A 105,024-nucleotide genomic window follows, 5' to 3' on the forward strand; every position below is an offset into this window, starting at 1 on the left:
ATTTGAGCAGAAACACTCACACCTGCACTTCCGCTCATTTCTGATTGAAGTCAACAGGAGCCATGAGAAGCCATTATGGATGTTCCTCTGTTGGTGGAGAAAATGACATTAGCCTAAATAGACTTCAGGCTGGCCCATCTCTATGGCTTTGGGACTCTTCTATACGGTATAATGGTATGACATCATGGACTTCAAGAACATCATTTTAGATAAAACTATTTTTTTTTCTTATTATGATCAGTAAAGCTCTGATGAACGGGTATATTAGGCCAAAACCACAGCAGGATTTTCACTGTCCAAGTTAAACATCAACTGTCCATTTTTCCTCAATAAGGGTCAGATTTACTAAAGGGTGAAGTGGCTAAAGCTAGTGACAATTCGCTAGCATTACCACCCGCAGGGACATCGTCAATTTACTAATGGGGCACCAATTCACTAGCGAAAACGACTGGCGGTAGCAGTCATTTGCACTCTATCGCCAGGTGATTTTTTTGCTCTGGCCAACGGTCGTTACTCCGCAAATTCACTAAAGTGATTTACTGAACGTTACCTCTTTTGCCAGAGTTGCCTTTGCCACCTCAGACCAGGCGAAGTGCATTAAAGTAACTAGATCTTCCTCAATCTTCTGTCACTTACATTATATTCTCTGAGCTAAAAATGCAACGCTGGTGTCTTTTCCTTTTTTCAGCCTGACTTGAACTTGAATGCTCGCATTGCCAAAGTAACGCTAGCAAAAAGTCGCCAGCGTTCGGCACCCATGACGAAACTCCACATTTTAGTGAATTGGCATAGTCCGAGCGCATTTACACCTGGCATAAGTGTTGCGATGGGTGCATAGCGGTCGCTGGCGACAATTCGACCTTTAGTAAATCTGCCCCTAAGAGTTTTACCATAAATTGACTTGGGCATTCTCTAATGGATTATTATTTATAGACATTAAAGGGGTTGTTCACCTTTGGTTTAACTTTTAGTGTGATGTAGAGAGTGATAATATTCTGAGACAATTTGCAATTCATTTTCATTTTTTATTATTTGTAGTTTTTGAGTTATTTAGCTTTTTAGCCAGCAGCTCTCCAGTTTGCAATTTCAGCAATCTGGTTCCTAGGGTCCAAATTACCCTAGCAACCATGCTTTGATTTGAATAAGCGACAGGAATATGAATAAGAAAAGGCCTGAATAGAAAGATGTGTAAAAAAATGTAGCAATAACAATACATTTGTAGCAGTACAGAGCATTTGTTTTTAGATGGGGTCAGTGACCCCCTTTTGAAAACTGGAAACAGTCAGAAGAAGAAAACAAATTCCATTATATAACGAACTAAAAGTTAACTTAAAGGTGAACCACCCCTTTAAGATTCTGCAGCCATCTTGTCACTCAACACTTATATCACTAAGTCCTTATGCAAATACTATTTTTTTTTTATTATATTTTACATAAAGCCTAAAGCTCAAGTCTAAGAAAGAAAAGAATATATTCGTGAGAATGAAGCCTGAAGCCGCAGCTATGGTTACTAAGTTGGTTAGCTTCAATGTATTGGTACTCTATTGATATATCAAAGTAGGGATGCACCGAATCCAGAATTCAGCCAGGATTCTGCGTTTTTCAACAGGATTCGGCCGAATCCTTTTACCCGGCTGAACCAAATCCGAATCCTAATTTGCATATGCAAATTGGGGGCAGGAGGGAAGTACCAAGGAAGTAAAAAAAGGTTTCCCCTTCCCACCCCTAATTAACATATGCAAATTAGGATTCGGATTTGGTTTAGTTTTCTGCCAAATCTTTCGCAAAGGATTCGCGGGGGTTCGGCCGAATCCAAAATAGTGGATTTGGTGCCTCTCTATATTAAATTAACAAAATATGATACCTTTGATTATGGGGGTGTTATTGTAAATTTTAACCAAATATAAGCGATCAGATAACTGAGCGTTTTGAGTTTTTAGATATTTGAAACTTTTTATCTTTATCTTTTATTTTTTTTTATTTTTTTGAAGCCACAAGACATTGTTGTCTCTCTGAACTTCAGGCAAAAGCATTATTGATGACACTCACATAGACAGAAGTGACGTCATTTGCACTAAGAGAAACTAGTGCGGCAAGTTGAGTGTTATTTACAAAAGTGCAAATTGTGAACATGTTACACTGGAATTGTAAGAATAAAGGCTGCAGCGTGGGTAAAATTGCATTCATTCTCACAGTTTCTACTCTGTGCTTTCTTGTGTAAATGAGTCTTTATTTGTGCTGTCTCCCCCTCTATTTCCATTATAAATTGGGCAGTTGAATGTACCAGCCTGTGTTTATTACATTCCCTTTACCTACATAAGCGTCGTATATTAAAACTGTATTAATAAATCTTTCCTGTCATTGTCCTATAATCATTATGTATCAGACTATAATGATGTATGCTTGCTTATTAATTTGGATCCTTTGGTGAAGGGTTCCCTTATCCAGAAAGCTCGGAATTACAGGAAAGCCATCTTCCACAGAGCCCATTTTAAGCAAATAATTAAAATTTGTAGCTATTATTTCCCTGTACGTAAATAAGCGGAATCTATATTGGTGGCAAAACAACCATATTGGGTTTATTTAATGCAGTGGCGTAACTATAGTGGCGGGCGGGAAGCGCAGGGTGGGTCAGGTACGCGTGCACGCAGACCATCTTTTTTTCCGCAGGGAGCACAACATACCATTGTTACGCCACCCATTTAATGTTTTAAGCAGGTTTAAAGTATGAGGATCCAAATTACAGAAAGATCCTTTATTTTGAAAGCCCCGGTCCCAAACATTCTAGGTCATAGGTCCCATACCCGTCCAACTATTTTTCCCTTCGTTTTCTGTGGTATTTGTGCAGAAATCTACCACCTCCTCTTTTTCCAATACACAACACTGTAATTTGCCAAATATAACAGGGAGGGTGACATCTTTGTTTGGGGAGGCTACTGACAGATGGCTTTCCATGGGAGAGTTTATAATTGTATACTGTTTATATGGCAGTTGTTTTTTTGGGGTGTGGCTAAAGCTGGGACCTTTTTGTTAGGGGAGGCTACTGACAGATGGCTTTCCATGGGAGAGCTTATAATTGTATACTGTTTATATGGCAGTTGTTTTTTTGGGGTGTGGCAAAAGTTGGGCCTTTTTTAGTTTGGGGAGGCTACTGACAGATGACTTGATAGTTTATAACTGTATACTGTTTATTTGGCAGTTATTTTTTGGGGTTGGGGCTAAAGCTGGCCAGATAAGGACCACCTAGACCTATCAGTCACTGCCATGATGGTCAAGGAGAACAATGTTAAAATCAACCCAGTTTGGGGACTCTTCCTGGTCTGGTAAATATATCAGAATGTAGCTATCAAGGTCTGGCTGGAACAGGACAATGCAACTTTTTACAGAGACAGATCATAATGTTTTGCCTTATTCCATAGTCCTTACAGTTTTGCACAGCAATATTCCCGTGACCATGGCACAGTGAGATTATCACCTCAAAATCCCATTTTACAATAGAATTAGTTTGTTATTATTCTTGCATTAGCATTCGATGCGCCATTATACAGTACGTTATAAAAGGCAAGGTGGGCGATAATGAGAAAGTTAATTGTTTGGTTGCTATGCAGAAAGAAAGATATGTGCATCATATAGGATGGAAATTGTGAGGTAGGACAGTTTGATCTGAATATTGGATTTGAAACATAATCAGGTTTATTTATAACACTTTAATATAAGAAGCTGTGATGCTGTTGACAACCAAAGAGAAATGTGTTATTTACCATGATTTAGGACAGTGTTGCTCAACCTTTTTCCCTACATCTACTGCATCACATGTTTGGAGAGGAATTCTAATAAAATTATTAAAAGCCTTCCCAAGCTAGTGAACCTTGGAATAGGTCACACTGGACTTTCTCACCCAGATGGGGCCTCACTAAGTGGAGGAGGAAGGTAGAGGGTGTTGTGCAACTGTACTGCTCTATAGAAATAAATTAGTGGAAGACAGAGGTCAGATCTGGTTTTACTATCCAGGATAATCCACAGGACTAATACAGATCACATCAGGTACAGTCATAGGTAGAGAAGGGTTCTGAGACACCACCGTGGTGACAACTTGGCAAGTTTTAGGGTTTTTAGCAATAATGGTCCAGATCCCCTACAGCAGTAATTAACAGGAATTCCTCTTCGGTACTGTGGTTCTTTCACTTGAGGCTAGAACAGTTAGGCTAAGGGCACACAGGCAGATTCGGGGGGGGGTTAGTCCCCAACTGCCTTCCTCTACCTTCCCGCCGGCTATAATGATGACACTCGCGGCGCTTCGTTTTCCGAAGTCGTCTGAAGTTTCAGCGTGCAATGGCAGACCAGAGAAGTAAAAAGGCCACACCTTCTTCAAGCTTTCACATATATCTTACTGATATGCTGTCTTTACTTTGAAAACTGTGCCACCACAGACAAGGAACTTTTTTAGATTTTCTAATTTAAAAATGCATTCCAGAGCATTTCACATTTTTCCACATTATGCATGCCAGCAGTTATCGAATTTCCTTTGAATTGCTCTCGGCTCTTTATCATGGCTGCAATCAGAGATTTATTTATGAACATGATAAATGACACCGTTTAGCTCTCCAGGGAGTTTCAGATGGACGAACAAATATAATGATCCTTTCTTCGTCAATTTCGAAACATATCAAAAATATCAATGTATAAACATTTGCAGCAGCACCTTTGTGTTTGATTATTTTACCTTTTTATCATGCTATTTTATTTTGTGCACAAGGGGCCTATATATATATATAAATGTATATTTTAAACCACAACAATGTATAATGATAAATGTATGACATTTTGTTCTCCAGCTAGTAGTTTTATTGAGCGTACAATGAGGATTATGAAACAATTTCTCTGATTCTGTTGCTACAGTAGACACTACAACCTAGAATACAATCATTTTTTTTGTAGTTAGCCAGTAAATACCAGGAAATTGTGATGATAACATTTTCTACAGTTCTTCATTATTTCCAAATAAACTGGCTCATGCAACATTTTTCAGTACCGGTTAAACAGTTTGGGTGAATTAATTTAACCTGTGGGAAGAAATACTTTTCGTACAGCCAAGTACATTTGCTTTTACGTTAAGTGATTTTTAAGTTAATCTAGCAAGTGCTGTGTATAACATTGCTGTTTATATTAAAGCCTTATATAAATCTATGCCAAATCTACGCCCCTATGGAGATTTTTTGCACTCTAGTTATGCCACTGAGTGAGGTCTATGACCACTTACAATACCAACAGTCTAAGGGGCAAATTTACTAAACGGCTAAGTGACTAACGCTGGCATAAATTTGCTAGTGAAGGAGATAGACTGTAGTGCTACTTCGCACTCTAATGCCAGGCAAATTTTCACTCTGGCGAATGGACGTAACTACGCAAATTCACTAAGATGCGGATTTTACTAAACGCTACCTCTTGCGCCAGACTTGCCTTCGCCACGTCAGACCAGACGAAGTGCAGATAGGAGTTCCTCAAAAAAAAATTTTTAACGTTTTTATAAGTCCCAAAAAACGCTGGCGACTTTTTCATTTTTCAGGGTGATAGGCTGCAAAATATTGTAAATTTTTTTTAGGGTACCCGGCTTCCCCCCTACATTTTTTTATATATGGCACATAAACTATACAGTGGGCTCATGTGTAGGGCAATATAACAACTCTATTTTATTTTATTAAAGGGATCCTGTCATCATAAAACATGTTTTTTTCAAAACGCATCAGTTAATAGTGCTACTCCAGCAGAATTCTTCACTGAAATCCATTTCTCAAAAGAGCAAACAGATTATTTTATATTCAATTTTGAAATCTGACATGGGGCTAGACATTTTGTCAATTTCCCAGCTGCCCCTGGTCATGTGACTTGTGCCTGCACTTTAGGAGAGAAATGCTTTCTGGCAGGCTGCTGTTTTTCCTTCTCAATGTAACTGAATGTGTCTCAGTGAGACATGGGTTTTTACTATTGAGTGTTGTTCTTAGATCTACCAGGCAGCTGTTATCTTGTGTTAGGGAGCTGTTATCTGGTTACCTTCCCATTGTTCTTTTGTTTGGCTGCTGGGGGGGAAAGGGAGGGGGTGATATCACTCCAACTTGCAATACAGCAGTAAAGAGTGATTGAAGTTTATCAGAGCACAAGTCACATGACTTGGGGCAGCTGGGAAATTGACAATATGTCTAGCCCCATGTCAGATTTCAAAATTGAATATAAAAAAAGCTGTTTGCTCTTTTGAGAAATGGATTTCAGCGCAAAATTCTGCTGGAGCAGCACTATTAATCGATTCATTTTGAAAAAAATATTTTTTCCCATGACAGTATCCCTTTAAGGTTTCCTGGGCTTGTGTAATGTAATGTATTTGCTGCAACATATACGTCCATTGAAACTTAACTTCCTGCCATATGCAAATTAGCCAACACTAGCGCAACTTTGCTTTGCTCGCCGAATAAACGCTAGCGAAACTTTGCCATCGTTTGGCGCCTTGGAGGCAACTTTTAGTGAAATAGCGTTGTCCTGGCGAATTTTTGCCTGGCAAAGTGTGGCGATGTGAGCAAAGCCGTCGCTGGTAAATATCCGGAGGTTCATGAATTTGCCCCTTAGAGTACAAGATATCTTAAATATATTTTGGTCAGTAATATGTGAGGAGGAAACCTTATGTCCCATGCTAAATGAGAGTGTTTCTATCTGCTGCCTGAACCTAAGGGCAGAGACAGACGAGAAGATTCGGGGAGATTTAGTCACCCGTCGTCAAATCACCTCTTCTTCAGGCGGCTAATCTTCCCGATCGAAATCGCCGGCGGGATCGCGCTTGGAGTGTTTCGTTTTCCGAAGTCGCCCCAAGTTTCCTCGTGAGGCAACTTCGGGCGACTATGGAAAACAATGCGCTCTGAGTGCCATCCCGCCGGCGATTTCGTTTCTAGTCGGCGGGCAGGCAGATTGGGGAGATTAGTCGCCCGAAGAAGAGGTGATTTAAGGACATGCTAAAATCATCGACAATTAATTAAGAATAGGGTTTGTTTTCCTTGTGCTGAGTGCCATTTGTGTAACAAGATACTACCTTTGAGGACAGATTTGGTTAATGGATTAACCAAGGGAGTAATCTCTTGTTTGGAATGTCCGCGTAACAAAAGATATGTGGTCATGACAACACAAATGCTAAAACTGAGATTACAACAACACTGTAGTTCCATCAGAAACGCAGGTAACGCAAGTAAATCTTTCTACGATGGCGCGTCATTTTAAAAAATTCCTCTATATGGATCCCTCGGGTATTCGATTTTGGCCTATTGAAAAAAGTTAATTTAGGTGTAAGGAAAGGCAATTTAGAACAGGAATTGTTAAAATGGGAAAGTCATTGGATTTTCAAACTAAATGCAGTCTCTCCTTATGGCATAAAGGCAAAAATATGATTTACTCCCTTCATTTGAATTATGCCCTGTATAATTCCTGATGGGATTGTTGATTACTCTACAGGCATTGGCTAATACACCTTCAACAACTACAGTGTTTGAGTGTTGATAATACATTGAGGTGTATAACATTGGATGGCATTTATAGATGCAGAACATTGTGCATTGTTGTTGGATAGGACCGGGTTTCTATGGCAACCAAGATTATTGGATACAATTGAACCACATCAAAAATGTGAGTTCCTCCAAAAAAATGAAGCAACAAGTAAAAAAATACAAAATGTTTATTAGGAGATATTAGGGAATGGCCTAATGCATTTCGTGCCTGTTGGGGCACTTACTCATTAGTTTGGAATGAATTGGTATCAGCACTTCTATGAATCGCAACAAAGGCACAAATTAATTCATGTAGAATTGAGATAATAAATTAATTGCAGTGAATCATTGAAAATGAATTATAGTAATTTACTCAATGGAACCTCAATTTTACATCCCCGGATTTTAAGTTTTCCCTCATTTTACATTGTTGTTTTGTGGTCCCACCTACAGTTTATCTTATGCAGAACACATTTCCCTGATTTTACATTTTCCTGGATTTTACACCATTTTTTTCTGGTCCCCTGAAAAAAGTTTAATGGGGGTTCTACTGTATTTAAATTATAATGATACACAGAACTTTTGTATTCATTGTGCAGGTAAACACTTTTGAATTAGAATTTAATTCTCGTTGGGAAACTGTGGGGTTCATTTACTTCTATTCTTTCTTAATGAATCGCACTGAACAGTAAATAGACCTTCGGCACAAACCAAAAAGTGCATCTTAATTGAGCCAGCGATAGAATCTCCTTTTTTGTGGATACTTTTTAGTATTCATCTTTCTATTCAGGCCTCTCCTATTCAATTCCAATATTCACATCAATGCAAGGTTGCTATAGGGAATACAGACCCTAGCAACCAGATGTCTCAAATTGCAAACAGGGGAGCTGCTGAATAAAAAGCGAAACAACTCAAAAACCACAAATAATAAAAAATGAAAACCAATTGCAAATTGTCTCTCTCTACATCATACTTAAAGTTAACTCAAAGGTGAACAACCCCTTTAATCTCGTTATCTTTTACTTATACTCTTTCCATTCTCTTCTTCTTTTCTTTTCTTGATCTTCCTAATTCCTTCTGCCTTTTCCCCTTTATTATCTCCATTTCCTCCTTCTTTGCTCCCAATTCTCTCCAAGTTTTATTAATATTCTTTCATTCTATCCACATTTTCCCTTCTGAAAGTCACTCCTCTCCCAAGGCCTAGTTCTTCTCGTATCACAATTTGTCTTTCTACATTACCCTTCCAGCCCTTGGTGCCCTCACTTGCACTGTTTTTATTCCATTCTTCTTTATACATTTCGCTCAGTTTTATTTCAGCATTTTACTTGACATAACATAATTAGCAGTACATAGCAGGGCACCCCTAGACATGGAATGTTCTGTTGTAACTCCTGTTACAACAGGACAGTGTGATTTTGTTATACAGGTTAATTTTGTTATACAAATTTTACCATCAATAAAGTTTTGGGGGTAAAAATCCAGGGAAATTATACCCACTGAGCTTTGTGTGTTGGTTTTAGTTTGTCCATGCAGACTGTCCATTGTCCATGCTTGATGCTTAGCTAATTGATCATGTGTTCTGTTTTTAAAGGATTGTGTTATGTGTATACAAGGGCTTGATAAGGGGAGAGGAGAATACCAAAATGTTGCCCATTAACATATTTATAAATTAATAAATCTAAGAAACACACACTGCTGCACTCCGAATTCTGTTTAAGTGGTTTATTGTGCCAACAAACTAGGCAATGTTCTAGGCCAACGCCCTTTCTCAAGCCTGTAAATAAATGTTTCTATTGGTGCTGCAGTTCTGCCATAGGGCAGGTGTGACCATTCTCCTCTGCCACCTACTCACCGTTTTGCACTTTACACAATGCGTTTGTAATAGTGAATGACCCCTTGTATCTCTTTCATTTACTATATGCTTTCATTTATATATATGTTTCCCATCATTTTAACCAGCCTCAGCTGCTGCTCATCAATCCAAACTGCAGTGTGCCTTTGTTTAGAGAAAGCTGATAGCACTATTTCCCATTGTGATACAGACAGTAGTGCTACATCCCAGGGAGCTCTCTCAGCTCCAATTTCAAGTAGATGTATCGTATCTTTGAATGTTTTGCAAGTGTATGCGGCTGCACGTGGGTGTGCATGTGTGTTTGTGCCGTGCCATCTTGTCTATACTATTTATATGGTAAGGTTAAGGGCACGCAGGCAGATTTGGGGAGATTAGCCGCCCCCGCGACAAATCCCGAAAATCCCCCTATCTTCCCGCTGGCTATAATGAAAAATCGCCATCGGGAGGGCACTCGCTGAGCTTCATTTTCCAAAATCGCCCGAAGTTGCCTTACGAGGAAACTTCGCGCGACTTTGGAAAACAAAGCGACGCGAGTGCCATTCCGCTGGCGATTTTTCATTATAGCCGGTGGGAAGGTAGGGGAAGGCAGTTCGGGGAGATGGTCAACCCGAAGAAGAGGAGATTTGTTGCCAGGGTGACTAGTCTCCCCGAATCTACCCGTGTGCCCTTACCCTAAAGAAACAGGTATAGTTACCAGCTTGCACTCCCATGCTCTCCAAATCGTATATTGCCCGGTGCCCGGCTGAGAAGGCTTCGGAAACCCACAAACTTCAGAGTAAGTAATTCCACCGGCACACAGGTCTTAGTTGCAAGCAGGGACAACCCTTGCTGTATTTTATTTGCGTGATGCAATGTTTCAGTGTGTTCTCCTTTGTCAAGCATGCTTGACAAAGGGGATCACCCCGATACGTTGCATCACGCAAATAAAATACAGCAAGGGTTGTCCCTGCTTGCAACGAAGACCTGTGTGCCGGTGGAATTACTTACCCTTACCCTAAAGAGCATCTGCCTTAGCTCGGGTCTCTTTCATTGCCCTCATTCTAATCGCTAAGAAATTTCACTGACGGTTATGACACACAGAGCTACTAGTAGCTGATATTTGTCACAGCTAGTGATAATTGGTTTTGTTAAGACACTACAGGGCAAATTCACTAAAGGGCAAATTTTCGTCAGCAACAGCTTCGCCACACTCCGCGCCACTTCGCCAGGCGCTTCAATAGTAAATGCAAAATTGCCTCAAGAGGAAACTTCGGGCCACTTGTGGAGAATAGTCACCCCGAAGAAGAGGCGATTTATCACCAGGCGACTAAATCTCCCGGAATCTGAGCATGTGTCTCTGCCCTTAAATGTGGCTAAATGGACATAGTTCAAAGACCCCGTTTGTTTTAATCATTTTAGTTTATGAAATGTAGCAAAAAAAAACAAACTATTTTCCCAGCCTAAACGTACACATTCTGCATGTACAGTAGTTTCAGGGGCTTTTCAGCACCAGGCTCTGGGTTGTAATACTGTAATCTCCTTTCCAAGCACACCTTTATTTACTAACTAAGTGCTCCTGTACTCAGAGAGTGAAGGAATCTGGCTGTTCAAGTTTTCTATGCCCGAACTAGAAGAGCAGAAGAAAGAAGAAGAAATATTATATTATACCTGACAGGCAAGGTATATGTATTATATATATATGCACCTGTAGGTGGTGCTCAAGGTGGCAGGTGTGAGCAGCCAGATACATAACCACAAAATCAAGTAAAAGAATAAAGGGGTGATGTCCAACAGATCCAGCAGAGAAGAGGTAGGAGTACATACTGTATGAAGCCAACACACCCTAATACACCCATACTGATGGTGTGTATGATGGAAAAATGAAATACTTTGTTGAGGAGATCAGGCTACCAATAGAAGGCTTTCAACTTAATGCTTTTGGTCATCAAGGGGTAAATGAGTTGATGATAATGATCCTATCATAAATCCATATCAATGACAAAACAATCCTAATGATGATTTTTAAATGTTTTTAGCAAACTTAAAGGGGTTGTTCACCTTCAAATTATTTTTTAGTATGATGAAGACAGTGATATTCTGAGACAATTTGCAATTGTTTTTTATTTTTCATTATTTGTGGTTTTTGAGCTATTTAGCTTTTTATTCAGCAGCTCTCCAGTTGGCAATTTGAGCAATCTAGTTAAAGGGTCCACATTACACTAGCAACCATACATTGATTTGAATAAGAGTCTGGAATATGAATATGAGGAGAGGGCCTGTGTAGAACTATAAGTAACAAAAAGTAGCAATAACAATAAACGTGTAACCTAAGGGGTTACAAATGTGCACACGCTAAGATTCGGGGGAAATTTAACCAGCAACAACAAACCGCTTCTTCTTAGGGCGACTAATCTCCCCGAAAAGCCTTCCCGCCGGCTAGAATCTAAATCGCCAGCGGGATAAAACTCGGAGCGATTCATTTTCCGAAGTTGCCTCACGAGGAGATTTTGTGCGACTTTGGGGAAAAAAAGTGCTCCGAGTGCAATCCCCCCAGCGATTTAGATTCTATAGAATTGTAAGAAAATAGAATGCAGGGTGCTAATCCATGGGAGACTCCCCATCAGGGTCTCTAAGAATAGATACTAAATATAATCAAAACGGATAGCAAACCCAATTGAAGAAAAATACATTTATTACAAAGATGAAAAAAATAACAAAAAATTACAAAATTATATTTGGTTAGCTCAACGCGTTTCAACCTTAAGGGTCTTCCTCAGGGGCACAAATAATAAAAAAACCAAAAAGGCCTTTTTGATATTCTTATTATTTGTGCCCCTGAGGAAGACCCTTAAGGTCGAAACGCGTTGGGCTTACCAAATATAATTTTTTTGTTATTTTTTTGTAATAAATTTATTTTTCTTCAATTGGGTGTGCTATCCGTTTTGATTATATTTAGCAATTTTGATTCTAGCTGGTGGGAAGGGTTTTTGGGGAGATTTGTCGCCTGAAGATGATTTGTCACCTGGCGACTAAATCTCCCCGAATCTTAGTGTGTGCCCTTACCCTAACTGAGCATTTGATCCCCATTTGAAAGCTGGAAAGAGTCAGAAGAAGAAGGCAAGGAATGTAAAAAATATAAAAAAGAAACAATGAAAGTTGAAAGAATTAGCAGTCCTATAACATACTGAACGTTAACTTAAAGGTGAACCCCCCCTTTAAAGGTGGCCATAGACACACAGATCCTATCGTACAAATCGAGGATTCGTACGATTTTCGGATCGTGTATGGCGTGTGCCGACATCTTTCGTCCGGCGGAGATCGGTCGTTTGGTCGATCGGTCAGGTTTGATTTTGACCCGACCGATCCCGCCGGAACCCAGGGCACATCGTAATCGGATCGTTCGGCCATGCGGCCGAACAATCAGATTACACCCGATATAGCCATGTTTGTTAATGGCATATCGGTGAAAGATCTGCTCGTTTGGCGATGTTGCCAAACGAGCAGATCTTTGCATCTATGGCCACCTTAAGGCATGGTTCTCTACATTACAGAAAGATCCATATCTGGGAAACCCCAGGTATTGTGGATAATAGATGCCACACCTGTAATGTCAGTGACAGTGGTTGGTTAGAATGAAAGTAATAAGAGCATATACCCCCTATCTGTCTTTTTATTGTGATCCATTGTTTAGTAAAGGTTTCACTTCACCTTCCTGATTCAACTTACATATCCATTCCTTTCTAGTAGATCGATCATACCATGTGTATGTTCTCCATGAGTGGATTCTTGACTTAATAACCAGAATGATGGAGAGAAGGGTTTAAGCTGCTGAGCAAGTGGTATCTGCTGTGAAAGTGTCCAGGGGTACCATGAGGTTTTGGTGGAATTTTTATTTTTTTAACTATCACTAAAAATTAAAAGTGTTGCTTATTGCTAATGTGTTAATGTCTCTGGAAAGCCAAGAACCCAGAGGACACAAGGCAGTAATGCTAAACCCCCAACAATGAATCACCCCCACTCTTGTTTGCTTTAACAGTGAAAATGTTTCTTTGGTGTTGGTAAAACCATTTAAGACGTGCAATGTTTGGTCAAACTGGTCCAGTATCTCATTGTTTTTGTTCACAAAGTCATCCTAAGACACTGTCGGATTGGGCCGGTGGGACACCGGGAAAAAAACTCGGGGCACCCAGGCCTCGCAAGCATGGCCAGATCCACTCCCGCGTGGCTAGTAGAGCCACTGCCTCCCTGGCCTCTCCCCACCGACAGCAGTTCGAATCGGTGCATGAAGAAGGTATGCGTGGGGCATAAGGGGGAGACAAAGGGGGATTTTCCCCTGGCGGGGGACCCTTGGGAGGGGTTTCAGGCCCCTGATGTGGCTTTACCGGTGGGCCCACACCCCTCCAGTCCAATGCTGCCGCTAGAGTTTTACTTGAGAGCTTGAGTGGCCACAACCACTGTAGCCCATGCAGTAAAAACCCCAACCCTTTCTGCTTAAGATCCCGGATGTAGGGGGACAGGACTCAATGTCTGAATCACTCACCACATTTATTAGGTAGTCCAGGCGCACCAGCCCCATGCCCACAGCTTAGGGAGTAAATAAACCAATGGCGGGACAGGCAGGGAGCTTCCAGGCACTCAAAATAACTCAACAAGGGCCAAAAATAGAATAAAAATATATTGTTTATTATAAATTCATTTAAAGAAGGATCACTATCTCCATTGGCCCTACGCGTTTCATATCCCCTGTGCATTTAATCGTGGGATCCCACAGGGACACTTTTGAGTGCCTGGAAGCCCCCTGCTTGTCCCGCCATTGGTTTATTCGCTATCTAAGCTGTGGGCATGGGGCTGGTGCACAAACCGATATAAAAAGAGAATTTGGAAAGAATGTAAGGTGAGTGGACCGGTCTGATACTATGTGTGGAACCTTCACATTTATGTCTTTGTTATTTGTGTAATTGTTGTTGTTTGTTTTAGATTTGGAGGCTAAAACACAACACGCAATCAAACGAAAGGGCATGTTTTCACAGTCACAGACTTTATGTTCAAACATTGACATTTTTATTTGCATAGGCATATTTAGGAGGACTATCAGCTCTGTGCTGGTGCCTATTTTTAGAGATGGTCATCATTATCCAGCTCTGGCACATTTATTGCAATTATGTCAACTGACTAGTTGTCAGAGCTGGAAAAAGGAAAGAGAAATGAAAGGAAAGTCAGTAGTGGTGGCAGCTAAGTCATCATGATGCTTAGAACATCAATAGGAATGAAGTTTTAAGAACTAAATTCCAGTGCTATCAAGTCTATCAAATAAATATCTACTGCATATGCAACATGTACCTGTATCCAAAGGTGTAAATGTGTATATGAAAACAATGGAATCTAATCACATATCTGCATGATTGTGGACATGTATAATAGGATATGAACACCGGCTCCCAGGGTCCCATGCCAGAAATACAAGTAAAAGCAAGACATTTTACCATTTCAATAAAAGTTTCAATCCTAATTAAAGTGGAATTCCTTATTGATAAAATCAGAATATATCAGGGTTCCTGACAGAAGAACAAATTGTACTGTGCCAGATCATAGAATCAGTGCAAAATAAGATTTCTTTTGCCTTCCTGTCCAGAATCAATTCTTCTTTTAATGCTTTTTATTCAATGTACCTGGTCACGTTCCAAGCACCCCATACAATTAGTAGCAGCCTAGCAGGTATCATCACGATCCTTTATCCATCTTGTATCACAGTCGGTTCATTTCAGTGAAGATTTCTTTTATAACATAAGCATAATCTGGAATGCCTAGCTGCCCAAAAAGAAATTGTATCTTTTTGGGTAAAACTATATGCTGTTACACACTTATTCCCAATCAATATTTGTGTAGGGAAAAATAAAATTAGAGCAGGCAGTTTTTTTCAACTTTACAGGTGGGGGCAGATTTACTAACCGGCGAAAATTCGGCAGCGCAACACTTCCCCAGTCTAAAATTTGATCAGACAACGCTAATTCACTCATCGTTAGCTACGAACATTGGCGACTTTTTGTAAGCGTTACTTCGGCAATGCAAGCATTTGATAGTGAAGATGTGCTATCGTTAATTTCTGTCTAGTGAAACTTCGCTAGGGATCTTGCGCTCAGGTCAATTTGCATATGGCGGAAAATGTAAAATTGATTGGACGTCTTTATGTTAAATGTTGCAGCAAATACATTACATTTCCAAGGTTAATTACACAAGTCCAGGGAACCTTAATAAAGACAATAGAGTTGTTTTAATGCCCTACACATGAGCCCACTGTATAGTTAATGTTCCATATGTTAGAAAATGTATGGGAGAAAACTGGTTACCAAAAAAAATTTTTAAGGATTTTTGCAGCCCGCCACTCTACTACAGAAATAAGAAAAAGTCTCCAGCGTTTTTTGAACTTTTACATCTTATATTCTGCTGCTTTTTTGTGTCCATTTAATCTTATATTCTGTTCCTTATTCATATCTCATTTCACATTGCTATTATGTGTGTCTTACACAGTAAGGCTTTATAGTTTGCTCATTACATGCCGTCTCTTCATATTTCTTCTCTTTAGGAAAATACTTGATCCTAATTGTTCTCATACCCTCATTATAAAGCCGCTTCAGATTACAGAAAATGAAGTAATTATACTAAGGGACTTCCTCTTGCCCAGAACCCTAGTCCGCAGATACTTGGTCGCCATGATCAGAACTTGCCTGCCTTCTATATTATTGTGTTTCTTAAAGGGAACCTGTCATTGCAATTAAAATTTCAACAATTATAAATCATTTTCAAAATATACTTATAAGTACTGAATGGTTTATTACTTAGCTCTATTTACTCTATTGCCTGGTCTGAGGTGGCGAAGGCAAGTCTGGCGCAAGAGGTAATGTTCAGTAAAATCCGCATCTTAGTGAATTTGCGTAGTTACGTCCATTCGCCAGGGCACAACTTCAATTTGAATTGAGTTTGGATAATTCACAATTCGAATTTGAGAGTTTTGACCATAAAACAAAAAGAATCTGAAATTAGAATTAGAATGTTTAATTCGACCCTTAATAAATCGGCCCCTTAATGTTTAAGTGATTTTTAGCAGAATGAAGGTATGAAGATTGACATTACAGAAAAAGACTTATCTGGACACCCCAGGTCCCAAGCATTCCGGATAATAGGTCTGATGACTGTTGCATTTTTTTTTTTACGTAAAATGGAGCATTTTCCCAAAATTCCTCTCTGTGTGACCACCGCTTTACTGGTTAGTGTTAAATATTAGGGAAACCATACTTACCCTACAATACAGTATGATGGTTATCTACTATGTACACATAAAATTCATTCTCTCTTTCCTTGCATTCATGTATATCAGTAGGAACTAGGAAACTGCTTGCTAGAGGCATTATTAACAGAAATAGAGCTATAACATCAGTGGTGATAACCAGATATACTGGTGCAATATCAGACTATGGAAATTGCTAGAGATAAGCAAACAGGGTGACAGATTCCATACATATACATTTACTTTCAGGACATTAACATATTAAAAAGAAACTATCTAAACCATATCAAGGCAACTATTTCTTTGATCTCAAACAATGCCATACTGAAGGGGTTGTTTAACCTCTTGTTTAACACGAGTGCAGTTAACAAGGCGTGTGCTCAGAATTCTTTTTGCCTATTGTATTCACCAAAAAATATATATATATATTTTTTTTTTATTTATTAATCTTAACAGGACAAACAGGGAGATTGAAGCAGATAATTAGATCACCAGTGCACAGACAAATCTACTATATAATAGACTCCTGTTAACAAAACACTTTTTGCTGCTCTGATAGTTAAAGCCAGGGGCCCCTTTTTTACCCATGAACCAAACGTTGGTGAGCAACACAAGCATGCAAAAAGTTCCTGGGGGTACTAAATAAAGGCTATAGTTAGCTATTTGGTAGCCCCTATGTGGACTGGAAGCCTATAGGAGGCTCTGTTTGGCAGTACACCTGGATTGTGTGCAACCAAAACTTGCCTCCAAGCCTGGAACAACAATAAGCACCTGCTTTGAGGCCACTGGGAGCAAAATCCAAGGGATTGTGAGTAACACGATGCTCCAGTTGGGGATCACTGGTTTAGGCTGTTTGCCCAAATGACTGGAACAAATAGAAGGTGGCCATAGTCTGGCCCCTCTGTCAATCAGTCAGACTGGATACCAGATTGGCCAGTGTAAGACCATTCAAAGCATATTGGAAAGAAGATGGGATGGCAGGAGATGAAAGGCACTGATGAGTGCATACTTCATATAATGTGGAATTAAAGGGATACTGTCATCGGAAAACATGTTTTTTTTTCAAAACGCATCAGTTAATAGTGCTACTCCAGCAGAATTCTGCACTGAAATCCATTTCTCAAAAAGATTTTTTTATATTCAATTTTGAAATCTGACATGGGGCTAGACATTTTGTCAATTTCCCAGCTGCCCCTGGTCATGTGACTTGTGCCTGTACTTTAGGAGAGAAATGCTTTCTGGCAGGCTGCTGTTTTTCCTTCTCAATGTAACTGAATGTGTCTCAGTGGGACATGGGGTTTTACTATTGAGTGTTGTTTTTAGATCTACCAGGCAGCTGTTATCTTGTGTTAGGGAGCTGTTATCTGGTTACCTTCCCATTGTTCTTTTGTTTGGCTGCTGGGGGGGAAAAGGGAGGGGGGTGATATCACTCCAACTTGCAGTACAGCAGTAAAGAGTGATTGAAGTTTATCAGAGCACAAGTCACATGACTTGGGGCAGCTGGGAAATTGACAATATGTCTAGCCCCATGTCAGATTTAAAAATTGAATATATAAAAATCTGTTTGCTCTTTTGAGAAATGGATTTCAGTGCAGAATTATGCTGGAGCAGCACTATTAACTTAATCATTTTGAAAAAAACATGTTTACCGATGACAGTATCCCTTTAAAGATAAATGCAGACTGGATACATCAATGCTCATGCTGTGCTTTTGCTCACTTATGGGGGAATGTATTAAAAGTCGGTAATGGAAAAAATATTTGCAATGTGAAAAGTTACGCCTCTGCGCCAATAAACTTTGCTTTGCGAATTTAATATAGCTTTAGCAATCACATCCGACAGTGGAAGAAAGTTTGCGAATTTTATAGCTTGCGCCAATGTGCAGTTAATGTAATAAAACTTCTTGAAAAAAACCTTTGGAGCAGGCACTCAATGAAGGCAATCTTCAACCAGGCAGATAAATTCAAAGTGAAGAATTTATCGTGTCCACAGCCTTACACGTTTCGTGATAAACACTTAATCATAGGCCTACAATTAAGTGTTTATCACAAAATGCATAAGGCTGCGGACACAATAAACTCTTCACTTTGAATGTATCTGCCTGGTGGAAGATTGCCTTCATTGAGTGCCTGCTCCAAAAGTTTTTTTCGGTTTGTCCGCTCCCCGTGCTGAGCAGTGTCGGACTGGGATGCCAGGGGCCCACCAGAAACCCTTAGGCCATAGGTCCACTTTACAAACTATTATTCCTCCTCTCCTCATTCAACCTTTTTTTCTCCTAGTGTTTTATCTCTACATACTATTCTTTCATTATTAAGCCCCATAAAGAAATAGGGAATGACCATGAAATAGGCCAAATGGTGAGAAGCAAGAGACCCACTGACCCCTGGGCCCACCTGGGGTTTTCCTGGTATCCCGGTGGGCCAGTCCGACACTGGTGCTGAGGGCTCAGGGCGGTGTAACTGGGCCCCTTCCCTTGAGTGGTGAGTTATCTATTTCTACTTGCAGACCCTAAACTACAGTTTTATTATTAATAAAACTTCTTACTGAAAAAGTTATGTTTGTTCCAAAAGATTACGACACCTTCAAGCACTTCTTAAAAGTGCGCAATTAATTTACAAGGCGCAATTAAAATTCGCAATGCAATAACAGTTAACTGAATATTACATTGCGAGATGTGAATTTTTATTCTTATTGGTGCGAATTGTTTTTCTCTTTGCAACTTTTATGACGTTCCCCCGTTCGAGACTTACTATATATGTTTCCCTGTATTTCGGTGTCTGTGCCACATGTGGGGGACTGCAGCTGTATTGCAATTTTGTAAAACCATCAAGAATAACAGTAAGTGATATTACTGCCAAAAATGAACAATGCCATTTCACAGGCTCTGCAAATTGTTGGCTATCACTGGTGCTGATTTCAATGTGGCTACAACACACTCCCCATAGGCTAGCAGGATTGGAAGGCTTTCCACTAGCTATTCATACATAATAGGTTCAGCACTAATGTTGGAGACCAGGCCTTCGTCACAGTCAGGGTTCAAATTCATCCAACAGATATTTATTTGGGTTGACGTCTGGGCTCTGTGTAGGTCAGTCAAGTTCTGCCACTATCCATCTCAGCAAACTATTCTGTATGGACCTTAAATTGTGCACGGGGTATTATAAAAAACATACTCCATTTGGTTGCCACAACTAGGAATTACTAAATTAACTTATTATCATATTATTATATAAGGTAGTGATACCTTTGACAATGATAGTTGTGGCTTTAACAGTCAATTCCAATCATTAGAAGAGGTGTCCTCGAAATGTCGGCATGTAGTACAGGGCTGCCCATCTGGAGGCCTACAGGCCCTACATGTGCCCTCTAAAGAATTTTTATGGTCCAACTTTGATCCAGGGTTCCACTGACTTCTATTTTGGATGACATGATCGTTTCAATACATTCCTCCCTCAAACATGTCTGGCAAATAATCAGCCCCCTACATGCAAACAGTTGGACAGCAGTGAGTTGGTGCATTGGCTTGGTAGGCAGTTTTCTGGAGAAGAGGCACTTGCAACCATAATAACTCTTCACAAACATGTTAGAGGGCATTCTAGACAGATGTGAATAAATATAGATTAGGGAGCACCACCCATCAGGTGAGAGAAACAGTGGATGGTGTGCAGGGTTATAGGAATAAGTAATAACAAAATAAGGCAAAGGCTAACCCTAAAGATTGCACCGCCCCATCAAAAAAAATCTGATGTCTCGAGGAACCAAAATAATACGTAACTCTTAATGAAAACTGTTAAAAAATATTGTGGTAGGTCCAAGAACTATTAAAATGAAGTTAGCAACAGGGGGATGAACCTACTGACATTAGGTTATGCCAAATGTGGGGTAGGTATAGAACCGACCTGTTGGGAGTTGTGATGGAGTTTTAAAATGATAATGGGGTAGAAATGAGGATCATTAACTGATCACGTAGAGAGAGGTGGATATCAGACACAACTGTCCAGCAATACGTCAGTTCACTAGCGGACCCCAATCAAACCACCACCCCTTCACCCTCCATTTACCCCTTCCCAGCGATCGGGCTAGATAGAGTTATATAAGAGTGGCAATAATGCCGTAAATTAAGTATGTTTTGCCCAGAAAAAAGCTCCGGTTCGTTAACCTTTGATAAAGCCTGCTGTTTGCAGGCGAAACGCGCGTCAGGCGCCTTTTAGATTCTGTTAGGCAGGGGGTTTGAACGAATACGAGCGCACATTGGGTAGTGCTCGGCAGCTGTACGGGGAGGGAAGCTCTGAAGGTGAAGGGGTGGTTGACGAGCCAGAGCTTTTTTCTGGGCAAAACATACTTAATTTACGGCATTATTGCCACTCTTATTTAACTGTACATGTACCCCATATAGCATTGAACTTCTCAGAGATCAACTTTTTTAAAAGAAAAATTAAAAACTTTCTCCGGTCTTCTCTGGAGTCTTGCCTTGTAAATTCAGAGGCAGAGCTGGGGAGGTAAGAGGGTACAGGGCTCATCATGGTAACAAGACTGCAAAAGTGACGTCACGCAATCGAAAGTGACTTCGGTGACTTGGTAGCGCACTAATGTCCAATTCCTAGGGTGTCACCAGACCTAAATACAGTAAACGAATGTCATGTCACTGTCGAGAGCAGTGATCCCCAACCAGTGGCTCATGAACAACATGTTGCTCTCCAACCCCTTGGATGTTGCTCCCAGTGGCCTCAAAGCAGGTGCTTATATTATAATACTTGGCTTGGAGGCAGGTTTAGTTGCATAAAAACCAGGTGTACTGCCAAACAGAGCCTCCTGTAGGCTGAAGATAAGGAAGCAGAGCTGACCGGCACTCAAACGGATCCACAGGACCAGAGATATTCAATTAAAAAATACTTTTATTAGTAGAAAAATTTAAAATATATCTGCATCTCCATCCACCCTACGCATTTCGCACCTTTTAGGGTGCTTAGTCATGGCCTCCTGTAGGCTGCCAGTCCACATAGAGGCACCAAATAACCAATCACAGCCCTTATTTGGCACCCCCTGGAACTATTGCCATATTTGTATTGCTACCTGACTCATTTTACATTTGAATATGGTTCATGGAAAAAAAGGTTGGGGACCCCTGGTCTAGAGCATGCTAAATTAATTGAAAGGCGAACATCCCCTTTAAATAAGGAGAATGTATTTGCCAATAGTTACATGCAGATGGCTTTAATAGCAAGGAACTCATTTGCAATAAGTGGGCACTTGTAACTCTTCTGGTGCCAAGTACTAAGGCACCCATTGTGTCTAATACAGACCCTAGAGCAAGTCTGAACTGGGAACTGGGTCCTGGTATTTCAAGTACATAGATAACTAATAATGACTATATAATGATTGTCTATGGCATCTTACAGCAGCCTCTTTCGCATTTGCAAGAATGCACAGATTGTCAGTCCAGGCCTTTACAGCGTGCTAAAGAGTTGGAAGCCTAGAAATTTATACCTGCCATTATCAAGGCAATAAAGGGTCCCATTTGTGCATTCCGCCAACATTTGCAAATAAGCCACGCTTGGGGAGGCTGATACGTTAAAAAAACTTGAATCTGAAAAAATTTAATTTACTTTTTTTTGCAGTGATTTTCACAAATGCGCCCTTTAGTTTATGTTTGTTCAGCAGTCATGTCATGCCATGTTAAGTGCTAAAACCAATATGAACAATGTGAATTGATTAAACTCATCTGATCATCCTCTAATCTCTGTAATGACACTTTATTTCTGAGCATTCTAAGTTACTTCAAGTAACCTTCGCAATGCAGTCTGGCTATACAATCCAGTTAAACATGTCAACTTACGTTCTTTCTGTCCAGCCTTTAGGCAGAGAAGTGGACAATATATTCCCCCCCCCCGGATCGTGGTTTCACACGCTCTCCTGCAGGAGGAGAAAGATGATACCGATTTCTTTGTCCTAAATCTGGTAATGTTTTCCTAAAAAAAACTCTCATATTCTGTTTTGTTTTTTGTGTTACATGCGGCCAATGGGAACGAGACATGTCTCTTTCATAAGTTGTTGATTTTTTGAAATCATACAATGAGGATGATCCACTTTTGGGACATTATACTCACAAACACCACGTGTGCCAACAAACATTCCCATGTGATCCCATGGCACCAGTATCATAAACATCTGTGAGTCGGTTACTATAGAGAGGTGACCCCCAACCAGTTACTTGTGAGCAACATGTTGCTCATCAACCCCTTGGATGTTGCTCCCAGTGGCCTCAAAGTTAGTGCTTATTTTTGAATTCCAGGCTTGTTTTGGTTGCTTAAAAACCAAACCGAGTCTCCTGTAGGCTACCAGTCCACATAGGTCTACCAAATAGCCAATCACAGCCATTTCTTTGCACCACCCAGGAACATTTTTCATGCTTATATTGCTCCCCAAATCTTTTTACATCTGAATGTTGCTCATGGGTAAAAAGTTTAGGGACCAGGGGCATAACTACAGAGGAAGCAGACCCTGCAGGGGGGCCCAGGAGGTATAGGGGCCCCGAGGCCCTAAGTCATATACAATTTTATTAAATATTGATATAAACAGGTTAATCTCCAGACATTTTGGGGGCCTGAAAAAGAATTTGCTGTGGGGCCCATTAATATCTAGTTTCACCACTGTTGGGGGGCCATTAATATCTAGTTTCACCACTGTTGGGGGGCCATTAATATCTAGTTTCACCACTGTTGGGGACCCCTAATAGAAGAGGGGGATGGTGGTTGGGGACCCCTGCCATAGAGGATCAGCCAGTGTGTGCCATCTCTAGCGCTAAAGCATAAATTCTTCTAGCTGCCATAGAAAAGCACACAGGAGGTACATAGTGTAGTACACAATCTCTTGAGTTGTATAGCTGGCAGGTCAGGTTTTTGCCCTGAGGATATATTAGGCTTTTCAACATGCAACTCCTGTAAAGCGTGCAAGTAATTTTTTTACTAATGAACGCTTGGAATGTAAAATGACGACCTTTGATGTGTATATTACTCATATTTTCCTTACTGGGCACCAGCTTTAGGGGGTCATTTACTTAGACCCTAGATAAAAGTGCAAGACCACTCTACCTGGGGTCTAGCTGCGCTCTGCGCCTGGCACAAGGTTTTTCCTTAGCAAGTCAGGGGTAGAAGGTAGTGTTCCCTAGCAAATTAAAAGCTGTGTATGGGGTGGAAAGGGGGATGCCTTTGTGCCTCTCCCATAGGCAAATCATGGTTGCTATGATAATTTGGTCCCGAGCAACCAGATTGCTGAAATTGCAAACCGGAGAGCTGCTGAATAAAAAGCTAAATAACTCAAAAGCCACAAATAATAAAAAAAATGAAAACCAATTGCAAATTGTCTCAGAATATCACTCTCTGCATCATACTAAACATTATTTCAAAGGTAAACAGCCCCTTTATAGTTCTAGCTGTGCCTTGCAGAACAACAACAATTATAGGCCAGTAAGCTTGACATCTGTGGTGGGCAAATTATTTGAAGGCTTGTTAAGGGATCACATTCAAAATTTTGTCCTAATGAATGGCATTATGAGCAACAATCAGCATGGCTTTATGAAGGATAGGTCATGTCAGACGAATTTGATTGCATTTTATGATGTGGTAAGTAAGATTCTGGATAGTGGGGGGGCAGTAGATGTGATCTATTTGGATTTTGCCAAAGCGTTTGATACTGTGCCCCACAAACGACTGCTTTCTAAACTAAGGTCTGTTGGGCTTAATGAAGTCGTTTGCACGTGGATAGGAAACTGGCTACAGGATCGGGTACAGAGGGTGGTTGTTAATGGGACATTCTCTACTTGGAGTAAGGTTCTTAGTGGGGTCCCCCAGGGCTCAGTATTGGGTCCACTTTTATTTAACTTGTTCATTAATGACTTAGGGGAGGGTGTTGTAAGTAATGTATCAGTGTTTGCAGATGACACAAAATTATCCAGCCCAATTAATTCCATCCAGGATGTGGCATCCTTGCAACAGGATCTTGACAAACTGGCAATCTGGGCAGCTAAGTGGCAAATGAGATTCAATGTTGATAAATGTAAAGTCATGCACCTGGGATGTAAAAATATCCAAGCCACTTATACCCTTAATGGGACTGCACTAGGCAAATCCATTATGGAAAAGGACCTTGGAGTCCTTGTAGATGATAAACTTGGCTGTAGCAAGCAATGCCAGTCAGCAGCATCAAGGGAAAATAAGGTCTTGAGTTGTATTAAAAGGGGCATAGAGTCACGGGAGGAGGGGGTCATTCTTCCACTGTATAGAGCACTTGTAAGGCCCCATCTAGAATATGCCGTACAGTTTTGGTCTCCATCACTCAAACAGGACATTATTGTATTAGAGAGGGTACAGAGAAGGGCAACTAAGCTGGTAAAAGGTATGGAAAATCTTAACTATGAGGAAAGACTGGCCAAATTGGGGATGTTCACGCTGGAGAAGAGGCGCTTAAGGGGTGATATGATAACTATGTATAAATATATAAGGGGATCATATAATAATCTCTCTAATGCTTTATTTACCAGTAGGTCTTTCCAGCTGACACGAGGTCACCCATTCCGATTAGAAGAAAAGAGGTTCGGCCTAAATATTCGGAAGGGGTTTTTTACAGTGAGAGCTGTGAAGATGTGGAATTCTCTCCCTGAATCAGTGGTACAGGCTGATACATTAGATAGCTTTAAGAAGGGGTTGGATGGCTTTTTAGCAAGTGAGGGAATACAGTGTTATGGAAGATAGCTCATAGTACAAGTGGATCCAGGGACTAGTCCGATTGCCATTTTGGAGTCAGGAAGGAATTTTTCCCCCTCTAAGGCAAATTGGAGAGGCTTCAGATGGGTTTTTTGCCTTCCTCTGGATCAACTGGCAGGTAGGTAGTTAATAAAAAAAAAAAAAGGTTGAACTCGATGGACATGTGTCTTTTTTTCAACCTTACTTACTATGTTACTATGTAACAGGAGAGGTGTTTACATAAATCAACTGCACAATTGGAAAAAAAGCTGTCACTTTATGGAAAGGCTGTGCCCAGTTATTGATTTCTTATTCTACAATAAGCTAACACCTACAAGTAGTAAGCAATCTCCATTTGGGAGGGTACCCCCAACATCTACCTGCTTTATTGGCTCGTATTTTTCTGTTTATATAAAGGTGTGTCCTTCTAGCCCTCATCACAGACTAAACACTAATTCCCCTGTACAGAAGGCTGATAAAGATCAGTGGGGCTTATCTATGCAACTCTGACATTTTAACAGAAGCAGAACCTGTCTGGAGGAATTTCTTCTGAATGTGACAATAAAGGATCGCTGTGAACTTGTTCAACCAGCAGTAAATAATATGAACAAAAAAACTTTGGAAATGTCAAAAATTTGCCAGAGGCAGGGATATTTTTTTAAATAGACAAAAATCAGTGCCTTTTATAAATTCTCAATGTATGTAAATCGCCATAGGCAACAAGGTTTTTCATTTTAAAAAAAAAATTAGCACATTGATAACAAATAACTGTTAACTGATGATAAGGGGGGAGTTGGGGCTCCCTTTTTGGGAGTTGTTGTTCCCAGCTCCGTATGCAAAGACCATGTTGTATAATATAGGTGCAACATCGCTAGGGGCGGAACAGAGGAGTTCCATAAGTGAAATGCCTGACCCTTTGACTTTATATCTTTAAAGGGGTTTTTCACCTTTGAGTTAACTTTTAGTATGATGTAGAGAGTGATATTCTGAGACAATTTGCAACTGGTTTTAATTTTTTAGCTATTTAGCTTTTTATTCAGCAGCTCTCCAGTTTGCAATTTCAGCAATCAGGTTGCTAGGGTCCAAATTATCCTAGCAACCATGCATTGATATGAAAAAGAGACTGGAGTATGAATAGCAGAGGGCCTCAATAAAAAAAAAAGTTAAGTAAAACAAAGTAGCAAAGACAAATGTAGCAAGCAATGCCAGTCAGCAGCATCAAGAGCAAATAAGGTCTTGAGCTGTATTAAATGGGGCATAGAGTCACGGGAGGAGGGGGTCATTCTTCCACTGTATAGAGCACTGGTAAGGCCCCATCTAGAATATGCCGTACAGTTTTGGTCTCCATCTCTCAAACAGGACATTATTGTATTAGAGTGGGTACAGAGAAGGGCAACTAAACTGGTAAAAGGTATGGAAAATCTTACCTATGAGGAAAGACTGGCCAAATTGGGGATGTTCACGCTGGAGAAGAGGCGCTTAAGGGGTGATATGATAACTATGTATAAATATATAAGGGGATCATCTAATAATCTCTCTAATGCTTTATTTACCAGTAGGTCTTTCCAGCTGACACAAGGTCACCCATTCCGATTAGAAGAAAAGAGGTTCCGCCTAAATATTCGGAAGGGGTTTGTTACAGTGAGAGCCGTGAAGATGTGGAATTCTCTCCCTGATAGGCAGATATAAAAAAAAAAAAAAAGGTTGAACTTGATGGACGTGTGTCTTTTTTACTATGTTTTTAGATGGGGTCCGTGACCCGCATTTGAACGCTGGAAAGAGTCAGAAGGAGAAGTGCAAATAATTTTAAAAAAAAATAATGAAGACCAAATGAAAAGCTGCTTAGAATTGACCATTCTATAACATACTAAAAGTTATCTTAAAGGTGAACCACCGCTTTAAGGCACAAACAAATTTAATGAATGAACCCCATGGTCTCAAGGCGCTGTCAAAGCAATTGTCCAAATCATTGCAATACTGGTTTGCCAAAGCAGAGACTCTCCAGTAAATGTTGAAAATCGAGTCATAAGTGAATTTCTACTGCTCGAAAGAAGAATCCCATTCCAGTAACTTCATCCCGAGAAGTCAGAAATGTGCTGTACAGGCTGAAGTGTCAAAAGAAAGATTTGTCCTACTGACAAGGAAAGACAAGAAAGGCCAGATGCAATGGACATACATTCTCTAAACAATAACATTTTGGGTTTCTATTGATCTGTAAGCAGACTGTGTTATTCTCAGGTTATACCTTGATCCTCCCTGGGCGGGACATGTTCTCTAGCTTCCCTGTTTGTGGTGGGAAAGATATACTGGTTTCCCTATCTTAAAGGGAGCACGCCTTTGAACCCCTCTACTTTCTACCATCCCCTACACATCATAGCAATAAATTCTACATTTGCTGAGAATCTCAGAAATTAACTGCTCCCTCCCTCTACATGGGGGTACAATGGTGCTTAAAGAGGTTGTTCACCTTTAAATTAACTTCAAGGGGCCGATTCACTAACTTCGAGTGAAGGATTCGAAGTAAAAAAACTTCGAATTTCTAAGTGTTTTTTGGGCTACTTCGACCATCGAATGGGCTACTACGACCTTCGACTACGACTTCGAATCGAACTATTCAAACTAAAAATCGTTCGACCATTCAACCATTCGATAGTCAAAGTACTGTCTCTTTAAGAAAAAACTTCGACCCCCTAGTTCGCCATCTAAAAGCTACCGAACTCAATGTTAGCCTATGGGGAAGGTCCCCATAGGCTTGGCTAACTTTTTTTGATCGAAGGATATTCCTTCGATCGTTGGATTAAAATCCTTCGAATCGTTCGATTGGAACGATTTTATCGCTCGATCGCAGGAATAATCCTTCGATCGTTCGATCGCACTATTTGCGCTAAAATCCTTCGACTTCGATATTCGAAGTCGAAGGATTTTAATTCCCAGTCGAATATCGAGGGTTAATCAACCCTCGATATTCGACCCTTTGTGAATTGGCCCCCAAATATGATGTTGAGAGTGATATTCTGAGACAATTTACAATTGGTTTTCATTTTTTATTATTTGTGATTTTTGAGTTATTTAGCTTTTTATTTAGCAGCTCTGCAGTTTGCCATGTCAGCAATCTGGTTGCTAGGGTCCAAATTTCCCTAGCAATCATGCATTGATTTGAATAAGATACTGGAATATGAATAGGAGAGGCCAATAATAGAAAGATGAGTAATACAAAGTATCAATAACACTTAGGGGCCGATTCACTAAATTCGAGTGAAGGGTTCGAATTAAAAAAACTTCGAATTTCGAAGTTTTTTTGGGCTTCTTCGACCATCGAATGGGCTACTTCGACCTTCGACTACGAAAATCGAACAATTCGAACTAAAAATCGTTCGACTATTCGACCATTCGATAGTCGAAGTACTGTCTCTTTAAGAAAAACTTCGACCCCCTACTTCGGCAGCTAAAAGCTACCGAAGTCAATGTTAGCCTATGGGGAAGGTCCCCATAGGCTTGCCTGGGATTTTTTGATCGAAGGATTTTCCTTTGATCGTTGGATTAAAATCCTTCGAATCGTTCGATTCGAAGGATTTAATCGTTTGATCGAATGAAAAATCCTTCTATCGATCGATCGCAGGATTTGCGGTAAATCGTTCGACTTCGATATTCGAAGTCGAACGATTTTAGTTCCTAGTCGAATATCGAGGGTTAATTAACCCTCGATATTCGACCCATAGTGAATCGGCCCCTAAATGTGTAGCCACCCAGAATATTTGTTTTTCAGATGGAGTCCGATGGGGTCAGTGGAGTCTTTTGTAAGCTAGAAAGAGTCAGAAGAAAAGTAATTAAAAAAATATAAAAGACAAAAAATGAAGACAGATAATAATAAATAATGAAGACCAATTGAAAAGCTGCATAGAATTGGCCATTCTATAACATACTTAACATTTACTTTAAGGTGAACCACCCCTTCAAAGGTGAACTAAACCCTAAAAATGCCATATATATAGTGAACTTATTGCACCAGCCTAAAGTTTCAGCTTGTCAATAGCAGCAATGATCCAGGACTTCAGACTTGTCACAGGGGGTCACCATCTTGGAAAGTGTCTGTGACACTCACATGCTCAGTGGGCTCTGAGCAGCTGTTGAGAAGCTAAGCTTAGGGGTCGTCACTAATTATCCAGCAGAAAATGAGCTTCCCCTGTAATATAAGCTGATGCTACAGGGCTGATTATTAAATTCTGATGCTAATTACACTGGTTTCTGTGCTGCCATGTAGTAATTACCTGTATTAATTACTAATCAGCCTTATAGTGTGACATTTCTATTCTATGGGGCTGATTCACTATGGGTCGAATATCGAGGGTTAATTAACCCTCGATATTCGACTAGGAATTGAAATCCTTCGACTTCGAATATCGAAGTCGAAGGATTTAGCGCAGAAAATTCAATCGAACGATCGAAGGATTATTCCTTCGATCGAACGATTAAATCCTTCGAATTGAACGATTCGAAGGATTTTAATCCAACGATCGAAGGAATATCCTTCGATCAAAAAAACTTAGGCAAGCCTATGGGGACCTTCCCCATAGGCTAACATTGACTTCGGTAGCTTTTATCTGCCGAACTAGGGGGTCGAAGTTTTTTTTAAAGAGACAGTACTTCGACTATCGAATGGTCGAATAGTCGAATGATTTTTAGTTCGAATCCTTCGATTCGAAGTCGTAGTCGTAGTCGAAGGTCGAAGTAGCCCAAAAAAACCTTCGAAATTCAAAGTTTTTTTACTTCGAATCCTTCACTCGAATTTAGTGAATCAGCCCCTATGTGTACTGTATATTGTGAGTGGGTCCCTAAGCTCAGTAAGTGACAGCAGCACAGAGCATGTGCAGTGAATCAGCAGAAAAGAAGATGGGGAGCTAATGGGGCATCTTTGGAGATGGATCATTACCGCTAAAGGGCTGTGGTTGCCTTGGGCTGGTACAGTAGCCAAAAACATTATGTACAATATTTCTAGCTATATTTCTTTAGTTATGCATTAGTTGTAGGTGTTGAAGTATTAGGTTCTTTGGTCCACAACTCCATGCAGTTCAGTCTTTCTCTCCAGATCCTGAAACAGCGCTTTGGCACGCACCCTAGTACTCACCATCTTTAGAGTACAGGTTCCACCACACATCAACATCTCTGGCCATGGCAGCAAGATCTTCCCAGGACTTGCACAGGGCTGATATACAATGGAAATTGCAATGCAATGAGACAGCGCAAAGGGTAAAAAGGGTTTTGTGCCTTATTTTATGGCCACTTATGACACTTAGTGGAACAGTTTTTTATCTGTGCAAATTGAAACCAGAACGATGTTCTGGTAATACATGTATGGGACCTCTTATCCAGAATGCTCAGGACCTGGGGTTATCCGGATAATGGATCTTTCTGTAAATTGGATCTTCATACCTTAGGTCTACTAGAAAATCATGTAAACATCAAATAAACCCAATAGGCTGGTTTTGCTCCCAATAAGGATTAATTGTCAAGAGATGAAGTACAAGCTAATGAAAAGGAAATCATTTTTAAAAATTTGAGTCTATGGGAGACGGCCTTTCCGTAACTCTGAGCTTACTGTATAACGGGTTTCCGGGTTAACAGATCCCATACCTATTAATGCTATACTTTCACACTGTTTGTGGTACTGATATATGTGGTCAATTTTAATAAAGGGCTTGCTTGTACAAATTATGCAGTGGCGTCCGCATAAATACAGCCGCTGGGACAGAACAAATAGTCAGGCCAAGAGGTGCAAAATCATTTTACTTAGGGATGATTCTTCCATAGAAACTTTGTAATTTGTTTATCATAATTAATTTCAGTCTGCCCGAAGATTAGAAACCAATATTTTGTCCAATGCCTTGTGTTGATTTCTATGGATACATAACACCTAGTTGTTCGAGAGCTTCATCCATGATGGTGGCTATCATTTCACTATCTGCTAAGCTCATTATTGGACTTTCCTTTAACCCTATAAAAGAAAAAAAACACACCTCAGCACCATCCTCTCAGCACCTACTGCTGGATATGCAAGTCACCCATTTCCCACCCACACAGCCCTCTCCCCTGGCATTCAAACCTGTTGCTGCTTTCTGTTTATTGGCCCCTTGCAGTTCTCTTCCCACAATTGTGCCTTCACTGCTTGTCCCTAGCATCATCCCTGACTGTATTTCTACAAATAACCTTCTGCCTAGATACTGCCAGGGCAATATTTTCTATATAGATACTGTGGGGCGATGGCACAGGGCAATATTTTCTATATAGATACTGTGGGGCGATGGCACAGGGCAATATTTTCTATATAGATACTGTGGGGCGATGGCACAGGGCAATATTTTCTATATAGATACTGTGGGGCGATGGCACAGGGCAATATTTTCTATATAGATACTGTGGGGCTGATGGCACAGGGCAATATTTTCTATATCGATTTTTTGGGCTGATGGCACAGGCCAATATTTTCTATATAGATACTGTGGGTCGATGGCACAGGGCAATATTTTCTATATAAATACTGTGGGTTGATGGCAAAAGCCAATATTTTCTATATAGATACTGTGGGTCGATGGCACAGGGCAATATTTTCTATATAAATACTGTGGGCCGATGGCACAGGCCAATATTTTCTATATAGATACTGTGGGTCGATGGCACAGGGCAATATTTTCTATATAAATACTGTGGGTTGATGGCAAAAGCCAATATTTTCTATATAGATACTGTGGGTCGATGGCACAGGGCAATATTTTCTATATAAATACTGTGGGTTGATGGCAAAAGCCAATATTTTCTATATAGATACTGTGGGGCGATGGCACAGGGCAATATTTTCTATATAGATACTGTGGGGCTGATGGCACAGGGCAATATTTTCTATATCGATTTTTTGGGCTGATGGCACAGGCCAATATTTTCTATATAGATACTGTGGGTCGATGGCACAAGCCAATATTTTCTATATAGATACTGTGGGCCGATGGCACAGGCCAATATTTTCTATATAGATACTGTGGGCCGATGGCAGCCCCAGAATGATGTGGCACAGAGCCTGGAAGAGCTAAGCTAGGGGGCTCTCCTTTCTTTCAGTGGTTATATCAAGCTGTAAATGTGTTAACACAGTCTGCGATACCTTTTAAAAGACACTGGCGCACGTGTTCTGCTTCATAGCTCATCCCTGTGCCGTTAGAAAAATTCATTGGCTCTGTTGTATGTGGAACGTCAAATTTAGTTTCTTTCCCATTAACAATGACTGAAGTTGGGCTCCACATGAATGATGGAATCTGGAGAAAGCAGCGAAGATGGAAGAAGCATAAATGATACAGTAGCAAAGAAAGTGAGAGTTATGCAGTAATAGGCAAATCTACCTTATTTTAGTAAGCCATAACAGCAACCAATCAGCATTCTGATTTTGAGCCTGGCAGTGTTATGACAATGAAAATATACATTTGATTGCAATTGACTGTTGTTTGCTACTATTGAGTGCCTAACTGTGGGGTTGTTCATCCTGGGAAGGGGGGACTGGAGCATTGGCTGGGATAGGGGTGGGCTCAGACTGATTATGTTAAGACTTGGGGATACTTCTAGATACTACTGGGAACTTAGCTCAAATGTGAGATCTGGGAGTAAACCAAAAACCTGTATAGCCCTCTTCTGCTACTGCATGAGATCTGGCACACATTTCATTGTGTGTGGTGCTGCAGGAGTCCTGTGCCTCTGCTATATGGGAGAGCAGGGACACTATAAAATGGAGGGGTCAGAACAGACTTAACTGTGACACCCCTCCCTGGGAAACTTCTTTCTGATCCACATTCACGCATTGGGATATGGTTGAAAGGTTTCTTTTCAGAAGACCGTAACTTTAAATCACAAACAAAATATGGATTTGTTGTTTGTCGTCATACCTCTTAACAGTAAGTGCTTCCCACAGATAATCATTCAGTGTATACTCAGGATGAGTGTTCCTAGCACCCAGAGGTAGTATTGCCTGCCTTTGGTACACAATCCCCATTGAAGGCGAATCTTATAGGGATCCCATGCTTCAATGATGTCTCTATCCCTGAGCCTGAACACTTGAGTCCCTAACCTGGTGGCCTTGTCACTGCAGGGTACTAACCTTCCTGGTCTCCTCGTCAGAGCCTCTGGCTGCTCTCTAAATGACTCCTGATCCTGTCTTTCACTCCTAGAGTGATTATAGCAGAACTTCCCTTGCACTTACTTCACGTATTCTGGAACCTTCATTTGTCCCAGGTAGGGATGCACCAAATCCACTATTTTGGATTTGGCCGAACCCCTGAATCCTTCACAAAAGATTCGTCCGAATACCGAACCGAATCCTAATTTGCATATGGGAAGGGGAAACATTTTTTACCTCCTTGCTTTGTGACAAAAAGTCACGCAATTTCCCTCCCGTCCCTAATTTGCATATGCAAATTAGGATTCAGATTCGGTTCGGCCTGTCAGAAGGATTCGCCTGAATCCTGTTGAAAAAGGCCGAATCCTGGCCGAATCCCGAAACGAATCCTGGATTTAGTTCCAGGCCCTATACAGCACCACTGTACTTTCTCCAGCAAGTGTGCAACCCAAAGAGACTGAGCACATGGGATCTTCCCCTTTTATAAAATATAATAGTGACATCTACTGGCCAGTCACCGAACTGTCAGCAGAATACTTTCACACATTAAATAGGAAACAGCTTCCCTTCTAGAACCGAGGACCCAATCTAGTTATGCCCAGGGGACCCAAATGTTTTTTTTTTCCTTAGGAAAGATTTGAAAAAGGTTTCTATTTTTTTCCTAACCAGAAGTCAGAGTAGCCTCTTTCTTTTTCCTGACAACTTCCTTGACTACTTGGTGGTCAGACTGGTCGGGAAATGACCAGCAGGTGGCGCTGCTCTACATGTATTCCTTAATATCTTGGAATTAAAAAAATAATAATAATGATTATACATTGCAAAAAGCACGCTCGTGAATTTTACATTCACTTATTTTTAAGGTTTACTTATCCTTTAAGTCCTCTTTTTATTTTGTACTAGGAATGTTTTTTTTCTGTACTGCCTTCTTCCTGCAATTCAGGCAAATAAAATCCCTGGTATCTGAAGTCAGTGAACCTAGCTGCCAGATAGCATTTAATCAGTGATCCATCCCAAGTAGCATGCGTCAAAAGCTAAATGTCACAACTCTTATACACTGCTCTCTTATTACCGATTAAACTGACAGTTACAAGGCAGACAATTTGTGGTGGTTTCAGTAAACTTCATGGGACATCTTTGCCTCCCTGTTATTTGGAAGTCTAATCGTGGCATTAGCCAGGAGTTTTACTCACAATAAAACACCTTTATTTGTAAAGAAGAAGAATATTTACTCAAGGAGCCTCATTTATGATTAGCAGACATAAATGAGCAAAAAAAAAAAAACAGTTGAAATCCATCCTATAATGCAGTTTTCACTCCTGGAAGGTGCCAAAAAAGTCTGTACCCACCACTAGGCACAAGAGGTGTTATAATAAAGACATAACATAGAGCAAGTGGAAAGATGTACGGTATGTTAGACTAAATAGCAGTGTTTTCCTGCACCTTGTAGTTAACTCATAACTTCCTGAACATTGTGGCTTACTAATAACTTATAAGTAAAAGGCTCAACAGATGTATATCCACATAGCACTGCATCAACCAATAACAAATTAGGTTAAAGTGGGTACATGTAATAAGAAAACCTAGGTTTGTGCCTGTGCTACTAATGCATAGTAACCAATTAGCAGGTACCATTTACTGGTCATCTGCTTCCAAGCAAACATCTGATTGTATGGTTATAAGAACTAGTACAAACTATGTGTATGTTATTGTGTTTCCCTTCTGAAGTTTAATGACTCTTCCCATAATTTACAGTGGTTAAATACCTGGATAATGCCTTTGGTACCGCAGATAGCAGTTTGGTTCGGCAATGCCGCCATGATGGTGGAGGAAAGGATGGCCTGGCGTTTCCCAGAATACTCAAGGATAATGCTTATTGTTTCATCCACTCCTGCAGAATGGAAACAGAGATATGCATACTGAGAAAATAATATTCTACATTGTCAAAAATCCAGTGCCGTCACCCATAGCACCCATTTCTGTAAATTGAATAGTTGTAAAGTTGCTACGTAAAATTACATCAGATTCGTGAATTTTTATAAAAAAAAAGACGAATGCTTACCGGTCTCATGCAGAAACCCCCTAGCCGTCACAGACTCTGGTTTCTCTCCATTGAATACCATTGTTACAAACTGCACACAGTAACAGCCAATGTCCAGGAGGGCCCCCCCACCGAGTTCCTTCTCAACGGCTCGTGGAACAGTATAGATTGGTGTGCCAAACTCTGCCCTAATGAATTTCACATCTCCAATAGCCTTCTGGGATAAGAGAGTACGGATTTCTTCATACACAGGGAAAAAACGGCTCCAAAATGCCTGTAGGCCAATGAGACATTAGACGGCTCATTTCAAACACAAGAAGTCAATGGGTGAAAGTGTTACGTAGCTATGGTCTATCTGATATATACAGTAATGATAATATTATTCTAATTATTGTTGTATAACATTAATCCCACGGAATTAAAAACCATGCTGGGCAGGAGAGCCCTGAAAAGGTAACAATCTCGGGCACTTATAATATTTATTTACTTTGCATTTTTTCTAGGAATGCACCGAATCCAGGATTTGGCCTTTTACAGCAGGATTCGGATTTGGCTGAATCCTTGTGCCTGGCCGAACCGAATCCTAATTTGTATATGTAATTTAGGGGCGGGTAGAGAAATCACATGACTTTTCTTCACAAAAGAAGATTTTTTTCCACTTTTTCCTTTCCTGGCCCTAATTTGCATATGCAAATTAGGATTCGGGTTCGGTATTCAGCCGAATCTTTCTCCAAGGATTCACCCGAATCATTCACCAAGGATTCAACCGAATCCCAAATAGTGGATTCGGTGCATCCCTAGTTTTTTCCCTTGAATTTGGAGATTTATATTCTAAATGGGTCATTTTCTAACAAATTGCACATATTTATTTGCCTACTCTGCCCTCTCATTGGCATATTTTTACAAAGGAGCAACAAATTGGAGCAACTTTTCATTTGTGCAGCAATCCACATGAACCAGAAATGGGATCACTTCCGTCCAATACAGTTCAAATAATACTTATTTACTGGTAGTGAATTTTTGGGCTTGTCGGTTTGGTTAATTATACAACATTTTAAAGGGGTTGTTCACCTTTAAATTAACTTTTAGTATGAGAGAGTGACAATTTGCGACTGGGTTTCATTTTTTGATTTGTTGTTTTTGAGTTATTAAACTTTTTATTCAGCAGCTCTCCAGTCTGCAGTTTTGACAATTTGGTTGCTAGGGCTTACCTTACCTTAGCAATGAGGCTATGATTTGAATGAGAGACTGGAATATGAACAGGAGAGGCCTGAATAGAAAGATGAGTAATACAAAGCAGAAATAACAATACATTTGCAAAGCATTTGTTTTTTTAGACGGGGTCAGCGACCCTTATTTGAAAGCTGGAAAGAGTCAGAAGAAGAAGGCAAATAATGCAAAAACTATAAAAAAGAAAAAATGAAGGGTAATGGAAAAATTGCTTAGAATAGCCGTTCTATAACATACTTAAGTCAACTTAAAGGTGAACCACCTGATTAACCAATGAGTTGTGCTGAAGATTGCGCATGGAGTGGGGATGTGGTGCTGTTGGAGGGGCTGAGAAAAGTTCTTTGGCCTGGGGCTCCAAGCCCACAATGTTATGCCCTTTATTGTAACAGTTTCCCTATAGTGAAACAAATTCCTGTACCTCCATAAGGAATACATTGAATTTCCTGGCAGCTGCAATAAGTTCCCGGACTTGAGCTGAATTCATAGCCAGTGGCTTTTCACACAATACGTTCTTCCCATTCTGTAGGCACATCAGTACCACGTCACGATGGACTGGATGGATGGCACCAACATAAATAACATCTGTGAATAGAAGGTATATGAAGGCAGAGACAAGATAAAGAGCAGGCCATTGTTTAAGTATTACTTGGTTTAATGCAGTATTACTGCTAGACATTATCTGAAAGCTCTTCCTCTACTTCTTTTTGACATTTGTATTTTGTTTTTCTAGTTCACTTGTCAAAATATCCTTTGGTGGTTCACCTTTAAATGAACTTTTAGTAGGTTATAGAATGGCCTATTCCAAGAAACATTTCAATTGGTCTTTTTTTTTTTTATTTATAGTCTTTGAATTATTTGCCTAATTCTTTCTGACTCTTTCCAGCTTTCAAATAGTGGTGACTGACCCCAACAGCTAAAATACTATTGCTCTGTGAGGCTACAATTGTATTTTTGTTGTTACTTTGTATTCCTGTAAAGTTGTTGAGCAAAAAGCAAAATAATTACAAAAAAAACACAAATAGTAAAAAATTGAAAGCCAAATTGCAAATTGTACCACTATATCACTCTCTACATCATACTAAAAGTTAACTTAAATATGAACAAGCTTGGGGTTTGCATTAAGGTAGCCATACATGCAGAAATGGGTGATATTGGGCTATCCAATAGTGGACCCTAGGACCCAATGATCGGATCACATGATGAGAATACATGCAGTTGGACTGAGGACCACATCAACGAATTGATGAACTCCTAACTCAAACAGGATTTTTAAACCTTGCCGATCCACATATGGCCAATTGCTGGCCTTATATTGATTGGGAGAAGCCAGTTGGAGGGCCCCATACCCAATACTATTAGACTTTAAATAGACTTTAAATTGCAGAAGCAAGCGACAAGCATGGGAAGCAATGTTGCTCCCAGCTATGCAGATATATTTGTTTCCTTCATTGAACAGGTAGTTTTCTTTGAGTATTTTCGAATTCAAGAATTATTTCCGCTATGTGGATGATGTATTCTTTACTTGGCATGGGGGAGAGCAGGAATTGAGAGAAATGAGTGAGAAAGTAAACACCTTACACCCTACATTGAAACTTACCTTACAATATCACCCCAAAGTGACACATTGTTTGGATGTAACAGTGATTAAACAGGAGGGCAGCTTAAAGGAATTGTTCAGTGTAAAAATAAAAACTGGGTAAATAGATAGGCTGTGAAAAAATAAAAAAATGTTTCTAATATAGTTAGTTAGGCAAAAATACAATGTATAAAGGCTGGAGTGACTGGATGTCTAACATAATAGCCAGAACACTACTTCCTGCTTTGCAGCTCTCTTGGTTTCAACTGATTGGTTACCCTTGTTACCAGGCAGTAACCAATCAGAGACTTGAGGGAGGGCCACATGAGTCATATCTGTTGCTTTTGAATCTGAGCTGAATGCTAAAGATCATTTGCAAACTCAATGAACAGATATTTACCATGTGGCCCCCCTTCAAGTCGCTGATATAAAGCTGAAAAGCAGGAAGTAGTGTTCTGGCTATTATGTTACACATCCAGTAACTCCAGCCTTTAAACATTACATGTTTGGCTAACTAACTATATTAGAAACATTTTTTATTTTGCACAGCCTATCTATTTACCCAGTTTTTATGTTCACACTGAACTGTTCCTTTAAAATCTGATCTGTATAGGGAACCTACAGATAAAAATAATTTGTTATTATACAGTAGTTTTCACCCAGATAATACCAAAGCAGATTTATTACAGCCCAAAACCAGACAACCAACGTTCTTTGGGAATCCAAGGGTGGGAACATTCCTTTGTTTGTCACGTGGGTGTTGTAATAGTATTATTAAAGATAAAAGTTTTAATCACCCCTCTGAGGGACAAAACATAAAGTTACATCATTTTGCCACTTGTACTACAGCAGGGGTTATTTATATGTTCAAACGCCCCTGCAGAAAGGCATAGGTTGGTAAAACTAAGAGAGAAATTAGAACCAGGATTGGTGAACATAAAGGGACAATCAGTAATTGTGACTTGGAAAAACAGAAGTAGGTTACCCCAGTCTGAGTAGGCACTTTCGGGTACAGGGCCATAACAGTAATAAAATGAGGTGGTTGGTTCTACAGGTGGTGAATATACCCCGAGAGGGGGTGACTACAATCGAATATTACTCAAGAAAGAAACAATGTGGATTGATAGATTAAACACCACGGCCCAATGGGACTTAATGAACATCTGAATTATTCCTGCATCTTCTGAAAAAGTGATGTCCCTACTTTATGTAATTTGGATATATGTTGACTTTCAATGACCCCTAGTGGGGATATTTTAGTAAATATATGTTATATTTATTTCACAGTCACAAGCAAAGACCTGCTAATGCATGGATACATATAGACCCTTTCATCTTTATTGTTACCGTTTGGACACAAGTAACAAGCATTTATTGTCACTATACAGGCATTATAACAATTTATTAGAACACAATGTATCACAGCTTATTTTACTATGTTTGTATATGCACATTGTGATGTCAGTTAATTAGAGGGGAGGAGTGATCCACCCCTGTGCCTTTATATACATGTGAACTGGGTTACACGTATGAGAACACTTGAGAAAGGAGGTTGTACTTCTGAAACATTGTGTGGAGATCTCAATAAATCACAAAAATATTGCACAATTGCCATAGTGTGTGCCATCTGATTTAATACATCTCCTTGACCATGTACTAGGTATTATTTTGTGCTTCTTTAAGTTGGCATCAATCAATCAATGAGCTTTGTGGAAGTAGCGTGGTTGTGCTTCTGATCAGTTGCATTCCAATATGGCATGAACTCATAGGGGGCTTTTGACTGGCTCTGTGTTTTTTCAGTGTGGAACCCAGGTTTCCTAAATGTACTAGTATAGCAACAGGCAACGTGAACATGCATTGCTTTCTTATGTAGTCTTCTTTTTACAGGTATGGGACCTGGGGTTTTCCAGATAAGGGGTCTATCCATAATTTGGATCTCCATAGCTTGTCTACTAAAAATCATATAAACATTAATTAAACCCAATAAAATTGATTTGCCTCCTATAAGGATTAATCTTAGTTTGGATCAAGTACAATTTACTGTTTTATTATTACAGAGAAAAAGAAAATACGTTTTAAAATTCTGAATTATTGTATTAGCATATATGCTAGATGACCTTTCCGTAAATTGTAGCTTTCTGCATAATGTTTATCCGGATAAATGATCCTAAACCTGTAGTTAGCTTAAGTTTATCTAAGACATACAGGTAAGATCTTTGTGCGTTCCAGGCAGTGTAAGTTGTGAGAATTTTGGGGATAAAATCTTCTTTCTTAAAGCAGTAGGAACGGTTCTATTTCTGAGGAGTGCCAAATGGTAGGCTACCCCCAGTGATTATAACCACTTACATGATACATCGGGCCAGTGCTCCTGTTAGCAGAAAACTGCCTGCCCGTGGGGGCCACTCTAGTTTTTCCACTCTAGTGCAAAGAAGGGAGAAACAGGGAGAGGTTCAAATCCGTGGTGCTCACTGAGAAGGACCCCAGGCCAGGGAAGTTCACTGGTAAGTCTTGTGATGTTGCTCTGCTACAAAATTAAGTTAGTAAGCAGTGGAGTCATCTGGTCAGAACAACATCACAAGGCATTTCCAAAATTCTACAGACTGTGTCCCTTCAGTCTGTGTGAACACCAGGTGGCACTGTTGTTTCAAATTCATTATTTCAGCAGGGCAAACAACACTGATCATGAACATTGTCAGAATTGGGTCCTGAACGTAGTAATATGAGTAATATGAATATAAAACACTAGAAATGATCATATAATATATACCGAATCTAAATTATTTCTATATTTATTGTTATCTGTTTATTATATATTTGTTGGTTTCGTGTAATCACTGCACAGATACTTTCATTGCTTAAAGTGATTAGCAGGATATGTTTTCTTACCAATATCTGGATCCTTGGCAAGCTCCTCATATGAACCATACGCTTTAGGGATATTGTGGATTTGGGCAAAGTTCTTTGCTTTCTCCAGATCCCGCGCTGCTACTGCCACTACCTGCCAAGATGCAGGGAAACAATTAAAGCTGCAAATATTTAAAGCTACAGATATTTTTAAAAATCTACAGATATGCCAACCCAGATCTAAAGTGATGCAGGGGCCATCATGCCAGTGACACTCACTAATCACACACCCCTCCACCCATACCCAGTCCTGTTGCTGTATTCCCTGCTCCACAAATGAGAAGGATCTAAGGGTTTTTGTAGATAACACGTTGTCTAAATCTGGGCAGTGTCATTCTGTGGCCACTAAAGCAAATAAAGTTCTGCCTTGCATAAAATGCCTCTTTATAGGTCCCTGGTGAGGCCTCGTCTGGAGAATGCAGTGCAGCTTTGGACTCCAGTGCTTAAGAGGGATATAAATGAGCTGGAGAGAGTGCAGAGACTAAGTGCAACTAAACTGGTTGGAGGGATGGAAGACTTAAATTATGAGGGTAGACTGTCAAGGTTCTGGAAAAAAAAAAGACTCTTGCGAGAGGACATGATTACACTTTACAACAGAGGTGTCCTTTTTGCAACGAGGGCCAAATTTGGTGAGGTGAAAGTGTTTGGGGGCCGACCATTCAGCCTGACATTCTTTTGAACGTCATTTAAATCATTTAAACAAGGAATTGCGTATTCGTAGCAGTAATATTTGGGCACATTAGTGAAATGATCTGCCACTTGGTCTATACTGCTGCCTGTGTGCTGAAGGTGTTGGCAATAGACACGTACTGGCACGTAGTGACGCCATACTTCTTTAGTTCACTGTACTGGCACATCAGTACTTCTATTGACACCTTCAACCCTAAGAAAGTATACGAGAGAGGCGCGTCTCTAAGTGCCAGTACGTGTCTATTACTAACACCTTCAGCACACAGGCAGCAGTATAGACCGAGTGGCAGATCATTTCACTGTGCCTAAATATTATGGCTGCACAAATCTTGATCGCACTATGCAGAAGGGCCGCATTATTCGAAATTTTATGATGGAGACTGCAGGCCGGTATAAATTTGAAAATGGGCCGCAATTGGCCTGTGGCCCGGACTTTGGACATGCCTGCTTTACAAGTACATTAGAGGACATTATGGACAAATAGCTGGGGACCTGTTTAACCATAAAGTGGATCACCGTACCAGAGGCCACCCATTCAGACTAGAAGAAAAGAACTTTCATTTGAAGCAACGTAGGTGGTTCTTCACAGTCAGGACAGTGAGGTTGTGGAAAGTGAGGTTGTGGAATGCACTGCCGGTGATGTTGTGATGCGGATTCTGTTAATGCCTGAGAGTGGCTTGGATGATTTCATGGACAGACATAGTGTCAAAGGTTATTGTGAAACTGAACTCTATAGTTAGTATAGAAATGGGTTATAGAATTTATGTGAATTTATGGAGGGGTGTGTGTATGGATGCTTGGTTTTCATTTGGAGGGATTGAACTTGATGGACTTTGTCTTTTTTTCAACCCAATTTAACTATTTACTATGTAACTTCTTTGGATCCATCTTTGTGTGAGGATTCATTGCAATGGAGTTGGTTAGATTTTGGGTGTAAGTCACTGACAATGGAGGCTGGGTGAGAGGGACTTAAATCCGGGAAACTGGGAAAAACTGTCAACTCTAGGGGGCCGATTCATCAAGGGTCGAATATCGAGGGTTAATTAACCCTCGATATTCGACTAGGAACTAAAATCCTTCGACTTCGAATATCGAAGTCGAAGGATTTAGCGCAAATGCTACAATCGAACGATCGAAGGATTATTCCTTCGATCGAACGATTCGAAGGATTTAAATCCAACGATCGAAGGAATATCCTTCGATCAAAAAAACTTAGGCAAGCCTATGGGGACCTTCCCCATAGGCTAACATTGACTTCGGTAGCTTTTAGCTGCCGAAGTAGGGGGTCGAAGTTTTTTTTAAAGAGGCAGTACTTCGACTATCGAATGGTCGAATAGTCGAACGATTTTTAGTTCGAATCCTTCGATTCGAAGTCGTAGTCGAAGGTCGAAGTAGCCCATTCAATGGTCGAAGTAGCCAAAAAAACACTTCGAAATTCGAAGTTTTTTTACTTCGAATCCTTCACTCGAGCTTGATGAATCGGCCCCTAACTGTCAATGAATATCTGACACCCAACTGCTGCAAGAAAACAGAATGAAGAGAAACAGATGCTGAGAGAGGAATAGTGAATAGAAACTATGCAGAATTTTTAATTGATTGTATTTAGGAAGTTCCTTATTTCAGTACAGAGTCGGACCGGGGACCCATCGGGCTGCTTCCTCAGGACCCCCCGCCGCACGTGTGCGCATGTGCACAGTGTTTTGGCCGTGACTCGCGGCAAGAAGAGAAAAGAGGTCCAGGGCCTCTGGCCCTGTCCAACCTTGTATGATGAAGCTTATACTAAATTTTAATTTTTGCGATAGTTCCCCTCTTAGGAGCTCTTTTAACATCTCATATATAAAACCCTACTTCTTGTAAATAAACCATTTTCATAATATTGTACTTTTTTTAGTAATATGTGCCATTGGGTAATCATAAACAGAAAATTGCCATTTTAAAAAATAAGGGCAGTCCCCTGGGATTGTAGAATTCACAGTGCACACAAACATACCATACATGATGTTAGGTCACATGAGCCAATTAACAGACAGAGTTGTGTCTTTAGCTTCCTGTTACAGTTAGAGCTGCAGTATTTCTGGTCAGGTGATCTCTGAGGCAGCACACAGACCATCACAAAATGGTGGTTCAAGGCAAGAGATGTAAAAGGGCAAAATGTACTTAAATATATATACCAGTTTGATAAGATTCTTTAATATGCCACTTAATTTGATATAAGTTAAAAATTAAATCTATTGCTCAAGTATTCATTTTGGGGGTATAGTTTTCCTTGAACCTTGCTAATGAGGAGTTGCTGGGAGCTGTAGTTCAGGAAAACAAAGGGTAGGAAACAAAGGTTGCCTACAGCTAAACTAATCCTGCTAGAATCTATTGCAGAGAAATGAATCTCGGTGGATTATTTGCAAGAGCTGCAGCAGGTAAACAGCAGATGACATGTAATGGTGGAGCCACAATGCATTGTGGGATACAGACTACCCATAAAAACAGTGAGATAGCTGCAGACAGGAAGGACAGTCATGTTTACTGGAAGTTTAGCAATACAAGCAGGACATTTCATTGGTTCCCCCCTCCTCCTCCTGTAATTGGATTGCAGCAGACTGCACTTGGCACGGGGAATACCCACCTGATGGTCGACAGCCGGCAAAGTACTGAGAGCCACCACAAAGTCATTGCTGATTCTCCCTGTTGAACAAATGCCCCATTTAGTTGCCATAGCTGGAGAGTGTCAGGCACGGTGTGCTGGAGTTCCTGTGTGAGACTGACCGACTGAGAGTAGGGGGGTGGGCGTGTCTTGTTTGGAGGAATGAAGCTGGAGTGCTGACAATGTTCAAAGGCTACAAGCTGCAGTTGGTTACACATTAAGTGAATAGCTTCCTGCACATTATAAACAGCCTCCCAGTTAATAATTGCCTTACAGAGTATGCACAATTTTCCAACCTCCATTAGAGCAGAGACACACGGTCAGATTCGGGGAGATTAGAAAAATCTCCTTTTCTTGTTCCTCTAATCTCCCCGAAATACCTCCAGCCGGCTAGAATCTAAATCGCTGGTGGGATGGCACTCAAAGCTATTCGTTTTCTGAAGTCGCCCGAAGTTTCCTCATGAGGCAACATCGGGCGACTTCAGAAAACAAAGCATACTGCAGGGGTGCAAATGGGCCAGGGCCCGCACCCCCGCAGGGCCCCCCCCCCCGGAAGATCGTGCGCACTGCAGCCGGCTGGAGTCGGCTGCATCGACTCCAGCATCGAGAAAAATCGCGCAGACGAGGGTGGGGGCAGGCCCGCCCCCACCAAGTTACGTTACTGGCATAACGATTGCCATCCCGCCTGCGATTTCGATTCTAGCCGGCTGGAGGTAGTTCGGGGAGATTGGTCGCCCTGAAGAAGAGGAGATTTGTCGTTGGGCGACTAATCTGAGCATGTGTCTCTGCCCTTAAAGGTTGCGTCTTCCACCATTTTCTCAAACTTACCCTAGCAACCAGACCAATGTTTGAATAAGAGACTGGAAGAAAAAAATTGCAGGCTGAATTGAAAAGATATACAGTTTAAAATGAACAATAACAAAATAAATTTGCAGTCTCACTGAGCTGCAGTTTTTCAGTTGTCAGGACAGTCATCCCCAGCAACCCAATAGCAAGCTGTAGAGAGGCAGGAGAGGTATGCAAATAGGGTTGCCACCTCACCCCTTTGAAACCGAACACATATGGAATAAACAGCCTGCATGACTAATTAGCAATTCATTTAGATGCATGATGCATGGCTGCACATTAATCAGTTCAGTCGGCAGCATGCATCTAAATGAATTGCTAATTAAATGAATTGCTGTTTATTCCATATGTGTTTGGTTTTAGGCTGGAATTACACTATGAGTCTTCATCAGATCCGAAACAAGAGAGGAAACGGATGAACGAAAATAAGATTAGTAATAGAAATGGTGGTTGCTGCTTCAACACAACATCTCCTGTTTATAAACACCAACCAACTGACCAAAATATCACTTAAAGGGCACCTGTTGGGTAAAAATGTTATCCCTAACCAAAGGTGTGGGCTAATAAAAAAAATGCCCCCTGCCAGTGCTACGCTACCTGCACCGGGAGGATTTTCAATGTAACTGAAGGAGTCGCAGTGGGACTTGGATTTTTACTATTGAGTGTTATTCTTAGATCTACCAGGCAGCTGAGCTGGTATACGGTTACTGTCCTGAATTTACCTGAAAATTCTAGTTTTGCCGTTGAAGACTATAATTTTTCAGGTAAAAACAACTCAGCCTTTAATAAATAACCCCCTAGATCATTGATCCCCAACCAGTAGCTCGTGAGCAAAATGTTGCTCTTCAAGCCCTTGGATGTTGCTCCCAGTGGCCTCAAAGCAGGTGATTATTTTTGAATTCCAGGCATGGAGACAAGTTTTGGTTGTATAAAAACCAGGTGTACTGCCAAACAGAGTCTCAGTGTAGGTTGACAATCCACATAGGGGCTACCAAATGGCCAATCAGGCCCGGACTGACAATCTGTCAGTACGGGAAAATGCCCGTGGGGCCGCTCTAATTTTTGCTAAGTGGGCCGCTCCTGTAGTGATCGTGTGGAGCAGTAAAACAGACCTTTATTGTAGCCCCGCTGTCTCCTGTACTTTTTCTAACAATCGGCTCTCAGCCGGCAGTCTGCAAACAGCAGACACGATCAGTGGATTGCAGAGTGCACAAGACATACACCGTCTGCTGTTTGCAGCCTGCCGGCTGAGAGCCGATTGTTAGAAAAAGTACAGGAGACAGCGGGGCTACAATAAAGGTCTGTTTTACTGCTCCACAGGGGGGGGGGGAAGGGGACTTGCTTGGCCAGTAAATCAGGAGTGTCACCTTGTCTGTGCGCAACTTGATTTGAACCGCACAAGGTAAAAATACTCAGCCTTCAGCCCATGCAAATCCCAGAGCCACCTCCTCCTCCTCCTGCTGCTGGAGCTTTCAAATGCCTCATTATGTGCTAGCCCACAGACAGGCAGGGCTGTAGCCCACAGAAGGAGGAACAATTAACAGTCACGGCCACTAAGCTAGCAGCAGCAGTCTACAACTGCAGCAAGGGGGAAGCTATTCCTGAAACACAGGGGGAAGTGATAGATTTACAGTGTGACAGCGGTGGAGTTTATGGGGCAAGCGCAGTGAAGTGATATGGGTGTCAGACAGGGAGGACTGGACCATCAGTGAAACACCTGTTCCCTCTCACTAATGTCGCCTGTGCGGGGAGGGGGTCAGTTTATGTGGCTACAGCTTCTGGCTTATCCCCCATTAGCTCATAAACAGCTGTATATATAGATTGTATATATTGTGCCCCCCCCGCCAGTAACCTTCCACTTCCTTCACCCTGCCTAAATTAGTGTACTCACCCCACCACCATAACAGAAAAAGGCCTAAAACCAACAAACCATCAAATAGGTGAGAAGGGGAGGGAGCGCGTTATTAGAGGCATGGCCAACACACACCTGAGAAATAGATGGTATAGAAATAAATCCCAAGGACTATGATGATACTGGAGAGCAGGAGACATGACTGGTCACTGCATTTCAAGTGAACAATATGACTGCTGTCTATTTATGATGGATAACTATAGTAACAGTGGGATAATAGTCTGCGGGAAGGGACTGTGGCTGTGGGATAGCAGGTATAGTAGGGAGAGATGGTGTCTATAGTAACAGTGGATAATAGTCTCTGGGAAGGGAGTGTGACTGTGGGATAGCAGGTATAGTAGGGAGAGATGGTGCCTATAGTAACAGTGGATAATAGTCTCTAGGAAGGGAGTGTGACTGTGGGATAGCAGGTATAGTAGGAAGAGATGGTGCCTATAGTAACAGTGGATAATAGTCTCTGGGAAGGGAGTGTGACTGTGGGATAGCAGGTATAGTAGGGAGAGATGGTGCCTATAGTAACAGTGGATAATAGTCTCTGGGAAGGGAGTGTGACTGTGGGATAACAGGTATAGTAGGGAGAGATGGTGTCTATAGTAACAGTGGGATAATAGTCTCTGGGAAGGGACTTTGGCTGTGGGATAGCAGGTATAGTAGGAAGAGATGGTGCCTATAGTAACAGTGGGATAATAGTCTCTGGGAAGGGAGTGTGACTGTGGGATAGCAGGTATAGTAGGGAGAGATGGTACCTATAGTAACAGTGGGATAATAGTCTCTGGGAAGGGAGTGTGACTGTGGGATAACAGGTATAGTAGGGAGAGATGGTGCCTATAGTAACAGTGGATAATAGTCTCTGGGAAGGGAGTGTGACTGTGGGATAGCAGGTATAGTACGGAGAGATGGTGTCTATAGTAACAGTGGATAATAGTCTCTGGGAAGGGAATGTGACTGTGGGATAGCAGGTATAGTAGGGAGAGATGGTGCCTATAGTAACAGTGGGATAATAGTCTGCGGGAAGGAACTGTGGCTGTGGGATAGCAGGTATAGTAGGGAGAGATGGTGTCTATAGTAACAGTGGATAATAGTCTCTGGGAAGGGAATGTGACTGTGGGATAGCAGGTATAGTAGGGAGAGATGGTGCCTATAGTAACAGTGGATAATAGTCTCTGGGAAGGGAATGTGACTGTGGGATAGCAGGTATAGTAGGGAGAGATGGTGCCTATAGTAACAGTGGATAATAGTCTCTGGGAAGGGAATGTGACTGTGGGATAGCAGGTATAGTAGGGAGAGATGGTGCCTATAGTAACAGTGGATAATAGTCTCTGGGAAGGGAATGTGACTGTGGGATAGCAGGTATAGTAGGGAGAGATGGTGCCTATAGTAACAGTGGATAATAGTCTCTGGGAAGGGAATGTGACTGTGGGATAGCAGGTATAGTAGGGAGAGATGGTGCCTATAGTAACAGTGGATAATAGTCTCTGGGAAGGGAATGTGACTGTGGGATAGCAGGTATAGTAGGGAGAGATGGTGCCTATAGTAACAGTGGATAATAGTCTCTGGGAAGGGAGTGTGACTGTGGGATAGCAGGTATAGTAGGGAGAGATGGTGCCTATAGTAACAGTGGATAATAGTCTCTGGGAAGGGAATGTGACTGTGGGATAGCAGGTATAGTAGGGAGAGATGGTGCCTATAGTAACAGTGGGATAATAGTCTCTGGGAAGGGAGTGTGACTGTGGGATAGCAGGTATAGTAGGGAGAGATGTGTCTATAGTAACAGTGGATAATAGTCTCTGGGAAGGGAGTGTGACTGTGGGATAGCAGGTATAGTAGGGCGAGATGGTGTCTATAGTAACAGTGGGATAATAGTCTCTGGGAAGGGAGTGTGACTGTGGGATAGCAGGTATAGTAGGGAGAGATGGTGCCTATAGTAACAGTGGGATAATAGTCTCTGGGAAGGGAGTGTGACTGTGGGATAGCAGGTATAGTAGGGCGAGATGGTGTCTATAGTAGCAGTGGGATATTAGTCTCTGGGAAGGGACATGTGGGCTGCTTTAATTTTTTTGCCCGGGCTGCTTTTTACCTCCAGTCCGGCCCTGTGGCCAATCATAGCACTTATTTGTCACCCCAAGAACATTTTTCATGCTTGTGTTGCTCCCCAACTCCTTTTACTTCTGAATGTTGCTCACGGGTTCAAAAGGTTGGGGATCCCTGACCTAGATGTACTGTATTTGGGGCAAATTTAATTTGCACATTTTTTACATGTATTACTGTGATGAATAGAAAACGTTTGCTGTAGCAGGGAAAAGTCAACAGTACTGATTTTAATTAAAACGCACCTTATTACATAATAATATGGTTTTACATGGCTGAAGCTTTCTGGTCCTTTGGCTCTGAATCTAAGAGTAATTTTTAAATTTAAACTGCATGCACTGTCTAAGAACGAAAAACACCTTTATTTGTGGTTACAAACACCAAGAAAACTTCCTTTATGCATGCACTCCATATTACTACCTCTATTAAAAGCATTAGTGGAAACATTTGGATGTTTATTAGGAAAAATACAAGATAAAATTGTTGTTTTCCCTTGTTTTCTTCCAAATTCAAAGCTTTACCAACATTAGGATCCTTGGCAAGCTCCTTATACGATCCATATGCTTTGGGTATTATACATATTTGGGCAAAGTCCCTAGCCTGCTTCTCTTGGTAAGTAGTGGTGGATTCTTGGGGACAGAATTACAAAAGAACAAAACACAATATCATCGTCTCCAAGGTTTCTGCTGGAAGCTGTCTGGAATTGCTTAAAAATACTATGGTACATGTTATACAGGATGCTCGGGACCTGGGTTTCTGGATAACAGATCCTTAGTCTACTAGAAAATCATGTAAACATTAAATAAACCCAATAGGCTGGTTTTGCATCCAATAAGGATTAATTATATCTAAGTCTGGATCAATGTACTGTTTTATTATTACAGAGAAAAAGGAAATCATTTTTAAAAATGTGCGTTTTCTGGATAAAATTCAGTCTATGGGAGACGGGCCTTTTTCGTAATTTGGAGCTTTCTGGATAATGGATCCTATATCTGAACCAAGTTGTTTTATAAATAGTTTTGAAGAAAATGTGCCATGTTCACAGAATTCATGGTGGCTTTGACTTGGCCAAGGAACACCAAACATATGAATCACCAACAAGAAAATAATCATAAAAGAAACTACTTCACAGGAGACATACTTAAATATAATTGTAAGTTGGAGGGATTCAAATTAAATTTTTCCCTGAGAGATGGTTCAGAATCCTTTTTCCATGATATATCCGCCCCGAAACATGTGAATTTAAATATTTTGCTATTTATCTTTTGTTTAAGCCCATAGAACCATATGAAATAAAGATTTGACATAGAGAAAAAGAACAGAACAGATTTATTTATAAAACCTCTGAGGAAGGCAGAAATAATGATAATATTACACACTTTAAATAAAAATGGTACACAAACACATCGATCATCTCCGAATTTAATATATTCACTCTATTCGCAGGCAAGTTTGCTGTCGAAGCTGGAGAGGCAAATGGCAAACGCCTGCAACGCACACAGTGGGTATTGGAAATCCATGGTGAACACATCTTCTGCTACGCGGCCAAACTGCATGATTATGTATTCCGCTACAGGAAGAAATGAGACATAATTCATAATAATGTTAATTACTTCCACATACAGTAGTTCCACACACACATGGATGCATTATGTATGCCCTTTCCCCATCAGCAACTCACGATCGTCAGCAGATATAATCTGGAAATTCTTCACTGATGCCTGAGTAACACGACCGTGAAAGTTTAGCACAAATGACTGGGTCTCCTCGTTCCATGACGGTGGCTTGTTGTACAGCACTATAATGTTTTCCGTGTTCCCGTTTTGAAATCTAGAAAGTAGCGTTTCATGTTCCTTCAGGATAAAGAGTATATAAATAATCATATTGTTTCCTCCAGACATTTGAAAACAAATTAGTTCCAATGCAGCTTTTATTTAGCTTCCTTTTCACCATCAACTACCCCTGATCCCTTACAGCAACTTCAAGGTTCAAGTTGGCTTTCCCAGACCTGGGAATAATATATTAATTGCTGCAGTAAAGGGTTAGTGCATTTGATCACATGTACCAAGTGCGGTAAGCAATATATAGGCTGTACCATCAGGTCACTGAAGGAGCGTATTAGGGAACATATCAATCAGATAAGTAATGCCAAACTAAGTAGTAAAACCAATGTCACCAGACACTTTCAGGAATGCAATAACAGCAATTTACAATACTTTTCAATTCAAGGAATAGAACAAATTAAGACAGGTATTAGGGGGGGAGATCTTTTGACGAAATTGAAGAAAAGAGAAGTATATTGGATTTTTCACCTACAAACCAGGTTGCCACTAGGCCTCAATTATATTTTTGATGTGACTTGTTATATTTAACATTGTACGTATGAATATGCTTTTTACGTTTTTTGTACATGCCCTGTAACATGGATTATCTAACACGTAGATCATTGTGTCTGTATAAAGCCAGTAGTCCATTGGATGTTAATTGGCAATTGTAACATGTGCCTGTGATTGGTTTTATTGAGAGGAGGGACTATTTGGGCTAGTATTTAAGGAATAAAGAAAGAGAGACTAGTTGGATTCTGCCTATGACTAAGTGCTGGGTAAGCATGAAACGCGTCAGGCGTTAGAGGGTATACTCTTAATGTTTTTTAACTATTGATGTGAATAAAATATATATTTTTTACTAATCAGCATATTTTGGAGAAAAGTTTTTGTATTTCCCAGACCTGTGCCTGCATTATATTGCTGTTCAGATTGACATTTAAAGGATGCAGTATCCTTCCTCAGGAATTCAACTATAACCAAAGGGTCAATTAGTGAGTACAATTCTAATATCTTATTAGGAAATACAGTCCATGTGACTACCTGATTTAATTGCCCTACTAAGCCCTCTACTGTTACCCACCACATCCTACACGCCTAGAATTCTTTGCATATAGAATATATTAGAAACACTAGATTTTAGGTCTTTAATATGACTACTGCTTCATCAAAGAAAACGAGATGATTGTCAGGGATGGTAAAGTGGTCCTTTTTCAGTTATGTGGATTAATGGTTCTGTATTCTGGGCAGTTGTCAGAACCTGCCTAGAACCTGGGAACCTGCCTAGAACTTGCTAGCCACTATTCCTCCTGGCTGAGCTGCATTTTTTTTTAGATGTTTTGCCCTCAAGATAAATTTTTTTCAGTCTGGGAAATGCCCATGGCTTGTTATTGGAACTTGGAAGACTATTGTTTGAAAATCCACCATAATGGTGGTTCCGCATCACAACACCTAAAAATGTGCTCATTCCTGTTATTTCATAATAGTTGAAATGACAACTGGTAATATAATGATAAGAGTACGGGTGTCTAAAGGTCTTTTTTTTAATGAGGGGCATAATGAAGTTACTGTCAGGAACGCAGCCCGGAGCTCCTGGCGGCGCACCCTTCTCAGCCGGCGTCGCTCCCAAAATGGCAGCACCCATGGCCGCCACGTGGGTAGTGGCGTTGGCGCAATGACGTCAGCGCGACAACGTCGGCGCGGACACCGACGCATTGACGCTGACGCAATGACGTCACCAATGGCGCCAAATTTGAATATAAAAGGGCGCCCTGGCCATCTAGACGCTGCCCAATTATAGGATTTGTTTATTAGCATTCCTGAGTGCTTTATTATTGTTATTCTGGACTTTAGAACCCCTGCCTGGACTTTGATTCTGATCCATTCTGCCTGCCTTTGAACCATTGCCTGGACTTTGACCTTGTATTTGCCTTAACCCTTGCCTGTACCTTGAACCTGAACTTTGATCCCTAAAGGCTTCCTCCTTGGTCCTGACTCTCCCGCTGGGAGCCGATAGGCACCTTGACAGTTACTAACTATTGGCTTATGTACAGTATTAACCAGATAACTATTATAATAAGGGGCATACTCGGTTTCTAACTATCGGTATATGTATATCAATGATGAGTGCTTTGATTTGGTTTCACAGATATAAATGGCTGCCAATTTCTCAGCAATAGTTTCATTAAAGTGAAATGACTTTGACTCACATTCCGTGGTCGGATGGACTCTCTCTCCCCCTCCATATTCATGCTGGGAATAATAACAGTCATTTTCCGGGGACCTTTGAAGCCCAACACATTTGTTTCCTGTTTGTGGAAGAGAAGGTGATTGTGTCAAAGATTGCTTTTTACATGGAATATTTCACTACCATTTTATTTAATCTTTGAAATTAATCCACTGCTCTTTAAGATTAGAATAACATGCATGCCTTGGCTGATTTCACAATACTGGCAGCTGGTATAAATTCTGTTAAAGTGACCGTAGAGACTGATTTTTTTGATCTAATGAAAAAAAGATCTTTATTTATATCCATGACTAATTAAGTCTTTCTTAAACATTCACATTATTTTATTCATACCCATGCCTCATTATTTGCACTTGGGAAGCAGTCCCAAAGTAATAATACAGGCTCTACCTCAGTTGCTGCCTACGTATTACTATATTCTAGAATTAACCTGTTTGCAGCGTGCCCTGATTTCAGCCTGACCCAGACATCGTTGTTTTCTCTCATTCATGAACTGACTAAATATGAGTCCTTTTCAGGGTTCCTCCCAGTCAATTCTATAGGACCTAATATTTTCTCTACTTAATGTGAAAAGCCTAATTCAATGTATAAAACAGAGAGCAGGATGGTTGTTGTAGGCAGGATGTATTTAAGGGGGTGAAAAATAAGAAAATGGAAAGAATAAAATAGCTTTGTGTGACACTTACATAACCTATGGACACAAGCTCCTGTCTGAGAGATTCCCTCTCCTGTACAAAGGGCTTTGTTTCTGGGTTTACTCCATTGTCAAATACGGTAAACTTGGTACCGAGCATGTTTGACCTAAAAGTAAAAGAATTTGTGAAAACAATAGGAAACATACTTTTTTTATAGAGTAGATTTAGGCATTAGAATTACAAATGATAAGACTACTAGTAAGTATCAAGACAACCAGGCCTAAGTGGATACCAAAAAGTTGCTCCACAAGAAAAACATTTTTTTTTAAACTGCATCCCTTCAATTGCTGATGTACAACATGTTCTATCCTGACAAAGCATAACTCTGTAAAAGATGTGAGTAGAACAAAAATGGGACATTTATGGTTTATCTTCATTATTATAGCTTTTAAGAAGGTTGTTGACAAAGGAGTTCTAGGAACTCACCGTCGATTAGCCAAACCCAGGTATTTGTAGAGAATCGATAAAATAACCACTCCAATCAACAATAGGTTGCATTTGTAAGAACAGTTACAATTTTATTGCAGTTACATTCATTATCTAATCTTTATACATGTAAGGAATGTGGACAACCTGACTTTTCCAATGAAGCTGTCTCCATCTCGGGAGAGGTCGGTGGGATCCACAGAGATGAGATAATTTGAGGTCTTACATTTCTTTCTCTTTCTTCCAGCCATAAGGAAAAGCTGTTGGCAAAAATACAGATCTGAAAATTAGCCATCATTACCTATCATGGTCATCTGTTATCTGCTTTATCTGGATGTTGGAGACTCTGAGTTACAGAGCACAACAAAGGTTGGAAGAATGTTATGGTTCCAAGAGTCCTGTACATAACCTAGATATTCCATAAACTCAAGGTTTTTGAGTAAAACTTAAGACTGCAGTTTTGGGTGACATAAAGGAAACACAATTATTAAATACCTTCTTTCCATCATCTCTCTCTAAGTGAAGGTAGTAAGTAGGGTAGATGCCTTTATCCACTCCTTTTTTATCCCTGGTAATTCGGCACTGAAGGATCATGTTATGGGGAGCTGGGCGCAAAGCAAAGCCTTCAAGGTCATCTGTTTCAATGGCTGCTGTCAAGTGTGTATCTTCATCCTTATACAAAATAAAAAGTGAGTGTCAGCTTTCTACTTCCTAAGAAACCTCATTTTAATTGTTCCATTTAAGGGAGTAATAAAAAGAAGAGCCATAATCATGCTAAATATGGGATGTATCTTATGATCCACTTATGGAATTGTTAAATATAAAACCAGATGTAGGGTAGGATGAGGAAGGCAAAGTAATACTGATGATACCAGCACTGGGTATTAAATGTTGTTAAGGTGGCAGATTTTAGCTGCTAATTTGGCCCCTTCTGTTTATCGTCAATTAATGCCAATGTCTGGGGCACTCCAACAGGTCTACCCAACCAACAGCTGCCAGAAAATTGGCCAGATGTTGATTAGGCAGGTCCTAAAATTGCTGTTGGAGCAAGCACCATATGAGCTTGATGATGATGTCCTTGCCCTAATAGCCTGTATCCCCACCTTGGCATATTGGGGAAAGATCCACATATGCAGGCAGATTTAGTGTGACGTAAAAGCTAAAAAATCTTCATAAAAACATGTATTAGCTATTTATAATGGGCCAGATACACAATGGATGAGTTCAATCATAAGGACTTCAACTGAGACAGCAATTGTTACACCATTCTCAATAAGCCACTATGTGTAATGAAGCGTTTGACCTTAATAACTATTATATATGAATTAAAATACAGCACATCCTTACTCACCCTGCTTGAGGCAGAGACAGGTCTTGCATAAACAACACTACTCAAAATATCTGACTCTCCATCAAAGTCATCCTCCTCTGCCAATCGTGCATCAATTTCTTCACTGCCGTAGCGTTTCGTTCTGGAGTGCCCTGTACCATATTATCAGTTACATCACATAAACAAATGTTAAATAGTCTGTGCTGTAGACAGTGATATTCTAAGACAACTTGCTTGTCTTAATTTGTATATTATGTTCACTTTTTCACTGTGACATGTATATGCCATAATGTGGTTAAGGAATCTGCATTGGACAGATGTCATTTGGCACCCTAATTTTATGTGTTTCTTCTTCCTTATCAGAAAATATAGTGGAGAAAAATGCAACAGAGGTAAAGTTTACTATATATGTAGAGTTTAGATATGGAGGTAGATGATGAAGATAAGGAAGTAGATTATATGGATGCGGTGGAAGATATGTAGGTAGAAGTAACACACAATGTAGGTGGATGGAGGTAAATGGCATGCATGTGGTGGAAGATATGGAGGTAGATGTAACAGACAATGTGGAATATATGGAGGTAGATGCTATAGATGAGGTGGAGGATAAGGTGCTAGATGATATTAATGTGGTAGAAGATATGGGGGTAGATGGTATAGATGAGATGGAAGATATGGAGGTAGATGATATGGATGTGGTCGACAATATGGAGGTAGAAGTAACAGACAATGTAGAAGAAACAGAGCTAGATTATATGGATGTGGTAGATGATATGGAGGCAGAAGTAACAGATGATGTAGAAGAAATGGAGGTAGATGATATGGATGTGGTACAAGATATGGAGGAAGAAATAACAAACGATGTAGAAGAAATGGAGGTGGATGATATGGATGTGGTAGATGATATGGAGGTAGAAGTAACAGACCATGTAGAAGAAATGGAGGTAGATGATATGGATGCGGTAGAAGATATGGATGTAGAAGTAACAAAACGATGTAGAAGAAATGGAGGTAGATGATATGGATGTGATAAAAGTAACAGACGGTGTAGAAGAAATGGAGGTAGATGATATGGATGTGGTAGACGATATGGAGGCAGAAGTAACAGATGAGATGGAAGATATGGAGGTAGATGATATGGATGTGGTAGACAATATGGAGGAAGAAGTAACAGAAAATGTAGAAGAAACAGAGCTAAATTAATAAACAGTAACAACTAAAAAGTATTTTTCAGAAGCTTCAATAAACGGTTTTAAAAATGACAGCTGGGTCCCCTTATCCAGAAAACCCCAGGTTCCAAAGTTCCAGATAACATGCCTTTATACAAAAGATTGTTTATCAAATGTATTCAAATAAGCCACTTATTGAGTTTTTATGAATTTATGTTGTCTGTTTACCTGGCTTTGCCGTTTTCTTCTTATTACGCTTTTTTACAGGGGCCGGTGGAATTTTTCGGTCCCCAACAGAAAATGAGCTTTCTTCCTCTTCGCTTGAGTGTTGTACAGGGAAGGACAAATCAGTGTGCATTTCTTGTACCTCATCATGGAAAGCACTTACATCATCCAAACCTTATCGAACACAAATTAGGCACTGTCAGTGATACGGTCATTTTAGATGTTCTCTATGTTCCCTAGAAAAGTGGAAGATCTTTAGCATATAATGTACGGTAGCAATTTCTAGTTTCCGTTATTGTTACTGTAAAATGGCCAGGTTGAACTGATCCAACCAAACAGCCCATGAGCTGCTAACTAGACAAAATCGTTTTTGTTAGCAGCAACATATATGTAGTATTAATGAAAGCCAAATATCTTGGTTCACAATTCCTCGTGGTTTTAGGCTGACAAATTATTCTTATGTTGTGTCACTGGTATTTGGCCTAACTCTTCCCAGACCCTTACCTACTGGAGATGTTCCTCAGTGGTCCAGTGTCTAATACGTTTAGTTATCTTTTAGTTTATGCTTATGTGCCTTAACCAAGAGATATTTAACACATGTTTAAATGAATCCTTCATATGAAAAATCAGTTTGATGGGAAAACAATCTTTTATATGGAAGAAACGACATATACAGGCATGCCCATGGGATCACTACCTTTCTCCTGTGGTGTATTTTCCTTCTCGGCATCTTTAGAAGGAGGTGATTTTGACTTCTTTGAACTCTTGCATGAGGCTGTCTGTGCCTTTGTTTTGCTTTCTTTCAAGTCCCATTTTCCTACATATGAAATAGAGAAAGATTTTAGACTTAAGGTGGCCATAGACATTGCCATTACGATCTTTCCTGGAAAAGATCTTTTCAGGAAAGATCGTTTGTTTCAATACACACGTGTAGAGCTGAATTGTCAGATATACAGGTGGAAACAATAGAATTCTACTTGACAATTCAGCACTAACAATGGACGCTGTTCGGGTGCCTTCAAAGCTCCGATCTATTATTTTCGGTGAGCCTGATCGATTTGTTTTCTACAATATTGTCAGTGTGTCTGTGGAACAATGGCTGCCAATTTGTTCATACAAATAGAAACAATACAATGTCTTTTTTTAGCAGGCTTTCTGTCTAAAACTACTTAAACTCGGGTTTCTCATGTGATCCAATCACTGGCCCATTGTTTTTTTAGTATGCTTTCTATTAAAAAGTAAGCTACACACACGTCTTCTATGTGATCCAATCATTGTCACAGGGGCCAATGATAAGACAACACCTATTTGGGCCACACTGAAGCTTGTCAGCAGCCATGACAGAGCTAAAACTATTTAATCCACACATGAGGCAAATTTACTGGTCAGATGCCAAACATGGGTGGATTTTTGTCCTATGAAACACTTTTCCCAATCCTCAAATTATAAGTGAAAAGCATGAAATTCACAATATACCCAGCAAGAGGAATAAATAATAACTTTAGTGGTTTTTGATACAGGTATGGGACCTGTTATCCAGAATTATATTGCTGCATATGGGATCTTTCCATAATTTGAATCTCCATACCTTACGGAACAGTTCAGTGTAAAAATAAAAACTGGGTAAATAGATAGGCTGTGCAAAATAAAAAAACTTTTGAAATATAGTTAGTTAGGCAAAAATGTAATGTATAAAGGCTGGAGTAACTGAATGTCGAACATAACAGGACAGAACACTACTTCCTGCTTTTCAGCTCTCTAACTCTTTTATCAAGCAACCATTTGGTCTGAAACATTGCTGTAATGCCCCTGGACCAATAAAGGCCGTTTTATTGAAAACTGTGGGTGCTGGACTAATTTTTGCGCCAGTATTGCCAGTGGAAAGTGGCCATTGGAGGACGTGCACCTAGCCAAAGAGGGGAGTGGAAGTTGTGCTGACTACTAGTCTGCTAAGTGACATGAAGGGGGCCACATGGGACATAACTGTGTAGTGAGTTTGCAATTGATCCTCAGCATTCAGCTCAGATTCAAAAGCAACAGTTATGACCCATGTGGGCCCCCCTCTCAAGTTTTTGATTGGTTACTGCCTGGTAACCAATCAGTGGAAACCAAGAGTGCTGAAAAGCAGGAAGTAGTTTTCTGGCTATTATTTTAGACATCCAGTCACTCCAGCCTGTATACATTACATTAATATATTAGAAACATTTTTTATTTTGCACATCCTATCTATTTACCTAGTTTTTATTTTTACACTGAACAATTCCTTTCAATCTACTTAAAAAAAATGTAAACATTAAATAAACCCAATAGGACTCATGATATCTTAGCTGGGATCACATATAAGGTACTGTTTTATAACTACAGAGAAAAAATTTATCTTTTCTAAAATTTGAATTATTTGATTAAAATGGAGTCTATGTAATTCGGGAGTTTCGGGATAACAGGTTTCTAGATAACGGATCCTATATCTGTATAATATATTGTAAAGCATTTAATTATGCTTACCAAGACATGTAATATAACCAAAGTCATACTACTTTTAAGTCGTCTTTAATTCCTAGATATCTATATAACCAATGATAGGATATTATCAAGCTGTAGAACCCATTTAAGATGTAATATGGATAACATAATACAAATAAAGCCAAGTGCTGATAGGGTTGGCTATTAATAAACCCCTTTAGTTTAATAGTGCTAGTGCAATTAATCAGTTACTGTCAGACACAACGACACTCACATACCAGTCTTTGTCTTGTTTTTTTGCCTTGGTCTGGCTGTGACCGGATGCTCCTTATTATTGAGGGGTTGGGTGTCTTCAAGGATTGTTTCCTCTATGTCTTCACCGGAGTAGTCTGAAAAGGTAAAATTATAATGTTGTATAAATGTATTTTAATTACTCAGTTCACTTTTCAAATACACTTTCACAAATAAATATATTAAAATATTATCAGTTCTTAAAAAAAATATCTTTGTGTAGAGGAATGGCACATGGATACATCACAGCTGCTTAGTGTTTAGGGCTAGGCTATTTTGATTTTCACCCTGGTACCATCTGCTATTCATTTTTATATTCTCCCCCTGTCTGTGTGGTTATCTTTGGGTACTGCAGTTCGCTCCTATACTCTTAAAAACCCAAAGGCAGGTTTAGGGGCCGATTCACTAACTTTGAGTGAAGGATTCGAAGTAAAAAAACGTTGAATTTCGAAGGTTTTTTTGGGCTACTTCGACCATCGAATGGGCTACTTCGACTACGACTTCGAATCGAAGGATTCGTAGTAAAAATCGTTCGACTATTCGACCATTCGATAGTCGAAGTACTGTCTCTTTAAAAAAAACTTCGACCCCCTAGTTCGCCATCTAAAAGCTACCGAAGTCAAGGTTAGCCTATGGAATATTTGGAAGCATCTAATACCCTGATAAATAAATTTGTGGATCGTGGCTATGACAAAAACAGTCTAACCAAAACTAGGGATGAGGTCCTATTTCAGCCACGTGAGAGCCTCTTGCTGAATACAAGAGAGAAAACTACCAAAAACAGGATCCCGTTTGTTACAGAATATGGCCCTTTAAGTAGAAAAATTTAATACATTATCAAAAAACACTGGTCCTTGTTAGGACAAGACCATACATTTGGAAAACTGTTTAAAGATCGTCCCATATTCTCGTATAAGAGAGGTAAAAATATTGCCAATTCTTTAGTAAGGGCAGAAGTGAACACACCTGACCATAATAATAAAACCAGATTTTTGAGTAAACCAAAAAATGGGACCTTCCCGTGTCTGAATTGCGGGAAATGCAACTCTATAATAAAAGGGGATCACATTACACATCCATACCAAGGAAATAAAGTCCCTATCAAACAATATCACACATGCAATTCTGACTATGTTATCTATGCCCTGAAATGCCCATGTGGCAAACTATATGTAGGGCAAACGACACGGGCAGTCAAAGTCAGGATAGGGGAACACAAAAGATCAATAACCTCTTTTGACCCCAACAATAGTAAAACGCACACACCAGTTGGCAGACATTTCTTTAACGAAAGACACAGTCCGACAAGTTTGAAATGGATGGTGCTACAGAAGGTCAACATGCCCAGTCGAGGGGGTGATAGGAAAACTATGCTCCTGCAACAGGAAGCTAAATGGATTGAACTATTAAACACAATAGAACCTAAAGGAATGAATGAAGCTTGGAGCCTTAAGTGTTTTTTATAAGTTCATTTTCACATCTGAATATATGATGTACTAATTGTTACATTTGTTGCAGATTGTACTACCATCTGGTCAAAACGATACAAATGGACTGATAAACTGTGAACTACTAACAACCAGATGGTAGGAGATACTTTATTTACAATGTTACACTGTTTAAACTAAAAGTGTTCTGATGTCAGTTTTTCAGGATAGACCTAATTGGTAGTTTCCAGTTTCAATTGAAATTGTAATGTATATACTTGGCCTGAAGATGGAGCTAGTATACAATTGTTTGATCACATGATGGTTGTGGGATGGGCTGGTGGGCCTTAAAAGGCCTCATTCACTCAGTGTGTTGTAACTGCACCAGAAGAAGGACCCTAGAGGTCCGAAACATGTAGTGCTTGATATGCATCTTGAATAAACGTCTTCACTGTTTCACTAAAAACAAGCTCTCCAGTGAAATCTTCATTTTCTACAAGGTCCCCATAGGCTTGGCTAACTTTTTTTGATCAAAGGATATTCCTTCGATCGTTGGATTTAAATCCTTCGAATCGTTCGATCCAAATGATTTAAACGTTCGATCGTACTATCTGCGCTAAATCCTTCGACTTCGATATTCGAAGTCGAAGGATTTTAGTTCCTAGTCGAATATCGAGGGTTAATTAACCCTCGATATTCGACCCATAGTGAATCGGCCCCTAAGTGTCTCTAGAAAAAACTAACCACAATGTGTGTTTAGGGACATTAGATTTTAAACTCCACTGGGGAAGGTACTGATGTGAATAGACAGTCTATTAGTTCCTGCATGCCTAAAAACCACCAAAATCATCCAAAAAGGGAGAATTTCACTGCATACAGCCAGGTTTCTTTAATTAAAGTATATTGGAGATAGGTTTCTTTTTCATTAAAGAAAGTAAAAATGGGATTTTATTTTTTTTTGCCTTTCCTTATCCTTTAAATGTGAAAAAATGCCAGCGTTTTGACTTTTGCTTATGACTTTTTTGAAATGAAGGGTATGATGTCATTGATATAATGTTGAGGATGTATATTCATTGTATTAATTCGCCAGTCAGAATCTGTAAATAGATTTTGGTGAAAAGGTAATCAAATTTTAACACTTCTGAGCAAAAATTCACCTGGCAAAACGCAGCAAAATTTTTCCAGCGACAAGGTAATTCGCTAGTGAAATTTCTTATAATTGCTTATGGTAAAATAAACCTAACTGTAATTTTCAGGTTTCCAAAAATGACTTGTGCTACTTACACTTATGGAAAAGGGATGTGTTGCATACTACACCTGCCTTGTTCATCGGTGTTGCTTGTATTGCCATCTGGCTGAGCTTCAAGCCCAGTGGGAGAAGAGCCCAAATGTTCCTCTGACATTGAAGGGTTGTTGGCACCTGCATAGATTGCAAGAAAAAGACCCAACTCTATAGAATTTAATTTGGTAAAGGGGTAGTAATTAGAACCATGAGATCACTAAAGTGCATTGTTTGAGAGATTCTTTTAGGCCTTGGGTTGGACGAGAAAACCCAAGAAAATTTCTCTCCCCCCCAAGACAGTGTAGATCAAGTTAGCTCACCTGGAGGCCCACAGTCCAAACTGGGCCCTCCAAGAGATATAATGGCCCTTTGTCTGACAAAGAGCTGCTTTAAATTCCTTCTAGTACACCATCGTTTTATATTTTTAATGCTGAACATATGGCACAGTGGATATTCGGCACACTAAATGGAAAAATTTGAACAGCCCCATTGACAAAGACAATCTGCTACAGTAAAGGAGTACAGGTTTTTATCATATTTTTACTGGAATGAGAGTCAGATTAAGCAAAGCATAAACCAAGTTTGCCATTTAAGAAAGGATTTATTTTACACATTGATTTCCTACTTTGGCTATAACTGGAACTGCTACTAGATGGCTGACACAGCAGTTATTGGATGCCTATATATTGGATGCCTATATATAGGCATCCAATAACTGGATGACATTGAAGGTCTTGACTCCGTGCTAACCAACTGCCTTAGAGTATGTTAAAATTAGGGATGCACCGAATCCAGGATTCGGTTTGTGATTTGGCCTTTTTCAGCAGGATTCAGCCGAATCCTTTTGCCCGGCCAACCCGAATCCGAAGCCTAATTTGCATATGGAAATTAGGGACGGGGATGGGAATCGCGTGACTTTTTGTCACTAAACACGGAGTAAAAAATTTTTCCCCTTCCAACCCTTAACTTGCATATGCAAATTAGGATTCGAATTCGGTTTGGTATTTGGCCGAATCTTTCGCGAAGGATTCGGGGGTTCAGCCAAATCCAAAAGAGTGGATTCGTTGCATCCCAAGTAAAAATCAGTCTATGTTTCTTTTTATACCCATATAAATACTGGAAACACTGCAGGACTCCACCAGAGGCGTCTGATCTTCAGTCTTCTGTTTGCGCTTAGGCTTGGCCATGGCTTCTGGGTTTGCTTGGAACATGAGCGGCTCTTCTCGCTTTCTTCTCTGCTTCTTTTCAAATAGGTTTCGCTTTAAAATCATAATGTACTTTGTTAATATTATCCAACTACATCCCGTTTTTTACTTTGAAAAGTCTAGTGCATGTCATGTATAGAAAACTCCATAGATGTTGAAAACTGAGTGTAATATTAAGACTATGTGTGGCCCTGGAGGAGCTGGAAAGCTATACTGATAGATCAAGTGGGTTCTTTTGTTTAGATCTGATTTTATTTAATTGTTGTACAGCACCACATTAATGAAATTATGCCAGGGTGACGGTGCCCACTAGCCAAAAATGAGTTCATTTGTAAACAAAGCTTGAATATGGCTTCAATCACTGTTGCCATTGTGCTGTGGAGGGCTCCTCACAACAACCCTTTGCATATTATGGCACTTCAGGCTCTAGGCTATCACCCAAACAGTGCAATATTATATTTTAATAGGAAGAATATGTTTTTATTTCTCCCAGTTTGTCTAACTTCTGGTATGGTTTTACTGCAGTTTTAACCTTCTAAAATGCCATTGTCTCATTGGAAGATTGGCCTCCTATTAACCCGTCTTAGAAATACTGTTGTGTTTATAATTCCATTAGAAGTCAGAAGGTGCATGAACGGCAGTTATGTATTAGTATTGTATCATTGGAAACCTAATCAGCCGCCACTAGCCTCTGATAGCAAGCAATGGCTTTTACATGTTTTAAAGAACCTGTGGTCACAACTGAAAGAACACGCAAATTTTCTTTAGGCCCTTACCCCAGGCACTTATGGAGTGCCATCTTGGTACTTTCTATCACCCTACACTGGCAAGAAAGCTAGGGAAACACTGAATGTAGGGTAAAAGGATACAACTGTCTTAAAGGGGAAGTAAAGTCTAAAATAGAATAAGGCTATAAATGCTGTATTTTGTATACTAAACATAAACATGAATTTACTGCACCACAAGCCTAATCAAACAAATGATTTATGCTTTCAAAGTTGGCCACAGGGGGTCACCATCTTGTAACTTTGTTATACATCTTTGCAAGTCCAAGACTGTCCACATTCCCAGTGTGGTCTGAGCTGCTTAGGGACCGTCATAAATTATCAAAACATCACAAGTCAAACAATATCTGCCAGAAGCTGATACAGCAAGACTGATTAATAATCAGAATATACAGACTGCACTGGGTCCTGTGTTGTCATATAATCTAATGTGGATTTTATAGTTTTTGTATTGTTTAATACAAACTTTCTCCAACTCTGCAGAACCAGTGGCTGCAGCCCAAAAATCCTTTAAATAGAATCCCAGTTTATCTGTTTAAATCTGGCTCCATGATCTTTGTCCCTGCAGCTGGAGTTGGAAACAATAAAGGGGATGTAAAGGCAAAAATAAGATACAATACAAATCTTTACACGGTCGCCAACTGCTCTACAGGGAAACAAACGAAGCTGCTTGAGTTCTGCATGGCTGGGAAGTAAGGCGGGGGCTCCCCCTGCTGTTCATAAGTATGATTGTTTCTCTGCAGAGCAGGTAGGGACCCTCTGACAATTCCTATCCACAGTAGTAAATGAAGAGAGAATTTCACTGCATACAGTCAGGTTTCTTATAAAAAACGGTACACATTTTTTAATTAAAGTATATTTGAGATAGGTTTCTTTTTTATTTTTTTTGCCTTTACATGCCCTTTAAGGAGACGTCTCCTTCGCCAGTCATTTGTATACTCTTAATACAGAATCAAGTCAGATGGGCTACTGGAGGCCTTGACATGTTAAAATATGTTACCTGGTGGTCCAGCTTTTGTTGACGCACATTCTGAATGTCCCCCTCCATTCTGCTGTGAAAAAACATGGCAAAGAATAAAGGTCATAGCAGTCAAACATTGAACTTTTCATAGAGAGACCATTCAGAAACAAGAAATAGTTCAAAGTATTTGTTTATTTTGGGCCAGAAAACAAACAGTATGACATCTCTCAATGAATTTATTACATTGATGCCTACTTTATATAACACACTGACTTTTTCATCAGATTACTGCATCTATTATAAAGATGCAGCCTAATTGTTGGAAGAAGAATAGAGATGCCCAGACACACGAGATTAAGAAGGGCAAAGCCTCTTAAGGATTAGACCAGGGACACCTGCTCCATCTGCATTTAGCAGGCTGTGATTTACACACACACACACACACACCACACATTGTTCCAATGTGTAGGGTCCTTGTACGGAATTCAACATCTACAGTTACAATTTAAGCTATGGGTTACAATTTAAGGTGTGGTGAAGACCTAAAAAATTTAAGAAATCTAGAAACACGCATAAAAACAAAAAGACCATGGTTTAGAAGACATAACAAAACATTCACATGTAGATGGGGAGAATATTTTGAATTTATGTTGAGTACATTATTATTACAGAGCATTTGTTTTCTAGATGGGCCAGTGAGCCCCATTTGAAAGCTGGAAAGAGTCAAAAGACAAATAATTCAAAAACTACAAATAAAAAAATTAAAGGCCAAACGAAAACTTGCTTAGCATAAGCCATTCTATAACATAATAGAAGTTAACTTAAATATGACCCACCCCTTTAATAAATGTGTAAATTGAAAAAATTGCTCCGAGTGCTACCACTATAGCTTAAGTTCCAAAAAAAGCACTGGAATTTTGCATGATATTTAACAATGCAGATCCTAATATTGGGAAACCAAGTGCAAGTTGCAGATCTTTCATCTGTCAGTGGGGCAAATTTACTAAAGGGTGAAGTGGCTGTTGCTAGCAAAAATTTGCCAGAAATCGAATCTGCAGGGAGATCACCAATTTACTAACAGGCGTAGAGGACAATTCCCTAGCAGTGCAGTAATGTATTGATTGAGTGGGAAAGAATAGTCCAAAGCCATTCTACTATGTAAGAAAAACATGCAATGTGTTGATGCTTTTATATAAAATTTTTATTGAATCCCAAAATAGAAACAGTTCATATAAATTTCCTAAAAAATGAAAAATGAATTTCAATGGTGTGCTAAATAGTTTGTCTGTCTCATATGCATATGAACACAAACAGTGGCAGAACTACCAGGGGAGCGGGGGGTGCAATTGGGCCAGGGCCTGCACCCCCCTCAGGGCCCCCCGGCAGCTCGCGGCTTGACAATTTCTGGGTAGATACTTGCGCACGGAGGGGGCAAGGGGCCCGGCTGCATGTTCCGCACCAAGGCTTGGTTTTTAAACTCGTTTATATCCTTTTATTCTTTTGGCGCCTCTGTTCTTTTTATACAATATGAATCTTCATGACTCACACCTTAGTCCCTGCAAACAAAGCACACTGGGCTCATTTATCAACACTGGGAAAATTAGTAGCTGAGCAGTAACCAGTGGCAACCAATCATTGATTAATTGATATTTCCAGATAGCTGCAGATTGAACAGTGAGAGCAAAAATGTGGTTGTCATGGGTTACTTTTCGGGTGCAAAAAAAAACCTGTTGATGAACCCCATGCATTAATCTACACCCCAATAAGCCCCTAATAGTAAGATAGCCCCTTTACAATATGGGAGTTAATTATCAAAGGTTATATTTTAGAGTTTTTTAATACCTCGAATGACCTCGCAACTGAGTGGTTTCTAATTGAAGAAATAACTAGAATGGAGAAAACTAGATTCAGCAAATTCAAGTTGGAAGACCCGAAAACTTGAATTAATTGCATTTTCGGCAAAAAAAAATTAGAATTGCTCGAGTTTCCAGGCAAAATCCCCTGAAAAAACTCATGTAGGCTATTAACATCCTCAAATGGTTCAAGGGACCTCTGCCATTGACTCCTACATGACCCCGACAGGTTTTAGATTCAAGCTATTTCCAGGGTTGTGGTATAATAAGTCTAGAAATATTAGATTTTTTTTTTTAACCTGAAGTTTTGAGCAAAAAAACTGCCTAGAAAACTTGAATTTCTATGGAAAACACAAGTCGAACCTTAATAAATAACAATCTATGTTTTTAGATAGTGCCTAAAAATCTTTGTACACAAATGGGAAATGTAACATGTTGCGCTAGCGCAAATAACCTGCACAAAGATACTTGCGAATTGCACAAAGACCTTAAAGGGGACCCGTCACCCAAACAGAATTATCCAAATCCTATTTTATCATGTTAGTCAAGCAAAATGAACTTTAATTACACTGTATAAATTATTTGAATCTTGTTTCCATCAGTCTGGCAACTCATAATTATAACAACCAGGAAGGAGCCATTTTGTGGACACTGTTATTAAGGCAAGCCTTGTATCATCTCAGAATCTTGTTTGTGCACCAGGGGACAGGGACCCAATGTCCATCCCCATGCACTGGTTACACAATTAAATCGTTAAGAGAGCTGCGGGAATGTAGGGAGAGCGGTGACATCTAGGAAGTGCTGAATGGAAAGTGAAAGTAATTGCTTGCCCCACCTCTATGCCTCTGATCCGCTAGTTCATGAAATCGTGAAATCGGTGAAGCAGCGGGAGATCGTGAAAATAAATTGGAGTTTGCGTTCAGCTGTGAAGCACACGCACTAAAACAGATGGTGCTCCATCTTGGATCATCATGAAAAGGACATCTGCAGAAAAGCCAATTTGTGAAACAGGCTTGAGGCTGCTGAGAGTTCAAATCTGGCTGTGCCCCTGCAAAATTCCGGAACTGTGTATCTGGTGAGATCATTCCAACTTCTTTTTGGGGGGAGTTTGCAGCTGGCAAGGAGGAGGGAGTGGGGGGACGCCCCAATATATCCCTTTGATAATCTGCTCTCTAGATTCAGCCATCTATCGGTCTGCCTGGTTGATATACCTAGTTAAACACTCGACACACTCCACTGCTTCACCATACTGGCTATAATTCCTGGGAAATAACGTTTTTGCCTTGTTGAACTACAACTCACAACCTTTAAATTATAAGCATATACCAACACCAAGGAACAGTGATTTTAAATTTCCCTACAGGAAAAGTGATTACCCACTTGGATTGTATTTATTATTGATTTTATAACTATTTATTCATAATTTATTCCTGTGTTTAATATATTGGTTTTGCAATCCGCCTTCTATTTGCTTTTTGTATTCTCTCTGTCTTCCTATCCTCTTCTGTAGAGCAGCGACACCGATCTTGAAGGAGCATGTGCAGTTCAATCTATGTCCTGAATCAGCTTCTACTGCGCATGCTCCCGCAAGGTCTGCTTCAGCAAATGTCAGAAGAGGATGAGAACACAGACAGAAGATGGCTCCTGTGAACTCCGCTACACAAATCTGCAAATTTATAGCAGGTCAACTTCTAAAAATAGTAAATACTGCGGGCATTGAGCTTGGAGTGTGGTGGAGGAGGGGGCAGTGAAGCGAGCAGTGGAGGGGGTCAAGGGTTTATTTCTCCTTTAAGGCTATGAGGATACAAATTACAAAAAGATCCCTTATCCGGAAACCCCCAGGTCCCAAACATTCTCGATAACAGATTCCCTACCTATATGTATATGTATGACCCAGGTCTTTTGATTTGTTTCATTCAGCTTTTGATTCTGATTGCCTAAACTAGAATGGAGGACACTTCTTATAAATGACACTGAGGTTAGAGTCCTGCGCGGCACCAATTTGTTAAACCCGAATGCGACCTGCAACCCGGACCCGCATTCTTACCCACTTGGACCTGCTACCCGACCCAACCCGCAAGTACATTATCCGCAACCCGATCCACCACCCGCTGACCAACAAGAAACAGGATGTGCTGTCATTGTAAACTGGAAATGACATCATTAGAAGTAGGTGTGACCAGAAAAAAGCTGTACAACATGCTATTGAGAAGACCCGCGACCCTACCCACGACCCGCAGAACCGCCGACCCGCATCTATACCCGCACCAGAAACTTCTACCCGCAAACCGGGGGTTATCCGACCCGCTGCAGGACTCTAACTGAGGCCCCTGAAAACAAAACACATGGAACTATACCTATATATCCCATTAACATTAAAGCAACCAATGATAACTATATTTATTTGGGAAATAGACATCCTGGACTATTATATAATTGGTACATTTTTTGCTGTATCAGAGAACAGTAACCCTTAGCTAAACATAGTAGATTTTACAAATCTGCCATACAATAGCCTGAAAGGTTGTACAGTTTTTTGTGATATATATACAAATATGCAGTATGCACCACACATTATCCAAGCACAATAGTATGAAATACACCAAACAACATGATTAGCAATATTGGTTAAAAAAGAATTCTTGCAACAAATATTGGCCATATTATTAAAACTGACCTCGCTGTGTTATTCTTTGGCTGCCGTTCCAGATACGTCACATTGCAATTAGGAACTGTGAATGAGGCCAGTATAAGCTGTGAATAATTAGGATTTTCAATGCTGCAGTCCTCCAGCTGCTATCCCATTAAAGGGATACTGTCATGGAAAAAAAATTTTTCCATTTCTCAAAAGAGCAAACAGATTTTTTTATATTCAATTTTGAAATCTGACATGGGGCTAGACATATTGTCAATTTCCCAGCTGCCCCAAGTCATGTGACTTGTGCACTGATAAACTTCAATCACTCTTTACTGCTGTACTGCAAGTTAGAGTTATATCACCCCCCCTCCCTTTTTCCCCCCCAGCAGCCAAACAAAATAACAATAGGAAGGTAACCAGATAGCAGCTCCCTAACACAAGATAACAGCTGCCTGGTAGATCTAAGAACAGCACTCAATAGTAACATTGAGAAGGAAAAACAGCAGCCTGCCAGAAAGCATTTCTCTCCTAAAGTGCAGGCACAAGTCACATGACTGGGGGCAGCTGGGAAATTGACAAAATGTCTAGCCCTATGTCAGATTTCAAAATTGAATATAAAAAAATCTGTTTGCTCTTTTTGAGAAATGGATTTCAGTGCAGAATTCTGCTGGAGTAGCACTATTAACTGATGCGTTTTGAAAATAATATTTTCCGATGACAGGATCCCTTTACGTATCGCACAGTGACAGTGAGCTGCCCACCTGATCTCATACTGAGAGGCCAGAAAATCAGCCATCACTGCTGGAGGAGGGCTTGGTGTAGCCTGCCCATGAGGATTATTTTGGGGAGGGTAGTTCTTTTTTAACTCTTTTGTATGACATTGTTGATTCATTTCGACATACTTTTAACAAAAATATTAACATGTGTTCTGCGGACAAGCTCACACCAGTGTGAACCTATTGTTTTTGGCAACATTTTCCTACCTGATAATTTACTTCATAAACATAACTGAATTTCATTAAATTTATTCTATTTGAATAAAAGTTCTAGTCCAGTTTTTAAAACACCAGAACATGACAGGCTGCTTTGATGCTTTATAAATAGTGCCATAACCCTAAATAAGAAATCATTTTCCTTAAAAAAACATCAACAATAAATAATTAGTTATACTTTTAGGTAGCAAGAAGAAGTCAATATTTTATTGGCCTGATTGGTCATAAAAGACTCTTGATGCCAATGTTACTAATAGGAAAAAATAATAATAGTTAGAATGATATTTTTTTCAATATAAGGTTGCAACCCTGTTTGTAGGTTTATTGATGACATGTATGTATGGGGCTGCTGTGCACCTCGTAACTTATAGCAGTCTCGTTGTCAAAGTCTGTGTCACCTTAACCTAAATCTTTGTGAATATCCAATGGAGCAATAAGTGCTACTCTAATGAATTATTTTATTCTCGTATACTTTTGAATAACCCTGCCCTTCTCTTGTAACACAACTCATAAGATCACAAAGTCATGTGTGATAAAGACTATTAAAACAAAAAAGAAATATACTGTATACCCCGTTCTTTAAAGCATGAAAATATTTAAAGTGATATTTGTGAGAGAAGAACTTTTCACATAGGGTAAGGTTATTTTGGATATACTTTTCATTTAAGCCTCGGCAGAAATACCTCTATGTGGAGTTTCTGAGGCTTCATAAAACTTAAAGGAGTGGTTTGCCTTCAAGTTTACTTTTAGAATGTTATCTAATGGCTCATTCTAAGCAACTTTTCAATTGGTCTTTGTTTTGTTTTTTTTACAGTTATTTAATTATTTGCCTTCTTCTTCTGACACTTTCCAGCTTTCAGATAGGGGTCACTGACCCCATTTAAAAAACAAATGCTCTGAAGGCTACACATTTATTGTTATTTCTACTTTTTAGTACTTATCTTGCTATTCAGCCTTCTCCTATTCATATCCCAGTCTCTTATGCAGTGTATAGTTGCTAGGGTAATTTGGATCCTAGCAACCAGATTGCTGAAATTGCAAACTGGAGAGTTGCTGAATAAAAACCTAAATAACTCAAAAACCACAACAACAAAAAAACAATTGCAGATTATCATAGAATATCATCCTACTAAATGTTAACTCAAAAGTGAACAATCCCTTTAAAGAGAACAGAAATGTGTATTCATACTTACATTTACAGATTCCAAACTGCCGGGGAGCCTTCAGTACCCACCATCAGCTGTTTGCACCAGACACATTAATATACTGAAGTCTCTTCAAATCTAAATGTGTTGCATTTTCTCCTTTGAGGTATAATAAACATTAATGATCATATGAATCCTTTCTTGGGTGCAGGGCAGACTCCGCTTTAGCTGTTACAACCCTGCAAACAACGTGGTATATAATGAGATTTAGAGAAGCAAAACCCTGTGTTTGTGAATTAGCCATCCATGTGGCAGGCTGGAGATCACAGAGGGAGGGACAGTGTTAATCTTCCTGTAGAGTCCCTTCTAGGGACACAAGCATCAGTAAATTAGTATTCCTCTTAATCAGCTTTATTGGCTTGGTTTAGGAGCCTTGGCAAAATTAGGGCTTCTATGACATCACACTGTTAATATGCAGGAACACCTGCGGGAATATCATATTCTGGTCAATTCGACGCACACCTGAGTCTCAGTATCCGTGCATAGTAACGACCCTGACAGTTTATGAGATTCAATAATGCAAATGAGAATTCTAATGGGATAGTACAGCTGCCAGTCATATTTAAGGGAAAGATTATTTTTACATTTACAGAATATTTATGGTTTGGTTTAAGCTAAAGTAATGGAGCATATGATTAAGTTTGGAGCATGAAACTCATAAGACGACTGAGATGTTCTGCCAATAAAGATTTCTGTTTTAAATACAATTTTTGGTGACCTACGACGTGATCCTTTCTGAGTGCCCTAACTATTTTTGGTATATACAGTATTCCACTCACCTTGCTGAGAGTCCGGGGCTGGTGCACCTGGACCATGTTCTACCTTTGATGAGTTAATGTTTTTGGTTTCTGCTAATTTGCTGTGGACAGCATATCACATAGTTACATGCTAAGTTAGGTTGAAAAAAAGACACGTCCATTAAGTTCTACCTTTTAACTTTATTTTAACCTGCCTAACTGCCAGTTGATCCAGAGGAAGGCAAAAAACATATGATGCCTCTCCAATTTGCCACAGAGGGGGGAAAAATTCCTTTCTGACTCGGACCAGTCCCTGGATCAACTTGTACTATGAGCTATCTTCCATAACCCTGTATTCCCTCACTTGCTAAAAAGCCATCCAACCCCTTCTTAAAGCTTTCTAATGTATCAGCCTGTACCACTGATTCAGGGAGAGAATTCCACATCTTCACAACTCTCACTGTAACAAACCTCTTCCGAATATTTAGGCGGAACCTCTTTTCTTCTAATTGGAATGGGTGACCTTTTGTCAGCTGGAAAGACCTACTGATAAATAAAGCATTAGAGAGATTATTATATGATCCCCTTATATATTTATACATAGTTATCATATCACCCCTTAAGCACCTCTTCTCCAGCGTGAACATCCCCAATTTGACTAGTCTTTCCTCATAGCTAAGATTTTCAATACCTTTTACCAGCTTAGTTGCCCTTCTCTGTACCCTCTCTTATACAATAATGTCCTGTTTGAGTGATGGAGACCAAAACTGTATGGCATATTCTAGATGGGGGCTTACAAGTGCTCTATACAGTGGAAGAATGGCCCCTCCTCCCGTGAATCTCTGCCCCTTTTAATACAGCTCAAGATCTTAATTGGCCTTTATGCTGCTGACTGGCATTGCTTGCTACAGCCAAGTTTATCATCTAATATTATTATTTTATAGACTTGATGTAAAGAAATGCATCCTCACTGGTATGGTATTTTTTACTTGTTCCCTAAGTGCATAAGAGAAATATCTATACATTACAGAACATTTATGAATAAAAGTCAGGGGTAGCATTAGTACATCTGAACAGAAAAGTAGATTAAAGGGGTGGTTCACCTTTAAGGTAACTTTTAGTATGTTATAAAATGGTCAATTCTAATCAACTTTTCATTATTTGTTTTTTAATAGTTTTTTTAGTTAGTTGCCTTTTTCTTCTGACTTTTTGCAGCTTTCAACTGGGCATCACTCTGCCCTGTAAGGCTACAAATATATTGTTATTGTTACTTTTTATTACTGATCCTTCTATTCAGGCCTCTCCTATTCATATTCCAGTCTCTTATTTAAATCAATGCATGGTTGCTAGGGTAATTTGGACCCTAGCTACCAGATTGCTTAAAATGCGAATTGAAGAGTCGCTGAATAAAAAGCTAAATAACTCAAAAACCTTCAATAAAATGTCTCAGAATATCACTCTCTACATCATACTAAAAGCTATTTCAAAGGTGAAAAACCCCTTTAAATATGTGTTGCTAGTCATTGGATAAGCTGGACTTGGCTAACTTGTTTAATGACTAGCACAACAAATGTATGAAAAGCCGTTGCACTTAGTAGTGGACCTCTAATGCTTAATCACTTGGGCTGTATTATATTATACACAAAAGCCATGAATATCCTGTAAATGATATCCTTATAAAAGGCTCTTAGTGATGTCATCAGTTATAAACGGAGCTTAGTGATGTCATTTTTGTCACGCAACTCACTAAATCTTGTTTATTATAATAAATAAAGTACTCCTTGTTGGAAAATATGAGGATATTAGAAGTCATCTGGGAGCTCCACGACCTGTATAAAAAAAAACTCGGCCTTTGGTATGGTCATGGAACTCCTTGGTGACTTATAATATCCTAATATTTTACAATAGGGGGTACATTCTTCACTATATAATTACCCTGTTAATGCATATATCCGACAGCCCCACATAGCATGTGTACAGAATTCTGTGAATGCACATAATGCTGTATTACAGTTGTGATTGTACATATGTGAGTTGTGATTGTACATATGCACATTGTATGCTTTGCACAGAGTCAGAAGGGAATACTCAGACGGGAAGAGAACAAAAGCCCTGAGAATTCCAGATGGAGATGTTACTATGACGACAGCTTGTGGGATGTCATATCTGTAGCTCCAGCAACTAACTGTTTGCATTGTAGTTACAGGAACAAAGACCATTATCGGGTCAGTAAAAGTAAAAACTTGTTGAATTAGTATAATAACCCGATTTAAATATTATGTTGTAATAACAAACCTGTTGCATGGAGTGCAAAAATCAAACCCGATTTAAATATTATGTCGTAATAACAAACCTGTTGCATCAAGTGCAAAAATGGGTCGGGAAACCCTTAGGGAACCTGCCTGGTAATATTTCAAAGAGCATAACTTGTCCAATGTGAAACAGCACTAACAAACTGAAGACTGAATCATTTGCTCATTGCGTTAAAAAAGTAATTGGCCCATAAACTGACCAAATTCTGCAGAATAAACACAAATGCATCAGATGGTGCCGGTGTTCGGGAAAATGTGGTATAGGCAGTAATTCTTTAATTTCATCTAAGATGGGAGTTAGGGATATCCACATTTACATATTTAAGAGAAATGTACATGATTATGTGATCTCCACCAAGTCGGTGGAAAAGAGGGATCTTTTCTATTGTAATTTCTTCAATATATTTAATTCCCATGTTTTGATACTTTCTGGATAATGTGTTTTGGATAATAGATCCAATGCTTGTAGTTAAAGCCTGGGAGTTGACTACAATAAATGTAGAAGTCCTGGATGAAAGAGAAATACTCCTAAATGTAATTTAAATTTGGGATTAGCCAGAAAAAATGGATGTCAGTACAGGTATTGTATCCATTATCTGGAAACCCGTTATCCAGAAAACTAGATTCGATGCTTGTAGTTAAGGCCTGGGAGTTAACAATAATTAATGTACAAGTCCTGGATAAAAGTTACTCTTACATGTAACTTAAACCTGGGATTAGTCAGGAAAAAATGGATGTCCGTACAGGTATGGGATCCATTATCTGGAACCCCATTATCCAGAAAACTCCGAATTAGAGAAAGGCCTTCTCCCATAGACTCCATTTTAAAAAAAATGATTTCCTTTTTATCTGTAATAATAAAACAGTACATTGTACTTGATCCAAATATATTTGGATATTGTTAATCCTTATTGGGAAGCAAAAACCAACCTATTGGGTTGATTTAGTGTTTACATGATTTCCTAGCAGCCGTAAGGTATGAAGTTCCAAATTACAGAAAGGTCTGTTATCCAGAAAACCCCAGGTCCCATTCCTGCACAACAGTAAAACATGGATTGGGGGTACATGTATTACTATGGGCATATAGTGTAAAAAGGAGGGTTTTTTCAAAGTACTATGTATATATAATATGAAATTGTATGTAGTGTGTGTGATGTAGTTTAATTGTGCAGTTTGAATAGCAATATGTTTAGCTTGAATCTCTTCAAATGGAGGATATTATTTTACCAAACAGAGTCAGATATAAGTTGAGCAGCACAAGGAAATTTTCCCTACGATGCCTGTGATGTCCAGTCCAGTGTGGCCAAGGACGAATTAAGATCTGAGAAGGAAGAAGTCAGAAAAGGGGGCGAAGCAGATCCTGCGGCTGCAGGGGGCCCAGCAGATATAGGGGCCTCATAAGGCCCTAATTCATATCCAATCTCAATAAATATTGGTAAAACTGTTCAACATCTAGATATTTTGAGGGCCTGAAATATAATTTGCAGTGGGGCCCAGTCAGGGCTGCCATCAGGGGGGCACAGGGGTAACAGTTATCCCGGGCCCAGCAGAGTCTGAGGGGAAAGGGGGGACCGGCCGTGCTGCACTCTCTGAAAAGCCCCCCTTCGAAGCAACGAAGGAAGATTCAGCGGAAAGACCTGAGGCGGCGTCGGCCGGTAAGATCCGAAGCGGCAGAAAGTACCGAAGCCAAAAGGAGCCGAACAAAGCCAAAGAATCTGCCATTTGAAATTTCTATGCGGCCCCTGACCACCTATGGGTGGCTGGCCACCATTGTTTTTTTATTTTCTATGGGGGACCCTGACCACCAATGTTTTTGTTTTACTTGTAAGGGGGACCCCTGACCCCCAATGTTTTCTTTTTTTTAATTTTCTATGGGGCCATGACCTCCAATGTTTTTTTAAAACTTTTATGGGGGCCCTGGCGCCAATGTTTTTTTTTTTAACTATTAAGGGGGCTCTGACCACCAATGTTATTTTTTAAAACTTATATGGGGGACCCTGGACTTCAATGTTTTGTTTTTTTTTTTAAAACATGTGTGGGCCCTGACACCAATGTTTTGGTTTTTTTTTTTTAAAACATGTGTGGGCCCTGACACCAATGTTTTGTTTTTTTCAACTTATAGGGGGGCCCTGACCGCCGCTGATGTCTGTATGGACTTTTTACTGTGGTGTGAGTGGGATCTGGGGTGGGGCTTGAGGACTGGGGTGGGCGGCGGCTAGGGTTGCCACCTTTTACTAAAATTTCCACCGACCACCGGTGGAGGGGGCGGGAATACAAGGGCGGACCCTGATGTCAAAGGGGGGCGGGTTGTGATGATAAAGGGGCGGCTCCACCATGCGCGATTGGCTGGACTGGTCGTGACATCAAATGGGGCGGAGCTACAGTGCAAGTTTGGCCAGAAGCCAGCAGCAAAAAGGTTTGTTAGGTGTATTACAAATTTACTGGCAGCTACATTGCAGGTAGATTTATTATACTGGCCTTGGCAGGTGTTTTACCGGCTAGGATGGTAAAATACTGTCCGGGTCGGTGGCAACACCCAGAAAATTTTGCTGTACTAGCCCATGATTTCTAATGGCGGCCTTGGGCCCAGTCATATCTAGTTACGACACTGGCTTGAACCCAGGGCCTTTGCTCCTCTCCTCTAAAAAACACACTAGCTTGGGGTATTTTTCATTAGAATCTCACTCCTTTTTTTTCCCCGGTTTTTTTTTTTGAGAAGGGAGAAGCTGGTTTGGGACCCCAGGTTTGCAGCTGGCAGTCACTATGGGGTACCAAGCCTTACAAATCTGCACTGCATCTGCACTTTCAGGCTTAAGAAGTCAGGTGTCTATCGTCTTCCAATCCCTTCTGCTCTGATCCTATCCCTAACGTTCTGTTAGGAGTCAGCAGCCTTCCATATATCTCGTAATGCGTGAAACCTAGTCCTGTAGTGCTTATTCAGTCTCCTCCAAGCCCTTCGCTCTCTCAACACTCATATTTTGCAGTAAGTCCCGCCCCGCCATGTGCCAGCCAATCAGAACCCGCAGAGGGCAGTAATTTGTGATCGGCGCTTCCAAAATAGAAATAAACGTGTGCCTTCCCCCTCCAGTTCGTGATTGGCGAACACTCATGAATCTGTGGGTTTCCATTTGCTGCGATACATGCTGGGGTGGGACAAAGCGAGAATGGGGTCAAATATTGCGAGAAAGTGGCAGAAATAAAGGAAACGCTACTAAGGGAGACTGACTGAACACATCTCGGAGAAGGGCGAATACTGGATACCGCCGGTAGGAGGATGGACACCTGACAGAACAAATAGAATTTAGAGAAGGGGGCGTGGCGATTCGTTTTTGTGGGCTGGATTCCTTCGAGTCGCGTGTCAGTGACGTCACATGCCGGAAGGCTGTCGTGGAAGATTCAGAGAAGTGGTTGCGTTGTATCGAAGCAGGAGTCGGAGGAAGGTGTGTGTGACTGAGGGACAGTAAGGTAGGGCGGGGGCTGAGGGCATTTTCTGGTGGTTCTGGTAGATTATCAGTAAATGGAGGGAAGCGCCTAGGAAAGCTGCAGTTTGGCACTGGTGAGTGAGCCCTGTCTGTAGGACAAGTGATTGTGCTGGGAGCTCTAATGAATGACAGACAGGTGCCAGTGCATCACCGGAGTGCATCATGGGACACGGGGAGGCAGGTTTCAGTGACTGGTATTGCCATTCATTATAATGTCCCGGGGGCTGAGGGATCATACCATGAATATTAATGTGGTTGGGGGAGTGCGGTGTTGATGGGGTGGTGGGGAACGCTGGGAGTTGTAGTTTTGCTAATTCTGCTTTTAATTCAAGAAGCTTCTCAGAGCTGTTCTTGTGGCCGGGTATTTTCTATAAACATAAACCAACAGGAACTCTTTCTGCCTCTTTCCTTAGCGCCCACATGAGAAATACGGTCGGTAGGGTTTGTTGTTGATCATGCTGATGGTTTGTTTGTATTGGGCTGATAACTTAAAGCTGAGGGAAGTGCAATACAAGAGAAGGCTTCAGATTGTCCCCTTATTTAAAGGAGAAGGAAAGCTACGGGGGGCATTTTATTGCCAATAAATTAGCTGCAATAATGCAAGCTATAATGCTATATTTATTCCGTAGAATGTTTTACTATACCTGACTAAAAAGCTCTGTTTGTTTAGGATAGCAGCTGCAGTATTAGCTAGGTGTGACATCACTTCCTGCCTCAGTCTCTCCCTGCTCACGTATAGCTATGGGCTCAGATTACAGCAGAGAAGGGGGGGGGAGGAGCAAACTGAGCATGCTCACGCCCGGTGCAAGGAGGTTTAAACTGAAAACAGGAAGTCTGATACAGAAGCCCATGTGTACACAATAGAAGGAAATAAATGTGGTGTTTCTTTTGACAGAGGACTCGGAGCAGAATTACTTTGAGGCTTTACTGGTGTATTTATATAGACCTTTCTGATAAAGCTTACTTAGTTTTAACCTTTCCTTCTCCTTTAAATCTACTTCAAGTTGATTTAGGGCCTGTGTGGCCGGTAGGGTTGTGCCTTGAACAGCAGCCATTACCTGCTACATTCACATATACCTGCACCGAATATTAATCAGCTGTATAGTGTGAACATTCCAATTTCTTGAGTGACTGGTACCTGTATTAAAGAGGTGAGGGGCATTCCTATTAAGCAGCTGTATCTGGAGGGCTATCGCTTGCCAACACTGATTTCACCGTGAAATGAACTTTTAGTATCATGTTGATATTGATATCCCACTGCAGTCTGCAATTGGTCTTCCTCTTTTATTTTTTTGTTTTTCAGTTATTCAGCTCTTTCTTCAGCAGCTCTCCCCAGTTTGGTATTTCAGTAGCTATCTGGTTGCTAAGGGACCTATTTGCCATAACAACCAGGCATTGATTTGAAAAAGAGAGTGCAAGATGAATAGTCAAAGTACTGAATAGGAAGATAAGGAATAAAAAGTAGCTTCATAGAGCAAATGACTCTTGCCTGACAGGGTCCGTGCCCCCCCCCCTTTCATTTGAAAGAAGCAGAAGAGGAAGGCAAATAAACTATAAACAACAAAGACCAATTGTAAAGTTGCTAGGAATAGGACAGTTTATAGCAGTTGAACCACCCCTTTACAAAGGCAAATTTGTACATCTGCTGTTAAACATGGACTATTTCTAATGGCAAATAGAATCTGTTTCTTTACAGTCCTTGGCTGCTTGAGAAATCGCGCTCTTTAGTTCAGTGGAGCATGTAGAAATTCAGTGTTGTGCTGTCCGGGCGATTAAGAGCTCCATGATTAAATGGCTTGTTTGCCATTGTCCTCACTGAATTATTGTCTTTATTGATTCCAGCCATATTTCTGAACATGTAAAGGACAAAGAAAGTTAAAAGTTCATCGGGGGAGTGTATGTTAAGTAGTCAATATAGTTGCTTACCTCAAAAAATACGCCAGCCTGGGCTACTATGCCACCATTATTACTGCTTTTCCAAGGAATCCCCAAAGGAGATTTTGTTTTTGAGGGTTGGGAGTAAAATCAGGGGATGCAAAATTGAGGTTTTATTAAAGGAGACGGAAAGGTTAAAACTAAGTAAGCTTTATCAGAAAGGTCCACCTAAATATACCAGTAAACCCTTAAAGTAATGCTGCTGAGTCCTCTGTCAAAAGGAAACACTGCACTTCTTTCCTTCTATTGTGTACACATGGGCTTCTGTATCAGACTTCTTGTTTTCAGCTTAAACCTCCTTGCCTCGGGCGTGAGCATGCACAATTTGCTCCTCCTTCCCTGCTGTAATCTGAGCCCAGAGCTATAATTGAGCAGGGAACGACTCAGGCAGGAAGTGATGTCACACCAAGCTAATATAATATGGCAGCTGCTATCCTAAACAAACTGAGAACTTCTAGAGCTTTTTACTCAGGTATGGTAAAACATTCTATAGAATAAATATAGCATTCTAGCTTGCACTATTGCAGCTAATCTATTGGCAATAAAATGCCTCTGTAACTTTCCTTCTCCTTTAAGGTTGGAAATTATAGTTTATTTTGCATTTGCTGGTCCTGGACCAGTCTAAAGGGATTCACGGGGATGTGTGTAGTGCATATGCGCTGTGCCATGGATCCTTGGGGAAAAAAGCCATTAAGATGTTTAAAGGGGAAGGAAACCTAGTCGGCGCAAACCCCCCACCCCCCCTCCCGTTTGTTGCCCACCCTCCCTCCTCCCCCCTGGCCTACCCGTCCCACTGGGCAAATGCCCTTAACTTGTTACTTACCCTACTTACCCTTCTGCGCAGGTCCAGTCCAGGGAGTTCACAGGCGACATCTTCTTCCACGCGATCTTCTTCCTGCTGTTAACGGCGTTTTGGCGCAGTGGATCGTACCGGCGAAATGATCCTACTGCGCATGCGCCATTCAAAGCAGGAAGAAGATCGCGTGGAAGAAGATGTCGCCTGTGAACTCCCTGGACTGGACCTGCGCAGAAGGGTAAGTAACAAGTTAGGGGCATTTGCCCAGAGGGACAGGTAGGCGAGGGGGGAGGGGGGGTGGTGGGTTTGTGCCGACTAGGTTTCCTTCCCCTTTAAGGAGCACCCACAATTCTGCAGCCTTCGAGGCATGGCAGCTTTCACACACATACACACAGAATGAATATCATGTCACATGCATTATTTACACTTTGTTTAACATAAAATAAATACTCAAATGTTTCTTTCATATAAACAAGGGCTGATGTATTTAAACTATGGCAACCATGCTATTAAAGGTGGCCATTCGCCAAACGAGCTGATCTTTCCTCAATATGCTTGAAGTGGGCTAAATCGGGCTGATCTTAGGCCCCATTAGTCGGGTCACAACTCCGAGAATACAAGTGGTCATACCAAGGACCGCATCAGCGAACCAACGCGGCCCTCCATCCGACTGGATTATTTTTAAACCTGACCGATCAACATTTGGCCAATGTTCGGCCAGATATCAATCAGGAGAAGCCAGTCAGAGGACCCCATACACTGGGCATGCAAATTTGGTTTACAGAAAGGCTGTGAGAGGGTTATGTGGAACATCCTTTTTTGCTCGCTGGCAGGATAGCAGATTATGATACAACATTGTACTTCAGACTTTGTTAGTTAAGTTGTAATTTACATCCGTGAGTTGTAATGAGCAAAGCATTAGTCATTGTGCATACAGCCTACTGGTCATAAACTGCACATGAATCAGTCATTATGAAAATGTATTCCTTTTTCCACTTCCGTTTGTTGAGAATTTAAATATGGGATATATTTTCAACCAATCGGCTGTGGAGTTCTTGTACCTTATGCAGCAAAATCTTGTTGAAGTTTATATAAGTTGTTTGTATAGATCTTCTCCTGTCCCTCAGATATCACTCACCGTAAACACCACCTTTCATTCCACCACACAGGCACGCTGCCTAGGAGTTACACTAGACTCACATCTGTCGTTTTCACCACACATTCAAACACTTGCAAAATCTTGTCGTATTCAACTGTGCAACATTGCTCGAATAAGACCCTATCTCAGTTCACAATTGACTAAAACACTGATTCAGTCTCTCATCATCTCCCACCTTGATTACTGCGACCTACTCCTCGCAGGTATTCCAACAAGTCACCTTTCACAACTTCAATCTGTTCTAAATGCGGCCGCTAGACTCATTCATCTATCTCGCTGCTCAACATCAGCTGCTCCCATATGCATGTCCCTTCACTGGCTCCCAATCTCCTCTACAATCAAATTCAAATTACTTACACTCACTTTCAAGGCCTTTAATAATGAAGCCCCTCCCTATATTTCATCTCTGATCTCCAAATACTCATTCACGCAACCTCCGCTCTGCTTCTGATCTTCGCCTTTCTTCTCCTCTCATCACTTCTGCCCATTCTCAGCTACAAGACTTCTCTCAGGCTTCTGCTTTTCTCTGGAACTCTCTGCTCGAACTGTCGGACTTTCTCCTTCTTTACAAACTTTCAAGCGCTCCTTAAAGACCCACCTGTTTAAAGAAGCTTATTATACCTTAATTAATCAATCATTGCTGTATCAAAAATCACAAAATTGTTTCTAAAATCCTAATGTCTTAATTGTACCCTAACCTCTAATTTGTAGGGCCCTCTAATCATATTGTACACTGTAACCCTTCTTTGTTATCCACCATTTATTCCCTTTTTGTTATAACTAAGGTAAAGCACTGCGTATCTTGTCGGCACTTAATAAATAAATGATGATATCAGAAGAGAGAATTGACTGCTTTGTCTCTTGCAGTTCCTCTCTTTAACACAGTGGAAAGACTGGATATCCATATTTTTGGTGTATACATGTGTCATACAGAAACGATGATGTCTTTATTACAGGTTTCTATTCTTGTTTCCCAACAGGATGAAGATCTGTGCACTTCTCTTGTTTTCCTTCCTGGGATTAGGACTGACAGTTCCCATAGAACGAGCGACTCCAAAGAAGGAAGCTGAGCCACCACCTCAGGAACAACAAGTGAGTTCCTGTTATAATCCATTCATTTATTACTTAACTATTCTTACTCATCTTCTTATGCAGTGTTGTAATGTATGTACTATTAAAGGGATACTGTCATGGTAAAACTTGGTTTTTTTTTGTTGTTTTTTCAAATGCATCAGTTGAAGGAAACCAGATAGCAGCTCCCTTACACAAGATACCAGGTCCCTGTTAGATCTAAGAACAGCATTCAATAGTAAAAATCATTGACACATTCAGTTACATTGAGAAGGAAAAACAGCAGCCTGCCAGAAAGCATTTCTCTCCTAAAGTGCAGGCACAAGTCACATGACTGGGGCAGCTGGGAAATTGACAAAATGTCTAGCTCAATAAGACGAAACTCCAGCACACGAATGCTTAAGGGTTCATAACCCGTGTTTATTGTCAATGCCAAACAGGAAACAACAATGTTTGGCATTGACAATAAACACGGGTTATGAACCCTTAAGCATTCGTGTGCTGGAGTTTCGTCTTATTGAGCATTTGTTGGAGGTGCCGTCCTCCTTTAACCCCAAGCACCGGTGAGGATACTGAGAGACCAGGTGTGCTACTGCTTCTATTTTGCTTGAACAAAATGTCTAGCCCCATGTCAGATTTCAAAATTGAATATAAAAAAATCTATTTGCTCTCTTGAGAAATGGATTTCAGTGCAGAATTCTGCTGGAGTAGCACTATTAACTGATGCGTTTTGAAAAAAACATGTTTTCCGATGACAGGATCCCTTTAAGTATCACACAGTGACAGTGAGCTGCCCACCTGATCTCGTACTGAGAGGCCAGAAAATCAGCCATCACTGCTGGAGATATAGTCCCAATATGTTCAGCACACCGTGACCAACAATAAATTGACCCCGGTGCTATCTATTGTAACATTTTACAAAAATCCAAAATAAAGGTGCACACGGGGAACCTTTTAAAAGTAATTAAAAATCCATAATTTTATTTAATACATTATTAAATAAAATTATGGATTTTTAATTACTTTTTAAAGGTTCCCCGTGTGCACCTTTATTTTGGATTTATATATATATATATATATATATATATATATATATATATATATATATATATATATATATATATATATATATATATATATATATATATATATATTTATATTTATATTTATATTCGTCTGGATGGCACTCCGCTCCTTGCGTGATACATGGGTGCGCGGTAAAGCTTTATACAAATTTCCAAATGACCAGCAACTCCAGGATTTTAGTGTAAAACATTGTATTTGATACGTGCAGTTACAGCTAATGTGACGTTGAGGTCCTAGAAGGTTCTAGAGAGGACTGAAACGTTAAGGAAGGAAACTTAAAATCGGGGGATGTAAAATTGAGGTTCCTCTGTATGTATAAGCTTATAATATTAGCTTCAGCATACTGAAATAAGAAACTTTGTCTATACAATCAATTAAAAATTCTGTACTGTTTTTGAAATAATCAAGTCCTTTCCCTCTCTCAGCATCTGTTTCTCTTCATTCTCTCTTCATGCAGGAGTTGGGTGTCAGATAATAATTGATAGTTAGATCCAATATATCTTATAGGGAGGTTCTTTTTGCCTAGAAGATGTATTAGAGCTCACTCTATTAAAATAACCAGAAATCATGTCTCTCTACATGCAGAATTTGTGCAAAAGGCAGTTATTTTGTTTGTACTGGAATTAGTTATTTGAGTGAGCTCTAATACATCTGCTAGGAAATGGAGCCTCCCTATAAGATATATTGGATCTAACTGTCAATGAATATCTGACACCCAACTGCTGCATGAAGAGAGAATGAAGAGAAACAGATGCAGAGAGAGGAATAGTGAATATAAACTTGATTATTCCAGAAACTATTCAGAATATTTAATTGATTTTATTTAGAAAGTTTCTTATTTCAGTGTGTTGAAGGTTATATTAAATTTTCATTGTGGCGATAGTTCCCTTTTAAGTATGCGGTTTATCGAATTAAATTCACAAGTTGCATTGAAAAGCAATGTTGCAGGGGGTGGATTCCAGGGTAGCAGTTACTTTTTAGTCCCTAATGGCCACTACAGGGTTCAGAAACAAAGCCCTGCTGCAATCAGAGCAAGCATACATAGTGATTTGATCCACTGAATTGACAAATATATCTATAGGGGCAGCATGAATCCTTCTACCAGTTCCTTTTGGGAGATGTAACCTGTTCTATTGTGTTTGCCTAGTTTTTCTTTGTCTGAAAGTTAGTCCCCTTGGCCACCTGGTTATTGACAGATTTTGTGTGATTTCAGTTAAAGAAAAATTACACGAATCTTTAGCAACTTAAAAGTGTCGATGATTTTGTCCATTTTCCAGTGCTGTAACTATAGCGGTGTTTTGATTTGTGGCAGGACACTGGGCTCTACTATGACCGTTACCTGCGGGAGGTTATTGATGTGCTGGAGACAGACGGACATTTCCGGGAGAAGCTGCAAGCAGCAAATGCTGATGACATCAAGGTAAGATGTAATTGAGCTGCAAAACTACATTACACACAACTGGCTTGGATATTATAGTAGCTACACAGCACAATGTTGATCCTCACTGAACCATGTAGAAGCAAAGTGGAGAAAATAATAATTTAATGTGTATTAATGCAACTGTACAGTTTCCTAGGATTGCTTTCTGCATGAGCAAAAGAGAAAAAATTGGAGGGCACACTGCCTCAAAAAGTAAAAACCACTGTTTATTATAACATTAAAAAAAACAGGTTTCTGCTCTGTAAACACCCCTTAATCATAGGCTGTTTTTTAATGTTATAATAAACCTTGGTTTTTACTTTTTGAGGCGGTGAGAATTTTTTCTCTTTTGGTCTTGGATAATTGCAGCTTAGTGAGCTCTGCAGGGGTGCGGTCGGTCGCAATAAATCCTCTGGGATCATCCGTAAAGGGAGCAAAGATGAGTCTAAGCTGTTTTGTTTCACCCAGACAAAAAAAACAGTTTTTTTTTTAAATTAAAACATCCCTACCTGTTTAAAAGCATCTGTACTTGAAGTATCGGCTATAAATTATATATTACCTCCCCATCCCCTATGCCATAGGCATAGAGGCAGGGCATGCAATTACTTATGCAAAGCTTGCCTTAATAACAGTGTCTACAAAATGGAGCCTGCCTGCTTCCTGTGGTTGTTTATTTTCAAGACTAAAAAAAAAAAAACAATATTTCAAAAATTTGTGAAGTGAAGTTTATATTGCTTAACTAATATCATAAAATAGGATTTGGAATTATTTCTTAAGGTGACAGGTCCCCTTTAAAGGGGTTGTTCACCTTTGAGTTAACTTTTAGAATGATGTAGAGAATGATATTCTGAGACAATTTGCAATTGGTTATATTTTTTAATTATTTGTGTTTTTTGAGTTATTTAGCTTTTTTATTCAGCGGCTCTCCAGTTTGTAATTTCACCAATCTGTTTGCTAGGGTCCAACTTACCATAGCAACCATGCATTGATTTCAACTGTAATATGAATAGGAGAGGCCTGAATAGGAGAGGCCTGAATAGAAAGAGGAGTAATAAAAAGTAACAATAATACATTTGCAGCCTTACAGAGCATTTGTTTTTATATGGGGTCTGTAAACCCTATTTGAGTCAGAAGAAAAAGGCAAATAATTAAAAAAAATAGATAAAAAAAATAAACAATGAAGACCAATTGAAAAGTTGCTTAGAATTGGCCACTCTATAACATACTAAAAGTTAATGTAACTCCTTTAACATCAGTTTTTGCATGAGCTGATGCCTTTGGTCATGAGCACAAGGGTTAACCTGCTGTAGTATTTTTACATGGATTGAAACTGATCGTTCTACAGGATTCAAACAATCACTGACTTTTTAAAATTCTCCTGCTTTGCCTGACTCACTATATACCCTTCCTTTTTCTCCTGCAGAGCGGCAAACTCAGTAAGGAGCTCGATTTCGTCAGTCACAATGTCAGGACCAAGCTGGACGAGCTAAAGCGGCAGGAGGTTTCCAGGCTACGAATGCTGATTAAAGCCAAAATGGATGCGACAATGGAAGAAAGTGAGAGCAATGCAGACAGACTTTACAGACAGACATATGACACTGTGTGCATACACCTTCACAATAAGGATTATGTCTGTTGGGATGAACTGTAAACGGGGTTTGCAGTCAAATTTAGTAGTTAAAGGAGAACTAAACCCAAAAAATGGATATGGTTAAAAATGCCATATTTTTTAGACTGAACTTCTTGCACCAGCCTAAAGTTTCAGCTTGTCAATAGCAGCAATGATCCAGGACTTCAAACTTGTCACAGGGGGTCACCATCTTGGAAAGTGTCTGTGACACTCACATGCTCAGTGGGCTCTGAGCAGCTGTTGAGAAGCTAAGCTTAGGGGTCGTCACTAATTATCCAGCAGAAAATTAGGTTTGTCTGTACTATAAGCTGATGTTACAGGGCTGATTATTAAATTCTGATGCTAATTGCACTGGTTTCTGTGCTGCCATGTAGTAATTATGTGTATTAATTACTAATCAGCCTTATATTGTGACATTTCTATTCTATGTGTACTGTATATTGTGAGTGGGTCCCTAAGCTCAGTAAGTGACAGCAGCACAGAGCATGTGCAGTGAATCAGCAGAAAAGAAGATGCGGAGCTACTGGGGCATCTTTGGAGACACAGATCTTTACTGCTAAAAGGCTGCGGTTGCCTTTGGCTGGTACAGAAGCACAAAACATTCTCCTTTAAATGTCTGGTTTGAAGTTGTCTGCTTGTTTATGACTACACCAGGCTTTATTTACTATTACAGAGACCAAAACTATCTTTGTAGTGTCACTGTAAACTTCAGTGCTTGTATGACAGAATATAATTGACCCCTGTTCCTTAGATGTCCAGATTGACCACATGTCTTTACTGAAGCAGTTTGAGCACCTGGACCCCCAGAATCAGCACACCTTTGAAGCCCGTGATCTAGAACTCCTGATTCAGGCGGTAAGTGAGATCATTTGAACTTGCCAATGGGCCAGCCCTTCTTTTCATTCTGTTGTAATCTTATTATTTCTATATGAAACACCTGTAAATGTCTGATATCTGCATGATACCACAGAGACCTACAGACAGTGAAAGCAATGCCTTCATTTAGGAGGCATGGTATCCCTTATCCAGAAACCCCTTCTCCAAAAAGCTTTGAATTACCACTTCGCATAGTCTGTGGTGAGGAAATAATTCTAATTTTTAAATGCTTTCCTTTTCCTCTGTAAAAATAAAACAGTCCTGTGTACTTGAATGTAACTAAATTGAATGAATCCATATTTGTGGCAAAACAATCCTATTGGGTTTATTCCACATTTAACTTATTTTTTAGCAGACATAAGGTGATTCAAAATAAAGGAAGATCCCTTATCCTGAAAACTCCAGTTCCCAACCATTTTGGATAACGGATCCCATTCCTGTATTGAAATCAATTTGCTGGCTACTCCTTTTAAAAGACACAGAAGCGCAGATCAGAGCCATTTCCAGTGTAATTGTCTTGTTAAGGTACAGAATAATCTGTGACATTATTGTCTTTATATCCCAGTAAAATGCCACTTTCATTTTTTCTCAATAAGGCCACAAAAGATCTGGAAAACTATGATGCTGCTCGCCATGAGGAATTCAAACGCTATGAGATGATGAAGGAACACGAGAGGCGAGAATATCTCAAGTCACTGGATGAGGAGAAAAGGAAAATGGAGGAAGCCCATTTTGAGGAGATGAAAAATAAACACAAGGAGCACCCTAAAGTCAATGTCCCTGTAAGCATTTTTGTTGGCTTTCCGTATAGGGCTATAGCTGTGAGTTGGTGTGATTCAGCTAGTGCAGGGATCCCCAACCTTTAGAACCCGTTAGCAACATTCAGAAGTAAAATAAAGAGTTGGGGAGCAACACTTAACATGAAAAATTTTCCCGGGGTGCCAAATAAGGGCTGTGATTGGCTATTTAGTAGCCCCTATGTGGATTGTCAACCTACATCGAGGTTCTGTTTAGCAGTGTACTTGGTTATTATACAACCAAAACTTGCTTCCAAGCCTGGAATTCAAAAATAAGCTCCTGCTTTGAGGCCACTGGGAGCAACATCCAAGGGGTTGGAGAGCAACATGTTGTTCACGAGCTACTGGTTGGGGACCACTGAGCTAGTGGGATCTGATTTTAAGAACGCTCAAATCAGATCATACTTCAACTACATTTTGCAGTATGAAAAATCACAACAGTTTATACCTGACTTGTATTTTATGCCTGCAAACAACAGGAACACAGGCAACTGAAGGTCCTAGGACTGTTCCTGACCATTCTTTTTTTTTATTCCTATTGATGTACAAGAGAGGAATTATCGTGAAGAGGCTTGCATGGTCATATAACACCTCTTATTATCTCACTAGGGAAGCATGGATCAGTTGAAAGAAGTATGGGAAGAAACCGATGGTTTGGATCCTAATGAATTCAACCCCAAGACATTTTTTAAGTTACATGGTAAGGAAAATAATTCATACCATTCCCAAAAAGCATCGCATTTTCCACCAAGGCACTGGATCAGCTGTATCCCGGCTGCTTGTGCAAGTATTTGGTGTACTGTGGACAGAAGTAGCCAATAACTAACTGCTAGGACTTGTAATGCCAAAACTCCTGAATAATCATATATTTACTCTTGCTGCTCTTTTAAGCAGTATATGAATTCAGCAGCTTAAAGGGATTCTGTCATGATTTTTATGGTGGTGTTTATATTTTTATAATACACAAAAGCCATGAAAATCTTGTAAATTATATCCTTATAAACGGTGAGTTCTGATGTCATTTCTGTCACATGACTCACTGAAATTTGTGTATTATAATAAATAAAGTACCCCCAGTTGCAAAATATGAGGATATTAGAAGTTACCTCGGAGTTCCATGACCTGTATAAAAACATTCGGCCTTCGGCCTCGTGTTTTTATATGGTCATGAAACTCCTCAGTAACTTATAATATCCTTATATTTTACAAGAGGGAGTACTTTATTCACTATGAATTACACTGTTTACACTGCAAAAAATGTACGCTACAATATAAAATTGAATTCCTGAACCAGCAAGTGTATTTTTTATTTATAATACTGGTCTGTGGGCACCATCTCACGTCATTTTGCCTGGTCATGTGCTTTCAGAAAGAGCCAGCACTTTAGGATGGAACTGCTTTCTGGCAGGCTGTTGTTTCTCCTACTCAATGTAACTGAATGTGTCGCAGTGGGACCTGGATTTTACTATTGAGTGCTGTTCTAAGATCGACCAGACAGCCGTTATCTTGTGTTAGGGAGTTGCTATCTGGTTACCTTCCCATTGTTCTGTTGTTAGGCTGCTGGGGGGAAAGGTAAGGGGTGATATCACTCCAACTTGCAGTAAAAAGTGACTGAAGTGTATCAGAGCACAAGTCACGTGACTGGGGGCTGCTGGGAAACTGACAATATGTTGTTTTATATTTAACTTAAAATTAAATATAAAAAAAAATCTGTGTGCTCGTTTGAGAAACTGATTTCAGTGCAGAATTCTGCTGGAGCAGCACTATTACGTGATGCGTTTTGAAAAAAACATGTTTTCCCATGACAGTATCCCTTTAAAGGAACTCTGAACCACCACTCAGTGGCTTTACAGCCATACGTTCTTGTATAGGTGTTACTGTTTTGTCTTGGTAATCAGCATGAAAATGGATACCCTGTCACACAGCCGTTCTTGACAAAAAAATGTTTTGTTTTGTTTTTTGTAAAATTCGGTTTTCTGAATCTCTTTGTTGTATAGATACAAATGGAGATGGTGTCCTGGATGAACAGGAACTTGAAGCTCTGTTTACTAAGGAGGTAAGGCATAATTCTCTGCTCTGTAGATAGTATTTCTAAACTGCATTCTCCTTTATGGGAAGGAGAGGTCCCATTTTGCACAGATTTGCTTTGATGCAGGCAAAAATTCCATGTCACTTAACACTAAAGGGTGTGTAAAAGAAACCTGTTATGTGTTTATACATATCAAAGGTATAAACACAATGTAGGTGAAGTTTTTCTTAGTTATTCCTAGTGTATAAGGCTCATCTCACAGAGCCACACCTCTGACTTCACAAATCCACAATATCACTCTGGAGAACCGATCAGTCAAACTGTGATTACATTTAGAAAAAAGTGTGATTTTTCTAAATAAAAGGATCACAGTTTGGCTGATACGGTTCTCCAGAGTGATAATGTGTATACATATCCCTGCAGGAACGCAATAAGCCTCTGTTTTTGCACTTACTGTTCTAGGGGGGTTGTTCCTGTGACTTATCCTGTGACTTATCTTTGTTTTCTAGTTGGAGAAAGTGTATGACCCAAAGAATGAAGAGGACGACATGGTGGAGATGGAAGAGGAAAGGCTGCGTATGAGAGAGCACGTCATGAAAAATGTAGGCAACTTGTGTACTCATGCAAACATAATGGTGTTCGCCATTTTTGAAACCTTCTTTGTGTTTTTAGTACCACGGGCAGTGTAGTGATTATTTGCTACCTGTTGTTTGAGGAGTAAATAGGTAGAAATAATTCTTCTTTGCCATTCTATAACTAGTTTCTTGGTTTATTATATAACGGTGAAATCCTTTTTAAGCTCCCCATAGACGCAAAGATTTCTCTTGCTGATGACCGATTTTAGCGAAGTCCGACTAATCCTTCGAAATTATTGTGCGGTTAGTGGGATTCAAACGATCGAACATCTTACAATTTTTCAGCCAACATCTGTCAGGAAATTGATAGGCCAGGTTATGTCGGTCCCAGTGCAATCTATCTATGTTTGCAGGGCCAAGCAGGCAGCTCCCCTTTGTTTTCCTGGCAAATTGGTCTTTTTAGTTGATGGACAATTCGTACGATCGTTTCGAGATAATCGTGGTCTCACGATAATGATCGGATCCTTTAAAAATCTCAACATCTATGGCCAGCTTTAATCTTTTGACAGTTTTTATTTGCGAGTGTGTTTCCTGTGCCTCTTCTTTTATCTGTAACAGAGCATTCAGGCCTTCCTGATTTGCACATACAGCACAATGGCTACTGTCGGCATAAATAAGATGCTTGAAACACTGCCGTAGCTGTTAGATATGTTGTAAACTTGCAAAGCGTTATTTTTTCCCAATATTTTTTTTAAAGAAGGAAAGCTACCAAGGCAGTTTATTGCCAATAGATTAGCCACAACAGTGCAAATTAGAGCACCATTTTTATTCTTTAGAACGCTTTTCTTTACCTTAGTTAACCTGCTCTGTTTGTTTAGGATAGCAGCTGCCATATTAGCTTGGTGTGACATCACTTCCTGCCTGAGTCTCTCCCTGCTCACTCATAGCTACTGTATGTGCTCAGATAACCGCAGGGAGGAGGAGGAAGAGAGAAGAAAACTGAGCATGCTCAAGCCCTAGCCCTGGAGGTTTATGCTGAAGTCTGATACAGAAGGCCATGTATACACCACAGAAGGAAAGAACTGGTGTTTCTTTTGATAGAGGATTTAGAGCTACATTACTTTGAGGGTTTACTGGTATTTATATAGAACTTTACTTAGTTTTAGCCTTTCCTTCTCCTTTAATATTTTGTAACAAAAATTGGGGTGGAAGGTATTTGCACCTCTTTCTTCAGTGTTTGTTTTAAATATATTAACTATGTAACTATATATTATTTAGCTGATTGGTGAGCATTGTATCCTTTGTAACCATCAGAGATGCTGAAACTTGAGACCAAAATCCTGTTCACATCTAGGAAAATGGCAAAACTGTTGGTATTTGTTATCTCCGTAAAGTAAATGCCGTTCATTCAGGCATAAAGGTGGAGTTCACCTAGCAATGAAAAGACCAGACAATGCCACTATACTTGTACTGACATATTATTCTATGTTTTAGGTGGACGCAAATCATGATCGCATGGTCACTCTCGATGAGTTCTTAAAATCTACTGAAAAAAAGGAATTGAATGAAGCTGATGGATGGGAGGTGAGATCTTGAGTTTTTGTCAATAGTGTGGTATATAGAAAGCTTTACTGTGGAACATTTGAATGATACATTGTTGGCAGGGGGGTTGACAGAATACCAGAGACCTACAATAGAACTACTGTATGTAACCTTTTACCTAACAACATGCTGCTGCCACTTAAAGGAACAATAACACCAAAAATGAAAGTTTACTGTTGCCGTGCTCAGGTAAAACTGATGCGTTTGGTTCAGAAACACTACTATAGTTCATATAAACAAGCTGCTGTATAGCAATGGCGGAAATTGAAAAAAGGCTATATGGCACAGGAGCATCTAATGCTATTAAACAGAAAGTCTTTTGGTCATATTGATGCGCCCCTCACACACGGCTAGTTCAGTGTCCAGTATCCAGCAGCAGAAAATAGAAGGAAAGGTTTAATCACTGTGGCGGGGGGGATGTTAGGCACTCCTCCCCCTGTGATTGTATTTACTAATATTTAACTATTACCCCAGGCTGGTGCTCCTGTTGACAGATAACTGCACCGGCCCAGAGTACTCTTCAGTAGTGATGGGCGAATCTGATCCGTTCGCTTCAACAAAAATTTGTGAAATGCCAAAAATTTGCCAACATGCATTGAAGTCTATGGAAGACTAATTTGTTTATTGACGCGCAACAATTTTTTTGTAGTCTATCGGTGTCATTTCCGTGGCGAAACGGGCCGGAAAAAAACAGGCTATTTCTACTATACTGCTTATGGGGGCATGTTTACTAATGTTGGAGATAAATATGTGGAGCGATTTCTGGAGATGTTGCCCAAGGAGACCAATCGGCAATAAGATTTAAACAGCCACCTATAAATTAGAAAACAAAAGCAAAGATCTGATTGGTTGCTATGGACAAAATCTCCAGAAATCTCTCCACATATTTATCTCCAATATGAGTAAACGTGTGTCTGCCCAGAATGAGGAGGAGGAACGCTCTGTAGTGTTTGCTGAAAAGTACCCTGGGCCAGTGCAGTTTTCTGCTAACCGGAGCACCAGCCTGGGGTATCCGGCAAGTGCTTACAATAACTGGGCAACCCCAGCGATTAACCCTTTGCTTCTCCTATAAGCCAAGCCCTGTATGAGAGACATGAAGTCTACTCAGGCTTCACTAGATTTGATTTGCATTAACATGGGGAGCTGGGCTTGTAGTTGCAGACACATTGCCTTAGAATGTCACATCAGGTAAGTTGGGTTTTCTTATGACCCTATATTGGGTATTTGTGTTGACTTCATAAATGTGATCATTTTCAGACCGTGGATGAAACCCAGATTTACACCGACGAGGAGCTACGCAGATTTGAGCAGGAGCTCGCTGCCCAGGAATCGGCATTAAACCAGCGGGCAGAGGAACTTCGCAAAGAGCATGAACAGTTACAGCAACAGCAGATAGAGCTGGATGCTCAGAAGAAGGAATACAAACAGGTACAGTCACTGCTACTTAAAGGAAACCTATACCCCCAAAATGAACATTTGGGCAACAGATGTATATCAAATTAAGTGGCATATTAAAGAAGTGGCATGTTAAAGAATCTTGTCAAACTGGAATATATATTTAAGTAAATATTGCCCTTTTACATCTCTTGCCTTGAGCCACCATTTCGTGATGGTCTGTGTGCTGCCTCAGAGATCACCTGACCAGAAATACTTCAACTGTAACTGTAACAGGAAGAAGTGTGGAAGCAAAAGACACAACTCTGTCTGTTAATTGGCTCATGTGACCAAACATGTATGGTTTATCTCGTGTGTTTGTGTGCACAGTGAATCATACGATCCCAGGGGGCGGCCCTTGTTTTTTTAAAATGGCAGTTTTCTATTTATAATTACCCAATGGCACATACTACTAGAAAAGTATATTATTATGAAAATGGTTTATTTACATGAAGCGTTTTACAAATGAGCATATTATGCGATATCTTTTTATAGAGACCTACATTGTTTGGGGGGTTTCGTTTTCCTTTAAACAAAATAAAACTGGCACTGTTGGAACATTCCATTTACAGACTGAACGGATCAGTGCAAGGAATACAAATAACCTCATTCCCATCAAAATGCTACTCTGAGACCCCAGCACTTTTTTTCCCCACTTATGTCTGCGCTACTTATGTCATGCTCTTTGTTTTTTTTCTTCAGGCTGTTCTGCAAATGGAACAGAAAAAAGCCCAACAGATAGGAGCTGACGCTGCTGCTGGTCCAAATGGAGAGCTGAAATTTCAGCCTGAAGCGCCACACTCTGAATCAGAAAATGGTAAGTCTTCTCGAAAAGACATTGTAGTGGTCTAACATAAATTCCTACACTGTAGCGTTGGCTCAGCAGCAATAGTCTGCATCTTCTGCAATTGGCAGATTAATGGAGACATATAGGATAAATGAAACAACCCTCATTTTGTAGGCAATTATAAGTAATATATGATGTTGCTTTTACATGGTGCTAAAAATTAACATTATCTTTACAAATGGCCCCTTTATTGGAGCTCCCTATAGATGTTCTCTGGTCCCTGTCTATGTTTGAAATGAGGGGTGGGCGTGTCCTAACTGTTCCTGCCAGAAGCACAGTAGGAGGGGGACAGCCAATCACAGCCCTGCAGTCACACAAGCAAAGACAGGCTTCAGTTCCCTATCAGATTCTGCTAGCTGCTGATTGGTTCCTCTCCTACAGTACAGTGAACTGAATGCCGCCTGTTCCCCTGCACAGCCTGGGAATTCAGGGAGCAGGAAGTGGAAGGGATTAGTAGGGTTTTTGCAGAAATATTCAATGAATCAGCCTGAACCCCTACTTTTTTTTTTTTTTTTTTAAGCGCAATTCTTCTATATCTAAATGAGTATAACACACTGGTACATTCTTATTTTTTACACAAAATGTCTCCTTTAAGGTTGATGTCCAACAGGTAACAAAAAAAATATCTTTAAAGGACATGTAAAGCCTACATTTTCCCACCATGTATATAAGTTGGGCACATCTCCCCCACCCAAATGGCATCATTTGTACTGTATACATCCCCTCCGCCTGCCAACATCATTACATTTCCCTTAAACAAATAGCTTTAACCTGGGGGCCATTTTTCGTCTGCCTCATCATCAGTGCATTTATATCTACAAACTGAACATATGCAATATAAAGTTCATGCAATTGAAGAATGCAAGCTTACACAGGCAGAATTTACTATGATAAATAGACCTGGATTGAGCACTGTTATGGTTACTCTGAGCCCAGATGAAGAGGTTAGGAGTTAAAAATAGGCGCAGACAGCTAGAGCAGAGTTTCTATGGGAACCAGCAATGCCATCTCTTCATTGGCTGCTAGACTGAAGGGTAATCTTATTAATCTGACTTGAGAACAACTGAGCAAGTAGCCAACAGCTAAAGCAAATTCCTGAGGGAGGGGGTTAGAGGAGGAAAAGGAATCCTAAGTGATTGAGTGGACTCTGCAGTCTTACTATTAACCTTTGAACAACCAGAGTGGCAGATATTTAGAGATTTCAAAGAGGCTCTTCAGTGATTAAATGTTTTTGTGGGGGGATTTACGTGTCCTTTATTGTGTCCTGTAGGCTCTATTGAGAAAGTTATATCACTGTTCTCTATGAACTTCATTGGCTATATCCTGCAGGTGGCAGTACTCAAACCCTCAGATTATCCAGACTATATGATTTGCTTGCAACAGACGGACACAAAGATAGACTGTTTTAAATTTAGATCACAATCCTGACTGTCAAAATAAATCTCTCTGGGATCAGTAATAACTTCCTGCTAGTTCATCTGCCAACCCCCCCCCCCCTTGCACAGCAGATGCACCAAGAAGTGTCAGATTGAATGACATCAGGCGTGTCTCCCTGTGAGAGAGCGGTCACATTCTGGAAGCCTTTCCGCCAGTCACTGCTAATCTTAATCTGAGGATCAAGTATATTAAAGGAAAACTATACCTCCAAAATGAATACTTGAGCAACAGAAAGTTTATATCAAATTAAGTGGCATATTAAAGAATCTTATCAAACTGGCCCCCCCTTCATGCCTGGGACACTTGTCCCCCCCCGATGGCGGCCCTGACTCTTAACTGTAACAGGAAGAAGTGTTGAAGCAAAAGACTGAACTCTGTATGTTAATTGGCTCATGTGACCTAACATGTTTGGTATGTTTGTGCGCACCGTGAATCCTATGGCCCTTATTTTTTTAAATGGCAATTTTCTATTTATGATTACCCAATGGCACATACTACTAGAAAAGTATATTATTATAAAAATGGTTTATTTGCATGAAGCAGGGTTTTACACGTGAGCTGTTTTATGCAATATCTTTTTATAGAGACCTACATTGTTTGGGGGATATCGTTTTCCTTTAACATCTGCTTATTTCTACAGCTAAACCAGTGGAGGAACAAGTCAAACCAGCGGAACAGCAACAGAATTCTAATGTTCAGCCTGGAGCCCCAGGTGAGGCAGGACAGAAGGAGCACGAGGCACATCACAGCCAAGGACAAGATCATCCTGGTCAATCATAGGGGAAAAACCCCAAAGAGGACAGTGGATGGAGGCCTGGACCAGGCAAATCTCTAAACATAGATCAGTAAATGCTTTTTGTTCAGCCTGCTACCCTCCTGAAACTGAAAGCTAAGGGACGTGCAATCAACCTCTGGGTAAATACTGTACATCAGGGCTAAACACTCACATGTAAAAAATAAATAAGTAAATAAAAGTTAAAGCAAATGTGGGGCCAGGGGTCATTTAAGCCCATGTACAGCACCTTTTGCTTTCATGGAATTGTAATGATGTTGCTGCTATTAGCAATGTACCATCTCCTCCAGTACAGCGAGACTTATGTACTAACATGGTGCAAGTTTATTCTACTGCAATATCTTTAGCAAGCAGAGAGCTGCACTTGACCAGGAAAAGCTGATTGGTTAGTGCACCTGTGTTACTCCATAAGCTCTTCAATATGTCCTGCATCACTCTCTTATGTAATATCATTACACCGTTAGGGTAGGACTACACGGACGTTTTTGACGCAATGCAACAAAACGCTGGCGTCCAATCGCATGCGACGGAAATAAGGTAAGAAATAGAAATGTCGGATGAAGTCGCTGCGTTGATGCGACATGACTGTCGGATGCAGACGCTGCATGCTGCGACTTCATCCGACATTTCTATCTCTTACCTTATTTCCATCGCATGCGATTTGACGCCGGCGTTTTGTTGCAGCACGTCGGATTGCGCCCAAAAACGTCCGTGTAGTCCTGGCCTTTCTATGACATAATTACAATGTAATTCTCCTACCGCACACCTGTAGTTCACCAATCCTGCAGTTGGTGGTGCGTTCCTTCCGTTGACCCGGCCGGGTCCCTTAGCAACCAATGTGTATAAGAAACGGATCCGCACACACGCTGATTAATGCAGTCGGGGTATATCCCCTTTTATTCAGCCACCAAACATCAACGTTTCGGGGGGGGGGGGGAACACCCAACACCCAACACCCAACACCCACCCTTCATCAGGATACAATTATTTGTGCAGTAACCCATTTAAACCCAACTTCCCACGCCTTCTTTTCCCATCATGCAACTTGCCACAAAAATTAACCCTTATGTGGAATACAGGAAATTTAACCTATATATAACATACAATGAAACAATCAATTTTGATGAGACAGATTACAAAATGATCTTTTTCTATCTTAAAGTGTCCAAGTGCAATAATTATTATATATGAAAATGTAGTATAAAAAAATTCACATACATTAAACACCATATTGTAAAAATCCATGTGTTGTATAAATATTATAATACCTTACTGCCCTTGGAATTTTCTAATAACCCTTAATATTCAGCAGTTTCAGGTGCTGCTGCCGCCTGAGGCAGCAGCCCCAATGCCGCCCCTCCTCCTGCTCCGCTCTTCTAACTACCAGCGCCGGAGCGGGTGGAGGAGGGGCCGCATCGCTAGTGCAGTGAACGCTCACTGCGCTAGAAGAGCCGAATTTCCGTTTTAAAAAACGGAAATTCGGCTCTTAAAGTTACCAGAGGCGGCTTTTTGCCGCCCCTGGTAACTGGCCGCTCCGTGCCGCCTGAGGCAAGATTCTCACCTTGCCTCATGGCCGGAGCGGCCCTGAGCAGTTCTTATCTGTAAAAAATAGAAACATGTAAGAAGGTTAAAAAAAGTTTATCTCTCATAAGAAACACGTATAACTAAAATTCTCGTTAAGGCCCTTTGGTGGGAGTGTTTTTAGCTGCCAAATCCAAAAGGCCTCCCGTCTCAACAATGACCTCTTATCTATCTCACCTTTCTGCCTGTGTATTACCTCCAATATTTGCCATCTGAGTTGTGAAATGTTATGTTTTGCCTCGAAAAAATGTTTCGCCAGTAGGGTTTCCTTTTTAAATTTCTCTTTTTCTTTCTCTTTTTTTTTGGCCTATAGTAACCCCTTCACTTTTCTCTTCAGGTTTATAATTCCTTATTCTACTCTTATGTTCGTTCATCCGGGTTTTAAACGCTCTGGAAGTCTGTCCCACATAACATAGGCCGCACGGGCACTTTAACAAATAAACAACCCCTTCTGTATCACATGTTGCAAATTGTTTTAATTTAATATCGTGGCCCATAGTGGGGTGTTGGCATATTTCCCCTTTAATGACCCCATTACAATGCCCGCACTGAAAACATGGATAGGTGCCTTTCCTATTAGATATTGGTTTCTTTACAATTTTTCTAAAATCAGTTTTGGTAAGTCCATATTGCTCCCCCCCCCCCCGAAACGTTGATGTTTGGTGGCTGAATAAAAGGGGATATTCCCCGACTGCATTAATCAGTGTGTGTGCGGGTCCGTTTCTTATCCACATTGCTTTCTATGACATATCCCTTCTGATACAGGGATTTTTAATTTTAGGGCCTCAAACTGTTCTACTATTACTCCCAGCTTTCAAAACGTTGAGTTTTGATTTATTCACTTTTCCTACACCTTGTAGTAACTGGTTACTCAATGTACAGAATTGTCTTAGTGCTGATTCTCTTTATTTCTCTCAGTAGTTGTATTTAGGAAGAGGAGATGGTACATGGGTTCAGGTTTTTGTTCCCTTTAATTTGTTCCTGTACTCCTTTTGTTGTTTTAAGGTGTATCAAAGGGAAATGGTATCCGAGTGTTTCTTAGATCATTTTTTTTTTTTGTTAGTGTTCCATCCGGACGAGTCCTGTCAGTCTAGATAGGGAATTGTTTTTACCTGCCACAGGCAGTTCCTGAATAAATGATATTGAAAAAAGGCCAATAAAAGCTGCCGGCTGGGTTTATTGTTTATTGGATGGTGGACCTTGAAGGCTTGTCCGACTGATTTTTTTTTGCCACATATCTATTCGGCAGATTAGAAAATAACACGGGGATAGACTTTATTGCTGTGATCCTTTCCCAACATGTCTGCACAGGCTCATATTAGGAAAAAATAGTTGGCCTGGGGGCACACAGTAGGATCAGTCTGATTTGCACAGCACATGGAGGATCAAATCGGCCAAAAATCTGCTCTTTTTTGTGACCTCGCCAAACAAGCAGCTCTTTGCCCAGACTTGCCATCCACATGCTGGGCTATATCAGGCTCCTCTGAATGCCTCCTAAATTAAAGTGAGATCACTGGTCATGAGCAAATTACAGATTTAATTACCGATTCTAAAGCTACCACTCCCAGCATCCTCCTCTATACTGAACCACACCGTAGAGTTATAAAAAGGCCGTCTTAATTACATTTTATTAGGGATGCACCCAATCCAGGATTCTGGCTTTTTCAGCAGGATTCGGATTCAGCCGAATCCTTCTGCCCGGCCAAACTGAATCTGAATCCTAATTTGCATATGCAAATTAGGGGAGAGGAATTGCATGACCTTTTGTCACATAACAAGGAAGTAAAAGATGTTTTCCCCTCCCCCCCCCCTAATTTGCATTTGCAAATTAAGATTCGGTTCAGTATTCGGCCAAATCATTTCCGGGGGATTCGGTCGAATCCAAAATAGTGGATTCGGTGCATCCCTATGTTTTATTAACATTTAGCACCCCCAAGTGGGACTTTCCTTCTCCTTTAAGTCCTGTCAGTCCATTCATATAAGCACTACTGCAATTATTTAAATGACCGTACAATCACCCGCCTCAGATTTTTATATGGCTGCCATAGTTTAAAAAGGTGATCCTCAGCCCGGCCCATGATTGCTACAGAAAAAAGTTTCAAGGTCGCCAGTTACGCTGCGTGGCCTTATTTATCAAAGTCTGAATTTTTCTGATTATTTTAATCCAAAAAGTCCGACCAAACTAGAATCCACGATTGGACCTCGTATATTAATAAAAAAAAAAAATCATGATTTAATCGAATTTAGGACAAACACTAGAAAATTGAGTGAAAATACGAATTTGCTCGAATTTTTTGGGGAAAAGCACATATTTTTGCCCATAAAGTCCGAAATAGTTGGATTTTTGTGCTAATTTCAGCGCAGACCACAGAAACTTCCAAATAGGATAGGGACCTGTCCCATTGACTTATATACAATCGCGGTAGGTCTGGGATGCTGGATTTTCAGATTTGGACTTTTTCCATTATCAGCATATAATAAATCTCGAAAAATGTAAGGTTTTTTTTTCCCCACCAAAACTTTAAATTTTATAGAAGAAAAAAAAAAAAAAAAAATTTTTTAAAATTTTTGGCATTCGGACTTTAATTCTGGGAACGAATTAATAGAACAGCATAAAGCTGCATTTGGGGTAGAGGAATAGACGTGTGTAGAATAGGTATAGTATATATATAGCCAGGTGAATATCGGCTAGCTAATGTTGCTGGGAGCTGTAGTTTAGCAGCAGCAAGAGATTTAGTGCAGTTTCTTGTGTTTGTGCACAATGGATGTTGTGTTGCTCAGCTGAATGTGTTTGGATCTAGCCCATCTCCAGTATTAGATTGCCTCAGTAATATAATGGGGTGCAGAGGTAACGTGTACCTGTACTGTTTCCTTGTTCTGCCTCTGTCCTGAGTTCTGCTGCTGCTGCAGTTTATCAGCTGTGACTCCCTAATAAATCCTTCTGATTCTGATCATTCTGCTGCCTCCTGTCTGTTTTTACAAATTTGGATTATTTGGATAAAATGGAGTCTATGGGAGACGGCCATTACGTAACTCTGAGCTTTCTGGATAACCAGTTTTTGGCCAATGGATCCCATACCTGTACAGAACAAATCCAGTGCTCACATATCTCGCCATATATTGTACCTGGTTAAAGTCACTTTTTACTTGAAATCCATAGCTGATGGTCTTGCAGGGAGACCAGGGTCTCTAACCCAAGAGATGTCCAGCTATGCAATGGAGCTTCATGGGGTTCCCTTTATACAACAGCCGTAGACACATACTAGTCCCATACTAGCACTGTGGCATCTCCCCTAGCTAAGGGTTGCTGCTCTAGCCTCCTTCCTATTCTGCCTTGCCTTGTCTGAACCTTGTCTTGTTTACCCTGCCTTGCCTTCCCCTTTCTGTTTTGCTCCAGTCCTGCTTTAAACCTTGTCTTGCCTGTTCCTGTTCCAGTCCTGCTTTGACCTTGATATTGCCTTGCTTTATCCTTGCCCTGCCCTGCTTTCCTTGCTATTCTGAATCTTGCTCTGCTCCTCACTCCAATCCTGACCTTGCCTTGACCTGTCCTTCTCCTGTCTGAATCTTGTCTGCCAAGCCTGATCTTTATCCAGTCCTCCTGCCATCCAGTTGTCCTTCTAGTCTGCTCCAGATTTGACCTACGCCCGCTCCGTCCTTGTTTCTGTCTAGTCTGCTCCTGTCTCCTGATCTGACCAACGCCTGCTCCATCCTTGTTCCAGTCCAGTGTGCTCTCCATCCTGTTCTGACTCTACGCCCTCGTCACCGTGTTCCTGCCTTTCCTTGCCGTGTCCCCTTAGGCACATACAGCTCCTGCCTCAAGGACTCAACCTCCTGCCTCCACAGCACCTCCTGCCTAACCCTTGACGGGAGCTTCATGTGGTTCCCTTCTTCATCACATGTGTAAAAGTAGCTACAAATACAACATGCAATAGAGCTGGCAGGGTCCATACAAGTACCATGACTATGGATGGTATTTGGCAGAATTTGGCTGCCCACCCACAAGCTAAATCATTGTGAAGCATCAAAACAAGGTGCGTGAAATGTCCCCAAAATAGATGCACAGTGTTAGTTTACTAGAATAACAAAAATTACTGAGCAAAGATAATTGGCTATATCTGAGGGTGCCGCTACTTCAATAAGTGGTAGTTTAAACAATGCAGTTTTATAAATATGTGATTGTTTATGCCAAAATGTTGCTTTTTTGGCAGAAAGAAGGGTAATCAGTAGTTAGTTGTAATTATCCGGCTGCACTGTGAGAGTGGAGTCACATTTACTCCAGTTTTGTGCATATACTAGTCTAGTGCATGTATAAACATTTTAGGGGCATATTTATCAAGGGTCGAATTCCAAATTAAAAAAAAACGTCAAAATTCGAATTCAAGTAGACCAACCGGAATTTTTTTGGTTGAATAGGTCCGTTTTCGATCGAATAGATCCATATTCGGGAGAATTCAAATCGTACGAATTGAAGGAATAGCGCATTCGATCGAACTTCATTTTTTTCAAAGTCCACCAATTGACTTCAAATAGGATCTAGGAGGTCCCCCATAGGCTAAAACAGCAATTCGTCAGGTTTTAGATGGCGAATGGTCGAAGTCGAATTTTTAAAGAGACCGTACATAATAAATTTCAATATTCTAATTTTCTAATTTTTTTCAAATCGAATTTGGACTATTCCCTAGTCGAAGTACACAAAAAATAGCTCGAAATTTGAATTTTTTTCATTCGAAAATTCACCTCGACCTTTGATAAATGTTACTCCGATAAACCGTATGCAAAACTATAAACATGTGGCACTTCATCATATGTTCATTGTTTTGGGTTTGGCATCCATATACAGAATTCAAACAATGACCCTTGGGATTCAGATAAGTAACACTTTAATCTGTGTTTAAAGTACAGTTCAGCATAAACACGACAGCAAGAAAAACCCAGCTAAATATATATATAGAT

At 40.2% G+C, this 105,024-nt stretch overlaps 3 protein-coding genes across 5 annotated transcripts; 1 reads left to right on the forward strand and 2 right to left on the reverse strand.

The window, feature by feature from the left end:
- Nucleotides 1-31,145: 31,145 nt before the first annotated feature.
- On the reverse strand, nucleotides 31,146-44,722 carry dhdh-like.1.L (trans-1,2-dihydrobenzene-1,2-diol dehydrogenase L homeolog). Its single transcript, NM_001092641.1, has 7 exons — nucleotides 44,591-44,722; nucleotides 41,263-41,374; nucleotides 37,219-37,382; nucleotides 35,592-35,844; nucleotides 35,296-35,420; nucleotides 32,531-32,681; nucleotides 31,146-31,372 (listed from the first exon to the last, which is right to left on the reverse strand). Exons 1-7 carry the CDS (start codon nucleotides 44,678-44,680, stop codon nucleotides 31,275-31,277), a joined length of 993 nt encoding a protein of 330 aa, NP_001086110.1. The 5' UTR covers nucleotides 44,681-44,722; the 3' UTR covers nucleotides 31,146-31,274.
- Nucleotides 44,723-50,760: 6,038 nt separating this feature from the next.
- tulp2.L (TUB like protein 2 L homeolog) lies at nucleotides 50,761-72,789 on the reverse strand. Its single transcript, XM_018226375.2, has 14 exons — nucleotides 72,461-72,789; nucleotides 65,824-65,875; nucleotides 63,939-64,092; nucleotides 62,873-62,971; nucleotides 60,112-60,222; nucleotides 58,068-58,187; nucleotides 57,374-57,544; nucleotides 55,998-56,128; nucleotides 55,142-55,318; nucleotides 54,794-54,906; nucleotides 54,212-54,326; nucleotides 53,488-53,586; nucleotides 51,136-51,307; nucleotides 50,761-51,024 (listed from the first exon to the last, which is right to left on the reverse strand). The coding sequence occupies exons 2-14, from the start codon at nucleotides 65,869-65,871 to the stop codon at nucleotides 50,891-50,893; spliced, it is 1,644 nt and encodes a 547-aa protein (XP_018081864.2). The 5' UTR covers nucleotides 65,872-65,875; nucleotides 72,461-72,789; the 3' UTR covers nucleotides 50,761-50,890.
- Nucleotides 72,790-77,795: 5,006 nt separating this feature from the next.
- nucb1.L (nucleobindin 1 L homeolog) lies at nucleotides 77,796-99,043 on the forward strand. 3 transcript variants are annotated; one of them, XM_018224410.2, is made up of 13 exons: nucleotides 77,796-77,937; nucleotides 83,874-83,985; nucleotides 86,363-86,470; nucleotides 87,894-88,026; nucleotides 88,852-88,955; nucleotides 89,573-89,758; nucleotides 90,383-90,473; nucleotides 91,771-91,829; nucleotides 92,312-92,404; nucleotides 93,872-93,961; nucleotides 95,237-95,407; nucleotides 96,116-96,230; nucleotides 98,338-99,043. In XM_018224410.2, exons 1-13 carry the CDS (start codon nucleotides 77,834-77,836, stop codon nucleotides 98,475-98,477), a joined length of 1,506 nt encoding a protein of 501 aa, XP_018079899.1. In that variant the 5' UTR covers nucleotides 77,796-77,833; the 3' UTR covers nucleotides 98,478-99,043.
- Nucleotides 99,044-105,024: the final 5,981 nt, after the last annotated feature.

Source organism: Xenopus laevis, chromosome 7L, assembly GCF_017654675.1.
Source record: "Xenopus laevis strain J_2021 chromosome 7L, Xenopus_laevis_v10.1, whole genome shotgun sequence".
In the NCBI taxonomy this organism is placed as follows: domain Eukaryota; kingdom Metazoa; phylum Chordata; class Amphibia; order Anura; family Pipidae; genus Xenopus; species Xenopus laevis.

Bases quoted from the DNA above. Each gene is read 5' to 3' on its own strand.
- dhdh-like.1.L (NM_001092641.1), bottom strand. From the start codon at position 44,680: ATGGCAACTAAATGGGGCATTTGTTCAACAGGGAGAATCAGCAATGAC. The intron at 41,375-44,590 runs GTGGGTATTCCC...GCATCTTGGCAG, and splicing joins TGCCGGCTGTCGACCATCAG to GTAGTGGCAGTAGCAGCGCG. The intron at 35,845-37,218 runs GTACAGGAATTT...ATTGGCCTACAG, and splicing joins TCAATGTATTCCTTATGGAG to GCATTTTGGAGCCGTTTTTT.
- tulp2.L (XM_018226375.2), bottom strand. From the start codon at position 65,871: ATGGAGGGGGACATTCAGAATGTGCGTCAACAAAAGCTGGACCACCAG. The intron at 58,188-60,111 runs GTATGTGAGTGT...TTTCATATGTAG, and splicing joins AAAAAACAAGACAAAGACTG to GAAAATGGGACTTGAAAGAA. The intron at 51,025-51,135 runs GTGAGTTGCTGA...TTCTTCCTGTAG, and splicing joins GATTATATCTGCTGACGATC to CGGAATACATAATCATGCAG.
- nucb1.L (XM_018224410.2), top strand. From the start codon at position 77,834: ATGATAAAGGGGCGGCTCCACCATGCGCGATTGGCTGGACTGGTCGTG. The intron at 91,830-92,311 runs GTAAGGCATAAT...TTTGTTTTCTAG, and splicing joins AAGCTCTGTTTACTAAGGAG to TTGGAGAAAGTGTATGACCC. The intron at 95,408-96,115 runs GTACAGTCACTG...TTTTTTCTTCAG, and splicing joins AGAAGAAGGAATACAAACAG to GCTGTTCTGCAAATGGAACA.